We start from the raw sequence: 118,234 nt of genomic DNA, 5'->3' as shown, positions 1-118,234 counted from the left end.
GTGGCTTGGGGGACAAAAAAAAACAATGGATTGGATTCCGACTAAGAGTGGCTGTGATTAATTCAAGCAATCTACCGGTCACTTTTTTGTTTTACTTGGATCCAGAAATGGCATTGCAAACAAACAACAATCTGTACAGAGTGACCACTAAAGAGAATAGTGTATACAAAGAATAAATAATACAAATGTAGTCAGCAATGTTGTTAGAAGTTTGGGTGCAGCTGATTTAGGCAAAACTAATAAAATAGAGAATGAGTGATGGTATATGATTAAGGTGCATTTGACCTTTGTCTTAATATGCATAATTGCCCCTGAGCAATTTATGATATACGCAATTATTCTAATGCACATTATTATGTGTATAATGAGGCCCCCAAGTAAAATGCCAACTGTTGTGCATGCACACTGAATTCAGTAGTACAGGACAGAGCGCTATACATACTACCTGTGAGTGAGAGATTCTTTGACCAGTTTGTCTGACTCTAAAGGCTCATTTCCACTCAAATTAAACTCAGTAGGGAAGGCACACCTCTCCGTCCTTTTCTCCACAAAGGCTGCGTTTACCTTTTGAGGGTTAAGGCATGTATATGACCCGATTAATTGGGGTGTCATATGTGACCCTAATACATTAGGATGTTATACTAACGAATCTACACAGTCACCAGGAGTGTTAAATGAGTCTACAGTCAAGATAATGGCTAAACCGCTGAAAGATGGTATTTGTTGAAAGGACCTGGGTCATCAGATCCTTGGGCCACAGAGACTGTACTAGTGCTACACACTTCATTTAAAGCTAGGTGACATCTTATTAGAAAGGATCTTTGTCAGTGACTGGGATAGGGACACTATAAAAAACATATTTGCTGACCTACAAACGTGTGATAGTAAACCTGAATTTACCACAAGATTTCATGATTTCAAACCACCATCAAAACATTGGTTTGACTCCATTGCATTGATATCTACAAACACATTTACACAAACCTGACTGATTTCTTTCTAGATATATCACGATTTACTCCCCTGCAATTGTGAGCCATTAAGGTCAACAGGGGATTTACTGTGGTAATAAACCATTCCTTCACTGGGAATGTGAGGATCTGAAGCGTTGGAAAATTCAGGGAACATATATTCTTTTCCTTGCATGATTCTGTCCTAATTATTTTATATTCCTAATTTATGCTGTTGAACAATGTGCCTTAGTTTTCTAGACACTAGAGAATTATTAATTCCTTTAGTTCCTAGACCGAATTACTTGTGCTTTCCAAAATGGAAGTGGAGAAGAGCTTTTAAATCTTGAAGTGAATGCTTTGATTGGTAATGGTACTAAGAAAATAACAAATCGGTGTGAGGGAACATGTTTGGAACCTGCACTGAAATTAATATTCGCAGATATTTACTAAAGGGGTTATGGGACTATATCAGCATCTATAGTATGTGGTAAACGTTGCCAATTGTAGTCTGATAAGTATCCCCTGGCTGTAGTATAGAATATATCGAATCATTTAATCAGTGAGTTAATATAGTGAGTTTTTTTTTTTTGCAAGACAGCAACAGAAAAGTTAGTCAAAAAGACTGTATATAACAAAAGTCAGCCAGCTCTGTGAGTGAAGTGGGGTTGGGAGCTTTTTGATTCATCTGACAGTTTGCTAATAGTTAAACAAGTTTAAAGGTAGCACACCATCCATTGTAAATACATAAAGAGCAAGAATATGCTAACTTCAGTATGTAGCTGGATTGGACATCAATTATATGTGCAAAATGTAGGATAATTGTAAAAACCGCGGGTTATTAGTGCAGGTGTGCGAGTACACACCTCCAGTAATGATTACAGTCCTTTCCAGGGTAAACCACTATGGTTCACTAATTAAACCCAAGCTCAACCCTTTGGTAGCGTTGACACGAGTCGGGCAAGCTTAACTTTGAGGCAATGTATAAAGTATTTATACAGTACTAAAACCGTAATAAAGTTGAAATGCAAAACAAAAAAAATACAACTGAATTAGAAAAATAAAGTAACATTTAATAAAGAAAATAAAGGGACAAATTACAAACAATCAATGAGGGGGAACAGCAGATATGAATTTTAAAAGTTTTAAGCAGAACTTGCGCCAAGACACTCAAAGTGCCAATGATAATCTGAAAGAAACAGGTTAGTGTTAGATTCCTTACCTTAGAATATCCCCTGGCGTCAGACTGGATCCGGAAAGTTTTGCGTAGCAGTACCCCTACGCGTCGGTAGGCATCGTCTGCGGCTCCGCGTCCGTCGTTGGCGCCGGGATGTCGGAGTACTTAGACGCCGCCCTCGCACGCTGACGTCAGTTCTTTTTTCCGCGCCAGCAAGCGCAGATCCGGAAAAGGCAGTACTTCTCAGTCACTCTTTGACTAACTTTTTCGATCCCTTTTGGATCCCTTTTCGAGTCGGTTGACTCTCGGTGCCGTTAGGGATGCCCGGTTTCAAACCCTGTACAGATTGTCACCGCCTGATGTCGCTTACCGACCCCCACCGTCTGTGCCTTTATTGCCTTGGGACCGACCACGATGACAAGTCGTGCCCCGACTGCCGGGCTTTGACGTCGAAGGCTAGGCGGGAGCGGTCCCGTAAGCGCCTCGAGCTCCGGCAGTCGGCCTGCGCCGGTCACGGTCCAGGTCGAGGAGGAGGTCGAAGGACCGGTCGCGGGGCTACAGTTGTCACAGCTCGGCGAGTTGACACCATTCGTCGGGCTCCAAGTCCTCAGGTAAGAGGTACAAGAAGTCATCGCTCTTACGACGTTCGCGCGATGCGGCCGGGGGTTCGGGCGACACCGCCCTAGCCCCATACCCACCGGTCCCTGGGATGAACGCGATGCCGGAGGAGATCGAGGCCTTCCTCATGGCCATGATGTCCCTCTCTCCTCTGTCCGGTACAGCTGTGGCGCCTTTGGGCCCCGCGGCCCCATCTGGGAGCCCAAGCGGGCCGGAGGCTTCGGCCCCGGCACCGTCGGCGACTTCGGTCCCGACGCCGCAGGGTCCCACTGGGTCCGTATCCGGGTAGCCGCTGGTCGACCTTATGACCCCTCCGCTGGCGCCGACTCCCAGGGTGTCGCCCTTAATGCCGTCCCTGGACAACGTCGTCCCCGGTCCCCCCCTCGGTCCAGATTCGGCATCTGACTGGCGTCACTCGACGCCGTATTCGACGCCGGCAGAAGAGCAATTCTTCTATGATCCGGCCCCATCCTTTGCACCTGACTATGAGGAGATGGGAGGCGAGGAGGATTCGGAGGGGTCTGAGGACCCTCTGGCACGGGAGTGCCAGTCGTATCAGGACTGGGCAGTTGAGCTAGGGGAGGCCAGTGGTCTGGACACTTCGCCCGACACTGGATTTGTCTCCCCTCCTACCGTGGCTACGGAGGAGGGGGCTGATTACAGCGTGGTGTTGACGAGGGCGGCCAAGGCCTTGGCTCTTGAGCTCCCCGTCGCGGCCGTGAGGACTAACCTCATCGAGGTCCTTAAACCACAGGCAAGCTCTTCGGAGCCTCTACTGCTGTTTAATGAGGCCCTTACTGACGTTCTGTTGGGCACTTGGTCCAGGCCCGCTACAGGCCCCCCTGTAGATCGGAGCGTTGCCAGACGCCACTGCCCGGCCCCGGGCGACCCTAGCTTCCTGTCCGCCCACCCCCGAGAGCCTGGTCATCCAGGCCTCTAATTCCCAGACCGCATTCCTGACGGCCCCACCTGATCGGGAATCCAAAAGGTATGAGCAATTCGGTAAGAAGCTGTTCTCCTCGCTTAGTTTGGGGTTGCGGTCGGTCAACACCGCTTGCCTTTTGGGCCGCTATACCCACTCTCTGTGGGACACGTCGCTGACGTGCTGCCGGGTTGCCCGGAGGAGGCCCGGGCAAAACTCGCTCAAGCTCTTGCAGAAGGGCAAGATGCAGCACGGTACTCTATTCGATGTGGACTGGATACCACGGACTCGCTGGGCAGGGCGATTTCAACTACGGTGGCGGTTCGCCGCCACGCCTGGCTGAGGTCCGCCAACTTTTCGGCTAATGTCCAAAACTCCCTCATGGACATGCCGTTTGAAGACTGTCGCCTCTTTGGCGACAAGGCAGACAGTGCGCTTGAGCGTTTCAAGGACTCCACGGCTACGGCCAAGTCATTGGGCCTATCGGGCCAGCTCCAGAAAACGTCTGCCTTTCGCTCCTTTCGTGGTCAAGGAAGGGGCGCCCCTTCACGTCCTGCCAGCCAAGAGCCGCAGACTAACATCCAGCGCGGCGGCGGACGTGGTAACCGCCGTGGCGGTGCCATGGGACAACGGCGAGGCCAGTCCACACCTACCCCTGCAGCATCCGCCTCAAAACCCTCCTAGTCCGTACTTTCAGGCCCATGTGACGCCAGTGGGGGGCAGGGTTCGCCATCACCACCTCCACTGGCGCACTGTCACGTCGGACAGGTGGGTGCTGCAAATCGTCCGAAGGGGCTACTCCCTCCCCTCCGAGGCGACCCCTCCAGCCATGCCACCGCAGTACCACCGCGTGTCGGGGGATCACTTGCAACTTCTGCAAGAGGAAGTTACGGCCCTCTTGCCCAAGGGGGCCATCGAGCGCGTTCCTGGGCCAGCAGTAGGGTGTGGTTGTTACTCCCACTACTTTCTAGTTCCCAAGAAGGGCGAAGGGGGCCTACGCCCTATCTTGGACCTGTGGAACGTCAACGGCTTCCTCCGGAAGAAGTTCAAGATGCTGACTTTGGCTCAGGTCTTAGCTGCCCTAGACCCTGGAGACTGGATGGTAGCGTTGGACTTGCAGGACGCATATTTTCACATCCCCGTCCTGCCGACCCACCGGCGTTACCTGCGGCTCACGGTAGGCCACGAGCACTTTCAGTTTACCGTGTTCCTCTTCGACCTTACGAGCGCCCCTCGGGTGTTCACGAAAGTGATGGCGGTGGTCGCAGCTCATCTACTCAGATTAGGGGTGTCAGTCTTCCCCTATCTCGACGACTGGTTGTTGAAGGCGGGCTCGCCCCGGACAATCGTCAGCCACCTCCAGACTACGGCCGACCTCCTGCACCTGCTGGGGTTCTCCATCAATGTGCTGAAGTCACACCTGTGTGCCTCTCAGAAGCTCCTCTTCCATCGGAGCGGTTCTGGATTCGGCGCAGTTTCGGGTTAATCCTCCCGAACAGCAGGTTCGGGATATTCAGGCTCTGATTCCGATCTTTCAGCCTTTATCCCGAGTCTTGGTCAGGTTGACGCTGCGGCTTCTGGGGCTGATGGCCTCCTGCATCCTTCTGGTGCATCAAGCCAGGTGGCGGATGCGGGCTCTGCAGTGGGACCTGAAGTTTCAGTGGGCCCAGCATCAGGGCAACCTGTCCGACCACGTCCTGATCTTGGAGGGCACTGCGAGACAGTTGCAGTGGTGGCTCACGGACCGCGACTGGGTCAGCGGCAGAGCCTTCTCCCTACCCCAACCGGAGCATGTAGTTGTGACTGATGCGTCCCTCCTGGGTTGGGGGGGCCTCAAGGGAGAGGCAGAGATCAGAGGACTCTGGTGTCCGGCGGAGTCCCGGCTTCATATCAACCTTCTGGAGCTGCGGGCGATCCGGCTTGCACTGAAAGCCTTCCTTCCCTCTGTCCGGGGAAGTGTAGTGCAGGTGTTCACGGACAACACTGCCGCCATGTGGTACTGCAACAAACAGGGCGGTGTGGGGTCGTGGACCCTTTGTCAGGAGGCTCTGCGCCTCTGGCAATGGCTGGAACACCAGGGAATCTCCCTGGTGGTTCAACACCTGGCAGGTTCCCTGAACGCCAGAGCGGATTAACTCAGCCGTCGGTGCATGATGGATCACGAATGGCGTCTGAACTCTGACGTGGCGCAAGGTCTCTTTCTGCAGTGGGGAGATCTATTCGCCACCGAAGAGAACGCGCAATGTCCTCAGTTCTGCGCGTTGGAATTTCCAAGGCGGCATTTGCTCGGAGACGCTTTGCGTCACGAGTGGAGCTGTGGTCTGTTGTATGCCTTTCCACCAATACCACTTCTGCTCAGAGTGCTGAAGAAGATCAGGCGCGACTGGGCCCAAGTCATCCTTGTGGCTCTGGACCGGGCACGAAGATACTGGTATCCCGAGCTACTCAGCATGTCAGTCGATCCCCCAATTCGTCTGCCTCTTCAGGAGGACCTTCTGTCGCAGCAGCAGGGGACGATCCTCCACCCGAACCTGTCCAGTCTCCACCTCCATGCGTGGAGATTCAGCGGCGACAGTTGAGGCCATTTGACTTGCCTCCTGAAGTCTGTGATGTCATTCTGGCAGCCAGGCGTCCCTCCACTAAATCGGTATACGCCTGCAGGCGGAACAAATTTGTGGCAGGTGCACACCAAAGGCTGTGGATTCCCTTTCTTCACCCCCCTTCAGAGGTTCTCCTCTTCCTTCTTTCTCTTGCCCAGCAGGGCTCTGCTCTGGGCACTGTCAAAGGCTACCTCTCTGCCATTTCAACCTTCTTAAGGCTCCCTGATCAGCCTTCTCTTTTCAAGTCCCCTGTTGTAAATAGATTCTAGAAGGGCATCACGCACATGTTTTCTCCTGTTCCTTTCGTGATGCCTCAGTGGGACTTGAACCTTGTTCTAACCTATCTGATGTGCGCTCCCTTCGAGCCACTTCACAATTGCCCTCTTCGTCTTCTGACTCTTAAGAATGCATTCCTGGTTGCCATCACCTCTGCCAGGAGAGTGAGTGAGCTCCAGGCTCTATCTTCTAAGCCTCCTTTTCTTTCTGTCCATCCGTACAAAGTTGTTTTAAGAAAGCGTCCTTCTTTCCTGCCCAAAGTGGTTACAGCCTTTCACGTCGGGCAGTCCATCACCTTGCCCACCTTCTTTCTGCTTCCGCATCCCTCGAAAGAGGAAGAGAGGCTCCACCGTCTGGACCCAAAACATGCGCTCTCATTCTATCTGGACCGCACACGCCAGTTCCGGGTGGACGACCAGCTCTTTGTAAGTTACGTGGGCACTAAGAAGGGACAGGCGGTGCACAAACAAACCATTTCACGATGGGTCGTTTTGTGCATAAAGGCTTGTTATTCACTGGCTAAAAAAAAGAGCCTTCTGTGGGGCTGCGTGCCCATCCCACTCGGGCCACGGTGGCTACTACTGCCCTGGGTCGGGGAGTCTCTTAGCAGGACATCTATCAGGCAGCTACGTGGGCCTCGCTGCACACGTTCGCTAGACACTACTGCCTGGACAGCCAAGTCCGGAGAGATGGCTTTTTCGGCCGTTCTGTTCTTCAGGACTGTCTGGTTTGATCATTGGTTCGCAGACCCACCACCGGGGTTGGTATTGCTGGGGTATCTATTCTAAGGTAAGGAATTTAACACTAACCTGTTTCTTTCAGATGCACAAGTTACTTACCTGCGGTAACGATATATCTGTTAGAAACAGTAGTTGGTGTTAGATTCCTTACGGCCCCACCCATCCTCCCCATTCTGCGAACCGATTTCTAGGGTTACGGTTCTTCCCTTTGAGGGCCCTAGTTTCATGGCACCAGTGTCGGTTTTTATCATGGCTCTGCGTTTCTGGCACGTAAAAGCTGTGTATAAGAACTGACGTCAGCACGCGAGGGCGGCCTCTAAGTACTCCGACGTCATCCTGGCGCCAACGACACTGACGCGGAGCTGCAGACGACGCCTACCGACGCGCAGGGTATTGCTACGCAAAACTTGTCGGATCCAGTCTGATGCCTGGGGATATTCTAAGGTAAGGAATCTAACACTAACTACTGTTTCTTACAGATCTATCGTTACCGAAGGTAAGTAACTTGTGTGTTAATGGTAACAGTTGAGCAGGACCTAGGTGCAATTCGACACCAATCACAATAGAGCATGGCTCAGGTCCTCGAACACTTTAAAGCTCATTCTTTTCCTTCAGAAGCATCTGCTGACCATGGAAATGTCTGAGGCCAGCTTCAAATAGTCTTCTAGAAAATGTCAGCTTTTTCTTGAAGGCAAATATTTTTTATTCATGTTAAATGAAGTGCTTTCAGCTCCTCGCAAAAGATAGCTTCAGCGAATTTAATTTGTCAACTATTAGCAAGATATACCAAAAGCACAAGCCAGTGAAATTACATAGTTCCTATGCTATGCGGGGGTCGAAATCAAGAAAAAAATGGCTGTACTTAAGTTCTCAATTCAAACATTTGATTCAGCACCTTTCTCCTGGATAACCAGTGGACTTCTTTGTGACACAGTAAGGCATTGTTTTTGTACAACAAATTGCTAACAAGCTAGCTCTTGTAGTGTGTCTTTATGTAATAAACTATTTTTCCAGCAGATTTGAGCACCTCTGCAAGTTCACGGTCCATGTTATGGACTACATGGGCTTCCCAGTGTATCATGTTGAGGGTCTCCAAATAGGTGGAGCTACTTTCAAAACTCTTGACTTTTAAACCTGCTAAAGCACCACTCATTGAAGGAGCACCACCTGTGCAGAATCCAAAACAGTTCTCTAATTTTAAGTAATGGAAACTTAGGAAGGAGTTGACAAGGTGAAACTTGTTGGAAGCTGTTGCCCACCCTTGGATTGGAATATAGAGAACAAAAAACTTGCAGTATTAGTTTCATGGCAATATTTTACATAAGCAATTCAATTGGCTTCCTTTGATAAGTCAATCACTTCTTCCAATTGTAAAGCAAACTAACTCAATTTTAAGTTGCCTGTGGATATCTTGCGACATGTCTGAGATGCTGCGTCAAACTGTTTTTTTTTAAAATTAAATATTAAACAGTATTACAACTGCAGTTAAAGGCATTGCAAGGCATAGCAAGATAACACCGGATCAGAAATGACATAAGTCACAATTGCATGGTCACTAACACAGCTGTTTTGCCAACATCCCTGAACGGGCAGGCGGCGAGGGCCTACAAACCTCCAGGCATTATGCAGCAGTCTCAGCATTGATAGCTCAGGTCCCAATTCTAATGTGAATACACCCCGTTAGCACTCCCCTCACCACTGCAACCCACGCTCATAACGTCCACTCCCGTCCTTTCGATTATTCCACTCACAGATGCGGTCCCACCCACCACCCCCCAGCCACCCCTACCCATACCCACATCCTACTATCCCGAAACGATACTTCCTCGTACAGCATCTCAGCCGATCCCCTCCGGGTCAGTGCCATTCCCGTCACCCGTGTCTCCATCAGTCCTTGCCTCCGCCCCTCTGTTGTTCTGCACCCTCTGTGTATTTGTAGCGTAAAGTTCCCAAAAGTTCTTAGGTCTGCTTCTAGGAGGAAGCAGTTCACTGTAAAATTCCGACTGCGTTGAGCAGTATAGAATATCTCTAGACCACTGTTGTAGCGTCTGGACCGGCCCCCTCAGCCAGCACTTAGCAACTCTCCTCTTGGCCATAAGTAGCCCCATGTCCGCTAATCTACGGATCGCCTTTGGTAGCTTTTTAGTATATCCCAAGAGGGCCATGAGTGTGCCCAAACCAATGTAACCTCTACTATTCTGCCAAGCTCTCCGAATACTGTCTCCCAAAACGCATGCACCCCGGGCACAACCATGCCAAATGCATGAAGACCGCCACTGCCATCCTGCATCTCTCGCACTCTGCGTTCTCTCTCAAACCATATCTACAGAGCCTTTCCGGGGTATAGTACATCCTGTTGAGATACTTAAAATGCACCAGTCTGTGCCTGCCATGCAGGGATATTTTTCTAGTATTGAGACAATATCACACGGAGTCATCTAGTTGGACATCTAAGTCTCACTGCCATGCAAGCCTGGCCGCCGTATATTTGTGCGCTCTGTGCGACATTGCAATCTTCTAAAGAGCGGTGACCATCTTGTAAAGAGAGTCAGCTTTAATAACATGCGTTAGTTCACGGACCTCAGGAGGTTCAGCCATGTCCTCCCCCAGCAAGGCCCGCAGGGCCACTCTGACTGTGGAAGTGAAACCTATTCAGTGGCTTGTTGCCCTCCGGCTCCCCCTGAAGCTGCTCCCCTGTGCTCAATGTTCCCTCATGAAACAAATCCCCCGCCACTTCTATTTTCATAGACCGCAATGCTAGTATCACTCCCTTCTCTGTACACGGACCCAACCATCTCATCCATTCGATCGGCATGACCGGCGAATAGAGTATTGCGCCCGCTTGATTCTGCAGCAACCAAAGGCAAGCATGTCTCGTAGCGTTTAATGAGTCCACTATCCCAGTCCTGCGGTCCACCTGCTCCATGATCACCGCCGGCAGGGCAACTGGGGCTGCAAACAGGCGCTCCATTCGAAGGTAGGGTAACCCCTCTCCACCATGGATCGAGGCATGCAGGTGCGCTCCCTGCGACACCCTGTAATATAATTCAAAATCTGGTGCACTCATGCCTTCTTAGATGGTATGGTAGTGTGAGTGCCCCCCAGTGCACCCGGGCATGCTTGCCGGCCCAGGCTAACTTGAGCATTAATTGTCTCAATCTATGTAAGAAGGTGCGCGGCAGAACCAAGGGAATATTAGTGAAAAGAAAAAGGAGTTGGGGCAAGACTACCATCTTCATAAGTGATATACGTCCCATTAGTGACAACGGGAGCCGGATCCATAGTTCCACATAATCCTCTAGCTTAGAGATGGCTGTGCCGTAATTTTCCCGGAATACGATATTCGTTTCCGTATGCAGACAAATGCCCAGATACCTCACTGAGTCTACCGTCCAGCGGAAGGGGTAGTCCATCTCAAATTCTACGGTAGCAGGCGTGAACGGAAAGACCAAAGACTTCTCCCAACTTCCTTAATGACTGCCGTCAAGTTCTCTGCAGGTTCTCTAACATAAAGAAGTGTGTCGTCCGCATATGTAGACACTGCAATTCTATAGGCGGGGAACCCGATACCTTCATTCCCATGATATTCCCTTAAAGCACAGGCTAGTGGTTCCGCCACTAGGGCGTATAGGAGCGAGGAGAGGGGACAGCCCTGTCTGGTGCCCCTAGTAATATTGAACGGGGCAGTGACCAAATCTCCGATACGCACTCGGGCCTTTGGTTCGTGATACAGAATACCCAGCATGTGCAGGAATGGCCCCCCAAGTCCCATTCTCATCAACACTTGTCGTAAGAACCCCCATTCCACCCGAATCGAAAGCCTTTTCCATGTCGAGGAAGACAGCCACCGCTCTATTCTCCTGGCGGACATGTTGCATGGTTTCGAACACAATGCGTATATTATACATTAAGTTTCTAGATGGCACGAAGCCCGCCTGCTCAGGTGCCACCAGGATATGAGACGTCAGTGCCAGTCTAGTGGGCAGGATTTTCGCAAACTATTTTGCGTCAGCGTTCAGAAGGGACAACGGGCGATATGAACTGCATTAATTCGGTGTCTTGCCTGGCTTCGGAATAGCGACTAGGATTGCTTCCCTCATCGACGGGGGCATTGTGCCTGTTTCTAACATATCATCAAACAGGGCCGCAAGGTGCGGAAGCAACTGTTCCGAGAATGCCTTATAAAAGGAGGCCGTCCGATCCCGGGGCACTCCCCGCTCTCATGCTGCTCAGTGCCTCTATCATTTCGTCCCTCTCTATCTGGTGTCCCAGCATCTCCCTGTGGGCATTCGGGAGAAATGGCAGCTGTATATACTCCAAGTATTCCCTAATTTGGTCATCCATCCCCACTGATCTGGTTTCATAGAGATCTGCATAGTACTGACTCCCCTCGTAATTCTCCAGGCTGAGTCAGAGCTTGGGGAATCTAGATAGTCCGCCCACTCCCGCCCTGTTCCGCCGCGTCCAATCCTGGGCGTTTGAGCGGAGGGTGAGGAGGAGCCCAGCACTTCCGGGTTCAGGGCTCACAGCGCAGCGCTCTGGCGACACTGTGAGTGGCTACTACTTAAAGTCCAGGTAAACGCACTCGCGCTGTGGAGTAGAGTCTTGCCGGTGGCAGAGGCAGGCTCAATCCACTTAGCGCTCTGGGGGTTATCAGCTGCACGGACAGCGCTGCACGTTTAGCGCGCTACTTTTAATTGTTGCGATTGAAGCTCCTTTAAAACATTTTACTGTGTATGTTGATACTGTTTTTAAAAACTTGAATTTGAATGTGAAAACTGCATTGCACTATACCTGCTCCCCTCGTAATTCTCCAGGCTGAGTCAGAGCTTGGGGAATCTACATAGTCCGCCCACTCCCGCCCTGTTCCGCCGCGTCCAATCCTGGGCGTTTGAGCGGAGGGTGAGGAGGAGCCCAGCACTTCCGGGTTCAGGGCTCACAGCGCAGCGCTCTGGCGACCCCCTCCCCCCTCTATAAATGTGTTTGGGTCAGCGTCCGCGCAGCGGACGCGTGCAGCGGGCGCGCCGGAAGCGAGCCGAAGTCGAGCCAAAGTCCTGCCCGTCTGCGCCCGTCCGCGACTGGACGGGGCGTGGGGCACAAACCCTTGGCTCTCTTACACCTGACACTATAAGGTATGGCAGACAGGAACTGTTAGACTTACAGCACCACACTCCCTTGTGTTGTAACCATGCCATGAGCGCTCTATCACTGAAGAAATGTAAATTATGTATGTTTACGCCCCTTATTAACATGACTTCTGGCAAAACCATAAGCGCAGTAAAAGCAGCATTACTGAATTGTAGATCCATGCGGAAACATTGTGTAGAGATATTTCATCTACTTGAGGATGACAATATTGATATCTTGTTTCTCACGGAAACCTGGCTGGACAGTCATTCAGACCCAGATATTATTCAGGCCCTACCACCTGGGTACTCCCTATCACGACTGGATAGACAGAATGGTAGAGGAGGCGGAATCGCTGTCGCTACTAAAGCACCTTTTGAATGCACCCTAACTACCATCTCTGTTGACCACTGTGAAGCTGGATCCTTCACAATTACTACAGGGCCTAATCATTCTCTCTCGGGTATCCTTATGTATTGCCCCCCTGGCAGGATTTACGACTTTATTCCCACTCTCATGGAGTCCCTAACTCATCTTGCTCTCAGGAGAAATCGCCTACTGGTACTAGGCGACCTCAATGTCCATTTTGAGGATTCCACAGACAAGGAGGCAGCTGATATTATAGCGGAGCTACTCTCCATACAATTAGAGTTAAAAAACTCCGAACCCTCACACCAACAAGGACATCTATTAGATCCTGTTTTTGGGAACTGGAAGGGAGTACAAGTCCTTCCTCACCAGCCAATACCTTGGTCTGACCATTTTGTCATCCCGATAAGACTCCAAATGGACGGCAATGAACGTCACAAACAAAGTGTACAACAATACACTTGCAGGAAATGGAAACAATTTTCTATTGATTCCTTTAGTAAAATCCTTCAAGAGGCTGGACCGCCCAAAGGTCGGGATTGCGACACAGCATATAATCACCTTCAAACCTGCATCACTAAGGCCCTTGACAGCACTGCCCCCAAACGCGTCATGACTAGTGCCACGAGGAAAACTAAATCGGCCCCTTGGTTTAGTCAGGAGCTACAAAATGCCAAAACTGCTTGCAAAAAGCTTGAAAGGGAATGGCGCCAAAACTTTTGTCCGGATAAAAAAATCCATTATAAAGCCGCACAAAAAGAATATAATAAAATGATACGTGCGTCTAAAGCCTCTCACTATAACGACTGGATTCAAGAAGCCGAGAACTCCTCCAAGGAGCTCTTCCAGATATTTAAGGAAATATCAATAATTGACTCCAGCCCTGTCTCCCACACTGATTCTGTGGAAACCTGCAACAAAATCGCGAATTACTTCTCTGGTAAAATCGAGAAGATATATGCGAGCTTTTCTGGTAGTAAAATGTCTGGCTCTGACTTTGTAGAATATAAAGATCGTACTAGCACTCAATTTTGCTTAGACGCCTTCTCTGTTCCCTCTGCCGACATTCTAATATCTACTTGCAAAAGCATTAAATCCGGCTCTCCTAGTGACCCAGCCCCTCCTAAAATCTTAGCAGCTAGTCTGTCAGTTCTAGAGCCCCATTTTAGGCACATCCTGCAACTTTCCTTCTCCACTGCCTGTCTACCCGCAGCCTGGAAGAAAGCCATAGTCCTCCCCATCAAAAAAAAAACCAATGTTAGTCAGGATCTGTTAGAGAATCTACGTCCCATCTCCCTGCTACCTTACTTGGCCAAGCTAGCACAGAAAATTGCCAATGTCCAACTCATGGCACATCTTGAAGCCCATAATGCCTTTCACACATCTCAGTCCGGTTTCAGACCCAGATTCTCTACTGAAACAGCCCTCCTGAGAGCCACCGAAACTATGAGGGAAGGAGCCGATGAAGGCAAAACTATGGCCCTCATTATGCTAGACCTCAGTGCCGCGTTTGACACTGTAGCTCATCACATCTTGCTACAGTGTCTAAACCGAGCAGGTGTCATCAAAGAGGCTCTGGGTTGGTTGAAAGCTTTTCTTACCAACAGAAGCTTTCAGGTCCAAAGAGGGATTTTCCTCTCAGATAGCATGACACTTGCACAGGGGGTACCTCAGGGCTCTGCCCTGAGTCCCACCCTGTTCAACCTGTACATGGCTCCGCTGGCAGAGGTGGTACAATCGTTCGGCGTAGAGCTGGTCTCTTACGCCGACGATACCCAACTACTGATCTCCCTCTCACAATCCCCATCCGCAGAGGCTGAAAACTTCAAATCTTGCATGAGTAAATTGGCTGTCTGGATGAATGAAAATTGCCTCAAATTAAATGGCACAAAAACGGAGGTACTGGTAATAGGTGGAGGAGACTCTCTGTGGACAAAGGATTGGTGGCCCACTAGTTTGGGACCTGTACCTACTCCCAGTCAAGAAGCTAAAAACTTGGGTGTCTGGATAGACAACAAGCTATCATATGACAGCCATATCAAAAAAACGGTGGGCAAATGTTTTGGAGTTATGAAAACTCTTAACCGCACCCTAGATCTGCTTCCCCTGAATTCCAGACGCACAATGACTCAGGCACTTATCACTTCCCGTATAGACTACGGCAATGTACTGCTGCTGGGAACATCGGATAAAAACATTAGAAAGCTGCAAGTCCTGCAAAACTCAGCGGCTCGCCTTGTGCTGAGACTTCCTCGTAGGGCTCCGTCTAAACCTTCCCTGGCCTCCCTTCATTGGCTACCCATCCGACATAGGATACTATTTAAAGCCCTCCTATGGTGTCACAGGATCATCCATCTAAAAGCCCCGTCTTATTTGTCCGACTTAGCCATACCATATGAGCCGAACAGGACCCTACGCTCTATGGGAATGGGGCTGCTTAAAACCTCGCGCATAAAAAAAGCCAGGATGGGTGGCAAGTCCTTCCGCACCCTTGCGGCTAGGAAATGGAATGCCCTCCCTGCATCCATCAGATTAGAACAAAATGAGGCTTCTTTCAGGAAGCTGCTGAAAACTCATTTATTTACTTTATAATGTACAGCTTCTCTGATCTCTGGCCAAGACTTTTCTCTCCACACAGCGCGGGGACACGCCGGGAGGCGTCACCAGGCGCTTTATAAGCCCCTTTAATAACTGACTAAAGCGCTCAGCCACATCTCCCTCTTCTGTCAGGAGGTCGCCATTGTCCGACTTAATCTCTGACACTTGCGTCTTGCCACGTCCAGCCTTCATCAGCCGAGCAAGGACTGATCCTGGCCTCTCCCTCTCCCCGTATGTACGCGCCGTGGCATACTTGCCTAGGCGTTTCACTTCACGATCCGCCATTTCCTGGTACTCCTTCAGAAGCACCTTTATTTCGTCTTCTACTCTCTCACCTCCCCTGCCTACCCTGTCCTTTTCCAGTTTCTGCAGTTTCCCCTCAATCTCAGCCAGGCTCCCGCTAATTGTCCGTTGTACTCCTGAATGTTTAGACATAGCTATGCCCCTGATGCATACTTTGAAAGTTTCCCAAATCGTCAGGAAACTGTCTACTGAGCCTACATTGGTGTCGATGGCTTCAGCCATCTCCTCTCTAAATAACGGGTCTAGCAGGGAGTATGGGTGGAATCTCCATGTAAACGGCGGTATGCTCCTCCTGGGTGGTTTCAGAACTAACAGCAAAGGTGAGTGGTCTGAGAGAGTACGCGGCAACACAGTACATTGCCGCACCTGGCTAAACAGTGAGTTAGATGCAAACCAATAGTCAATTCGCGTGTATATATCATGGAACCCTGAGTAGTGCGTATAGCCCCCTCTCCCCACATTGCGCGCTCGCCACACATCACACATATCCAGACTCACCATCCTTTCCTCTACTTTCCTAGCAGCTGCAGCAGGTTGTCTGGGCGGTCCCGCTGAGCGGTCTAGCTCTGGGTTTCTGATCACATTAAGGTCCCCTCCCCACAGTATCCGAGTATTGCCATACTGAGATATAATTCTAGCCAGGTCGCCAATAAACTCGGGACAATCATAATTAGGCCCATAGACATTTACTAGCATAAAATCCACACCCCGCCCACTACACTTAGATATAACATATCGTCCATCCGAATCCTCTCGGAGCGTCGTCTGAGCAATCGACGACCTAGGGTTGGCCCCGCTCAACACCCCCCTTGCATGAGTGGTAAACCCCGGTGCATTTATGTTGCCCTCTAGCGCTCTCAGCTTAAGCATAGGACTGGTGTTGGGAAGGTTTGTCTCCTGTAAAATAGCCAAGTCCACCTTATGCCTATATAGATAATTCAGGACCTTACGCATTTTACGATGGTCATTCAACCCCCTAACATTCCAGGAAATTACCCACTACCCGCCCTCGCACTCAGAAGAATCAGACGGTTCGCGTGACATCAACTATGCCATGCGACCCATCGTGTAGCCACAATATGAAAATGCAAGCCAAGCCTGCAGTAACTGCATACCAAACAACCCACTTCAAACCAGTCACCCCATGCACTACTTCCCCTACAACCCCCCCACCCCCACCCACAGCAGACCTCCCCCAACGTGGCCGCCTGAGTCCCCAGACCAATCCCCCACCCCACATACCCCCGTACCCTCAACCAACAATTGGAAGGTAAACAGATCAGTGCCAGGCACTCGCGAGCGGAGGTGGCTCTTCAAATGGCAACGTAATCCAACTGGAAGTGACTAAGTTATCCTGCGCCAACCCCCCATCGTAACCATATATGCAGCTTATTGATCTGCAAACGTCCCCCCAAACTCTCAACGCAACTGTTCCCCACACACTATGCAACAAAACAATAAATAATATTGCGGTTGCGCAAACACTGTACCCGTGACTAGATCAAACATGTCTCACACAATATCATGCCCATGCAGCTTCAACGTAACCAAAGAATCTATCTTCCCTGCTCACAGAGTCTATAGCGGTAAGTCCAGTCCCTGATGTCCCCATGTACTCAACTGCACCTTTCATAAATCAACTTATATGCAACAGTTTCCAAGGTATTAGTGCAATTGTACATATGAACATTCTCCCTACAAAAGCCAGCTCTCCGCCCTGTCACCCCCTATGACACTCCGCACTTTCATAGCTACCAGCTATTGTTGCTCAGTCCTGTTTATCCAGCGTCGACCCCTCAGGGTCCTCCAGACTGGTCTGCTCCGGGCAGGGCCCCGCTCCTTCGCCCAAGTCTTTATGGCTTTTTGCAAAGCTGAAGGGTCCGTAAAAATGTGTGATTTGCCCTGTCGATTGACTCGGAGTTTCGTCGGGTACAGCATCGCATAATCCACTCCCATATCTCGCAACTGTCGCTTGAGCGGTACAAAGTGTCTGCGTGCTTCTTGAACTCTGGCTGTGAAGTACGGATACTGGGCCAACTCCGAGCCCTCGTAGTGCAGTACCTTCTTCTCCCGAGCAACCCTCAAGGCGGCGTCCCGATCCCGATAGTTGAGTGGCGGCTAGTTGAGCAGCGGCCTAGGACCTAGGGCCCTGTGCGCTCTCTCCACCACGAACATAGCCGAGAAGACGTGATCGCCTAGCAATGTCACAAGTAACTTTTCCATGAACTGTTCCATATTTCCCGTAGCCGTCGTCTCCGGCAGGCCTACCAGACGCAGGTTACAGCGCCGAGAACGCGCCTCGAGGTCTTCAGTCTTATCCTGTAATACTCTCAAGACCTTCCCCAGCTGCTTGTTGTCGGCATCCAAAGTAGTGTGCGCCTCTTCCACCTCCGTTAGACGCCTCTCCGACATGTCCAGCCGTTCCGCGTGTTTATCCAGGCGCTCCCCCATCCTGTCCATACGATAGGTCAAGGCATCCATTTTTGCGCCTAGAGACGTGATTCCGCCCTGCAAGGACTTCTCCATGGCTCTCAGCATGCTGCGGATATCAGGCTCCTCCTCATCGTGGGATTGCGATGCCCCCTTAGAGCCCCTGTCTGAGGCGGGGTCTTGCGATTTTGCCCGCTTTTGTTCAAAGGACAATTTTGTCTGGGTCTTGTCACACTTACCCATGCTGCCAGGCCGGACCCGCTGCGGCACAGTTCACGCCACACAAATGCGTCCCCTTCACGTTCAATGGGAAGGCCACGGTCCCAAGGCTCCGGGCACAGACCACCGGCATCGCAGCACCCCCGCTCTCACCAGCTATTCAGGGCGTAGGCAGCCAAACTGATAATCAGCCCGCCCTATATGTGCCAACGAGGGCCCAGTACCACCTTCGCGTGTACTGTCCCCTAGGGAGAACCAGCGTAACCGCCCTGTCAGCTCGGGCCGCAAACCGCTCTCACCAAACCATGACTCATGTGCAGCTCATTTCGCCTCACCGGGCAGTGTCGATCCCTGCCCCTCTATTCTTCACTGAGTAGTTAATTCCCTGCAAGCAGCCAGATCCCTATCGACAATGAGCGCTCCAGGGTCAAGTCAGGGTGTCTGTATGTGCTTCTGTTCTGACGAGGTCCGGATGGCAACACCCCACTCACTGCCTTAGAGTCCGCCATGTTCTCTTCACATGTATTTACTGAGGCCTCCCCGCAGTGTTCCTCTCGCCAGTGCTCCAGCCGCGACCCTCGCAGCCCCACAGGAAGGGGCAGCGCAATCCTGCCGCGGACACACGTCACGCACTTCCACTCCTCGGGGCTCACAATGACGGCGCCACGGCGTTCCCGGTCTCCAACTTCCAACCGCCGCCTCCGATGACTGCCAGGCCGCACGTCGAGCGACGTTGCGAGGCCGCTCCCGCTACTCTGAGCCGGGGATCCGCGGCCTAGTCGCCGCGAGTCAAGTCTGAATCCGATCAGAGCCCTCTGCACCCCGATCCGCAGCCAGGACCCGCCAGACCTCTCCGCTCACTACTTCACCGCTCCGGCACTATACTCAGGGTAACAGCAGCCTCGTTAGCTGCAGGATACTTGATGTATTGTAAGATGCCTCGGGAGAGCTCAGTGCTCAGACGGCCATTTCGTCTCCGAGCAAGCTCCGCCCTGCTGCGTCAAACTGTTATGTCTGAGATCGTTACCATTTAAAGTTTCTCTGCTGTATTCTCACCATGGCTTTTCCTGGCAACATCAAGAGTTGCAGGAGGGTTCTTTTCTTAATCCATAAAAGGCTTTTTGTTTTTGACACTGTGGCATACCACTTGGTAGGATGCTTTCAAGGCTTTTTCATGGGGTGGATGACACATTTTAACTGTTTCTTTCTGTTGTCATCTCTTGCAAAGTCCTGGCAAAAACAAATCCTATTCGAGACTTATGTTTCATTTCCAAGTGGGACCTTAGTATGGTTGGTTTCAGGCTGCTGTTAGCAAAGGTCACACCACAGACCAGACACTGTGGTCTAAATTCCCCAGTAGTAGGTGAAACCATATTTCAAATAGGAGGCATCATACTTCCTTATTTCTGCGGCTTTTGTCTCTCCATCTACTCCTGTTTTAGCATTTTGTTTGAGAACCCTACCATCATTTGACAACAGGAAATGACCCATGTTAAATGTGTGCCTAAGGAAATAAACATGGGAAATGGCACTTTTGGGAACATCACTCTATTTTTCTTGACCCTGCTTGAAAATCAGCACTAATCTTTCTATGAAGACACAATTCTGACCTCACTATAAATACACAGTGTATGTATGTATATATATATATATATATATATATATTTCCCCAAAATCTTCCCCCAGCCAGTGAAACTACATTTTCCAATGATCTCCCTCAGCATAACGCTGGCCAATGTTACACTTTGCTACGAAGCATCAAAAAGAACTTCACAAGTCAACTACATTTCCAGATTCATTTCTTCCCGCAACCTGTGTACTGTCACATCTGGTAACACAGCACAGACCTAACGTACATGTAAAATAAGAATACTATAACAAAAAGACGACACGTGAAGCTTTCCCATCACAGAGTAGCACAGGTAAGAACTCCTAGTAGACAGTGTACTTATCTGACCAGAGGAATGCCTATGATCATTTACTTTTAAAGGGCTTTTTAACAAATCTAAACCATAGAACCAGTCTATGAGCCACAATTAGAGTTTTACGTGCTGGAGTACAGTATGTCAATATGGTGCAGGATAATACCTTTGCCATTGCAACAATACTTCATATGCCAAATGTAGAGATGAACGCCACTCCCCACCCCCGTCCGGTCCTTTATGTACATTAAAAGGAAATGCCATCATCAATTTTGTGAAAGGCCGCCAAACAAATTTGTACCTTTTTTTCCAGAAGCAATCTTCCAAAGTAAGAGTTTGTTTCAGGGGAAAATAAAAATGAACGACCCCCACCACAGCATAGGAATGATCTCCCAGGCTAAGGGCGGGGATGAGGGGATGGTGGTGGGAGGGTGAGCAGGGGTGGGGTGGGGGGATTTGAGAGAGTAAAATGTTTTCCTTTTTTATTTATTTAAATTTTTTATAAGGTCACACGAGGCTTAGTTCTGTTGTGGTGAAAGGCAGGCACTTTTATCTAAACAAGCATTTCCAAAGCAATAGGTCTCGCATTTACGCAAGTTTGAGCTATTTACATAGCAAATGACAATGCCTTTTATTTTTGTTTTTAAAACATAAATAAAAGGCATTGTCATTTACAATGCCAATAGCTTAAACTTGTGTAAATGTGAGACCTATTGCATTGCAAATGCTTATTTTTCTTAGCAGTGACAGCAAAAACAAAATAAATGATCCAGTCCTCCCTAAATAAGGCATGAGGAGTAATTCCCTTCCTCGGACAGCCCCTAATTCATTAGGCCTTCAGAGTAAGTGTTCCATCGACCGAGCCAAGGGCCATGTCGACGGAATACTTACGGTCTGCCCATCTGTAAATGACATGAGCGGACGGAGGGTTTGGAAGGCCGGGTACTCAGTTGCATTTGAGATGGAGTGTACGGTCAGCCAAACTCAAAATCAGGTCATCGATCAGCATACAGAAGGCAGGCAAGTGTTGCCATTTTTATTTCCTTCGTATAAACCTGAGTTGTACAAGGCCAGATGGCCTTGTAGCTCTAGTCACTGGATGTTGTTCTGCAGCTTTTCAGAGAGCAGAAAATTTCAGTTCTCGGTTTTAGTGTGGGAACTGTCTATTTAAAACTGAAAATAATTTGGTGACTAATGTCAATTTACATTTTTTATTTATTATTACAATTCAAAATAGTAGTTTTCTAGGCCCTAAGCCTGCCACACACACTCTGAAGAGTTAGTGTGCTCATACTGACAATAAGCCTTGTCTTATGTTATTTGTATTTGTGAAGCACATTATCACCTGGGAGGGTATTCTGGCGCTGAGCAGGCGAGTCTAGTCTTGAATCTTATGGGCAGGAGGGGCTAATAGAAGAGACAGGTTTTCACCTTCTTGCAGAACCCCAGAAATGAGAAGGAGGCTCTGATGTGTGGCAGTAGGTCATTCAATGCTTTAGGGGCAAAGTAGATGCTCGTCCTCTTGATCTGTATGTGTGGGGTGTGTGCAAGTAGGAGTCCGGCTGAGCAGAGGTGACTTAGTGGTTTCTGAAAGCAAATTCTACTATTGAGGTTGGCTAGGCCGGTGTTGTCTAGTGCCTTGAAAGTGAAAAGTTTGAACTGTGCACACTTGTGAATGGGGAGCAGTTGGGGCTCCTTGAGTTGTGGCTCCTTGAGTTGTGGCATGATGTGTGTGCTGCATGGGAGGTTGAGGATGATTCTGGCTGCCGCATTCTGAATCATGTACGATTTCGATTCAAAATCTTTATTCGGATTGCAAGAAAATCCATAAAAGCACAGTTTAAAATACAATTCAACATATTTAAATTACAGTTACACTAGATGCAATAAATGTTTATAAAGTGCATATTAGTACAATTACAGAATCACATATTTCCATTATCTAAAGTGCAAAGGAGGTCAATAATCATGAGGAGTACAAATAAATCAAGGGCATTCCATACTTCTACGAACATTAAAAATAACTTTTAGGAAAGTGCTTGTGCGGAATATAAGTTCATCGTCCTCTAATTTTAAAAGCATAAAATAGGACTGGTTCAAGGAGAGAGGTCTGTGTTTTTTAAAATATGGGGCTAAAAACCATTTAATATATTTCATATAATACTTACACATGAAAAAGAAATGTAAATCACTTTGTTTACTAGTTCCGTCACAAGGGCACGGAATATTTCCATCTGGGCTGTGTCCCAAAGGAAAACAGAGTGAAAACGTTATCGTTCCTGCTCTCATTCTGAAGAGTAAGGATCTTTCCCAATTACACATTGGTAGTATCAAATATAATGGGAGTTGTTGAGTTAATAAGTCATTGTTAATATAGGACACAACAGTTTGTTTTCGCATCTCTTCTGACAGTCTATTTCCATTATAGGTGGCATATAGTTCAAATTGGACTTCCTTTTTATCGGTCCTCTTAATGTGAGTTGGGTTATCAAAGAGGTCACCTCTATCTATGCTAGACAAACTTTGTTGTATACCTCGGAGCCATGGGATCTTATTCCATTTATCACAGGCTAAACATTCCCTTAGGATGTCCTGTGTTAGACTAGCATAGTCATTTGCCCAAATAGCCAACCAAAATAGTATGGGCCTGGCAGCAATAAAATCACTAATATAAGGTATGTTCAGCTCTGAATGGCAAATGTACCCTGATGATGAAATGGGAACCCCCAGTAGTTTCCTACAGAGCCGATTCTCTTCTCTTTGTAGTGTAGGGGTTTTTACTAAACCCCAAATTTCGGCGCCGTAGGTTGCCACTGGTGTACATTGAAGCCTATATATCTTTAAGATGGCTTTAGTTGCTCCAATTTTCCTCGGTCTGGGAAGAGATAAAATTGAGTTTATAGCCTTTGAGAACTTGCCTGTGGCGTGGGCAATATGCCCACTCCACAGGCCGTTCGCAGCAAAGGCTATACCTAAGTAAGGGAAAATTTTAGTTGAGAGCAATTTATCAGCTCCTATCGTAATGGAGTTTAATTGCCTAGCACCCGGCCCACAAGACATAATGAATGATTTTTTTAAATTTACTTTAAGATCCAAATTCCCCATATAAAATGAAAAATTCCTGACTAGTGCACGTAAGGCATTAGGTGTTAATCCCATGAGCACGGCGTCATCCGCATACAAAAGACAAGGTAGTGGGCCTCCTTTAATTTTGGGAACATCTGAGGTAGCCTTCTTGAGAGAGTTGCTCAGGCCATTTATATAGATAATGAATAACAGGGGTGCTAAAACGCACCCCTGTCTCACACCTCTTTCTACATTAATTGGCCCAGAAACTGTACCCTCCATGTCAATCCGTACTTGCGCCTTTGTATCTTTGTGCAAGTAGGCGAGGAAATGTACCAGGGGGGGATCCAGGCCGTACGACAGAAGAATCGACCACAATTTTGACCTGTTTACCAGGTCAAATGCGGACGATAAATCCATGAATGCAAGGTAAATGGGTGATGCCTTAGCTATATTATATTTACTGATTAAAAGATTTAAATTTAGGCATTGATCGATGGTCCCAACCTTGCATCTAAAACCCATTTGACAACGGTCTAGTACCCCCATTTCCTCAGCCCAGTCATTAATTCTGTTGTACAGTACCCTACCCAAGATCTTCAGTGTATTGTCCAGGAGCGAAATAGGCCTGTAATTTACAGGATCAGATCTTTCGCCCTTTTTATAAATGGGCACTATTATGCCAGTGGACCAGGATGCGGGTATTGGAACAAACGGTAGACTATTAAAAAGGTTTACAAAAATTTTCCCCCAGAGTTCCGGCTTATACTTAATTATATCTATTGGGAAGCCATCGGGCCCAGGTGCCTTGTTGCCAAGGCTCTGGTTAATGGCCACGGTGACTTCCCCCACGGAGATTTCTAAAGATTCCAATATTCCTGGGGCATAGTCTTCCATAACAGCTCCAGGGCTAGCATATATTTTAGAAAAATGCAATTCCCATTGCTCACTTGCTATGGTACAGCTAGTTGATGTTAGTTGTTTACCCATATCCCGCATCTTTTTAACAGCAGGCCAGAAAGTCGTAGTGCTCCCTAATGCAGCAGCAATTGTTAGTGCCTCCCATTGCTCAGCTAGTATGCCAGCCTTCCTTAGGCCTATGGCTGTTTTATAATTTTGTCTGGCGGCCCTCACATCCCTTGTACTTCTGGGTTTGCAGTTTAAAGCTCTACGAAGAGCTTTATTTGCTGCTGAGCAATAGCAATCGAACCACCTTGGCTCAGGGGTAGTCAATTTAATAGGGACACTTAGGAGGGATTTTATGGTATTACAGAGTTTAGAAAAATCTTTTACTATTCTGTGGTGGTTACCATCATCCAAGGAGCAGGATTCGATTAACCGACCATGGTTACTTATGATTATGTTTGTTACTTGGCTACTGTTTACCCCTCGCCATTTTAGTCTTAAGTTATTAGTTGAGACCACAATATCCCTAGCTCCCAGGAAGCATGCATAGGCATTAGAAAGACCTAAGCCAATGTTAACCTCCAGGGCATTATGGTCCCCGAAGACAGTTTCAAGGACACAAGCCTTCTTGACTCTATCTATTAGGTCAGAAGACATAAAGATGTAGTCCACTGTACTAGAGAATTCTCGTCCTCTAAAAGTTGGGATATAGGTAAGTGGCTCATTTTTATTAACATCCATTATGTCTGTTAGGATATATTCATTAAGGAAGCGTTCTAATTCTTCGCCCCGTTTGTAAGCCCTATTTATTTGTACATTATCCATTTTAGATGTTATAAACTTTGCATTAAAATCTCCTGCTAAGATTGTCCTAGTGCTCACCTGATTATGGGATTTTTCCGCTATTTTAGATAATTCTCCGAAAAGTTCTATGTAATTTTTATTCGGAGTTGAACTAAAATCATTGTTATAAAAATTAATTAAGTAGTATGGAAACTTACGAGTATACTCAATTATCTGAATATTTGGATTTTTAGAGGGGATCAGTTTTATGGACCCCCCTATATTTATCTTAAACCCTATTAATAAACCTCCCATCGGGCGGCCAAAAACAGACTTTTCGGCCTTAATACAATAGCAATGGAAGCCCTCTATGTGTACTGCTGTTCTCGCCCAAGTTTCCTGCAATAATATTATATCCTTATCTGAAATAACCTTTAGCCACTCCAAATCAGAGACCCTTTGCTGGAGTCCTGCAGCATTCCAGCATATAATCTTAAGTTCCTTATTTTGCACCCTTAAGTATTCACTACCTCTATTTGACTTAGTGTCCAGAGTGCTAATATAGCAACCCGGATCTTGGATCCTCTGTTCCACCAACTCATAGGGGGTAACATGTTCTTCCTTTTCTTGACTACAATCATTAAAAGGTAACTGAAGATGGTATAAAGCTGAGGTGCATTCTATGGTAGATCTTAATGGGTCTTCCCCAGCTATTTTTTGGACCCGTTGGTCCCTGGGCGGACTTGATAAATCGATTTGGTCTATAGTACAGCCCCTTCTCGGGTGCCCATCATAGGACTCTTTCATTTTGCATGTCACATTAAGTCATTCATTCTCATCCAATCGAGAGAAAGGATGGAATAAGTTAGACAGAGGTATATGCCAAGTATCCTTGGGATCATAAATCTGAGAATGATCCCTCGGATTGTTGGCAAAGAAATTATTATTGTTATTATAGGCCTGTGGATGATTTGGATATAGCGATGGAAGGCAAGAGTCAGAATTCCTATAAAAATCATGGGCTACCGGATTCATAAAGGAATCTGGCCTATATAGTGCTTGGGGTCTATTACTCTTGAGAGGGTAGTGAGTGGGAATGGGATGGAGAAAGGGAGGGTCATTCCATTATGATACCTTTGAGCTTGGTTCAAGGTTAGGGTAGATCTAAGTGAACCTTCTGGTATCCAGTTATTTAGGATACTATAATTTCTATTCCTCCTTGGTGGATTATGATTGGGTAGGGACTTCATAAGAGCTTCCGGATAGAAATAGCTCAGGTTATGTGTAGCAATTCCCCCCTCCCCATCCCCAGGGTACCAGTCACTAATATATGTGACTAGTCTGTGGTCTTTGAAATTAACAATAATGACATCTCCTTCGATGTCCTTTGGTCTGGATCCCACCCACTTACATCGCCTGACCGACACTATGTCACCATTTAGATGTGATGGTAATGGTCTATTTTTCCTTAACCAGTAGATGACCTTATTTTTCAAACTTGAGTAGTGTTCATGACAACCATTTAACATAGGTGGAACTCCTGTAAGAACACTGACAAAATTTAGGGAATCCGGGGGTAAATCAGCTACATTTCTTGTTCTCATTGTGGTTACTGGAGTCGAGCCATTTAAGGATTCCTTTACAATATGACTTCTTTTTTGTGTCCCTGTATTAGGATGAGAAATGTCCTTATTTATCTTGTCGGAAGCTGTGGAGAATTTGTTAGATGGTTTAATACCCACCATTGAATTGGATCTCCCCACAGCAGGCGTATTAATTACTGTTGAAGGACCGGTTTGTTGCTTAACTGATTCAGTAAAAGGTAGTTTAGCAGTTTGGTTCCTATTTCTTCGTTCGTCAGAATTATGATTAGGAACTACCTTTTGCCCATCAAGTATCTGATTCATTGTTTCCACTCGCGTTTTAAACCTTTCGGTAAGTGGGAGTATCAGAGCCTTGATGAGGCTATCAATATCATTAAGTAGGCCTTCATAGCTTGGAACAGATATTGATTTATCAGACGCGTGCCCTCTTGGGTCCATTTTTTCCACTTCTTTCGGGATCGTGTGCAGAGGGAACATGAAGGGGCTATTCCCCTTTTTAAGTGCACCCTTCATTCTTCTCTTTCTCGGTGGTGAGCCAGAGACTCTGTTGGAACCCTTATTACTTTCCTTAATGGGAGATTTCTTTGATTTTTCGAGATTACTGGATAAATGGTGAAGCTCGTCTGGTCCCAAAGGTGTAAATAAAGGGGAAGGTACATTTATATCATGGAGAGGAGCTAGACCATTAGATAAGGGGGTACTTAGGTCAATTATCTGGTTATCAATAGACTCTGAAATAGTAGGATCAGGAATGACTATAATGTCATTTTGGACAGGGTGATTAGTCTGAAATATAAGTGGAATACCCTCTGTACTAAGAGACTCACTGTCACAGTCTTTGCATTTGATGAAATCAGTAGGGCTAGCAGAATAAACATTCTCTGCAAGGAGGGGGTCTTAATTTTAGCAACTCAATGGATAAGCGTCGCCCCGCTCGCTTCTCAGCGAGCGTGAGCTCCCTGTCAGTATCACTCTTTATTTTGGCAAAAAATTTATCTAATGGACCCAAGATGAGAGATCCCACCGAGCCCGACCGTGGGATCCCTTCGAGTGAGGACATTTTAAACTTGCATCAAAATCTCAATGACAATGTAAAACGGAACCTAAGGATAATAAAAACAGCAAACTCTACTCAGACACCAAAATATATGTGGCAGTAAACACAACAATCTGTAATCAAAGTCAATAGTCAGCAGAGAATGTCAATACCATAAGACTACTTTCACGGTGTTGGGGGGTGGCACAGCCCGGCCTCCTGCGGCCCCGGACAGCCACAGACGGTTCCGCCCTTGTCCCGGGCTTCTACCGGCGCGCTCCCGCGTGCGCGGGTACTACTTCCTAGGTATAGCTGGAGGGGGCGGGAAGAGGACCAGCTGCGGCGAGTCAGGGAACGCTACGCCCGCTGGTCCTCGCAGTCCCGCAAGGGTGGAGGGCGTCTCCTGCAACTCCTCTCGACGGGGGTGTATCCCAGGTGTCTTTGACCTAGAGCGGCACCCGCAGAGCGGGGGCCGCGAGGGGTAGGATGGCGGAAGCAGGTAGGGAGTCACTGCCCAGGAGGCACAAAGCACGAACAGCCCACAAAGCACCAAGTCCCTCTCTCGACACAGCAAGCGCCGAGGTCCCTACCCGCAGTTCTTTTCAATCCAGGCGGGAGGGGGCGGGAAGAGGACCAGCTGCGGCGAGTCAGGGAACGCTACGCCCGCTGGTCCTCGCAGTCCCGCAAGGGTGGAGGGCGTCTCCTGCAACTCCTCTCGACGGGGGTGTATCCCAGGTGTCTTTGACCTTGGGCGGCCCCCGCAGAGCGGGGGCCGCGAGGGGTAGGATGGCGGAAGCAGGTAGGGAGTCACTGCCCACGAGGCACAAAGCACGAACAGCCCACAAAGCACCAAGTCCCTCTCTCGACACAGCAAGCGCCGAGGTCCCTACCCGCAGTTCTTTTCAATCCAGGCGGGAGGGGGCGGGAAGAGGACCAGCTGCGGCGAGTCAGGGAACGCTACGCCCGCTGGTCCTCGCAGTCCCGCAAGGGTGGAGGGCGTCTCCTGCAACTCCTCTCGATGGGGGTGTATCCCAGGTGTCTTTGACCTCGAGCGGCTCCCGCGGAGCGGGGGCCACGAGGGGTAGGATGGCGGAAGCAGGTAGGGAGTCACTGGCCACGAGGCACAAAGCACGAACAGCCCACAAAGCACCAAGTCCCTCTCTCGACACAGCAAGCGCCGAGGTCCCTACCCGCAGTTCTTTTCAATCCAGGCGGGAGGGGGCGGGAAGAGGACCAGCTGCGGCGAGTCAGGGAACGCTACGCCCGCTGGTCCTCGCAGTCCCGCAAGGGTGGAGGGCGTCTCCTGCAACTCCTCTCGACGGGGGTGTATCCCAGGTGTCTTTGACCTCGAGCGGCTCCCGCGGAGCGGGGGCCGCGAGGGGTAGGATGGCGGAAGCAGGTAGGGAGTCACTGCAAATGAGGCACAAAGCACGAACAGCCCACAAAGCACCAAGTCCCTCTCTCGACACAGCAAGCGCCGAGGTCCCTACCCGCAGTTCTTTTCAATCCAGGCGGGAGGGGGCGGGAAGAGGACCAGCTGCGGCGAGTCAGGGAACGCTACGCCCGCTGGTCCTCGCAGTCCCGCAAGGGTGGAGGGCGTCTCCTGCAACTCCTCTCGACGGGGGTGTATCCCAGGTGTCTTTGACCTCGAGCGGCTCCCGCGGAGCGGGGGCCGCGAGGGGTAGGATGGCGGAAGCAGGTAGGGAGTCACTGCCCACGAGGCACAAAGCACGAACAGCCCACAAAGCACCAAGTCCCTCTCTCGACACAGCAAGCTGAATCATGTACAATCTTATTGTGATCCTGGTGTAGAAGGAGTTCCCCCCCTAGTCCAGCTTACTAGTAATGAGTGTGAGTGTGATGTGTTTATAGAGTGCTACTCGGGAGCCTTTTGAAGTTTTTTTCTCTCAACATCTTCAGGAAGCCGGAGCAGCAAGTGCGGACTCTGGCTGTCATGTCAAGTTTGTTGTTGATGGCAATCCCGAGGCTCTTGGCATAGGGGTGGGGTTGAGTCCCAGTTCGGCCGGCTACGAGGACGAGTCTCACAGCGAGGTATTCTTTTTGAAGATCATAACATCTGCCTTGTTGGTGTTGCATTTGAGACACTTTATCTTCAGCAAGTTGGCAACTTTGATCAAGCAGGTGGTGATATTGTTCTGGGTGTTGGGAAGGACATAGCTGGTTGTCAATGAGAATGAAGCTGGCCAAAGGGGTCACGTATGCTTTAAAGAGGGTCAGAGCGAAAAGGTGTGTCCTGCAACTGCGATTCCTGGGAGAGTCTGGAGTGTTGTGTTCTGGGGTGTCTAATCACTTTTACCTCTGTGAGTGAGTAGGAGGGCAAGTGAGACACTATACTAGTTGGTACCAGGCTCATAAGTACTCATGTGGTAGGATGACTCTGCTCCTACCTGCTGATGGTTCCATGATCCCATGCATAGTTCTGTGAGTACGCAGAATCCCTGCAACAGGGGTGTGGGGGACTAGGATTCCTGACCATGGACGGGCACAGACAGGCAAAGTCTGTCCTGCAGCTGACATTATGTAGGTCCTGGATTGGGGGGAGGATAGATGGGCACTGGGGGGCAAGGGGGTGCAGGAAGGGGGATACTGAGGGTGCAAAAGAGCAGGAGAAGGCTCCAATGAGGGGGTGAACAAAAAAGGGTCCATTAGAGTTGAATTAACAGCAGAAATACAGTGACAACGAGAGGAATATGAGAAAGCAGCAGAAATAAGCAGCCAGCGAGTGAAAGGGGCACTAGAGAAATTTCTGAAACATGCAGGAAAAGAGTGAAAATGCCACTAGAGAACGATCAGAAACCAACAGGCAACTAATGAAATTGGCAGTAGAAAAAAGGCAAAGATTGAAAGTGAGACTAAAGAAGCTGCATAAACAAGCAGACTTGTATCTAACGTATACATTACTCGGAAAGCCTAAGTCCTGCCACACACGGCAAACTTATATGATATTGAGGCTACGACCCCTATTATGAAACATGCCACCTAGCGTGGGTGTGGGGCGTGCAAGGTGTCACTAAGGTGACAAAACCATATCACAGGGCCCCTCTAAAGAACTGGGTTAGGGTTCCCTGGAGATATCTGTTTAACCTTTTCGGTTCCAATATCCCACTAACAATATAGAAGTTATCAAAGTGCTCTCTCCAACTACAAGGTTGAGCCCACCTGGTGGTGAGTGCCTCACTAGGAGAGGACACTATGATGAAGCATGTCAGATGATTAGAATGTGGGAGAGGGTTCTATAAGAACACGTGTGCCTGGTAAGCACTAAAGGAGCAGGTTATATTGAGTTGGGAGACACCTTCCTCTTTTGGTTTAGATACTTTAGTTGCCAGTCAGGGATCCTTAATGCGGAACTAGGACACATTTTAAAGTGCTTTCAACTTATATTTGCTCTTTTAAGTATATACTGATTCGAGGGTAAAAAAAAAAAATACCGGCTTTAAGTGATTTTCCTACATTTTGAAACCCGGCCAAAACATAAAAATAGTGATCATGGTCGAAAAAATTGGCCAGGTGGCAACCCCTCATCACCACCACACAGACAACTGTAGATACCTCAAGGATATCATGGTGGAATAGTGTCTCGTACATTACATAATGAAGGCTGTTGACGGCAGGAAAATTCAAAACGTAGTCGACTAAACTAGAACCATGAGCATAAAATCCCATCTCCATAAAGGTAGATCCAAGAGGGGAATAGAAAAAATATTCAGAACACCTATGACTGGGAGGGGAGAAGAGGGATGGGCACCCTCAATCCTAGGAAGGGGAACTGTGGGGTCGGGTAACCCCGGAGCACTGTGCAACTGCTCCAGCTCTCCGGTCCCGGGTGAGGCATAAGTGGGGCCATGGAAAGGGGCAGGGGAACAGGTCGGGCACACTCAGTAAAACCATGGCAGTCGTAGAACACAATGTCAATCAACAAAGGGAGAGAAAGGGTTCAAGGGCACTCTTAGTCCCCAGTCAGTAAGCAAATAAACAAAGGAAGAGTGTCCGTTGGAGAAGCATTTAGAACTGATTATAGCACGTAAAATATGAGGCCAGATGTAAGTGGTCAGGTGACTAGACCAAATTTCAAGAAAAAATGCTGGATTTTTTCAGGAAACCCTCACTCACCCTAGTGGTGACATGCTTCATCATCGGGTCCACCGGGAGAGATCGAATACCTCCCCGGTGTGCTGCGACGCCAGGAGACTGCGGAGCAGGTTTTGTGAGAGTGAAGAGTGAAAAAAGTTAAGTGTGGTTAAAAATGTCTAAAGTTGTACCAAAAAATAATTTATTAACTGGTCAACCCGACATAATAAAATTAAATTAACTATGTGCAGGGAAAACTAGCCAAATAAAATATACTGGTGTTTCCCTGTTAGGGGAAGGTCAACATGTTTCTGCCCTTTGTATGTGTGAATTTACAGGGCTTTCATCAGGACCAATACGCGAGTGTTTACCTTGACAGGTGTGGGCGCGCTAAGGCCCACCCTGCCAAAGGTTGTGAAAGTTAAAAATAGCACTATGTGTAAAATTGGTGCATAAAAAGTACAAACCAGTAGGCTTGGGGAATTACCTCTGTTGCGAGGAACCTAGAAGTCTGTGAACAGATAATTAGACAGACAGACAAAAACACACAAAACATAGAAACATAGAAATCAATCAATATTGATCATTTCTCATGGCCATTATTCCAATATAGTGGCGTGATACGTGCTAGCAAACCTATCAATGGCCGTGGCCGAGATGGATGAAATACAAAGTAATGGTTGTGCCCAAAGCCGGAGTGATGGGCCTCAACTAGCGCAAAGAAGTGTCATCCAGCGCAATACGTTGCACATTGGTGAGGCAACAAGTGTGTAAATGGAGACTTGCAGTGTTAAGTCCAACCGTGTGGGAAGCCAGGCGGCTGCCCGTAATTAAAAGACTACCTATAGTAGGGCGACGGAGAAATAATCCCCGAGGTGTAAAGCGGAAAAGCAGGGCTACAGTGTAAATACCAGTAGCACTGCTGGCCGTGACTTTGAGTACTAATTAAGCACACAAAATACCGGAGCGTAAAAGTGAAACAATCCTCACTTGTACATAAAGTGAACCACGCCCCATAGATTCAGGAGGGGGGTGGGAGCGACAATGGCACACCCTAATAAGGGGAGGAAAGCAAACACAGACGGAGGATTAGGAGACCTTGCAGGATCTCAAACACATAAACTTATCTTAGGAAGATGTCCAAAGAAGCGATCTTACGCCCGCAACGCTCTGCACCCTCTCGGCACCTAGCTGTCCCTCGCTGGATCTCGTGGATCCTGAGCGAAGGGCGAGCCCGGCGCTAAGAGGGAGGGGGCAGGGCATCTGCCAATCGGAAGCGCTAAACCAAAACGAGGCTTGGAGTACAAGCCCCGTAGTCCCGAGGCGGGATTCTGTTATAGAATGGAAACGAGGCTTGACAAGCAAGCCTATGAAATGGGAGTGAAGAAGAGGCTTAGAGAGCGAGAGTCTGTCTCTGTTTCACAAAACCATGGCACAAAACAATAAAAAAATAATAAATAAAGAAGGCAGTACCCCTCATTTGGAGCAGAAATGAAAAGGTTGAATATTCTGGCACCGCTAAATTATTATCTAAAAATAAATTTTTAGATTAAATAGCTATCGATCTCAGCGCTGGTAGAGCTGAGATATGTACCATACAAAACCAATCAACATACTGCAGAGTGGGTGCTCATAAATGCCCATGCCATCTAAGTGCGTAGTTATAAACGCCAGGTCTTAAAAAATGTGTGTAACCCAGGCTCTAGCTACAGGTGAAAGGAAAAAGGCACAGTAGTTGATTCATGGTGGTGCTAATGTTTTAGAACACTGGCCCAAGGTATTTGATCATTCAATCCCAGGATGTGTGTGCTGAGTCTATATACCCAGCGCTGTTCTTTCTCAAACAGGATGTTATCTCTGTTCCTGGGGTTGCTGACCTGTTCGATAACTGTCCAGGTCATGTCATTGGGGGTGTGATGTGCCTGCAAAAAATGTTCGCTAAGTTTAGTAGTCACCTTTTTACAGCGAATATTGCTGCGGTGTTCACCAATGCGTGTCTTGACTTTACGTGTTGTCATACCCACATAGCGTTTAGCACATGGGCAGGTAATCAAATATATAACATTGGCAGAGTTACAGTTGGTATGAGATTTTTGGATCCATACTTTGCCAGGTTCCAAATTGAGTTGTTTGGTGTGGGTGGTAAGATGACAAACACTACAGTCAGTACAGGGAAAATGGCCTGTAATGGGAGGTAGGTGCCAGGGTTCTGTGACAGACCTAGTGAGTGTGGATGGTAATGAGCATGATAAGGGTCTTGTATGAACCAGGGCATCTTTAAGGCTCCTGCCCTTTTTAAAGGAAAAAAGCGGTTTTTCCCAATCACTCATGTTGCTGGTGATAATTCTCCAGTTTTTATTGATAGATTTTTTGACATTATCAGAAAGCGTGCTATAGGTAGTCACACATGTGAGTGGCACATCAGTGTTTGTTTTCACGTTTTCTTCAAGGAGGGCATCGCGAGGTTGGTTACGGGCCCTGTTCTGGCCTTTGTTGAGGATTCCTTGTGGATAACCCCTTTGTTTCAATTTTTCGGTCAGATCTTTGGCCTGGGTTTTATAGTCAGTAGTATTGCTGCAATTTCTTCTCAAGCGGAGGAATTGCCCATAGGGCAGGTTTTCTCGCAGGGGTCTTGGATGGAAACTGCTGAACTCCAAAAGATTGTTCTTTGCCGTAGGTTTATGATGAGTCACAGTAGTGAGAGATGTTCCCTCTATCCTTATTACTACGTCAAGGAAGACAATTGATTCTTTACTGTGATTGTGAGTAAATCTCAAATAGGGGTCAAGGGTATTGACCCAGCTCAGGAACTCAGTAAGACTGTCTTCATTACCAGTCCACAGAAGGAGAATGTCATCAATATACCTCCTCCATAGTCCTATGGAGGAGGCAAAAGGGTTGGTTGCAGGTAAGATATGCTTGGTTTCAAAATCATACACGTACAACCCCGCTATGCTAGGAGCAAAGGTACTCCCCATTGAGGTCCCTGTGCATTGGAGGTACAGTTGTCCTTTGTATTCAAAATAATTTTCTCTGAGTGCCATCCTAGCACATTGTAAAATGAATTCCTTTGGCGTGGTGTACTCCCAGTTTACTGTGTCTAGTGCTTGTGCCAGTACCCGTAGTGTTTCTTCCTGGGGGATACTGGTGTAAAGACTCTCTATGTCCATGGTGACCAGTATAACAGAGTCTTGTGCAAAAGAGATGTCATTCAGTAACCTGAGGAGACTTTTTGTGTCCTTCAAGTAAGTGCTGGAGTTCTGCACTATCGGTTTCAGATAGTGATCACAGAAAGTGGATAAGGGTTCCAACACTGAACCGATACCAGACACGATGGGGCGGCCTGGAGGTGGTAGCACATTTTTATGTGTTTTTGGCAAAGTGTAAAAATAGGGGATTGTTGGACCCCCTGCCATAAGGTATGCCGCTTCATGTGGGGAGATATGCTCATTCATCTCTGCCTCTCGGACAAAAGTGGCTATTCGTGCTTTCATTTCTGCGGTCGGGTCTGTACTAAGGATCGTGTAATTGGTTCTGTCGTTCAGAAGTGTCATACACACTTTATCATATTCAGACGTATCCTGAATTACGATCCCGCCGCCCTTGTCGGCTGGTTTGATGGTAATTTCTTTGTCGTTTTTTAGGTTCTCGAGGGCTTTATGTTCCGCAGCTGTGAAATTATTGAACCGTTTAGGATTTTCAGTGGTTTCTAGGTCTTTTGTAACAGCCTGTTCAAAAGCAGTAATTGCTGCGGGTATTGTATGTGGTGGTGGCATGAAAGTAGATTTTAGTCTGAAATTGGTGTCGAACTCCTGTTCATTTGTTACAGACTGGTCTTTTGACTCAAAAAACGCCTTTAATTTGAGTTTTCTAAAGAATTGTGCGAGTTCGCAATGGAGTCGGAATTTGTCCGGACGTGAGGTAGGGACAAAACCTAAACCTTTTTCCAGGACTTTCGTCTCTTCTGGCGTTAGAACTTTCTTTGAGAGATTAGTCACAAGACTCAAATTGCACTCGTGCTGGCTGTTGCTGTTCGGCTGCGAGTGTGTTTCCCCACTGCATCTTCGTCTTCCCAGGTCACTTGCGTGTTGCCTCTGCTCCGTCCCCGTCCCCGTCCGCCTCTCCCTAAAAAAGGCATGGGTGGGTGGTTTTGGGGAAAAAGAGGTTGCATATATGGGTTCCAGTTCATCATCGGGAACTGGGGTTGCTGGTAAAACACCGGTGTGGGGCCGTTTTGGATGACCATAGTTCTGCCACTGCATCTTCGTCTTCCCAGGTCACTTGCGTGTTGCCTCTGCTCCGTCCCCGTCCCCGTCCGCCTCTCCCTAAAAAAGGCATGGGTGGGTGGTTTTGGGGAAAAAGAGGTTGCATATATGGGTTCCAGTTCATCATCGGGAACTGGGGTTGCTGGTAAAACACCGGTGTGGGGCCGTTGTTTGGATGACCATAGTTCTGCCATCTTGGTTGTTGATTCGGATAGTTGAATCTTCCCCTCCCTCCTCTACGTCCTTTTTGTTTAGGACTTTGGTTACTCGTGGTGCTCCCACTCGAAGAGTAGCTGTCTGAATCATCAGATTTATTAGTGTCCTTTTTCGGAACACTATAGTTAGGGTCGGAGTAGGGGTAAACACTTTCGAATTTAAATTTTTTCAGGTCCTTTTGGAATTTTGTCAATTTTGCCTGCATCAGATTGTCCTTGTACTCTGTGAGGTCTCTATTGATTTCATCCAACTTTTTCTTATAACCAGTTATCGTAGTTTTAAACTGGGCTTCTGTTTCTTGGATCTCAACCTGCAGAGTTTCCGATAGGCGAAGTGCTGTTTTTATGATCAGCACTAGCCAATCTCTTGTGCAGTGCCATGCAATCATGGCCCAGTCCCTTCTAAATGTTGCATCATTTAGAAATATCCTTGGAGCGTTAGTGACCAAAAGCCCTTTCGGGGCTGAGTTGGATGTGAGGTATTGTTTAAGTATGGTACCATGAAGTATGGTCCTTATTCTATCACGTTTGAGTTCCGTCAATTGTTCCCATTCCGCCGTGTGTGACACTGCTTGAGATATTGCTGGGTCTGCGAATATATTTGGATCTGCCAATAGTTCATTTATTTCCTCCGTAGAGTATGTGAGTCCTAGATTTGCCATCGCTATTTTTAATTTCTATCACCAGATACAGTTTAGTGTACCTATAAAGAAATATATATATGAAGGGGGGCTCTCACTGCTGTGTGCAGCTAGATATCAATCAACAAAGGGAGAGAAAGGGTTCAAGGGCACTCTTAGTCCCCAGTCAGTAAGCAAATAAACAAAGGAAGAGTGTCCGTTGGAGAAGCATTTAGAACTGATTATAGCACGTAAAATATGAGGCCAGATGTAAGTGGTCAGGTGACTAGACCAAATTTCAAGAAAAAATGCTGGATTTTTTCAGGAAACCCTCACTCACCCTAGTGGTGACATGCTTCATCATCGGGTCCACCGGGAGAGATCGAATACCTCCCCGGTGTGCTGCGACGCCAGGAGACTGCGGAGCAGGTTTTGTGAGAGTGAAGAGTGAAAAAAGTTAAGTGTGGTTACAAATGTCTAAAGTTGTACCAAAAAATAATTTATTAACTGGTCAACCCGACATAATAAAATTAAATTAACTATGTGCAGGGAAAACTAGCCAAATAAAATATACTGGTGTTTCCCTGTTAGGGGAAGGTCAACATGTTTCTGCCCTTTGTATGTGTGAATTTACAGGGCTTTCATCAGGACCAATATGCGAGTGTTTACCTTGACAGGTGTGGGCGCGCTAAGGCCCACCCTGCCAAAGGTTGTGAAAGTTAAAAATAGCACTATGTGTAAAATTGGTGCATAAAAAGTACAAACCAGTAGGCTTGGGGAATTACCTCTGTTGCGAGGAACCTAGAAGTCTGTGAACAGATAATTAGACAGACAGACAAAAACACACAAAACATAGAAACATAGAAATCAATCAATATTGATCATTTCTCATGGCCATTATTCCAATATAGTGGCGTGATACGTGCTAGCAAACCTATCAATGGCCGTGGCCGAGATGGATGAAATACAAAGTAATGGTTGTGCCCAAAGCCGGAGTGATGGGCCTCAACTAGCGCAAAGAAGTGTCATCCAGCGCAATACGTTGCACATTGGTGAGGCAACAAGTGTGTAAATGGAGACTTACAGTGTTAAGTCCAACCGTGTGGGAAGCCAGGCGGCTGCCCGTAATTAAAAGACTACCTATAGTAGGGCGACGGAGAAATAATCCCCGAGGTGTAAAGCGGAAAAGCAGGGCTACAGTGTAAATACCAGTAGCACTGCTGGCCGTGACTTTGAGTACTAATTAAGCACACAAAATACCGGAGCGTAAAAGTGAAACAATCCTCACTTGTACATAAAGTGAACCACGCCCCATAGATTCAGGAGGGGGGTGGGAGCGACAATGGCACACCCTAATAAGGGGAGGAAAGCAAACACAGACGGAGGATTAGGAGACCTTGCAGGATCTCAAACACATAAACTTATCTTAGGAAGATGTCCAAAGAAGCGATCTTACGCCCGCAACGCTCTGCACCCTCTCGGCACCTAGCTGTCCCTCGCTGGATCTCGTGGATCCTGAGCGAAGGGCGAGCCCGGCGCTAAGAGGGAGGGGGCAGGGCGTCTGCCAATCGGAAGCGCTAAACCAAAACGAGGCTTGGAGTACAAGCCCCGTAGTCCCGCGAGCAGACAGCTCGAGGCGGGATTCTGTTATAGAATGGAAACAAGGCTTGACAAGCAAGCCTATGAAATGGGAGTGAAGAAGAGGCTTAGAGAGCGAGAGTCCGTCTCTGTTTCACAAAACCATGGCACAAAACAATAAAAAAATAATAAAAAAGAAGGCAGTACCCCTCATTTGGAGCAGAAATGAAAAGGTTGAATATTCTGGCACCGCTAAATTATTATCTAAAAATAAATTTTTAGATTAAATAGCTATCGATCTCAGCGCTGGTAGAGCTGAGATATGTACCATACAAAACCAATCAACATACTGCAGAGTGGGTGCTCATAAATGCCCATGCCATCTAAGTGCGTAGTTATAAACGCCAGGTCTTAAAAAATGTGTGTAACCCAGGCTCTAGCTACAGGTGAAAGGAATAAGGCACAGTAGTTGATTCATGGTGGTGCTAATGTTTTAGAACACTGGCCCAAGGTATTTGATCATTCAATCCCAGGATGTGTGTGCTGAGTCTATATACCCAGCGCTGTTCTTTCTCAAACAGGATGTTATCTCTGTTCCTGGGGTTGCTGACCTGTTCGATAACTGTCCAGGTCATGTCATTGGGGGTGTGATGTGCCTGCAAAAAATGTTCGCTAAGTTTAGTAGTCACCTTTTTACAGCGAATATTGCTGCGGTGTTCACCAATGCATGTCTTGACTTTACGTGTTGTCATACCCACATAGCGTTTAGCACATGGGCAGGTAATCAAATATATAACATTGGCAGAGTTACAGTTGGTATGAGATTTTTGGATCCATACTTTGCCAGGTTCCAAATTGAGTTGTTTGGTGTGGGTGGTAAGATGACAAACACTACAGTCAGTACAGGGAAAATGGCCTGTAATGGGAGGTAGGTGCCAGGGTTCTGTGACAGACCTAGTGAGTGTGGATGGTAATGAGCATGATAAGGGTCTTGTATGAACCAGGGCATCTTTAAGGCTCCTGCCCTTTTTAAAGGAAAAAAGCGGTTTTTCCCAATCACTCATGTTGCTGGTGATAATTCTCCAGTTTTTATTGATAGATTTTTTGACATTATCAGAAAGCGTGCTATAGGTAGTCACACATGTGAGTGGCACATCAGTGTTTGTTTTCACGTTTTCTTCAAGGAGGGCATCGCGAGGTTGGTTACGGGCCCTGTTCTGGCCTTTGTTGAGGATTCCTTGCGGATAACCCCTTTGTTTCAATTTTTCGGTCAGATCTTTGGCCTGGGTTTTATAGTCAGTAGTATTGCTGCAATTTCTTCTCAAGCGGAGGAATTGCCCATAGGGCAGGTTTTCTCGCAGGGGTCTTGGATGGAAACTGCTGAACTCCAAAAGATTGTTCTTTGCCGTAGGTTTATGATGAGTCACAGTAGTGAGAGATGTTCCCTCTATCCTTATTACTACGTCAAGGAAGACAATTGATTCTTTACTGTGATTGTGAGTAAATCTCAAATAGGGGTCAAGGGTATTGACCCAGCTCAGGAACTCAGTAAGACTGTCTTCATTACCAGTCCACAGAAGGAGAATGTCATCAATATACCTCCTCCATAGTCCTATGGAGGAGGCAAAAGGGTTGGTTGCAGGTAAGATATGCTTGGTTTCAAAATCATACACGTACAACCCCGCTATGCTAGGAGCAAAGGTACTCCCCATTGAGGTCCCTGTGCATTGGAGGTACAGTTGTCCTTTGTATTCAAAATAATTTTCTCTGAGTGCCATCCTAGCACATTGTAAAATGAATTCCTTTGGCGTGGTGTACTCCCAGTTTAGTGTGTCTAGTGCTTGTGCCAGTACCCGTAGTGTTTCTTCCTGGGGGATACTGGTGTAAAGACTCTCTATGTCCATGGTGACCAGTATAACAGAGTCTTGTGCAAAAGAGATGTCATTCAGTAACCTGAGGAGACTTTTTGTGTCCTTCAAGTAAGTGCTGGAGTTCTGCACTATCGGTTTCAGATAGTGATCACAGAAAGTGGATAAGGGTTCCAACACTGAACCGATACCAGACATGATGGGGCGGCCTGGAGGTGGTAGCACATTTTTATGTGTTTTTGGCAAAGTGTAAAAATAGGGGATTGTTCGACCCCCTGCCATAAGGTATGCCGCTTCATGTGGGGAGATATGCTCATTCATCTCTGCCTCTCGGACAAAAGTGGCTATTCGTGCTTTCATTTCTGCGGTCGGGTCTGTAGTAAGGATCGTGTAATTGGTTCTGTCGTTCAGAAGTGTCATACACACTTTATCATATTCAGACGTATCCTGAATTACGATCCCGCCGCCCTTGTCGGCTGGTTTGATGGTAATTTCTTTGTCGTTTTTTAGGTTCTCGAGGGCTTTATGTTCCGCAGCCGTGAAATTATTGAACCGTTTAGGATTTTCAGTGGTTTCTAGGTCTTTTGTAACAGCCTGTTCAAAAGCAGTAATTGCTGCGGGTATTGTATGTGGTGGTGGCATGAAAGTAGATTTTAGTCTGAAATTGGTGTCGAACTCCTGTTCATTTGTTACAGACTGGTCTTTTGACTCAAAAAACGCCTTTAATTTGAGTTTTCTAAAGAATTGTGCGAGTTCGCAATGGAGTCGGAATTTGTCCGGACGTGAGGTAGGGACAAAACCTAAACCTTTTTCCAGGACTTTCGTCTCTTCTGGCGTTAGAACTTTCTTTGAGAGATTAGTCACAAGACTCAAATTGCACTCGTGCTGGCTGTTGCTGTTCGGCTGCGAGTGTGTTTCCCCACTGCATCTTCGTCTTCCCAGGTCACTTGCGTGTTGCCTCTGCTCCGTCCCCGTCCCCGTCCGCCTCTCCCTAAAAAAGGCATGGGTGGGTGGTTTTGGGGAAAAAGAGGTTGCATATATGGGTTCCAGTTCATCATCGGGAACTGGGGTTGCTGGTAAAACACCGGTGTGGGGCCGTTGTTTGGATGACCATAGTTCTGCCATCTTGGTTGTTGATTCGGATAGTTGAATCTTCCCCTCCCTCCTCTACGTCCTTTTTGTTTAGGACTTTGGTTACTCGTGGTGCTCCCACTCGAAGAGTAGCTGTCTGAATCATCAGATTTATTAGTGTCCTTTTTCGGAACACTATAGTTAGGGTCGGAGTAGGGGTAAACACTTTCGAATTTAAATTTTTTCTGGTCCTTTTGGAATTTTGTCAATTTTGCCTGCATCAGATTGTCCTTGTACTCTGTGAGGTCTCTATTGATTTCATCCAACTTTTTCTTATAACCAGTTATCGTAGTTTTAAACTGGGCTTCTGTTTGTTGGATCTCAACCTGCAGAGTTTCCGATAGGCGAAGTGCTGTTTTTATGATCAGCACTAGCCAATCTCTTGTGCAGTGCCATGCAATCATGGCCCAGTCCCTTCTAAATGTTGCATCATTTAGAAATATCCTTGGAGCGTTAGTGACCAAAAGCCCTTTCGGGGCTGAGTTGGATGTGAGGTATTGTTTAAGTATGGTACCATGAAGTATGGTCCTTATTCTATCACGTTTGAGTTCCGTCAATTGTTCCCATTCCGCCGTGTGTGACACTGCTTGAGATATTGCTGGGTCTGCGAATATATTTGGATCTGCCAGTAGTTCATTTATTTCCTCCGTAGAGTATGTGAGTCCTAGATTTGCCATCGCTATTTTTAATTTCTATCACCAGATACAGTTTAGTGTACCTATGAAGAAATATATATATGAAGGGGGGCTCTCACTGCTGTGTGCAGCTAGATATCAATCAACAAAGGGAGAGAAAGGGTTCAAGGGCACTCCTAGTCCCCAGTCAGTAAGCAAATAAACAAAGGAAGAGTGTCCGTTGGAGAAGCATTTAGAACTGATTATAGCACGTAAAATATGAGGCCAGATGTAAGTGGTCAGGTGACTAGACCAAATTTCAAGAAAAAATGCTGGATTTTTTCAGGAAACCCTCACTCACCCTAGTGGTGACATGCTTCATCATCGGGTCCACCGGGAGAGATCGAATACCTCCCCGGTGTGCTGCGACGCCAGGAGACTGCGGAGCAGGTTTTGTGAGAGTGAAGAGTGAAAAAAGTTAAGTGTGGTTAAAAATGTCTAAAGTTGTACCAAAAAATAATTTATTAACTGGTCAACCCGACATAATAAAATTAAATTAACTATGTGCAGGGAAAACTAGCCAAATAAAATATACTGGTGTTTCCCTGTTAGGGGAAGGTCAACATGTTTCTGCCCTTTGTATGGTGAATTTACAGGGCTTTCATCAGGACCAATATGCGAGTGTTTACCTTGACAGGTGTGGGCGCGCTAAGGCCCACCCTGCCAAAGGTTGTGAAAGTTAAAAATAGCACTATGTGTAAAATTGGTGCATAAAAAGTACAAACCAGTAGGCTTGGGGAATTACCTCTGTTGCGAGGAACCTAGAAGTCTGTGAACAGATAATTAGACAGACAGACAAAAACACACAAAACATAGAAACATAGAAATCAATCAATATTGATCATTTCTCATGGCCATTATTCCAATATAGTGGCGTGATACGTGCTAGCAAACCTATCAATGGCCGTGGCCGAGATGGATGAAATACAAAGTAATGGTTGTGCCCAAAGCCTGAGTGATGGGCCTCAACTAGCGCAAAGAAGTGTCATCCAGCGCAATACGTTGCACATTGGTGAGGCAACAAGTGTGTAAATGGAGACTTACAGTGTTAAGTCCAACCGTGTGGGAAGCCAGGCGGCTGCCCGTAATTAAAAGACTACCTATAGTAGGGCGACGGAGAAATAATCCCCGAGGTGTAAAGCGGAAAAGCAGGGCTACAGTGTAAATACCAGTAGCACTGCTGGCCGTGACTTTGAGTACTAATTAAGCACACAAAATACCGGAGCGTAAAAGTGAAACAATCCTCACTTGTACATAAAGTGACCCACGCCCCATAGATTCAGGAGGGGGGTGGGAGCGACAATGGCACACCCTAATAAGGGGAGGAAAGCAAACACAGACGGAGGATTAGGAGACCTTGCAGGATCTCAAACACATAAACTTATCTTAGGAAGATGTCCAAAGAAGCGATCTTACGCCCGCAACGCTCTGCACCCTCTCGGCACCTAGCTGTCCCTCGCTGGATCTCGTGGATCCTGAGCGAAGGGAGAGCCCGGCGCTAAGAGGGAGGGGGCAGGGCGTCTGCCAATCGGAAGCGCTAAACCAAAATGAGGCTTGGAGTACAAGCCCCGTAGTCCCGCGAGCAGACAGCTCGAGGCGGGATTCTGTTATAGAATGGAAACGAGGCTTGACAAGCAAGCCTATGAAATGGGAGTGAAGAAGAGGCTTAGAGAGCGAGAGTCAGTCTCTGTTTCACAAAACCATGGCACAAAACAATAAAAAAATAATAAAAAAGAAGTCAGTACCCCTCATTTGGAGCAGAAATGAAAAGGTTGAATATTCTGGCACCGCTAAATTATTATCTAAAAATAAATTTTTAGATTAAATAGCTATCGATCTCAGCGCTGGTAGAGCTGAGATATGTACCATACAAAACCAATCAACATACTGCAGAGTGGGTGCTCATAAATGCCCATGCCATCTAAGTGCGTAGTTATAAACGCCAGGTCTTAAAAAATGTGTGTAACCCAGGCTCTAGCTACAGGTGAAAGGAAAAAGGCACAGTAGTTGATTCATGGTGGTGCTAATGTTTTAGAACACTGGCCCAAGGTATTTGATCATTCAATCCCAGGATGTGTGTGCTGAGTCTATATACCCAGCGCTGTTCTTTCTCAAACAGGATGTTATCTCTGTTCCTGGGGTTGCTGACCTGTTCGATAACTGTCCAGGTCATGTCAATGGGGGTGTGATGTGCCTGCAAAAAATGTTCGCTAAGTTTAGTAGTCACCTTTTTACAGCGAATATTGCTGCGGTGTTCACCAATGCGTGTCTTGACTTTACGTGTTGTCATACCCACATAGCGTTTAGCACATGGGCAGGTAATCAAATATATAACATTGGCAGAGTTACAGTTGGTATGAGATTTTTGGATCCATACTTTGCCAGGTTCCAAATTGAGTTGTTTGGTGTGGGTGGTAAGATGACAAACACTACAGTCAGTACAGCGAAAATGGCCTGTAATGGGAGGTAGGTGCCAGGGTTCTGTGACAGACCTAGTGAGTGTGGATGGTAATGAGCATGATAAGGGTCTTGTATGAACCAGGGCATCTTTAAGGCTCCTGCCCTTTTTAAAGGAAAAAAGCGGTTTTTCCCAATCACTCATGTTGCTGGTGATAATTCTCCAGTTTTTATTGATAGATTTTTTGACATTATCAGAAAGCGTGCTATAGGTAGTCACACATGTGAGTGGCACATCAGTGTTTGTTTTCACGTTTTCTTCAAGGAGGGCATCGCGAGGTTGGTTACGGGCCCTGTTCTGGCCTTTGTTGAGGATTCCTTGCGGATAACCCCTTTGTTTCAATTTTTCGGTCAGATCTTTGGCCTAATAAATCTGATGATTCAGACAGCTACTCTTCGAGTGGGAGACCCACGAGTAACCAAAGTCCTAAACAAAAAGGACGTAGAGGAGGGAGGGGAAGATTCAACTATCCGAATCAACAACCAAGATGGCAGAACTATGGTCATCCAAACAACGGCCCCACACCGGTGTTTTACCAGCAACCCCAGTTCCCGATGATGAACTGGAACCCATATATGCAACCTCTTTTTCCCCAAAACCACCCACCCATGCCTTTTTTAGGGAGAGGCGGACGGGGACGGAGCAGAGGCAACACGCAAGTGACCTGAGAAGACGAAGATGCAGTGGGGAAACACACTCGCAGCCGAACAGCAACAGCCAGCACGAGTGCAATTTGAGTCTTGTGACTAATCTCTCAAAGAAAGTTCTAACGCCAGAAGAGACGAAAGTCCTGGAAAAAGGTTTAGGTTTTGTCCCTACCTCACGTCCGGACAAATTCCGACTCCATTGCGAACTCGCACAATTCTTTAGAAAACTCAAATTAAAGGCGTTTTTTGAGTCAAAAGACCAGTCTGTAACAAATGAACAGGAGTTCGACACCAATTTCAGACTAAAATCTACTTTCATGCCACCACCACATACAATACCCGCAGCAATTACTGCTTTTGAACAGGCTGTTACAAAAGACCTAGAAACCACTGAAAATCCTAAACGGTTCAATAATTTCACGGCTGCGGAACATAAAGCCCTCGAGAACCTAAAAAACGACAAAGAAATTACCATCAAACCAGCCGACAAGGGCGGCGGGATCGTAATTCAGGATACGTCTGAATATGATAAAGTGTGTATGACACTTCTGAACGACAGAACCAATTACACGATCCTTACTACAGACCCGACCGCAGAAATGAAAGCACGAATAGCCACTTTTGTCCGAGAGGCAGAGATGAATGAGCATATCTCCCCACATGAAGCGGCATACCTTATGGCAGGGGGTCCAACAATCCCCTATTTTTACACTTTGCCAAAAACACATAAAAATGTGCTACCACCTCCAGGCCGCCCCATCGTGTCTGGTATCCGTTCAGTGTTGGAACCCTTTCCACTTTCTGTGATCACTATCTGAAACCGATAGTGCAGAACTCCAGCACTTACTTGAAGGACACAAAAAGTCTCCTCAGGTTACTGAATGACATCTCTTTTGCACAAGACTCTGTTATACTGGTCACCATGGACATAGAGAGTCTTTACACCAGTATCCCCCAGGAAGAAACACTACGGGTACTGGCACAAGCACTAGACACAGTAAACTGGGAGTACACCACGACAAAGGAATTCATTTTACAATGTGCTAGGATGGCACTCAGAGAAAATTATTTTGAATACAAAGGACAACTGTACCTCCAATGCACAGGGACCTCAATGGGGAGTACCTTTGCTCCTAGCATAGCGGGGTTGTACGTGTATGATTTTGAAACCAAGCATATCTTACCTGCAACCAACCCTTTTGCCTCCTCCATAGGACTATGGAGGAGGTATATTGATGACATTCTCCTTCTGTGGACTGGTAATGAAGACAGTCTTACTGAGTTCCTGAGCTGGGTCAATACCCTTGACCCCTATTTGAGATTTACTCACAATCACAGTAAAGAATCAATTGTCTTCCTTGACGTAGTAATAAGGATAGAGGGAACATCTCTCACTACTGTGACTCATCATAAACCTACGGCAAAGAACAATCTTTTGGAGTTCAGCAGTTTCCATCCAAGACCCCTGCGAGAAAACCTGCCCTATGGGCAATTCCTCCGCTTGAGAAGAAATTGCAGCAATACTACTGACTATAAAACCCAGGCCAAAGATCTGACCGAAAAATTGAAACAAAGGGGTTATCCGCAAGGAATCCTCAACAAAGGCCAGAACAGGGCCCGTAACCAACCTCGCAATGCCCTCCTTGAAGAAAACGTGAAAACAAACACTGATGTGCCACTCACATGTGTGACTACCTATAGCACGCTTTCTGATAATGTCAAAAAATCTATCAATAAAAACTGGAGAATTATCACCAGCAACATGAGTGATTGGGAAAAACCGCTTTTTTCCTTTTAAAAGGGCAGGAGCCTTAAAGATGCCCTGGTTCATACAAGACCCTTATCATGCTCATTACCATCCACACTCACTAGGTCTGTCACAGAACCCTGGCACCTACCTCCCATTACAGGCCATTTTCCCTGTACTGACTGTAGTGTTTGTCATCTTACCACCCACACCAAACAACTCAATTTGGAACCTGGCAAAGTATGGATCCAAAAATCTCATACCAACTGTAACTCTGCCAATGTTATATATTTGATTACCTGCCCATGTGCTAAACGCTATGTGGGTATGACAACACGTAAAGTCAAGACACGCATTGGTGAACACCGCAGCAATATTCGCTGTAAAAAGGTGACTACTAAACTTAGCGAACATTTTTTGCAGGCACATCACACCCCCAATGACATGACCTGGACAGTTATCGAACAGGTCAGCAACCCCAGGAACAGAGATAACATCCTGTTTGAGAAAGAACAGCGCTGGGTATATAGACTCAGCACACACATCCTGGGATTGAATGATAAAATACCTTGGGCCAGTGTTCTAAAACATTAGCACCACCATGAATCAACTACTGTGCCTTTTTCCTTTCACCTGTAGCTAGAGCCTGGGTTACACACATTTTTTAAGACCTGGCGTTTATAACTACGCACTTAGATGGCATGGGCATTTATGAGCACCCACTCTGCAGTATGTTGATTGGTTTTGTATGGTACATATCTCAGCTCTACCAGCGCTGAGATCGATAGCTATTTAATCTAAACATTTATTTTTAGATAATAATTTAGCGGTGCCAGAATATTCAACCTTTTCATTTCTGCTCCAAATGAGGGGTACTGCCTTCTTTTTTATTATTTTTTTATTGTTTTGTGCCATGGTTTTGTGAAACAGAGACGGACTCTCGCTCTCTAAGCCTCTTCTTCACTCCCATTTCATAGGCTTGCTTGTCAAGCCTCGTTTCCATTCTATAACAGAATCCCGCCTCGAGCTGTCTGCTCGCGGGACTACGGGGCTTGTACTCCAAGCCTCGTTTTGGTTTAGTGCTTCCGATTGGCAGATGCCCTGCCCCCTCCCTCTTAGCGCCGGGCTCGCCCTTCGCTCAGGATCCATGAGATCCAGCGAGGGACAGCTAGGTGCCGAGAGGGTGCAGAGCGTTGCGGGCGTAAGATCGCTTCTTTGGACATCTTCCTAAGATAAGTTTATGTGTTTGAGATCCTGCAAGGTCTCCTAATCCTCCGTCTGTGTTTGCTTTCCTCCCCTTATTAGGGTGTGCCATTGTCGCTCCCACCCCCCTCCTGAATCTATGGGGCGTGGTTCACTTTATGTACAAGTGAGGATTGTTTCACTTTTACGCTCCGGTATTTTGTGTGCTTAATTAGTACTCAAAGTCACGGCCAGCAGTGCTACTGGTATTTACACTGTAGCCCTGCTTTTCCGCTTTACACCTCGGGGATTATTTCTCCGTCGCCCTACTATAGGTAGTCTTTTAATTACGGGCAGCCGCCTGGCTTCCCACACGGTTGGACTTAACACTGTAAGTCTCCATTTACACACTTGTTGCCTCACCAATGTGCAACGTATTGCGCTGGATGACACTTCTTTGCGCTAGTTGAGGCCCATCACTCCGGCTTTGGGCACAACCATTACTTTGTATTTCATCCATCTCGGCCACGGCCATTGATAGGTTTGCTAGCACGTATCACGCCACTATATTGGAATGATGGCCATGAGAAATGATCAATATTGATTGATTTCTATGTTTCTGTTTTGTGTGTTTTTGTCTGTCTGTCTAATTATCTGTTCACAGACTTCTAGGTTCCTCGCAACAGAGGTAATTCCCCAAGCCTACTGGTTTGTACTTTTTATGCACCAATTTTACACATAGTGCTATTTTTAACTTTCACAACCTTTGGCAGGGTGGGCCTTAGCGCGCCCACACCTGTCAAGGTAAACACTCGCATATTGGTCCTGATGAAAGCCCTGTAAATTCACACATACAAAGGGAAGAAACATGTTGACCTTCCCCTAACAGGGAAACACCAGTATATTTTATTTGTCTAGTTTTCCCTGCACATAGTTAATTTAATTTTATTATGTCGGGTTGACCAGTTAATAAATTATTTTTTGGTACAACTTTAGACATTTTTAACCACACTTAACTTTTTTCACTCTTCACTCTCACAAAACCTGCTCCGCAGTCTCCTGGCGTCGCAGCACACCGGGGAGGTATTCGATCTCTCCCGGTGGACCCGATGATGAAGCATGTCACCACTGGGGTGAGTGAGGGTTTCCTGAAAAAATCCAGCATTTTTTCTTGAAATTTGGTCTGACCACTTACATCTGGCCTCATATTTTACGTGCTATAATCAGTTCTAAATGCTTCTCCAACGGACACTCTTCCTTTGTAGAACACAATGTGACATGTTAAGAGAAACTATCCACACTGTCCGGGATCTCCAGCAGAGTGGAGGTCATCTCAAGCAGCCACAATGGGTCTCCTCCTTAAACCATGCGTCCTCTTATCGCAGTGCTGTAGCTTCTGCCTCTCCCTTTAATGATAGCGGCCCCCCAAAGCACCAACCTAGGTAGCAACATGGCCTTCCAGTGCATTGCTATCAGACGACAGGCCAGCACCAACACCAGATCAATGGATCATTTTACAGCACCTTCTGCTATTTGGCGCCTGTAAAGACCCAGCAGACAACTAGGCACCTTCTCCAAGAACGAACGACCAGTAACCAGAGTTCGGATCGCACAAGCCTCTGCCCATAACGCTTGAGTGCGCATGCATGCCCAGAACATGTGCTGAATGTCTGCCATGGGGGTGCAGCAGCAAGAGCAATCGGGAGACACCGCAGGGCATATTTTATGTGATTTGGTAGGGGTAAGATAAGATCTATGCAATGTATGTGTTGAAAGCAGATGTTGCAGGAAACCTTGCACAGGATTTGTGAATGTTCTATCCCATTCCTTCCTCACTCATGCATACAAGGCCCTCCACAACATCGGACCAGCATGCCTAAACAACCGCCACTCCTTCCACGCACCCAAGAGACACCTCCGATCAGCTGACCTCTCTCTAGCCACCATCCCAAACATCTACAAGACCAGAATGGGAGGCAAGTCCTTCTCCTACCTCGCAGCCAAGGCCTGGAACGACCTTCCCCTCCACCTCTGGCAAGTCCCTACACTGCTCCAGTTCAGGAAGGACCTCAAGACCTGGCTCTTTGGATAACCCCAGCACTCAAGGGAGTCAGTCCCCACGCCTTGAGATCCACTCTGGTGAGTAGCTGTGCTTTACCAACCCTGATTGATTTCCTCCGGGGCGTTTCACGGCCTATATTACAATCTCAAACTTGCCTGGGAGGATCTTTAGGAGAGTCTAATTGTGCTTTCAAAGCCAATAAAGCAAACTATATCCCCCACCCATTGTGTGAAGCATCTAGATCAGGGTATGTGGAGCGGGTTCAATATCTGTAATTCCCTACCTGTGCTGGAGTGCAGCCACTAGACACCTATATGTCATGAACTGGCCCTCAGGCGGACCGGACTACTCTGCCAGTAAATCAAATGGGCTGAGTGCCTTCTCCTGAAATAGATTTCCTAGAATGATTACGCCCACAGAGTCCCACAGAGCCCTCCCCTCATGACCTGTTGCATCTCAAAGCCTAGATGGAAAGCAAGGGACTCGAGGGAGCATACATAGAAGCATTCTGTGCGAGCCGCAGGGCCTGGTGATAACATACCTTACACGCCAAAAATATGTAACAAACTTAACCGCTTTTGACGTGATGAAAAAGATGTGAAAAATTATGATGAAAAGTGAAGAAAAATAAACGGACTAAAATTGATTACTTGGGTGAAATTGTGATATGTTGAGACACAAACGTGCATACGGCTGTGCAACCCGCTGCGACCTGCTAAACCAGCAGGCCAACACAGTTGATCGAAAGATAAACTACTTGGACCACTCAGAGTAGAGTGTTTAGGGACGATGGTGCCTCAGAGCCAGGAAGAAATAGTTCACTAACTAAGCTGAGTACCCGAAGCTGCGGGTCCGCACTTACTTCTTCCACATTCCAACCAGCAGGACGGCCGCTGGAGCTGAGCAGCTAGATAATAGAGCTCACACACCTGGGCACCCAGACCCCCACACTTGGTATAAAACTGCAGTTAGTATAGCGCCACCCTACGTCTCCCCTTGTTCCATGAGGCCTCCGAGCATCGCATTCAGTGTATGAAATGTACTGCGGGGGATGTGAAGTGGCAAATTTATGAAGAAATATAGAAGACGTTGTAGCATCACTATTTTAGTGAGTGCCTCAAGGCCCTGCCCCATGAGCGGAAGACAACACCAACAAGCAATCTGAGGTTGTAAGGAAGACATCGCTCTCATGAGACTGCCTTCAAATAAATCTTGAGGTGTATGATAAATATTAATACCCAATAGCGAAATGTTCTCTGCTCCTTTCGAACAACATGCGTATCGACCGCAATGTTACAGTTGCCACTCCACATGAATCAAGAAATGGCACGATTTAGCCCAATAGACCCCGAAACCTGAGGCAACTCTAAACTCATCTGGGAAACCCTCTTTTATATCATTCTAGACATCTTTTTATGTACATGAGGACATTGACTACGTACAGGGAGACTATGTGGATGTCTCCACCCAGAGGAATGACCAACCCATCTCCAGAATGCTGAAGATGATGTGCCAGGGGCTTCATCGCCAGAGCAAACAGCAACGGGGAGAGGAGAAAGGGGGGCAATCTTCATGTGTGCCCCTACCAATGGAAAACGGGCTAGAAATCCTGCAGCCTATCCTCACTCTGGCCGACGGCTTCGAGTAGAGAAGTTTAATCAACCCCAACAACCTACCCCAGATCCCCATCTTGTGCAAGACCTCAAACAAGTAGCCCCAGTCCAGAGTATCAAAAACTTTTGCGAGGTCCAGTACCAAGCTAGCATATTATGGCCAGATTGCCGGAGGTGCCTCTAAAATTCTATGCAACTTGCGGAGATTGAGGGTCGCGGATCTGCCCTGAATAAAACTCATCTGATCAGTGCCTGCATGTTCGACAAGTTGTGCGAAGCACCTTGCTAAGAATCTTAAAGTCAGTACCCATCAATGACAGTGGCCTATAAGAGACTTCTTCAGGTGCCCACCCGACTTGGAATGGGACACCAGAAGGATGGTGGTAAATGCCCTGCCACAAGAGCAGCGAAGTACAATTCTGCCAACTTGGGTGCCAGTAAGGCTTTATAAAATTCAATGGGTAGGCCGTTCATGGTGGGGGTTTTACAAGTAGGAGAGTCCTGTATATCACCCCTTATTTACAGTTCTGTTATCTGGTCACCCATGCCCCCGCTACCTCTGGCAGCCGTACATCAGTTAAGTAGTCTGGAACCCTGAAAGGTTGTATATAGGCTGAGGGGTTATAAAAGGCCCAGTTGTGTACATAGAATGTGTTGTGAATCGCATTCTGGGTGGCGGCGATAGTGTTTAGGGAAATCCAGATGGAGGTCAGTGACATCCGTCGCACTCCGTAACTACCATGCCAGCAAGCGCCCAAGCTTATTCACTTCACTTCAGAAAGCTTTATTTCGACATTGATGTCATAAAAGCACATACAACAAGGCATTCGTAATTTAACGAATGGATAAATCTTACATGGCAAACTGTAGCAATATGTACAAGTGAGCCAACCATTAGACATTTCATCCAGAGAAGGGATCACGTCATTATTACCTCCTTGAATCACATAGCATACTACGATTACAGTAATAGCCGTTACATGTGATGTCCGGACTTGCTCTAGGAGCTGGGGTTTCGATTGATAGGTCAATCAATTTCCCGTCGTTCGCTACACAGCTAGCAATACTATTAAGGGCATCATCCAGAGCAGAGTGAAACTGGGCCTGCAACACTGTGAACCTAATATTACATGGGAAATCCTTTAAAAGCGACGTGTCTGTGTTCTCACAAGGGGGTCGGTTAGAGGGATGCGCACATACAGATGGCTACTGCGTTTCCAAGTTTAAGCTTAGGGCCTTCGTGAACATGGTCGGAATACGCCTGGTTTCAGCACGATTACAAGTTTCTGCCTGGTCAGATGATGTTAATAACTTGCTTGAACAAAAAATACAGGGCCTCACCAAGGATTTTGCAGCTCCTGTCGAAGAAATAGGGGATGTTAGTAGCAGGGGAAACAGTCCACCGTACTCTTTGGCGATGTTTCAGCCTATCAGCCTGGATGAGACTCACGGGGCAATACTGGCAACCAAAACAGGGTCGCCATTTGATCCTTGCCCCCCTATGCTTCTTCACACGCTCGTGGATACTGTCAATCCCATGATTAATAACATCATAAATGCATCACTGGCCACGGCCAACATTCCCTCAGAGTGGAAACTTGCGGCGGTTAAACCGCTGCAGAAAAAACATCTTCCTGACCCCACGACACTATCTAACCTTCGACCAATCTCACTCCTCCCTGTAATATGTAAAATTACAGAGTCGCTTGTAAATAAACAAATCACTAAGTTCCTTAGAGACAACCAGGCCTGGCACCCCAACCAATCAGGTTTTAGAGCACAACACTCTACTGAGTCAGCTCTCCTGTTCACCACCGATACCATTCGTATGGCTCTGGACCAGGGTAAGAAGGCTGTCCTGATCCTTTTAGATCTGTCGGCAGCCTTGGACACGGTCTCACATACCATACTGATTGACCGGCTAGCAACATCTGGCATAACTGGAAAGGTCCTGGACTGGATTAAGAACTTTCTAAGTGGCAGGAGACAGGTGGTCACACTGGGTGATTTCTGCTCGAAGGAAAAACCACTTACGACTGGTGTACCGCAAGGGTCTAGTCTAAGCCCGACACTCTTCAATGTGTATACCACCCCTCTGATTAGGCTGATATCGTCCTTTGGTATTGATGTGGTAGCATACTCGGACGATACTCAACTGATCATAGTCCTTGATAAAGACACTCAGGATTGGGAAGATAATCTGAAAAGCTGCCTAACGGCTACATTCGACTGGATGGGGAAGAACCATTTGAAATGTAATACGGGCAAAACAGAAATCATACCAATGGGCGCTCACAATGACTTTGTCCCTAAACTTCTGTGGCCGGTTAACGCAGAGGTACCCCCTCATACCACCAATGCGGCACGTAATTTAGGCATCAAATTCGACTCAGCTCTGTCTTTCAAACAACAGGCACTGGCAGTAGCAGGGACCTGTTTCAATGTCATCAAGGGACTAAGGACATTTTTCGACCTGATCCCCCTGGCTGCTAGGAAAATGGTGACGGTCGCTCTCGTGACATCTAGACTAGATTATTGCAACAGCCTATATGCAGGGACCACTAAAGTGGTCACGCACAAACTCCAGATGGTGCAACACGCAGCAGCGAGGCGGTGTTGAAATTGCCAAAGAAATCCTCTGCATCTGCTGCTTTAAACACCTTGCACTGGTTACCAATTATCAAATGGATCCTTTTTAAGATCCTAGTCATTACATTCAGAGCCTTCCATTCTCAGGGACCAAAGTACCTACAAGGGAGGTTCTTCCGCTACCACCCTGGGCGTAACTTGCGTTCCACCAATGCCAACCTGTTGTCTGTTCCTATGTTCAGACTAAGTTCAAGGGGGGCAAATCTTTGCCAGTACTAGGGGCAAAGGCATGGAATAAACTTCCCCCTCACCTCCGAGCAATCGAGCGGGAGCTAGAATTCCGAAAGGCACTAAAAACCTGGATCTTTAAGCTTCCTGAAACCTGTGCTAGACTACTGGTACGAAGGAGTGGCGCAATTACAAATAGTAGCATGACCAGTTTTTACATCTTCCTGGTCAGTGGTGGCGCCTAGATGCTCCTTGGAGCGATAGCCGCGCGGTACAAATATTTGTTTACATTACATTAAGGCTGCTCTGGGGAATCTAGCAGCTCATGGGGAGAGGATGTGGTCTCACGGCTAGACTGACGACCTTGGAGCTGGGAAACCAAGGTTCGGGCCTCGGAGTGGACTCCACATCCTGTGATGCTGGGCTAATCACTTAATCTCCCCGTGCCTACCCAAAACAAGTACAGAGAAGAGTGCGCGCGCGGCCGTCGCGAAAGTGCACGGAGGCATAACTCCAACCCCATGAATACGATGATGTATTAAACAGAGGAAAACCGGGAACCGATGGCAGAAAGGAGTGAGACAAAAGTCCCAGAATATCAAGGTACCAAAATTATCCTGAAAGTCTCACTGCAGAGCGGTGATCTCGTGTGAAAACGTGAGGCTCCATAGGACAGTAAACAATCCGCGCTGCAGACATAGTTTATTCAGAAGGAACCCTGCTCTTAGTAATACCAGGTACAGTAAAGGGTGCGCACGCGGCGCGAAAGTGATCGCGATCAAGTGCCCATATGGTGCCTCTGCTCAAGCGCGCGCCCCACGAGTATGCATGAGACTTGTGTAGCCCCACAAGTACGGAAAGCAATTCCCTGCTTGCCGGACATGAAAGGGTGCCCGGAGAGAGGCGCTTAATTACCCATGACAACAAAGGAAAGGCAGATGGCCACGCGTGCACGCAAGCTTGTAGCCAGCAAACGCCTGGGTAGCACTTTCGAGATCCCCTTTACTAAAAGTCGAGCAACAGCGCATGCGCTTTTCTAGGCTCGACCTAAAAATGAATGTGTGCTTGTGTAACATACAGTAAGAGTTTGTGCTATATAAAATTGAACACAAAAAAATCCCAGAACAAGACCTAAACTCAGTTGTACAGGCATTGGGTCTGTCCAGGTAGGACTACAGAAACTCGCTTCTCTCAGACATCCACAAAGTTCAGTTAGGTCCACTCAGAGGAGTTCTACATTCTGCTGTTCGATTTGTTACTGGCCACAAACAACTTTACAGGACCCCCATTCTGCTAAACGTCCAATGGCTACCTGTTCAGGAGAGAGCCCAGTTTAAAACTACCTACATACACCACACAAAAGGCCATACTCCACTTCCTAACAGAAAAAAATTGAAATGTCAGATGCAGAACGAGGTTAAAGAAACACTGTTCTCCTGGAACCCTCCACCTTCAAACGTGAGCGATTCATGAACCAGTCGTTCTCGAGAGGGGCCACCAGACTTTGGAACTCCCTCAACCTTCTGTGAGACCACGTGTCTCTTTGAAAGATACGTGGGTTAAATTGTTTTTGTTCCCATAACTTTTATATGCCTGTTTTTGGTGGTATATCTCTATTGTATTCCCACGGATGATTTTGGGGGAACTGCCACTCCTGTACAGCTTTTCTCCCAATTACTTTCGATGCGACTCTCATCTCTAACGATGTCCAGCTTTGAGCGTTTGAAAACTGTTCCATGCGAAGCGCTCGGGTGCCTCTAGGCTATATCCGCGCTATACGAAATCACAGAATTAAATAAACAAAATACAACTGTTAGACACTTTCTATCTACTGCGGGGAGGCGACTAGGTCTTGGGTAACCGACGCCATTACGCAAGAACTTACTCGCCCCTTCGTCACTGAGCATGATTCACCGACCAAACACGTCACCCTAACCGCTCCCTCGGAACAAAGACGTGACGGTCCCGCCCTACGTTTAGCCAATCGTCCAATCATACGAGGCAATACTAGGCGAACTGCAGCAGTTCCATCCAATCATCGTACCCCTTGTTAAACGAGTGGGCTAGGCAGCTCGACCGAGCTGGGGGAGTTGAGGTAACGGCGTTGCGTGGCGTAAGCTGCCTTCGTTGGTTTCCCGTCGGATAACGAGAGGTCGGTGCTCTGAAAAGATGACGACGGTGGCGGCGACTCCCACTACAACTGTCGGAACAGGCTCCGGCTCGGAAGGGATATTAATCGGGGATCGCATGTATTCCGGAGTGTTGATCACCCTCGAGAATTGTTTGATTCCCGATGCGCACTTCGCGCAGACTCCTTCAGTCAGCGACGGTTTAGGCCCGGAGATCGAGGGCGCACTACGTAGCGTGGGGTGCGAACTTATCCAGTCGGCTGGCATCCTTTTGCGAATGCCGCAGGTGAGCATTTGGGAGGGCCCAGCAAGTGTAAATGGTCTCAGGGAGAGTTAATTTCTATGCTAGAAGAGAGAATTTAGCCATTGGTTAATGAATTGCACACCAAGAAGGGTAGATCCAGCGAGGTGTCGCTTGTCTCGTAGTTTTATTTTTAATTCCGCCTGCGGTCAAAATGGCGGCCCCTTCAATGGGCCTATGCATAGCCTTAGTTCCTGTCGTTCTCTGTTAATGTGAAATTTGGTGTGCGGCTTAGCTAGCTAAACTGGTGTCTTTGAGATTCGTAGTTTAATATGTATCTAGGAGGATGAGTGTGCCCCCTTCCTATGTTTGTGCTTCTTGTGTCGGTCATAAAATGGCGGCCACAAGTGCGGCCTACTCGCAGTTGAAGAGCCTGTCTTGGGCGGTCGGTCGTTAAGGGTTGAATCCTCGTACTAGTGCGTTTTCAAAGGGTGCTGGCCCAATGGTTGCCCTTTTTAGAAGGGCCTTACTTAATCCGGTACAGATACCTAATAACGCGATGTTATTACTGTTCGCGAGTTGTGTCGTACACTTGTTGAAAAGACCGCGTTGTTGGTACTAAACTAGGACTCTTCCTGACTGTCTCTTAACATGTACAGATGTTAATTTACTTTGGAGACGTCCCCGTGATAGCTCTGGAGTAAAGTGTTTGAAGCACTTTTCGTTTATACGTAGCGTTGGCTGCCTGTTTTGTTAGTTACGTGGAGCTGGAAAACCCAGACTGACTAATATGGTCAACATTCGTTGTTCCCGTAATAGCTTAACTCCAGTGGATTTAGGAGGGTAGTTTCTCAGAAACTCAGCTGACGATGCCGCGTGACATGAGATTGCATCATTGCGTTTATAATGAGTTTCGGTTAGTGGTATGCGGTGACGTGTCTAGAACGTCTATAGTATGGCAGTGCACGTATTTAAAGTTTTTTTAGGCCCATAAAATATTCCCTTTAATTAATGTTTAGGCTCGCTTATTTAGTTTTTGTCCATACCCATTTGTTCACGACTTTAATATTTAATTATGGAGTTTGCTCTCAACCTTTTTTTTTTTTTTGTATTTTCTAGGTGGCCATGGCGACGGGGCAAGTCTTGTTTCAGCGCTTCTTCTACACAAAATCATTTGTGAAACATTCCATGGAGGTAAGAATGACGTATCTTCATTGATACTATTTATATTCGCATTTCAGCCCTAATCTAAAGAAACTCATCGTTGTTTAAAACACATACTGCACACCAGACTATAGAGCTAGGTTACACTTGTACATTCCACTCCCTTGTATAGGTAGTCGTTTCCATACTCAGTTACCCTTGCATGCCATTGTGTAAGTGTAGAACACTAGTCTCAAACCTTTTAATGCCGCACCCCCAATATACAAAACAATGGGCCCCGACAGTTTTTCACAATTCTATCAAATTTGCGTTATCTAAATGTTTAGGCTTATTTATACATTAGTTATGTTATGTTAACCTACTAAAAATAATATACGTACTATTCTGGTTAGCTAGGCCCGCTAACATGTAAGAGTATCCACAGTGTGATCTTCCGAAATTGGGGCGGGGGGACATCTTTGAAGTCCCTTCACTTTTGACTTCCAGCAGATCTAAATTACAAAGATGCAACTATTGGCCCATTAGAACAATACAGTGTAAGCTGCATTCAGATAGATGTTTTTCCATTTCTTGTCCTTAATCTGCTTACTCAGTAGCAAATGTCTTTTACTTATGTCTTGCTAATTGACATAATAAAGGGTATTCTCATTTACAATGCCAATAGCGCAAACTCTTGTCAGAGAGACCTATTCGAAGAAGCATCATCATTGTATTTGTATGACTATGCCCCCTCATGTACCCCTCTATGTAAAGCGCTCTGATATCTGCAAAGATCTTGTCCGCGCTATATAAAACTTTTAAAATAAATAAATTGTCCCGAGCTGCTTGGAAAGTGGAAACATGCATCGCACGCTGAATGTCGTTAAAGAAAATAGTGTTTACAGACTAAAAAGACTTGCAGTGTATCAGAAGTAAAGGGCCAGTCCTCATGGGAAGTTACAAATAAAGACAAGGCGGTACTAAGTAGTGACCAACAAACCTATTAACGAATCAGCTAGCATTTACAAAGGACAATGACACAAGCCAATGACAAAAATGGGCAGAGTGGACAGGCTTTTATTCCATGCTCCAGTTTAAGATATATAGATGTTTGCTAACCACATATGGTTTTATGCAAAAACTATGGCTTAGTAAGATATAGCTAAAGCTTTATCAAAGAACACAATAAAATAGCTGTTTACTTAGTCATTTGCAACGCCTTTTCTCACCAGTTTAGCCTTGGATGCTGGATTCTTCTTACTTGGGCCAGAGTTTCTGATGCAGGCCAAAGCCTGTGAGCCACAAAGATTCCACTTTCGTCAGCCGCACATCCTCACCTGTTTGAGACAACATTGTTGTGATAGTGTTCATAGGAGCTTGGAAAGTTAAGTGGCTTGTGCACTACACCACATACATGGTTAGTGAAGTTCTTCAGCTCTCATTAGCATAAACCCACTTCATCCACGGCGACTTTCTTTGTCAAAAGTTTTTAGCCCCTCTAATACAAATCGACTCCACGTTTGTTCCATTAATCCACATTTCCAACACCACATAACTTTCATGCACTTCCTTGGTATTAAAAGGACTTCTAAACTTCGATAAGTCCCCTCTTTATGCGTCTTTACTTCACCCACTCTCATGGTCCATGTTGGTGAACTTGGAAACCTGTTGATCTATACGCTTTTAAACACTATCCTTCAGCAAGCATGATACTAATTTGGTCTCAAGTTTTCGATCTTTCTTGACCTCAAACGTAAACTCAAAAGCACCCTGCTTACTGTGGTGCGATGTGCCCATATTAATTTACAGCACCACGCACATTAGAACCACTCAGCATTGCCTTTTGAACTGCACTATTTACTATACGGTTCGACGTTTCTATAATGCTGGTGGGTTATAAAGTGCTGTGCGGTGACGTTTAATGCTATTTCCACTCAATTCCTTCATCTCTCTTGGAGTAAGTTGACTGCTTGTGTCTGATACACTTAGTTAATTCTTTATTCAGACTGCCTCGTCGTGACTCCCCAGCCTCGACTCACGTTTTCAGTATACCTCACATCAAGCATTCCTAATTCGATCCCATGTACAACATTCAACTTATGTCATGAATACGATAGTAAGGTGTGATTCTACTTGTTACCTATTGCTTGTGAAAGGTCTATGTAATGTGCTATAATTTTGCATAGTGTTGAATTGGTTTTCTTGTGTCTTCATATATCGAGCTGAGTGGATCTTCCTGTCCTTGAGGAACACCATCTTAGCAAGGGGATGGAGGTGCTAGTGCGCGAGCAGCTGCAGGGGCATTTGACTCCTGCTTTTCTGTCCTGTCCATGGTGAAGAACAAAGTCGGGATATTGGTAGAGGTTTGTTTGAATGCAGGATAGCTATTGGCCGGCAGATCTGACATTGCAAGATTTGTCAACCGTCCACACCGTCAACTCCCTAACTATTGGTAGATAGACAGTAGCAGTCTCTGTGTAGTTGTTAAGGATGTAGACCAAATTCAAAAGTGGACTTCAAAGCCATGTCGGAACCATATAGTGGTTCAGTTGAAAATGGTAAACTTTCAAAAGCTTATTTCCGTTTGATATTGTGATGGTCTTACCTCCTTAAGGCTCCTTAGATCAACTATACTGCCAAGGCAATGTGAATACTCCTTTAGGGTGCCTGGTCTAAACGTTGTCCTATTTTCAGACGATGATGAAAAATGAATAAATGTTGATTGCTGACTAAAGCCTCCTAGGGAATGGTGCGTCTCAGTTTACTACTGATTGGTATATGGCTCATATGTATCCCCTTGTGAGACAAAGCTTTGCTTTTGCACCCTTGTTAATGTAGCTCACTTCACGAAGGATAGAGCTTAGCGGGTGTCTTTAGTCTGTTTCCAAACTTAATTCCCTTTCAGGTGAACTGATGGGAATTATCCATGCGTCAGTCTTGGAAAAGGCCCAAAGGAAGTTAAATCAATGGATGTTATGATTGAGCTGGATGTGTTAGTCACACATTAAAGGGCAAAAATGTTTCTTGGAACCCTAGGTGGAAATGTCCACTTTCTGAGGGACGTTGGAGCCATGTTTAAATGAATCCTAAAAACCTCACTGGAATTGGCATCCACTGGCACCTTAATGTGCCCATGGCCTAACTTTAAGATTATAGAGTCGCTACGTGTTTTTGGGAGCGTTTGTCATGAATGGTCCACCTTATTTATGACCTCCAATAGTTGGGGGAAAAAAATCCACATGTATGAGAATTGAAGTATTGGCAAAGCAGTATTGCAGTATTTAACTCTCGTGTGATTTTTCATAACCTCTCCGTTTCCAATTAGCTGTTCGACAGAGGAGGGATCAGTTTTCATATTTACACGTAATTGAAATCGCCTTGCTGTCGTATATCCGACCTGTTAGAGCCTACCCACAATGGTTCCTAAAACCTGAGCAGTATGAAGTGTTTTTCATACAGTACACAGTATTATTCATGTTGTAATTAATCATCGCGGAACAGCACACACAGCAGAGCCAAAATATGCAAATGAAACGCTACACATTTTCCAAAAATTGGTAATGTATACTCAATCAAGAAATCACGATTGCTACATAATGCACAAAGAAAATGGATCTAACGTTATTCCCAACGGAAACGCAATCTGCTGCATCACACCAAAACAGTCCTTTCCAATGTAACAGGCAATTATGTAGAGTAAAACAACATAATGGAGGGTAGTAGAACCACTTCGTATTGCATTCATTCAAATGGTGCTCACGCTACAATCCGTGTGGCAAGGTTCAGCTGCATACTCTCGGCTCTATTTTGTTTCCTCTCGCTCTAGTTCCTCGTGGTTTTGTTAACTTGCTGTAGTTATTACACTATGAATAATACTTTGTATTATAAGAAATTTTCCCGTTGGGACCATTTTGTTGACTAGCGAAATACTCCTGAATGCTATGACTTTTTGGGCAACCCCAATATTTGGTAATGGCAATTAAAAAAGGTTTTAGAAACCATGATCAGTTAGCAGAGTTATACTACGTTTATGCCAGAAACTTGACTCCTGGCCTGTTGCACGGGAAGTTCCAACCTATTGTTTGAGAACCATATTCGGTTTCTGCGGACAAGTGGAAATCTTTCCCGTTAGCATACAAATACTGCTGAAATGTCAGTTACATATTAAAAATTGGCCACTTAATAGGAAGTCTGCTCCCAGGAAATGGTGCATTGGGGTACATCCAGTGTCTTGAGTTGGGTGTATTTTATTTGAGGCCATCAAGTTTCCCCAACACGTTCGTTAATGCATGTATGTAGTGCGCATTGCTTTTTCAAATTACTTTTTAATGTTTCCATTTGAGTAGTCGTGCATGTTCAGATGGGAGGGGCATAACATATTGCATTGTTTTTTATATTCATCGACATTTTTTCTTATCCCTCCTTAAGCTGTTGGAGGCTCAGCTCCCGAATTGAACAAAACATCAGTATGTTGCAATACTTCTATTTCAGCATGTGTCAATGGCCTGTGTACATTTGGCATCCAAACTTGAAGAGGCACCAAGACGCGTAAGGGATGTGATCAATGTTTTTCACCGACTTCGGCAATTAAGAGAGAAGAGGTGATTCGCTTTTTAATGTTTGAGTTGCCTAATTTTCTTGGGGGTGGTTGTGTTTAAAATGGATAAAGTGGTTCTCGTTTAAGTATGCCTCGGAGTGTAGGTTGCAAGGTCTGTGGCTGCATTGCCACATGCCATTGGGTTGCATTAGTTAAGATATGTCAAATGTTGTCAAACCCTTGTTTGGAAAGGTGCTCCTCCATATTGGTAAGGATGCTTCGACCAAAAGACGTGTACTGTCAGAGTTATAAGTTGCTTATTAGTCTAAAACGGGTTAAAACTTTTTTCAAATATAAACTATCTTTCGACAACGACGCTATAAGTTTACTAAAGGTAAAGTTCGACATGGTTGTTAATCCTCACAGGAGCTGGCATTTTAGCGAATGCACCTTACGATTAGAGCTCATAATATTCAAACCCATATCTGCTGATATACTTTAAGTATGGTAACCAAGTCTGTCATGTTTGTTAAACATTGCCTATAGTTAGACACCCCTGTGGAGGCAAACAATTGTGTTTTGCTGTTGCATGCCTCTGCCTCAATTGAGTCTTGATTTTGTCTTGGCCCAATATTGATAATGCTCTGTGGAACCTAAATATGGCTTAAATAAATGCCATCAAACATCACTGAGCTTAAGCAGTTTTATGAGGAAGTCAACCTTCTTGTTGGATGAGACAAACGTGACACTTGATCCAACTACGGTTAAATTCACATTTCAATGAATCGTGGGGTTCCTTTTCCTATGAGGCTACATTTTATTTTTTTGTTCGATGTAGTCGCCCTATATATTCATCTACTGTTCATTCTTTGTGAGGATTATTTGAAAGTCGAACATTAACATGTAAAACCATGGAATCTATAGATGGTATGGTTTCTTACATGTAATTCTAGTTCTCTCGTAGGGGTATTTCCATGATAGTCATAAGCGATGAATAGTCCCACCCATGTGCAGGGACCCCATATCACTTTATCCAAATATGTTCTTAAGTGAAGAAGTTTGATTTTCTTCGGGAAGGCCTTGAAAAGTCACTTAATGTCATGATGCAGCCTAGGAGAAGGCCACATAGGTCAGAGTTCTTCATCTTGTAATGACAAGAGAAGGGTCTATGTGAATATATGCTCTCAGAATTGTCTTTTTTTGTAATGACACATAAAAAGAACCTTCACAAACCCTTTTAATATGAATAGACGGATATGAAGTGGTGCCTGGCCCTGTAGCACATAGGCTGCCATTATAACTGTGCCTTTAAAAACAGAGACCACCAATATCCCATCATGCTCAGCCAGAGGCAGTTACCTCAATTCATTTTGAAGGCTACAGCAAAATGACAGTTAACGGAGCATGGGATAATGTGTCCACTCCACCGAGGAGGGAGGGCTGCTTATGACTGTCACAAATACCCCTACGAGAGAACTATAGTTACAGGTAAGAAACTATACCTTCTCTCGTAGGGGACTTCCATGTATAGTCATAAGCAATGAATAGAGTAACAAGCTCTTCCTGGGAGGAGGTGGGATCAAAGTGGTTGGAAGAGAGCCAAATACAGCATCGCTTCTGTTTTAAAGCATAAGCTGCTCGTATAGATGGTCGCTTAGCTTCCTTTAGAATGTCCATACAGTCCTGAGACTGGTTTAAATTTCCATACTGCACTCTGCAGCCATGCTGCCAAACTCCAAGATGACATACTGGGGTGTAGTAGTGGACCTCTGAACTTCGTGAGCAGGTCCTGTGGTCTGCAAGGCAGTCTGAGATATGGACAGATAGACCGGTGAAGGAGGTCTGGAAATCACTGCGGTCTTGGCCATTCTGGGTTGATGAGTATCATCTGGGTTGTTGACACCAGTTTCTGCAGGACTGTCAGTATTAATGTTATTGGAGGGAAAGCGTAAAGAAATTTAACCAATTGCTCCATTGGGCATTCCCTAGAGACTGGATGGTAAAATCAGGAGGCGAAGTCGTGGCATTTTTTGTTTTCTGGCGAACAGATCTATAGAAGGTATGCCCCCCCCGCAGACTGAAAATACTTTGCGCAAAGTCTTAGTTCAGTACCCACTCGTGGTTGTTGCTGAGAACCCTGCTGAGTGCGTCTGCTTGGATGTTGTTCCCCTTGGAAGGTGGGCCACTACCAGTGTTAAATTCCTGGCAATGGGCCAGTGCCAAATCAGTTGGACTTCTTGCGACAGTCTGGACCTCGTTCCACCCTGCTTGTTTAGGTTGTACATGGTGGTTGTATTGTCCGTTCGTGCAAGCAGGTTGTTGGTCATTAATGACTGGTGAAGAGCTATGAGAGCTTGGTGTACTGCCCGAAGTTCTAGAAGCTTAAAATTATACTTCTGTTCTCTGGAGGTAAGTGATCCATGTGGGCTCCCCAGCCAAGCAGTGAAGCATCTGTGACCAGGGTCTGTCTCGGCGGAAGTGGATGGAAGGGCATTCCGCACAGGAGATTTTTCTGGGAGCATCACCACTGGAGGGATTCCACTGCATGAATTGATAGTCTAATCGTGTCCTCCCATTTCCCCGAGAATTGGTTCCACTGGTCTTTTAAACGTTCCTGGAGAGGACGTATATGGAGGCGAGCATTGGGAGTATCTGCAGGAGGCCATTGAGCCGAGGAGAGAGGAGACTGTGTACTGATCAACAGGTTATCCCCTGAAGGTTGTTACATTTTATGAGAAAAAATAAGTCGTTCTCCGAAGGAAACACCTTACCTGTAAAATGTTGATAGTAGCTCCTAAGTAATGTAGAGTCTGAACTGGAGATGCCATGGACTTTAGTATATTGACTTGTAGACCCAAGCGATGAAGCAGATTGCACGTCCCGAGGAAATGCTCTTTGGGCTTCCGTTAATGTGGATGCTTTGAGCCAGTCGTCCAGGTAAAGATATGTAAAGATTTTTTTGTTTCCCTAGGTGCACTGCCGCCCCTTCCGTGCATTTGGAGAATGTCCTGGGCGCTGACTTCAGGCCAAATAGGAGGACTGCATATTGGTAGTGATTCTGTCCCACGACTAACCTGAGAAACTTCCAATGGAACTTGGAGATCGGAATGTGAAAATAGGCTTTGTATAGATCTAGCGAACAGAGCCAGTCTCCCTTTTTAAGTTGAGGATAAATTTGGTGCAAGGCCAACATTTTGAATGTTTCCTTTTTTTGATCCAGTTGTTTGTGATGTGGAGGTCTAGATTCGACCTGAACTCGGGTCTACCTTTCTTTCTATTGCATTATGAAGCCTCTGGAGTGGATACCTTGACTGCATTAGTTTCGTGGGACAGGTCTGACCTCTTATTTGCAGCACAGGATGTTCTATTCTTGTGTAAGCTTTAGGCGAGACGTGGGTGCCTTGGGAGGTATGGAAGGAGGTGGGGCAGTGAACCTGAGATACCACTCTGCGACAGTGAGTCCGTAACCCTCTACACTTGTCTCGGCCGCCAGCGTGAAGTGGCTCTCAACGTTGTTCTACTCCTTTTCGGTGTCGACGTTTCCTCTGCGCCAAGCCAGTCCATGACGGTGAACATGTCGGCGTCGTACCTCCTCTCAACGTCTACCTGAACCGCAAGCATTTTCTGCGTAATACTCCTCTCAGACCTCCCATGTCCACTGGGTGTTGAGGTAAGACTCTTTTGGGAGATTTTCTTCCCCTTCACTCAGAGATCCCACTGGCTACCTGCTGTTTTCTTCTCCTTCCTGCAGGCAAATCTTTTCCCTCATGGAGGGTACGTCTGGAGAAAATTTTGCAGATGTTACAGCAGGTAGGAAGACTAGAGGAATGCAAACCAAGAATACAAACTTCATGAGGGTCTGTTAGCTTTTTTGTCAAAGCAATGGCATTTGGAATAGGAATAAAGCCTTTTTCATAAGGGAAAAACTTTTTGCTCCACAGAGATGGACAAAAGGCATTGAGTGAAGCGAAAAACAGTGAAGTATGGAGTTAAATTGAAAAGAAAAGGGTAGAGTTCAATAGTCCTGTCGGGACGAGCCGGAAAAAAGAACTGAGGTAACTGCCTCTGGCTGAGCATGCTGGGATTTTGGTGGTCTCTTTGCTCTTAAAGGCAGTTTTCTTTTCTACACTTATAATAGCAGCCTATGAGCTACAGGGCCAGACACTTATTCATATCCTTCTATTCATAGCAAAATAGTTTGTAGAGGTTCTCCTTCTGTGCTATTACAAAAAAGATATATCCTGAGTATATATTCACACAGTCCCTTTTGCCATTAGAAGATGAAGAACTCTGACCTCCTATGCTGCATTATGACATTCTTATGTGACTTTTCAAGGCCTTACCAAAGGCGAACATCTTCACATAACCTATTTGGATTAAGTGCTCCGGGGTCCCCGCACATGGGCGGGACTAGTCATTGTTTAGGACTATACATTGAAATCCCCCTATGAGAGGAACTGGTTACCAAATCTTGTATTGTGTTTTTGTACGGCCTGTGTAAATTACCTTTGCTATGTTGTGTTCATGTTCTTAGAAACTTTCCACATCTTTACTGCTTGCAGGGCTTGTTGGCATGCAGTCATTAGTGAACTGATTGACCGATGTTCATGGGTTTCATTTTTAGCTTAATCTGTATTTTGCAGGAAGCCTTCCCCTTTAATACTGGACCCAGACTACGTCAGTCTCAAGAATCAAATCATAAAGGCAGAAAGAAGAATCTTGAAAGAATTGGGGTTTTGTGTCCATGTAAAGCATCCTCACAAGGTGAGTTTCATTTATTCAGTTATTGTAACATACCACGTTTTGTCAGCGTGATAGTTAACTTTTCATCCGTTCTAGCAACATTTAAAGGGCTAACGCTGCCTATGCAGCTGCTAACTATATTGGGAGCTAGTTTTTTTCTCTTTGCTTAGTTCATACATAGTTGCAATTAAACCCTAAAATGTTATTTTGTTCAGAGCACTTCACAATCACGTCGCATTTGCGTTTAAAAAGATCATGAGTCATGGCTGCTTTTGGCCCAATTAGAAGTCTTGTTGTGTTACACCGTGGTTATTCCTTGAAATGTGGACGAAATATGTAAGCTGTTTTTCTTGGTGATAACTTTTAACCCATATTTTCCAGATAATCGTTATGTACCTCCAGGTGTTAGAATGTGAACGTAACCAACACCTGGTTCAGACATCATGGTAAGTTGATTGTTCTCATGTTTCTAAAACGCTTTACGGGCAGTTGTCAATGTTATCTGGCGAGAAAGGGCTACGCTGCATTACAATTCTGGGTTTGCTTTGACAGCACTCCCACATTACCCCTGATACGAAGTGTTAAAAGTTCTGTAGGACCAGTCCCTATGAGCATACGCTTGCAAGTTTTTGACACGCATAACTGAGGTACCGCACAACAGTGCCTTGCTAAACAAAACATCATTTGGTTATCTGGGGAAGGCATTTAAGAGCAGGTCTAGTGTTTTTCTTTTCTCCTTATGGGGAGAGCTGTATTTCTCACTGGTGCTAGAGGGTAACTGTACTTGTAAAACACATTTCTGATATGATTTTAGATGCTGGGTGATGTAATGGGGCAGCGGGCAAGCGACCAGCAAGTAATATCGTTTAAGATGCTGGTAGTGTGCCAAAATCAGTTTTGAGGTCAAGCAGCAGTTAGGGGTCTTACTGATTTGGGGTTGCCTACTGTATTATCAGCTGCTTGTGACAAATTGTACTTCAGTGATACCGTCCCTTTGCAAGGCTGCTTGATCGATTCCAGCTCCTCAGTGCATCGCCTCTCCGGTTCCGGCTCACGCTGAATGCTAAGATGTTCGGGACATTTTATTGGGCAGCGCTAGGCATTTACACAGGTATAACTCGGTGCCACCATTTGCACCCACAAAGCTGGAATGGGTCCTTCACAGCAGTACATTTTGTCTAATAGCTGATGTATTTCATCATGTATTTTCAGTAAACTTGCATTTGAATGTTTACGGTAGTTCTATCTGAAATTGTGTAACATTCAAACAGTTTCTACCGTGGATGCTGAATGAGGCATTTTATGACTTGTCCAAGAAATTAGAAAAATACAATGTTGTTTTCTATCATTTCTCTGTTGGTTATGAGTGGGAACATTGCGCCAACCAGTATATAACCTAACATCGCTCATTTAGCACAATGCTAGCAGTCCTGATGGGACTTGTTTTGTGAGGGCTAGAGCCACAATGTCACTTTCACAGAATTATCTGGAGGTTTCTTTGATGCCACAACACACTGACTGCACTATGCTGAGGCATTGAGAGGCTGATTAGCCTAAATGGAGTCCACTCAGTTGGCTGAGAATGGTGCTGCAGCTCTGTCAAAGTGGTAGATGAAGTTCAAATTCCAAATACATAGAACCTAGCCACCCGTTTTCTGGACCCTGGTAGATTAGAGGTTGACCTGTAAATGGCGATAGCGCTGATACTCTGCAAAAACCTATCCCTGGCAAGAATAAATGGGTTGTGTACAAGCCACCTAACCCCCTTCCAACCCCCCTCAATGTTTCTGGGTAGTGGTATCACTTGATAGTGTACGGGAGTGAAGTGTTTACCTTGGTTGACCACGCATACTACTATGGGCAAAAACATAATGCCATAAAAATTTGATGGTTTATATATTTTGAGATGGCTTTTTTTTTTTTTTAGACTGAAGGCTGTTGATGAGGTTGATCAGAAGGTCTGGTGGATTTTTGTGATCTAGCCTTTGTCTAAAGGGATTAGTTTGAACGGGATGTGTTTTTTTCTCTTCGAATAAACATGGTAGATGGAATGCTTAAATGCTGGTTGCAGTTGGCAGCCAATATGTATTTGCAGAGGTGCTTGATGTTGTGATGACGTTCAGATAATGTAAACCCCGGTGAACAAAATCCACCTTCTCTGCTGTCCCTCTGTTGGTTTCCAGTTCAAGAAAGGATCAATTTCAAGATTCCTTATCAGGTACAAGACTGGAGAAAACGGACCGCTGTCTACAATATATAGGCACGCATAATCAACCAAAGATTAATTTCCGTTTCACTTAAGTTCTCTGCGTTTATCTTGAATCTCAGCCAAGAGCTCTTGGCTGTATTAAATCTAGGGCTCTACCTACCAGCACCACGCTAGTTGAACTGGCTGCATGGTGGTTATGGTGCTTTTCAAGCCTCGTAAAGCGCGTGCTTGGTGGTTGATTTATGAATCTTATTTTTGATTTACCGTGCGGGGGACCTGAAATATTCCCTTAACAAGAATTGATTTTTCTTGTCCCATTCCACGAACCATGCACAATTTTCTCACTTGAATGGTGAATTCGGAAGAGGTTTACAATTTCTTGTGTCCCGAGCTATGTTTAAGTGATGCTACTAAAAACTAATATTGCTAATGCCCAGATCTTGTCGCTTTCTCTAGTACGGCTTATGGCAATGAAGAAAGCTTACTGCATTGCAACATTTAAAGGATTGTTTTCTGTATATTGTGCTTTTGGTAACTGGAGGCAGTCGGATGCAGCCAGTGGAAAGACAAAACTATAATATGCCTGTCCGCTTGTATAAGACTGACAGTGTTTCTAGCCAGTGGTTGAAGCTTCCTCCGGAAAAGCCAGTTAAAGGGTGCTGAACCAACGCCCTCTTACTATGTTCACCATGAGCAGCGCAAGCACCTTTTCATGCCATGCCTAAAAAGTGGCTTGTATAAATGTCAACTTTGACCTCCCGTGCCCCTTAGCTTACTTCTACCCCTTTTTGCCTTGAACATTAACACAGTGCCTTAGTTATGCGTTGATTTTAATATGCAGCTTCTCCCATACATGATTTAATCTACGCCACAAATATTTAAAACCTTTAGTCGTTGGAAGTGCTTGAAACAATACCATGCTGAATCCGTCTGGTCTTGCCACATAAGATGCCTGACAGGACCGCCCATTTTTTGTTACGTCGTTATTTCTTCCTTTTTTTCCACTAGACCGATGCAGTGTTTCTTTTGCAATAGTACTGCTGTTTTCAAAGAGCGGTATGATGGCTTCTGGAAAATCGAGCAAACTCTGCACCCAGAGCTCCTTTGTAATTTTGAGCTCCCTCTCATGTCCTTATATTTGCCACGTTTGTGGCATTGAAAAAAAAATGTCTGGCAAGATGAGTGCGAGGCTACCTGGAGTCTAAATTCGTCACGGACATTTCTCTATTTTGATGTAAAGAACCAGTATACTTTTCCCTTCCAACCCCTGCAGATGTCGTTTTATTCTGAGTTCATTGACCCAAAGGACATTTTTGCTCATCTGACCTAAAATTGAAAATTTCTTCTGGACACATTGGGAACGGTTTCTCCCTTATATGAAAGTGCTGGGAAGTGTCCAGCCTTCGAACCGAGCTCGTGCTTTATGTATGGAGTCCTGGGCAATTTGTTAGCATGGGTTCCTCACTGAACAGTGAATAGCGTTGCGAGAGCTATTCAGTGAAGTTCCATGTGAAGGAAAATTGCCTTACGAGAACTTTTTTTCTTCCTTTTCAAGTATCGTGTGAGGTGTCTTCAAAATGTCTAGGACCTACCAGAAACTGACTTCGGATTTTAACTTTTCACTAAATGTAATGTCCTGCGGTGACCATAAAGATGTTAGTTAAAACAGGATCCTTTTTAAACATTCTGTTCCAGTCTACTATAAACTGCAAATTCTCAACAATGCCGCGTGTCCCTTTCTGTGCACGTGCCACCTACCCTTTTCTTACTTAAACTACATTGTTTGAATAAACAGCCTTTTTTCGTGCCACTTTCTACAGGTGGTGTGGTACGTAAGTGTCTACAGGTGGTGTGGCATGTAAGTTCCAGAAGACCCTGGGTGCCATCATTGGCCTGCATGGCTCCATGCCAATATTTATACCATTTGTATAACTTCATTTTTCAGTTTCAGGTGTCCGTCCCACTTTAGGCCTTGAATCACATCAACCTTCCTAGAACTCTCAGGCTACATTTTACACATCTGTCTTAATTTTAGTCCATCCTTGGGCCACATGATCTGATGCTGGAAAAGGTCTACTACTTTATTTAGTCCTACAATGTTGAGGAAAGTTTAGCATTCCTCATTTTGTAAACGATAGTTTAAATGTTGTGTCAGTAGATCAGGGCAATCTTGACTAGCACCAATCCTCTCCTTTGTTGGGCAACAAGGAATACCACAGTGCCTATTTGCTCTTCTCGCTTTCAGGCTTATCCGTGCTCTGTGACACTACACTTTGTCTCATGTTGAAGAAACACCTTAATAAAATTCCTACCCTGCCCACCAGGCACAATAGTATAATTCCAACTCCTATGCATTTGTTGCCCGTGCACATTGTACGCACTGCTCCGGTTTAAATATTGGAGCACTCTGCTGTCAGAAATTCCTGTCCATTGTGCTTTATATAATTTAGCTGGTTGGGAATGGGAGGAGAGACTCGCATTAATTAGGAACAGTTGCTTACCTGCAATCACTTTTGCACTTCTGGGCAATTTGTTTTACCGACCATCCTTGATCGTGGCAATGCAGTTTGCTGATTGGCCATGTGTTCAAAAGTTAAAGGTGAGGCTTGCAGGGGACAGGGTGGCGCAAGGTTCCCACTTTTGAGGGGCAAGGAGTCTCTGAGTGAATCGTTATACATATACTTGCTGACCAATAACCTGTTTGACCAAGTATGCCTGTTATTAAACTTAATTGCAAACAAATGATTTATATAGTTGCTGACTGAACTTTCTGGTACTGTTCCAGTATGAAGGAGAACCATTTTTAATATTTTTTTTCTGTACTCTTTTAATCAAAGGGTAGCCTCTGATGGTAAGTGACTAAGACATCTCCTCGGCTGTCCAAGCGCTTTGGTGCGGGGATAGCTGCCGTCTTCAGTCAATCCACTGCAGGCTCTACAAAGGAGGCTGGCTCTAGACAGGTGGTATAATGGACATGACTGGTCAACTGCTTCTTGTGGTTTTACTCTTTATCATTTTATTATTGTCCTTATTTTTTAAGTTTGTTTTGTTTGTTCTTTGAATATCAACTTCAGCTTTATTTTTAATGTAAAAGTGTAAATGTTCTCATTATTTAAATGAATGAGCTTACTTGTAATTTCTGAATTCCCTTTAAAAATTGTTCTGTTTTTCTAATAGAATTTTTACTGTGCCTGTTAACAGCCTATATATTTGTTTGAAGCGTGAAATGCTTGCAAATGCGGTTTTATGTAATTGTACATTTCGAAATGTTAATTTTTAAATGTTCCATATAGTCTATCTAAAAAAATGTAATATTTCACTCAATTTTCAGGCTTGTGGTAGACCTTTTCAGTGGTGTACTTTAAAGTATAATCCGTTTTTTTATTGCAACCTAAATGCTGTTTACATAAACACCACTTGTTTATACATGCACCTCTACTCCATCGTAATAAATCCTACTCAGGTGGAATACGTAGTTTCTGGTACTGAGATGCGTGCTACCTCCAGCTTGAAAATGCTACCCACTACTTCACTTCCATTTATACTTCCAGTCAGTAGCTACATTGTAGTTAAAGTGCATATGTTAAAGTGGAACTGTGATGTCTTAATGTAACTCATGAACAGGAAAATTGAGTCCGGGGTAGAACTTTGTTTTAAAACCTTAAACGCATGCTCAAAAGTGCAAAATGAATAGATGGTTTTCCAAGATTTCACATGCCCTACCGTATCTCCCTTTTACTATGCATAGAAAATGGCTTTCTGTGGGGCAAGCATTGTGCTGCCCCTCACCCCCCAAAAACCTCTAACCTATGGAATTTATTTTATTTATTTATTTATTCAAAGTTTTATATAGCGCGAACAGGATCCTTACAGATATCAGAGCGCTTCACAAAGACAGGGTAGGGGCAGTAGGAGTCAACAGAGAATACTGGGAACAGTATAAAAGTCAATAACATGGTAATAACATGGATAAAACAACAATAACATGGTAACAATAACATGGTAATAACATGGATAATAAAAAACATACATAAAACCAATCCATATACAATCAGGTAAGGAAGTAATATAGGACAGCACAAGTCATTGATCCCAATACAGAGGTGTTCAGGTGGATCAGTAAACCAACGTGTATCATATCTTGGTCGGTAGTAAGAGAGTAGCGTAGTAGTGCCACTCTACAGGTAAAGTGTAGTGCCAAGGGATAGGGTGAGCAGTGATACAATGCAGAGTCTCTGAACCAACATCTATAGCGATCAGGAGATCTTGGCCAGAAGGATGGTTTTCACCTCTTTCTTGAAGAGTGCCGTGGAGGAGATCAGCCTGGTTTCAGGAGGGAGCGCATTCCAGATCCTGGGTGCCATTCCTGAGAAGGAGCGCTTGTAGGTTTTCGCTTTCCGGAATCTACGAGGTTTCAGGAGTAGATTTTTTGTACTCCTATTGGTTCTCGAACCTCCTGATACAGACAGCTTTTGAGCGAGGTAGTTGGGTGCCTTGTGGTGCACGGCCGCGTGTGTCATAACTGCAATTTTTAGCTGTATTCTGGCTTCAAAAGGCAGCCATTTTAGAGACTTTAAGTCTGGGGATATGTGCGAATGCTTTCTAGAGCCAGTAATGAGTCTCGCGGCAGCGTTCAGGGAGGCTCTTAAGGGTGCTGTTGTGGATAGCGGGAGACCGCTGAGGGCCGCAATTCCGTAGTCAATTCGAGGGATGACTAAAGCTTGTACAGCAGTTTGGAAGTCTTTGGCCGGGAGGAAGGGTTTAATTTTCCTCAGCGTGTTAATTTGGAAATTAGCTGCTTTTGTGGCTTTGCTGACGTGCTGCTGCATGTTGAGCTTGGCGTCGAGTGTGATGCCTAGGGATTTCGCCGAGTCCACAATGGTAGGTTGGACATTGAGTGCTGTTAGGTTGTTGAGCCAGGTTTGGGTGGAGGAGGTTTTCGCCGGGGGTGAGATGAGTAGGAACTCAGTTTTCAGAGCATTTAGTTTGAGGTGATTATTGGCCAGCCAAGATTGGGTGTTAATAAGCGTGGAATTCGGATGTTTGATATCTTCCGGGGATTGTAACTTTCGATAGAGTTGTGTGTCATCGGCGTACATATGGAATTGAACATTGGATGCTTGAAGCAAGGTGGCGAGCGGTTCCATAACGAGGTTGAACAGTGTAGGGGAGAGGGTGGATCCTTGTGGAACACCTAGATCTGCAGGCATAGGTGTAGATAGCACATTGTCGATCTTGAACCTCTGAGACCGATTGTGAAGGAAGGACGAAAACCACTTGAGAACAGTTCCCGATAGCCCCATTCGAGTATTTAGCCGCTCCAGCAAGTTCTCATGTTTGACCGTGTCAAATGCTGACGAGAGGTCAAGAAGGATGAGGAGGCAGGACTCATTGCGATCCATAATTTGGAGGGCGTCCTCAATTATGTGTGTCATAGCTGTTTCCGTGCTATGTTTCGCTCTGAAACCTGATTGATGAGGGTTGAGGAGGTCAAATTGATCAATGTGTTTTGTTAGTTGGAGTTGGACACATTTCTCCAGCAGTTTGGCCAGGGTGGGGATATTGGTGATGGGCCGATAGTTGTTTAGGTCAGACAGATCAGCAGTAGGTTTCTTGAGTATAGGCGTGACTTGCCCCACCTTAAGGGAGTCTGGAATGTGGCCTTGCTGCAAAGAGCTGTTGATGATCTTGGTCCAGAGAGGGAGGAGCAAGGGGGTAAAGTCTTTTACAGCATTACAGGTAGAGGGTCTGTGAGGTGATTAGAGGGCTTCAAGGTGCAGAGCAGTTTGTGTATTGCTTCTTCCGAATAGGTATCGAAGTACTGCCAGGATGCCTTGTTTTTAGGTTGAGTGTCTGCCATTCTGGTGTGGTTGGGGTATCGGCTTACATCCATGATGAGGTCATTTCTTATGTTGTCAGTCTTTAGTTTAAAGAAAGCAGAGAAGGCTTCACAGTGTGGGGTGCCATTTGTTGTGCTGTTTGATTGTGTGGGTTGTGCCTTTGTTTGGGTCTTGATTAGCTCGAACAGTTTTCTTGGCCTGTTCTTCGCTTGGTCCAACTGGCGGCTGAAGAAGTCCGACTTTGTGCGCTTTATTTTCCTAAAGTAGGCATTTCTCTTGTTCTTAAGCTTTTTGAGATGCAGTGCTGAAGGATCCGATCTCCAGGTGCGCTCTGCCATTCGCATATTACGCCTTACGTCATTGAGTCTGTCATCATAGGGGTTTGCAATTTTGTTTACTGCTGGGGGCGAGGTTTATTCTTTGGTAAGAAGTTGAGATACGTTTCGACATCCATGCGATTTATACCCCCCTAATTGACCCAGCTTTGATGTGAAGGGATAAGTACTTTCTTTCGTAACCTATGTTCGTAGCATGTCGCTGTAGATACACATGCTGTGCATACTCTTGCCATCTAGTGATTGCAACAAACGTTACAATTTTTTCCTTTTCGAAGTCGAGTCACAAGTTGTATAGTGACTCCTTCCTTAGTTAAAGGGGTATGACACACTCTAGAATATATACACTTTTTAAAATTATATTTACTTCATTCCCCGCCATCTGATCCTAACATGCCTGGCTGGGGCTCATTTTCGCACATTGCTTCCGTTTCTGACCGTGTATTCCTTGACTCTGAAATTCGCTAACTTTCATTGCCTTTCCTCCAACCGTTATTCTCTGGAGATTCTTCCACATCTATGCAAGCAGTGCTTAGTGCCCCATATCGTTTGATGTCCTTCCAGTGGAGAAAGTACACAGGGTGACTTACTAGGTGCTTTTTCAAAACTGTGTCTAGCAAAGTTGTTCTGGCCAACATCCGCCCGGTGTGTAACCCTTACCTGTCTCCCGGTCACCACATTAGTGTGCATGTCCTGCCTAACCACCTGTTTAAAAAAAAAAATCTTTGATATGAGCAGGAGAGACGGTGAGTGCACCACGAGATTCAGAGTCTAGATTCCACAATACTCCTGACGTTTTCAGGTAGCAGCCTTCCCTGACATTTAGGAAGGGAAAGAATCCGTCCTCTCGGGTGTTATGCTCAATCCACCATCTCCTAGTCAGGCCATCTCCTCTGGCTCAGTCTCTGAGCACTATGACCAGCAAGCTACTTCATGCCTTCCGGACCTTAAGTGAAGACCACCAAGTCTCCTAAAAGGTTTTTTAGCCGCTGCAGATCTGCCTAAGGGGCTCAGGCCCTTTGGCATGGTCTGTCCTCCTGGACTATACCGCTTCCTGGCATCAACAAAAACCTTCTGTGCCAACATCTCGTGGTCGATGCCCTGTCTCACCCAAAAGTGCACTAGAGGCTGAAGAGCCTCTCTACACCAAAGCCAGCCTGTGCTTCAAAAACCGCTATTAACACCCAAAAATACTTGCGGTTCTGAAACCCCCTTGCCTAAACCATTGGTGTATAGGACAGCATCAGATGGATCCGAGGGGTGTGCCAACACCCAAACCATTGGTGATGAAAATATCCTCTGAGGCCTTTGACTTAGCGCAGCCAATTCTTCAACGCCTTCATGAGGAACTTTAAAACCGTCTCAGCCCAGCTGCGAACTAGCAAGATTTCCATAGGACTGCCTCCCTATCCAGTAGACCTTGCATTGAAAGCAAAAGCCTATCGAGGAAGAACTTGCCTTAGAGATTCTTCCAGTTCCTAAATGCAAAGACCGACGCACTAGCCCTATTGTGCGACTCCACCACACCACTTCCATACTCGCCAGAGGGTTCCCTGCACTTCTCCTATGGGCAGGGCAGCCTATTTATTCTGCCAACCCGGATGACTGTTAATCCCACTGATTACCTGTGGGACGTCTGTGTATATGCCGGGTATTCAGACTTCCATCATTACCCAGCTAGATCTTTCCCACCAAATGACACGGCTACTTACCATGAGGACGACTGTGTCCTAGTTGAAATCATGTCCAAATTAGCGTGAGGAGTTAAATTACTGCTCATGCTTAAGGAGATGTAAAAGTCAGCCACAGTAAAAGAGCCGGAGTCTGGTCTCCCCAGGTTCCCAATTGCGTTTTTCCTCTGCTAGATAAAGCAAGACGAAGAAAACTGCAGCTCACTGGAGAATTGCAAACTCAATCTGCTCGCTCTCCAGGTACAACACAGCACTCTGAAATGAAATGTAGGACCCTCATTAAACACATTCCCGACTAGTTTAGGGAAAAGGGGGGTGGGGGGCTAATGCTGTTGGAAAAGGGTAAACCAGTTTCTAATTGTTCGTTTAATACTGCTGCTTGGAGTGTCAACAATAGTGTCTTGATTTAGCGCCACACATGGTTCTGTACAAGTTTTAAACCTGAGGTCCAGCAGCATCAGTCGACGGGGAACACCTTTTTTGCCTGCATGTTATCTCCCTGTGTCGGACCTCTTGAACACCTTTCAGAAGTATCCGTACATGGCTGGTTCAAAACCTGCTTCTCCGAGCTTACTTCTTCCTTTCACAGCAGTAGACCTACCAGGAGTATACACCACAGGGCTGCACTAGGGATGCCCACAGGGGCAATGGGGGTCCCGGCAAGGACCTCCAAACATTGACTCCTACCTCCCCCCCCCCCCCATACCCCATGATCATACAATACTTGTCTGACTGCACTGTTTACTCAAGTTAGCAAGCGGGTCAGTCTTAGTGGTTTGTCACAGCTACTGCCCAGAACTTCTCCCACTCTGCCTCCCATCCTGCATACACAGCCTCAGTAGATAACATCTCTACTTTGAGGAAGAGGTCCAAGTGCTCCTTCAAAAGGGGCTGTAGAACCAGTCCCCCCAACACCAGGGCAAATGGGTTAACTCTCTACTTCATTCCCAAGAAAGACTGCTCTGCCAGTTTTATTCTGGACTTCAACAGGTACATCCTCTCTGAGCACTTCAACGTAGTAACCTTACAGAATGTAATCTCTGATGTAGCAAGGTGACTTCATCATGGGGTTAAACATTAAGGACACCCATTTTCACAGTCCCATCCATCTATCTCACCCACCAATTCTTTCTGGTAAGTGGCGTTCTGTATCAGTACACGGTACACACGCAGACAAACTGCTGATCCCAGTCCGCAAAGTTTCAGCTTTTGAGAAGCCAGCACATTTTTTGTCTTGCCAAGTTTCTTCAGTCATGACTTTTAGGTGCCTTCTCTGCATGATGGCCTCCTGCTTCATCAGAGGCACTAAACCTGGCTATCCGTTCCAACAGTACGCCTCTGCTCAGTTGTCAGAATTAGTGTATTATGATGGATCTAGTCTTGGTAAAGGCCAGTGTCCATCTCTGCAGTAGGAAAACTGGAAACAGCAGCAACCTGTTGCAGGGCAGGCCGGTTCAAGACCCCATCCCGGAGGTCACCATTTCCAGTAAGCCCTCTCGAGCTGGCTGGGAAGCACATCTCAATCTGAATGCATTATTGTGTAAGCCCCCACATCTACTTAGAGCTCCTAGCAATTGATCTTTCCCTCAAAGCCATGCTCTCATTTGGGGCAATATGATAATAGTCAGATTGGGCAACTTGACTACCAACAACCCACAAAAGTAGAGCAGCACTTGTTCTCTGCCCCCTTGTTAGCTCGGACTATGTCGTTGAGCACTTCCCTACCTTCACCTCAAGATAAATACCTTCCAGAGGTGGTGTATACTTTGTAGACTTGTTCAGCGGAACGCACCAGCAAGTACACACGTGAGAGCTGTATCCACAAGTTCTGCTACTTACATTGCTAGGGCACCCTGCAAATAGATTTATTCCTCTCCTGAAAAAGCAAATGGCCACGTTTTTTATTCTGATTACCACATTTCCTGGGTAACGCTTTGAGGATAAACTCGTCCAGGATATTAGGTTGTTTCTCCGCCTCCCCCTCAGCCAGACCAAAGCAAATTAATCTGGGCGCTAAACTGTCCTAGAGTTTGGTTACCTAGGTCTTCAAAAAGAATGCATAGATTTCTTGCCTTGAGTAGTGTCACAGACCAACTACGTATAAGGCATACCACGCAGCTAAGTGGAAGAGATTCGTCCACTACTGTATTCCTAAACACCTGGACCTCCTAAAACCAGCTGTCCAGGATATTGTATAATATTTACTCTATCTCCTCCAGTCTTAGCCTGAACTTCCATACAGCTTCACTTGCTTCTACAGCAGCCTACAAGCAAAATAGGGGGACTTTCTTCCCTCTTCTGCATACCAGTGGTTAAGGCCTACATGGTGTCTTAAAAGGGTCCTCTCTCGCCCCATATCCATCCAAATGGTCACCCTGCCTCAGTGTGGAATCTCAACAGTCCCCTCACCAGGCTCCTGGGGCGCACTTCAAACCACCCCCTTGTCCTTTCCTGGAAAGTGGCTTTCCTTATTGCAGTAACTTCTCTGACGCATTAGTGAATTGCAATCACTCGTTACAGGAACTATTTATTCAGGTTTGTTAGCTATGGGGAGTAATCCGAACCAACCCAAAGTTCCTTTTCAAAGTGGTTCCCCTTTCCTCTTTAACCAGGCAGTTGGCCTCCCAGTCCTTCCTCGTTCTGAATCTTAAATGTGCTTGTGTATTACATTGATGGCACTAAGCCCTATCTTTTTATATAGCGTGTACCCAACCAGAAGACATTGGGTATCTGAGCACTTTACATGTGCCCCAGTTTCGTTAGACACTTTCATTTTTGTGGACTAAGTGATTTGCCCAGAATCACAGGATGTTGACCGTCCCTGCCGAGATTCGTACCCGGTTCTGCAGGTTCGGAGTCAACCGCTCCAGCCCTAAGCCTACATCCTATCTCCAGATCTTTGCAACCTTCACAAAGCCTCACAATGGTCAACCTATATAAAATGCTGGTATTGATGGGTGATAGTTTAGTGCATTTAAACATGCTATCACCAGGCCAAAAGAGCCCTCCCTGTTACTCCCAGGGCGTTCGTTACACATCAGAAGGCAGCAAAAATATGTTAGCCTAACTACTGTGTGAACATCCTTGCTGGACAAAATGCTGTAGTTGGCCTGTATGGTTTAGGGCGCTTATTTTAGACCTTAATACGCTAGCCACTGCTTGTTGAAAGGTTCAGCTTTACAGGCTATGCAGATTATGTGTAGCTAAAGCAACACATGCTACAAACAGAATGTTACCCTGTAAGCGTCTGTTAGTATGTTGTACTGGTGATTCACATGCGCCTCCCCGCCCTGAAAGCATCTTGCTCTGATCAAATGTCATCTTTTGACTTTTTAACCTTCTTTCACAATAAACATTTGCAACACACTGTCTTAACACGCCATTCATCTTTTGACTTTTTAACCTTCTTTCACAATAAACATTTGCAACACACTGTCTTAACACGCCATGCATGCTACTCTTACCCACTGTGTGGAAAAACAAATTAACATGAGTCGGTGCCCATTTGCATTACCTGCTAAGTAAGGAGTCACTGTATAGATCGTGAGTCGGAATAGTTAATCAAAGAAAAACCACTTGCACACCCCCATGCCCAACACGATGGCTGGACAATGCAGATCATGTGAATCTATAGCGCTGCATGCTGCGGACAAATGACTTAAAGGGTAAGTAACTTTTTTCTTACTACCCTCAACAAAGCTAAGAAGTGCTTCAAACTTGTGTCCCCTACAGATCAAGTTTTGTTATAGCGCACCAAGTAGTCTCAAAATCTTATGTATGACCAATCATATTTAGGCTCCTGTGCAAGATCAGATCTGGATGAAGGAATTGGGGGAAAGAAAGCAGTGCGCTCTTGCCAAAGATACAATCGGTGCTCTGGCTTCTTGGTACTCCGTAAGCCCCATGCCTTTATGTTAGCTTTGCAGCACCAATCTGGTTTGTTAACCCATTGCACTAGTTTAACGGATTAACTCTCAGTCCGAAATTGGTGTTAGTCGAGATAAGTGAGGGTATATCTTATAGCCTGCTGTAACAGGCTATGCCAGCTATTAAAAGCCCGCTGCAGCGTTAAGACCCGAGCCGAAGGCTATGGACTTTTAATACGGCAGCTGGACTTTATTAGCCGGTATAGCCCTGCTACGAAGGGCTACAAGGCTATTAAAACATTCTGCCACTAAAGGGCAGAATGTTCTAACAAATTAAACAGTTTCAGGGAGCCCGATAGGATTGAAATCCCCTGAAGCATTGGAATTTTGGAGCTCTGGGCTTATACCAGCCATTATAAGCCTGGGCTTATACCAGCCATTATGAGCCCGGATCTACTCCATTGTTTTCAACAGAGCTTCCAAGGTTCCAATGTTAATTAAAGCATTTTCTGTAGACTTCTTTAAACCGTGGTACTGCAAACTGCTTAAAGGAATTGCACCAAATTTGGCTGGAAGCTTGATCTTGATCCACCGATTGTGCTTTTTGTGATTTTGTTTAAATCCATTCATTAGTTTTTGAAACATCTGTTTGGCTTATATGTAGCCACTTTTACTATTGTAATGCATGGCATCCAGGCCCTGGGTATTACCACCTAGTTACGCAGAAATTACCAAATCTTTCATTTTTATTTCTGGATTTTTTCATTCTAAATCCAACGAGAGAGTAAAGATAAAGGGTGCAAACAATACTGTCAATGTAATGCAGTTTTAAACCAATAAATGTAGCATGCAGTTTCTTCCATTAAAATCTTTTTTGATAAGGCAGGTTTTTTTTCTTCAGAAACCATCAATAAAGAAGGCATTCATAATGGAGTAATCAACTCAACTCCGCTTTGGCTTATGGACTACAAGATTATAGCCCGCAGGCTGTACCGGCTATTAAAGGCCTGCTGCAGCGTTAAAGGCCCGAGCCGTTGGCGAGGCACTTTAATTGCGGGTATAGCCCTGCTACGAAGGGCTATATGGCTATTAGAAAATTCTGCCACTAGAGGGCAGAATGTTCTAACAAATTAAACAAAGCCTTCAGGAAGCGCGAGGGGATTGAAATCCTCTCAGGCTCCCTGAAACCTTTGTTCACAGCCAGAGCTGTGAACAAAGAAACATTGGAATGTTGGAGCTCCGGGCTTATACCAGCCTTTATAAACCCGGAGCACTCCATTGTTTTTAATGGAACTACCAACATTCCAATGTTCTAATATTTTTGTAATACACTTTTCCTGGAGATTTGCTTGAATGCTAGTGAGGTTGAATGGAAAAGGTGGGATGAATAGCCTGGTGTTTGCCCTAAGCCTTTTGTCGTCTAATGCCAATCTGATTAGTAGGTTGCAGGCAAAGGGAGGTTGCACGTTCTTCGAAGTAGTGTAACGAGTCTTAATATTTTTACCTGACGTTTCTAGAAGTCTTTCAATAAACTGTTATGGCACCTTGCATGCTTTCATTTGTGCATTCTTAGTGCACTTATTCAGTTTGGCAGTTTTGGAAATGATCCACGTTCAGTAATCTGATGGTCTTGGCACTCTTTTGCTTTTTGAAAATCTTGCTTAGGCTAATGCGGTGACCAGTTTGGTCATGCTCATGAGTGGCCTCTGTCTCTACATCGGCTGTGCAGTACGGGGCTGCTGTTGCCAGGAGACTCGCAGTCACAAAAATGATCAGCTTGAGGTGATCATCAACAGTGGCGTGAGCCTGATATTGTAGATTTGTATAACCTTTCTAAAACTCTGTTTGACGGTACCTCAAGAGGCATACCTGACTGAACTGGGCCATGTGAGCCAAAAGTTAGTATGATCGTTTGACTAAAGGGAGTAAACCTAATATATATATACACACACTTTCAAAACCAATAGTAATATTGGTTTGGAAGTGTGTGTATATAGATTTACTCCCTTAATAGTCTTGTCAAGTCAGTGTTCTGCATTTCTTAAATACAAATTTCAATTCCTACTATGGTTCTTTATGTAACTTTTGTGTAGCTCAGAGAGGAGGAACTCTGCGGTAAAGGAGCTGGCTCTACGTACTTTAGCCTGTGGTATGGCAGTGAAAATGAATGTGGTGTTATTCAGAGTAACAGTACTAATTTCTGATATTAATGCCCCATACATGGCAAGTCGATATAGCTAAGGGATGTGAAGAAGCAAAGGTGAGTAGGGAAATATTTGTCATACAATCTCACCAGACCATCTCAATGTAGACTGCACTTCTGCCTCAGCACACCACACCAACTGCCACTACATTTTCCTAGTTCTGCAGTGACCCAGTAAGCAACATGGAAGCAGTAGATTATCCTCCTGCTACATTTAAAGTAAATTGTCCGGAATGTGGTTGCCACCTTTGAGGCTTCTGAAATTTGTTGAATTTTACTGTGACCTAAATGTAATAAATCCCGCATTGTGCTGTATATAAGCTTTTATTTACATAATTGGTGATGGAAAATGTCAAATGCATCTTGCATTCATGTTCCATGTAAGCCTTTGAGATATTAGTCCTATGAGCATCGATTTTGCAACCTAAAAATCCTTATAGTTGCCATTGCATGGATGCCTGCCCTGTTGCTACCTAGTAGAGTTCTCACAAACGCTTGAATGCAGGTGTCAAGTAATGTGACTATTAAATTCAAATAGTGTATATTGTAATTAGCCAGTCTCTGACCCGTCTTTATCTGGAGCAGCAGCAGTCCAAATTTACCTAAAGGAACCTGGACAATGAGTATAGTAGAGAACAATGGTTTTGTTTAGGATTTGTTGTTGAATGCTAAACTGAACCAGAGTGTGGTCTATGGACTCCACTTCTCATGTGTAAGCCTTCTGTTTAAGTTTTGTTTGTACTCAGCACAGGGCAGTATACAGTTGACCTGAAAAGGCACTGATGGCAGAACCTCAAAGGATTAATAGATTACAAAATGGCTGCTTCGCCTAAAATCCAAGGTAACTTGTTTGTTTGGGGGGGGGGGGGTTTGACTTACCTGTTTGCATAATTGTATAAAATGCTTCCATAAATGTGAAACGGACAGAGGTGCCAAGTCGGTAAGTTTCTTCCTGTTTTTGAAAGTTGCTTCGAATTTGTAGTGAAAATTGTCTTGTACAGTTTACATTGAGCCATGATTTGCATTTTTCACTCCCTGCTGGTGCTTCATTGGAAGCCAAATGGAGTAACCGATTTTAAGGAATGACTACAGAAAAGCTCCTGGCGCTAAATCTGCGGCAAGCTTAAGGCGTTGACTCCGACCTACAAGTGTGAACTTTTTTCTTGGCCACGTTTAATCTACTTGCGCTTGAGGAGTCGTATCTACCTTTGTTTGAAAGCATTGTCTGACGAACTTGTACAGCGTTTCATGTGTTCTAGTACTAAAATGGCTTTACAGGAAAAATTCGTGAAGTTTTGGACATTAATACATGGACTTGCTAGATTACTCGTGTTTGTTCCCCGAGTCAAAGCTGGAGCGTTTGACTGCAAGTGTCGGACTACTGAAGAAATTGAACTCGACGCCACATTGAATTTGGCTTTCTTCAAGAGGATTGCAAGTGCATTGACGTTTGTTCATGTAGTTTCTCCTCCATAAGAAACCATGAAGCTAGATAGACTCTTAGTTGCGAACCTTTTTCATAAAGAGAAACCCAAGAGCAGACCAGTCAGTACTTGTGGGGAATAATTTGGCGTGGGTTTTTAGAACTAGGTTCTCCTTCATAACTGTTCAGTCACTACAAAAAAAAATTCCATTAGAATGTGATGTGCTGTTCCGTTTTTTTTTTTTTAACGTTCCCAACAATCATTTTAAATATTTAAATACATATGGGTTCCTGTGGGGCGCTGCAATTTTTCTATTCTCTTTTTCAGGAATTACATGAACGACAGTCTGCGAACAGACGTCTTTGTGAGGTTCTCGCCAGAAACCATTGCCTGTGCCTGTATTTATCTTGCTGCTAGAACTTTGGAGGTCAGTGAATTGGCTGTTATTAAATTATTTAATGATCCCTAAAGTTCCTATTTTTATCAACTCAGTTTTTTTATCTGTATTTACAGATCCCTCTTCCGAATCGCCCCCACTGGTTTCTACTGTTCGGAGCAACAGAGGGCGATATTCAAGATATTTGTTGTCACATTTTAAGGCTGTACACAAGAAAAAAGGTTTGTATACTATGGTTTGATCCGATCCAATTGTTTGATTGTGTACCTCCACATTCAAAGTAAGGTGGTTGGTGGATAGGACCTGCTTCCTTTCAGATTTGTTTGTGATCACGTGCTCCTACTTCACTAAATTTCTTGCTGTATCCTAATGTTAAGATCATGCATTTTACTGGATTTTTATGTAGCGTCCCATAACACAATGCCTCTCCTATATAGTATACATAACGTTAATACATACTTATTTGATCATATTTGGCCTAATTCCTTGTGTGCAAGACCAGAGGTTACTTGTCCCATGATTAAGGGTTCTGGTAATAGAAGTAACCAGTCTTTTCTCGACTGGTTTTTGGAGCAGGAATGAGAGGGTGCATTTGAAAGATGCCATTTTTCAAAGTGACTGTGCCCTTGCAGTGGATGCAATAATCCCCCCCTTTTTTTTTTTTTTTTGTCTGATAACACTAAAGGCTAATTTGGCATACCTGGAGAGTAAAGTTGAGAAGAGGAAGCTTGCACTAGAAGAAGCGAAAGCCAAGGCAAAGGGGCTGCTCCCTGATGGAACTCCATGTAATGAAAATTCATCGCAATTTTCACCCGCCTCAAAAAACGGTGAGCTTTTGCAATGCTTCCTCGTTAATTATAACCTATGGTTCTGTGACTTGTGTTCTGTAACTTCTATTTATTTGGGAGCCGTTTTTAAGTCCTGCCTTTATTCTTGTAGGGCGTGAAGACAAACCATGTCCCTGTTTTGCGTTTGTGGGATTGCCACTAATGTCATGAGCGCAATGTGTGGATGCCGCCGTGGCAAGTCTGTCAGTTGGAGGTTACTGCCTCTAATGAACAGTCTAATGGGCCAACTTTAACTGCATTTGTGTGTTTAAGGAACTATAGTAATATAATTGCCATTTAAAAATAAATCTAAGTCACTTTGCCAAATTTTAAATTAAACAATGACGATTCCTGGCCTACTTGATGGTTTCTACTGGTATGAAAGTTAATCGGAAGCTTTACAATATAGTAAGAGATAAAACCCAGGCATTGATTTAGAAAGGATACCTTATACTTGTTTGCTAGCAAAATACCACTAGATTCCATGTTTGACTTGACGCCTTGTAGTGGATTTAGTGAGCACTGTCACCTTAGTGTAATTTGAGAAGCTTCATACTATGGTTTTCCTAGTATCTTGTACTTTATTTAGATGCTGAATAAATTAGTTTTACTTTTACTCTAGCTTGAGCTTAATAGCACAGGTTTTTATAGGTTCAAGTAAATCTTTTATATTTTAACTAGATTTAGACAAACCGTCTACATTTTGATAAATCGCCCGTGGACATGCTCGCATGTCTCCTTAGGCAGGCTACAAAATGGGCAGTAATACCAACTTCAGGTTGTGATTATAAGGTGAAAGCAAGCTGTTCTTTAGTAGTGGATCTGGTTAGCATTCAAGTGTTTGATTCATTCCCTGTTCTCAGGCTGGAATTTTGGGAAGCTTATAAATGGTAGGAATATTCTTGTATGGAAATAAATCTGCCTTTGCTTGGTAGCACATTGACCTCATTGTTAACTTGGGGCAATTGAGTGAATGCGCCTTGAACTATTGTCTTCCTCTAACCCCAATAGGTGAGAGTGCCTTTCAGAGTTCTGCCCTTAAGTCTTCTAATTAGCTTGCTTTATAAGGTCCCCAGCAGACAGGAGGTGATGTCGAGTAATATAAACTAGCAAAATAACTTTATCCTTTCCACATTTCAATAACCCATCCACGAGGCGTCTATATTGGCAGGAGATCCGGTTGCATAATTTCTTGATGGCAGCAAAGCACAACAGGTGGATATCTTTACAAAGTGTTTACTTTACCTAGTGTTCTCAATTTCACTCTCTAACCCGAAATTGTTGCATTTGTAACCAAATAGCCCCACGTCTTTGAGTAGCCTCAAGAGAAGCGCATTAATCTACTGTGAATGTTTAAAAGCAGTGACATTTAACTAAGAAGCGTTTTTCTCCCCTTACCTTGGTTCATATCTTCATCGAACTTTTTCTTTTATTTTACGCTATAGACTCTCCAAAAGATGGGAAAGCAAACAAGAATTCACCCCTGTCTGTTCAAGCTTTGAAAAATGCCAGGAAGAAATTTGATGGTGCCAAGCGTACCAGATCAAGCAGCCCTGTAAATGGGTACGTTTCATACACATTCATTGTCAATTCTAAAGTTCGAACTTCACCTGCTGAACATTTGACCATTGTTGAATCTGTTCTACTTTTAGTGTTCCAAAGGAGAGGGGCAGTAGGAGTCGCAGTAGAAGCCGAGATCAAAGTTACTCCAGGTCACATTCACGATCTCAGTCCCCAAAAAGAAGGTACGTTGAGACTAAGAACCCTGCGCCCCCCCCCCCCCCCCCCCCCCCCCCATAAAGACTGGCTTCCGTTGAACCAAATGGTTTCACGCCATAAAATTTTTTGTTTTTACATCAGTTTATGACCCCCCCACCGCAAGATAGATAGATAGATAGATATATATATATATATATATATATATATATACACACACACACACACGCCTTGAGAGAGTCCCTGTTGGCTGGTAAATGGCAGTATTGAATGTTTTATCCATGTTATATTCTGATAAATACAAACTAGTCTAATTGCAATACCTCTATAAAATATTTCTTTGGTGGACTCGTGTTGCCTTAACAAGAATGGTGATGGTCACAAGCAGATCAGCGAAAGGTCTACTGCGCAACAATTTTTTTTAAATCAGGGTAGAGAGAGGGAATGCAGGCCTCGTTTTAGATCATCCCAGCGACCCTCAAGAAGGCATTCGTATAGAGCGCGCATACGGTACCTTATGTGGGGAACAATGGAGATGCGTCATGCAGTCATCCTTGGAGGGATCATCAGTATTCTGGCATAGGTGACGAAGGGCTGAAAAACACAGCAGCTGCTGGAATTTCAACACTCAATTGGCTGGTGTAGGTAATCTGCATAATTTGGTTTCAAGAGGGACCACAGGAAGGGTTGATCTGTTGTAGTTTAGATTGTACTAGGCAGCATTGTATGGCCAATCCAAAGCTTTGGAACAGTGAGAAGTACTGATGTGTGGGTGAGGCATTGCTTCCTACCGTCTCTTGAGCAGCCAATCATCAAGGTAAGGGAAGACATGAGTGCCCCTGCTTTTCATGTGGGCAGCCACCTCTATTCGGAATTTCCTAAACACCTGGTGACCCCAAAATGTTTGTAGATCTCCCCACTTAGCACAAAACGAATGTATCAGCGGTAAGTTTTGTAGATGTGTGTGAAACTAGGTGCCCTTGAACCCTTTTTGTGTTTCATTAAGCACCCTTTCCCTGCTGGTGTGGATGTACAATTTGTGCCTTTCTGGAGAATCGGTTGGACCACTTCCTGGAGAATGACTGTCAAAAGGACATGTCTCCGGGGAGGGTTGTTTGAAGGGGTTGTGAAGTTCTTGGCAAAGCATTTGCTAAAATATGTAGGTTTGATTTCCTTTCAGCAAGAGGAAATAGTATGCATTAACTGGCAGAATTGCACTGTTGGAAAACGAGGCATTAGTTGTGAGTCTTTTATTTAGAACCAAGCACCCCATTGTAGCAAATAACTCTCAGGAGGTAGCGTTGCAGAGCAGTCTAAGGCTTACGCAAGGGTGGTGGTGTGGTCTAGTAATTGCCATTTACAGGTATGCAGTAATAACCCTTCATAACTGATTGTCCAGTCTGAACTTTTCTTTATAAAAAAAGTACTTTTATTACACACACGACTCTATACTTTGCATCAATTTACAAATATACAAAAGCTGTTGGGAATACTTCTTGACGTTGCTTTAACACTCCCCGGCTTAGTTTTTTGTCTGAGCCCATGGGGGGCCTTTCATAGGGCTCGCTATGGCGCTCCCTGACTTTGCGGGGGCCCAGGGCTGGGAACCTGGCCCCCATATGTGCCTTCACAAGGGGCGGGATGGTGTTCTCCGATAGTATCTCTTTCTGGGGCAGCCAGCCCCACCCGCCCCGGGGGCACATTGAAGACCGATGCGGAGCTCCACTTGCTTAATCTGTCACAGCAACTGTCGTCTACCATCTGGGCCTCTTCACTCCTGGTCGCCAGCCCTAGCCACCTGGAACACTTTTCGCTGGCCTCAGAGAGCGCACTCAGCAAGGAGCTCTCTTCACCGGTTCCTTGTGCCAGATTTTCACCTGGTTCTCCTTCTGGGCCTCTTCTCCTTGCCCAGACTCCCTCTCACTGGCCCTGGACTCCCTCCAGTCCAGAGTCTTGGGGCAGTCAGGGGGGGAGGGGGGGTCCCTCATTCCTACTGCCCATGGCGTCAGTCTGCAGCACAAGACTTCCTCAAGACCTCACCCCAGAGAACTCCTCTTCCTGTGCAAGACCATAAGAAATTTGAGGGGGATGGTAGGAATGCACTTCTGCCCTATACTGCTGCGCACATCACCTCTGACCCCGCCTTCCTGCACAGGCCTCTGGGATTCTTCAGGATTGTCATCCCAGGGTCTCGTGCCACATGGTCTTTGAAAAGTCCCCTTTCTGGCTGACTTCATAGCCCAGGCCAGGAGCCTGGCTGGCACCAGGTAACCGCTGCCGATGCTACGTGGCAGCCTGAAATCTTTCCCTATTGGAGAGAAGACCTTCGCTCTTGGGAATGCTTGCAGTGAAGGGCTAGGCCTCTAATGCTACAGCTTGGGGAGGAAGGTAATTAATCCAGCCTAGCAGGGTCACACCCACTGGGCTCTGGTTCTGAGCTGAGTTAAAAGAATGACATTTCTGGATGACCCATAAGCAGTACAGATGTGGCTTTGGACATGACAGAATGGTGTGTTTCACTCAATTTAGCGTCTTTGGTGCCTGTCTCGCGTTTGTAGGCCTAGGTAACTGAAACTACCCTAGGTGGTCCTTTTTGGGTCTCGCTGGCAATGCATCCGCAAGGATGCATTTGTCCAGCTGGAGACCAATAGCGATCAGTCTGGGGGGAAGGAGGACAAGAGGGTGCACGAGCTTTTGTTGCTGGATTCGTGTGCGCGAACGCGCACGTTCCGTCCTGCGCCGCCCTCCCATACTCCCAGCGCATGCATGCACACGCACTCACACACACGCACTCACACACGCGCACACACACGCACTCACACTTACACAGACACACAGGCACCCAGACAGGCAACCCCCTCCTCCCCCACAGTCACACACGCATACACACAGACTCCAAGACACATACATACACACACACACACACACGCTCACACACATACAGAGCCCGCCGCGCGCACATGCCCCCGCAGGCCAGCCACAAAGCGAAGCCCCACTCACCTGGCAGCAGGACTCTTCCTCCCTTCTTCGGCGCAGGGTAGGCTCCTGCCTGCTCCGGTGCTGCAAACAATCGCGGCTCTTCTGGCTCTTCCGTGGGAGGCGGGGTAGGCTCCCGCCCTCCTACTTCCTGTTTCCGGTTGTCCCGCCCGGCCTGCCTGACTTCCTGGTCGCAGGCCGGCGGCGTTGCGTGGACTTGATGGAGTCGAGCAATGTAATCTGTAACTCCATGTGGGGCCTATGCGCTTTCTCGAACGAGACATCCTGTATCTACTCTGGTAGATTTCAAAACACCACTCGCTTTTAATTGGTTTTGTGTCTTAAACTTTTTAGTGGTTAAACTGTCCTGCCTTTGTTTTTGTTTCCGTCCACGGTGACTTGCCCTTTCAAATGATTTCTTTCTCCTGTGTTCTTTATCTTCTTTTGTTTGACTTGCCACGAGATTTTGAAAAGATGTGTTTTAAAGGTAGTAAATAAACTATGTTTTAGCATATATACGTTTTACATGTTTTGGGAAGCAAATGTGATTCCTCTAACAGTGCGTGCTTGGTTTAAAATTTTCTCCTATGGTCCATGTTAATCGCTTTTTTAGATTTCCACTTACAATCCCCACAAATGAGGTCAGTGAGGTAATTTGTGCGTGGACGTCTGCCATGTTTGTAGAGCATGGACCGTTAGGAATTATTTCAACAAAACACGCACCGCTTGTGACCCGTAGCACCTTTTCATTGATTCACATTACACAGAACCAAGTCACATACTGGAAAGTTCCGCTTTTCATTATGTATAAACAGCTAAATCTAAGCATTACAAAAAAGTGCAGGCCACGAAGCCCAGACTGTCTGGTTTGACATTGGCTCTGGGCCCGTATCTGTGCACCAATCTGTTCTATGTTGAGATATTTCTGCTACAATAACGTGTTTATGTAAAGTGCGCAGCTGCTCCTCGAGGGCAGATCGGTGCTAGCGCAAAAATGTAGAACGCATCCTAAATGTGATGTCAGCTTTCTTGTCGCTTGAAGAATGGGCTTTGATTTCAGCGCGTGGTCGTATGAATGTGTTTATTACTGCTTGCTGAGTCCGTCTCCTGGATTTTTCGAACAGTTTTGCTGCAAATATAGTTGCTAATGTGATTGTGGTGTGGCCGATGCCGTCTGCTTCACTGGGACTGTAGAATCTCTAATTATGATCGCATTTTGCACACCTGCAGGGATGGTGCAAATGGAAATTGCAAAGAAGTTACCATTTTACATTTTTTTTTTCATGTTCCGCGCTCGAATATCTCCAGAGATGAAAAGTGTTTCATTTGCAATTTTATGCGCACACGCTGCTCAGATTTGCTTTTTATTTGTATATGCATACTTCTCCAGTATTACATCTTTCATAGATTCACATGCTTGTATCTTCCCCGTCGTCATGGTGGGAGTCTCACGGTAACAGAATGACCAAGCAGTATCATAGAGAAGAAAAACTGCATAGAAAATCCCCATAGGGGCTGTATTTGGTAACCAGACCATATCTTTGTTTGGACCAAAAGCCAGCCAATCAGCATTGCTGCCCTGCCCTCACACTCCCCAGCAGAAGCTTCCTGCCTCAGATTTCCAACCGCCTTCGTGTGATAAGGAGTCTCCCTGAGCTCTGCTCAGTTTTTTTTCTGTTCCTGAGTGAACTTTTGACCCTTTGGAATCTTGTTTCCTGTCTACTAGATTGAGGTATTGTGTGTACTTATTTCTCTTATAATGGCTGACGGCTCTAAAAAGAGGCTGTTCAGGCCATGCAGGTCCTGTGGGAAGGCCAGACTTTTCTCTGAGGACCCACATGAGGACTGCCTTTACTGTCTCTACCCTAAACACCTGGTGAAAGACTGTAAGCTTTGTAGAAAATTTTCTGACAAAACTAAAAGAGACAGAGAGGCTAGACTACTGTTATGGCTTCAGAAAAAGAAGGCCACATCAGGCTCAGATTCTGAGGGGGAATCTTCTCATTCAACTCCCAAGAAAAGAAAGGCTTCTGTTTCTGTGGAGAGAGTGGAGTCTAAAAGGAGTAAGCCTAAGGAGAAATTAACCTCATCTCTTCCTATTACTCCTGTGGAGAAACAGTCCAGTCTTAAGGAACCTGGGTCTTCACCTTCTACCAGCTCGCTGGCTTCTGCTCCAAGGCCTGTGGTGAAGACTTCAGCTCCGTCGACGACGACTTCGTCGACGACTATGGCTTCGTCGACGATAAGGTCTAAAGCTACGTCGACGACTGCGACGTCTACGCTTACAACATCGACAAGTAAAATCTCAATGTCGACGAACAGGCCGTCCACGACGACTCCGTCGACGACAGGTTCGATGTCGACGGGGGCCCCGTCGACGAAGGTCCCGTCGACGAAGGTCCCGTCGACGAAGGTCCCGTCGACGACGGTTCCGTCGACTAAAATCGTGCTATCGTCCGCAAAAGCATTCAAATCACCGCAGTCGAAGACCATGATCTCGATCCGGTCTTTTCAGTCGACAAGAGGTTCATCTACCATCAGTGAAGCTGCAGAGTTCACCTCATGGACAAAGATTTCGCCTTTGCCGCTGTCCTCATTGCTAGAGCAGGACTCAGATGGCGAGGAGTCCTCAGGTGCCGCCTACAGTCCTTCTCAGCTGCAGATGAAGAGCCAAGACACGGATGAAGAGGAGGTTTATTCCTTCAAGGACAGACCACAATCTTCCAGATATGAGTCATTTCAGGAATCTGGTGATTACGATGAAGAGGAAGAGGAGCAGCATGAGGACTCGAGGGAGGAGGAACGTCAAGAGACGATGTCTATACCCCTCAACCTTGTCTCTGATCTTAGGTTGATGTTAAACGACTACTACCGTTGCTTCCCAGAGGCGAATTCCTCGCAACCAGCTAGGCAGACGCCTTCCTTTCAGACACCTGAAGCACCTGCTCCCCAAGAACAGGGGGTGAGATCGCCGCAGGTTGTTACTATAAGGGACGACCTAACGGAATCCGACGAGGATGAGCAGCCCGAAGAAGGGGAACTCGTTCAGGATGCTTCGGGACAGGAATGGGACGAATACGTTTTACCATCGGCTGCATCGCCTGAACCACTCAAATCTACCTCCCCTCCTCAAGATATCGGAGGTTTTCATGATCTCATGGAAAGGGCGGCCAAAAGATTCAATCTGGATGTGGAGGTACAAGAGACGGATTGTTTCTTGTATGATTTCAAAGATGATAACAAGAGGTCGCTTCGCTCAATCCCGATTATCCCTCACATCTGGGAGGAGGGACTGAAGATTCTAAAGACACCTGCGTCTATAGCGGTTTCAGTTCCCCGCATTGACAAAAAATACAGAGCCCCAGAGTCCACAAAAGCCTGCCTCATTGGGCACCCCAGGCCTGAATCGGTTGTGACGCAGGCGGCGCAAAGAAATTCTAAGAACCCGGTGGCTACTTCCCTAGTGCCACCTGACAAAGAGGGAAGGAGAATGGATGGGGCAGGTAAGAGGTTTGCGGTCATGGCTGCCTCTACCATTAAAGCGGCAAATGCTATGGCACTGCTTGGACGATACAACAGGCAAATGTGGTCTGATATTGCACCCATACTTTCTGCTCTCCCAGAGGATAGAAAGGAGGAAGCGGCAGCCATACTTAAGGAAGGAGCTAAATCTGCTGCCGAATCTATCGACATCGCCATGGATGTTTCGTCCATGGCCTTCAGGCAGATGGCTGGAGCGGTTTCGCTTCGCAGGCAGGGCTGGCTCAAGGCGACGTCTTTTCGTCCAGAGGTGCAGGCGAAAATCGTTGATATACCTTTTGACGGTAAACTTATTTGGGAAGCATATCGATGAGGCGTTGCAAGGCATAAAGTCGGACACGGATACAGCTCGAGCGCTGGGATCGCTTCAGCAAGGAAGGTTTCAGTCCTTTCGGAAGAGAGGTTCAAGAGGTCAATTTAATCAAAGATCCTCTTTTCAATCCAACCGATATCAGCCGTATAATCAGCAAGGATATCGACAGTATAACACTAACAACCAATTCAGGTCCTCCAACTCCTCTTACCAACAACAGTCCAGAGGCAAATCTAACGCCAGGGGGAAACCTCAGCAGTCTAATAGACGTCAATGATTTCAGGCCGGCGCTCCCCACACAACAGATCCACGACAAAGACCACTATCTGTCTCAATTTTACACCAACTGGATGTCCATTACATCGGACAAATGGGTTTTAGATGTCATAAGCAGGGGCCACATTCTGGAATTTTTGGAAATACCTCCGGATCAACCCCCAGTACTCAGGCTCAACAAACATCGCCAGGAAATGCAGAAGGAAGTTCTCTCGCTTCTGCAAAAGGGAGCCATAGAGGAAGTGCCGCAACATCTCAGAGGGAGAGGCTTTTACTCGCATTTCTTCCTCATCAAAAAGAAACAAACCCGGAAATGGAGACAGGTATTGCATCCGGCTGTTTCAGCGATTGGGCCTGAAGACCAACTTAGAGAAATCCTCGCTGACTCCGGCCAAGGGCATCCAGTTCCTGGGGGCATGGATATGCACCAGTGCAGGGAAAGCCTACCCTTCCGAAGAACGAATGGGAAAGATCATGAGGCTAACGGCATCGCTTCAAGCAAAAAGGTCCACTTCCGTGAGGATATACAAATCCATGTTGGGGATGATGTCATCCTGCATCCCACTGGTACCAAACTGTCGGCTTCGAATGAGGCCTTTGCAGGAACAACTGGACGAGCAGTGGGTCCAGGCCAAAGGTACCTTCGAGGATCGCATTACCATCACGAGCCATATGAAGGTGGCAATGTCATGGTGGAAGATTCGAAAGAACCTGGATCAAGGCTCAAGGCTTGAGCTTCATTCCTCTAGATCACGACTTCGTGATGACAACGGACGCTTCGCTGAAAGGATGGGGTGCGCATCTTCAGGAGCTGGAAATTCAGGGCCTTTGGTCAGACTGGGAAGCTCAGCTTCACATAAACATGTTGGAGCTCAAAGCGGTGTTCCTAGGCCTTCAAGCATTTCTTCCCAGAATACGCCAATCGTCAGTATTGATCCAAACGGACAGCACCACTACCATGTTTTACCTACTAAAGCAGGGCGGAACGAGATCCAAACAGCTGTCTGCATTGGCGCAAAGAATCTGGAAATGGCTCATAACCAACGGAATTTCAATTCAGGTTCAGCACATTCAGGGAGTCCTCAACACACGGGCGGACGCCCTGAGCCGTACTACCAAGGCGACACACGAGTGGGAACTACACCACACTCAGATTCGCTTCTTGTTTCAAAGGTGGGGCACTCCCACATTAGATTTGTTCGCAACGCAAAACAACTCAAAGTGCGTTCAATTTGCGTCCAGATACCATCAACAGGGCTCCAAGGGAAATGCATTCCTCATGGATTGGACAGGAAGGTTTGCATACGCGTTCCCTCCCTTCCCGTTGATACCGCGAATACTGCGCAAGATGAGATTGGAACCGTGCCGGATCATATTGATAGCACCAGCCTGGCCGAGACAGGCGTGGTTTTCAGACCTACTTCTTTTGTCGAGGGGCGAAAAAATCCAGCTCCCGACATTTCAAGACCTCATCTCCATGAAAGAAGGGCAAATTCTGCATCCGAATCTGCAATCTCTAAAATTGTCAGCATGGAACCTCACGAGCGGGAGTTTCAAAATCTAGATATTTCGCAAGAATGCAGACATGTTCTCTCACAAGCTAGAGCTGTATCAACAAACAAAACATATGCAGCGAAATGGACCCGTTTCTGCCATTGGTGCAGCAGACAAAACTTGCATCCGTTTGAAGTACAACCTGAAGGTATCCTTCCTTACCTGCTGTCACTATCTAAGGCAGGTCTGTCGCATGCCTCGGTCAAGGTACACTTGGCAGCAATATCGTGCTTCCGGCGGAAGCCAAATGAACCATCTCTCTGGTCCTCCAGAATAATAAAGGAATTTATCAAGGGACTTTTTAGGGTTTACCCACCCATCCAACGCCCTCCTGTGCCGTGGCACCTCAACACAGTACTATCGCAGCTTATGAGGCTTCCTTTCGAGCCTATTCACAAGTCAGATTTACAGTTCCTGTCATGGAAAACGCCCCTCCTTCTCGCCTTAACATCAGCAAGGAGGGTTAGTGAAATCCAGGCCTTCTCAGTGGAGGAACCCTTCTTACAATTTCGTCAAGACAGGGTTATACTAAGGACAAATCCTACCTTTATTCCCAAGGTGGCAACATCTTTTCACCTCAATGAACCCATTATTTTGCCTACTTTTTTCAGCAATCCTTCATCGGAAGCAGAAAGAGCCTTACACTCTTTAGACATTTCCAGATGCCTAAAGTTCTACATTGAAAGGACAAAAACGTTCCGCAGGTCCAAGCAATTGTTCATTGCTTTTGAAGGGCAAAGGAAGGGTCTTCCTTTGTCAAGACTGAGTATTGCCAGATGGATCTCCTCAGCTATCCTGAAATGTCATGAAAAAGCGGGGAAGTCGCTAGATTCTAAGGTGCATGCACATTCCACAAGGAAGATGGCAACTTCGATGGCCTTGTTTGCAGGAGTAGCGCTGCCTGACATCTGCAGAGCAGCAACGTGGAAGAGCGTGCACTCATTTACAAGACACTACTGTCTGGACACTGCGCGGAAAGAGGACACGGCAGTGGGACAAGCTGTTCTGAAGCATCTATTTCAGTAAGGTATGACATAATGGCATAATTTGTTGTCTATGCAGTACTTTGATTTATGTGTCAACATGCATTTATCGTATTTCTTATGCTGATGTGTTTTGTTATACCTATGTCTTACGGCAGAGCTTCCTTCTTAGTTCTGTCCTGGAAACGCTACATATTTGGTGAGCACTGCTTACTACTCTGATACAAGCATGTGAATCTATGAAAGCTGTAATACTGGAGAAGGAATTAGTTACTTACCTGTACACTATAGTTCTCCAGTATTATCTTTCATAGATTCACATGCGCCCGCCCGCCTCCCCGTTTCTCAGGCAGATCCTGTTTCTCGGTATTTATCCATGTCTCTCACTCGGGGACGGAAATCTGAGGCAGGAAGCTTCTGCTGGGGAGTGTGAGGGCAGGGCAGCAATGCTGATTGGCTGGCTTTTGGTCCAAACAAAGATATGGTCTGCTTACCAAATAATACAGCCCCATGGGGATTTTCTATGCAGTTTTTCTTCTCTATGATACTGCTTGGTCATTCTGTTACCGTGAGACTCCCACCATGACGACTGGGAAGATACAAGCATGTGAATCTATGAAAGATAATACTGGAGAACTATAGTGTACAGGTAAGTAACTAATTCCTTACATGTCATCATATCTGGAATCACAAGCATTGTTAATGTAATCATATGTTTGTATATAGCATTGTTTAAAAGCTTTATGGCCTCACTGTGGTTTACAGCCTGTAATTATAAACAATGACACAACACGCTATTGTAAAAGTTGCGCAGCTATTGTGGTGGTGTAGAAAAGAAGGGTGCGTGTTGCTGTGCTTATCTCGCTTGTTCTTGCTGTAAACTCCCGTCAACCAATACGAGTCTGTTGAGTGGGTGATGTTCCCTGGCGACCTTTGTTATAACTGTACCCGGGTTGTTTCCAGGCAAAGTCCAGGAGGGCAGCAGACTTGGCATGCTGCGCGTGGGTGGCACACCTGGGGCCCCGTATGTATCACCAGGGAGTGCCAGGCACCCCTGTCGGAATCAGCTTGGGGTCGTGGCCTTAGGGACCTGGGTTCAGCTCCTGTGAAGCTCTTCATCTGCACTGAATGTGGTGGGCAGCGTCTGCCCGTCCTGTGTCAGGTACTCAATGCCTTGCATGGGAGCAGCAAGTTCACCTCTGTCCCCACACAGTTCTTCAGTTGGTCTTGCGATACGTGTGAATTCTCCATGACACCGGGGCCTTTGTAAAAGCTGTAGCAATGTCGGTGAGCTACTCAGCAGGTGGGTGCCCTCGGGGCTTGGTACATCCTGGCTAGAGAAGTGTTGTGGGGCCTGGACCCTACTGCAGTAAACTGGGGCAGAGACTGCTGTCCTCATGGCTGGGTGGAAGAGTCTATGATTCTTCCCACCAGTTGGCTCCGAGCCAATGATATGATGATTGTTCAATTCTGGAAGGGTGTGTCGGGGCAGATGGAGTCAATAGATGCTACTATCAGGACCCCCTGTGGAGGGTCAAATTTGCCATATCATTTTGAAAAATATGAACATCTAAATACCTTTTTTAGTGGAGCCATAACTTTCCAGAAATCCCTATTTTATCATCTGCCGGAATCTGGAGCTAGCCAGGACCTAGCACTTTATCACTGAACAATCGTATTTCTGTGCTAATTATCCTCGTTTTATTAATTTCCTGAACCGTTTAGAAAGTTCAGCTGTGTACGTTTTTGTAGACCTCTTCAGAGCACGGCTCAATTAAAAATAAAAAGTCAGTATTTTAATGAGTCCTCGCAAAGCATAATTTTTCTACAACCTAAGAAAAATATCGGCATGAGCCCTTACTTAGCACCTTGTAGAACAAAATATGGAAAAATGAATATTTTGCAAACTCTTTTACCTTTCCCCTTCTGAAAGGTTGTTTCCTGCATTTGACGTTTGTTTGCTCCCAGTGAATCCTGTCAAGATTTCCTGTATAGCTCTATCTGTTTCCTATATTCAGGCTCCAGCTACTCTTGCATGTGATATAATCTAAATTTAAAAACTCCTCTTTGCTGGGGTGGTTCCCACTGATCAGGCCGTTGCCTGCAGGAAGGACATCTGTTGTGTTTTCCTTATCTTAACACAGGTTCTTGTACATTTTGGATCCAGCAGCACATTTGTTTTGTGTTCTGTGATATCCGTCATTTTTTCTGTGTCTTCTCTAGCCTTTGTGTATTTAATGAAGGCCTTCCGCATTCCTAAATCCAGCCAATATTGCTAGTGTTCATTTTTTAAATACAGGGTAGCAGTCTGCATTTCCATTTCTCTTTGATGGGATGTGCATTTTTACTAGACCAATTCCCATCTCTTTATTCAGTCTTTGAATTCCGTGCCCAGTTCAACAACTGGTTCAAATATGTTCTCTCAATGTTTCAAGCTTTATTACAAATGTCACAAAAAGATGTTAATATTTCACTTTTGTTCTTGAATTTTCGTCACAATAAAATACACTAAACATAATCTTCACAAAATTTATTTTACAAAAGTTAAAGCTATTGCCATTATAAATTACAATAACTTTTATTTAAGTATTAATTATTTAGAAAAATTAAAAACAATTGTTATTTGTAATACCAATACATCTAAGTCACGTAAATACAACACATTGCATTACAAATGCTATAGGTGTCACTTTTGCAAAAGTTAAAACTATTGGCATTGTAAATGACAAAGCTATTAATTTCGCTATTTTCAAAACCAACACATAAATAAAATATTTGTCATTTACAATACCAATAGCTCAAACTTTAATAATGCAAGACCTATTGCATTGTAAATGCTTGTTTCCATTGGAGAATAATGGAGTGTACCTACTGTGAAACAATGCACACATACTATCCCTTACATGTCTCCACAGATTATAAGGCCTGTCCCATGTCACCACCCAACTCTGCATAGTCCCTTTCACACCAATCTATCTGTACCCAGCTTCTGGGCTGTGCACAACAGGGATCTACCCCTCACAGCCCTTACACTGGTGCCCACACGTTTGCACATCCACATGTAATCAGTCCGGTACCCCTTACTCTGGCTTCAACTCAGCGGCCTTATCTCACAAGGTGCAGAACCCACATGCAGTCTATCAGTTTACCGTGGGAGAGTCCCAACTTAAGAGGCTCTCCCACAGTAAAAGCTTCAAAATCTGGTGATCAAAAAGCGAAAAATCCAGATGGTCAGAACCACCTTCTCACACCTCCCTTGTAGGATCTCTGTTACTGATGTGCCTAGGGTTGGTAGTGTTAATCTTTCCCAAAATTATGAATCCAGTATGGACTAGTATTTAAAGATGCTTTGGGGGCAAAAAATAGTACCATGGAATACTAGCACAACATTCTGGTGCCGCTGTAGTAGTTGTGAATGATTACAATTTTAAAACCATCTTCTGGAAATTAAACTTTTTTTTTTTTCTTTTAACCTAGGAAAAGTGAAAGCTATTCACCATCTAGTGGTTCCAAATCCCGCAGTCCCTCTAGAAGTCGAAGTGATTCTCCACCCAGACAGCTGAACCACAGTTCTTCCAACAGAAGTTCAAAGGCACGAGCATATGCTAAAGCAAAGACGAATAAATATTCCAGCTCGAAAAGAAGGAAATCTCGCAGCCGAAGCTCATCTCGCTCCAGGAGCCGGTCAAGGGATCGCTCTGACAATTCTGGGAAATACAAGAAGAAAAGGCATTACTACAGAGACCATCGACGTGAACGGTCACGTTCTTATGAGCGAACAGGACATCACAGCTATGAAAGGGAGCACTCTGGGCACCGCCATAGGCGATGAGTAAAGCCAATTGACAGTTACACTTTACTCACTATCGTATAGGGAATGACATTTCTGCAGGTTCATTGTGAACCTTCAGGCAAACTTTCATTGAACAAGCCAGTTATAGAAAATGCTGGCAATGTGTTGCTTGGTGCTTTCCTTGGCCTTCTTTCTGTACTGTATTAAAATTATTTGTCTACAGAAAATGAGATTGAAACTCACGGATTTGAGAGGCCACTGCTGGAATTATGGACAGTAACTTTTTCCAATTTTTTTGGTAGTTCAAAGCCAAAAGAACCTCAGTTGTTTTCATATGGACGCTTTAATAGCATTGTACAAATGTATTTTTTTTTTTTTAAAGATGTATTGCCTATATTAGGTCATGTGTGTATTTTCGGTTTACCATAGGCATGTGGCCTTGGGCCTAAAATGCTGTCCTGAATATAAATATTTATAAATATCTTGTATTCTGCACTGCAAAACTTCACTTTTGATACGGAGGTATTTCAATTACAGGAAAGTCATTTTTCACATGACTAGTAACATGTGACCCGTATGATATTTTCTTACTGACAAACGATCCAAGAGCAAGCACAAATCTGCAGCGAAGCTGAAAAGCTAGTTCCCAAGTCGATGTTGCTCAATGTGCATTGACTCGGTGGACAATGTGTTTTAAGCCTCGGAAGACACAAACTACTAAAAGATTTCAAGTGCAAATTAAGGCTCATTAACAATACATGAAGTTTTTTTGTTTTTTTTAATTAGGCGGGTGGATTTTTTTTGTTTTACCCATGCAGCTGCTGAGTGCCGGACACCAGCATAAACATTAAGACATTTCATATATAGATTTTTATTTGGTTATTTAATGTTACTCAGGATATCAAACTTTGACAAGTGAAAGCTGTCAAAATGCTCACTCGTTAAAACAGGTGTTTGGAAATCCCACAGCCAGGTGGTATCAGTTTTAGTGGTATGTCCGAGCTGTATCTCCTAATTTCATTAAAGTATTGGATTTTGTATTTAGCTTTTATTGGGTGTGGTTTTTATTGTTGAATCAAGGTTGGGTGGAGTTTTGATTCATCTAATGTTTTGCAGCGTGAATCTTTCTGGATTCACTATGCTGTGCATTATTCCGCGGTCTTGTGGTTGGGTCCGGATTCGTAGTCTTTTCTTTGTTTTTTTTTTTTTTTTTTTTTTTTTTTTTTTTTTCTCTTTGCCCAGGTGGGCGTCGGCGTCACACCCCCTTTGGGTGTATTTCCGGTGACGTCGGCATGCTTCCTGCGGAAGCTCCCACTCTTGGGCGCCATCTTCAGATTCTTTTTTTCCGCGGTCGGGTCTGGATCGTTCCCGTTTGGGCTCCAGACATTTTTGGAGAAAGAAGAAAGAAAATACAGAAAAGACGAGGAGAAGTCATCTGAAGACTCCAGGGGACTTCACCGACGAAAGACAAGCAAAGATAAGGCGTTTTCCATCCAGATCTTCGACGACCGTCGACGAACACGCGACCAGAGAGGCCCTGGACGCTCGAGGATGGACAACACGCCGTTCAAGTTCTGCCGTAACTGCCACCACAAGTACGCGCAGAAGGACCAGCACCCGGTATGCAACCTTTGCCTACCGGTGGACCACGAAAGCGGAGACTGCAACGCCTGTTCCGCCTTCACCCCGAAGACCCTTCGTGTGAGAGAGAGGCAGAGGGTAGCACACGCCGCCCTGCAGGGGAAGGCCCCGACCCCGTCGCTCTACGAGCTGGGGATGTCCTCCGAGGAAGAAGACAACGCTGCCGCCGAAGACGACAGCTACACGGTCGTAGAGACCGATTACACGAAGACTTCTGACAAGGTAGGAGACTCTTCGGCCCCCAAGAACCCGAGAGACTCTGAGTCTCGAAAAATCGAGGGCAAGACCCCGAAAGCGCCGACGCCAAAAAAGGCGGCGTCCGCGACTACTCCCAGGCCCAGCGGATCCTCAGAGAAGGAGTCCCCGGCGCCGAGAGCTGCTGATCAGCAGAAGACGTCGAAAATCGTCCCCGAAAAGGATCGATCGACGAGGGAGAAAGACCCGAAACTGTCGACGACGACCAGAGACCCGATATCCGGTTCGACGTCGAAAACTTCGACTCCGAGAGGCACGGCGACGAGCCATCCGTCGAAGAGAGCGGCGGAACCATCCGACGCGGAACACGCGGCCGAGATGGAAAAGAAAAGAAGGCGCCTCGAGGCAGAAATGGAGAACTTCATGCAGCGGAAAAAAGATTTCGACGCAAGGATGAAGGCCTTCACGATCCCTCACAAGACCAAGCCACCAGTGCTGGAGGCGGTCGAGGAGGAAGAAGAAGAGGTCGCCGAAGTCACCGAGCAAGACCAGGACGTCGAGGTGTTCGACGACCAGGAGGAGTACGAGAATCCCCACGAGAGCTACAGCTATGGGGAGGAAGATGAGGGCAGGACAGACACAGAGTCGGCGCCCTATGACCTTCAGGAGGTAGATTACATCGATGTCGACACCGACAGCCCGGAGGAGGTGGTCGACACCTACCCCTCGAGGCCCTCGCCGCCGGACGACATCGGGGCCTACAACGCGGTGATACAATCTGCCGCAGCAGCTTTCAAGCTCAAGATCGACGAAGAGAAGCAGAAAGCAGACTTCCTTCTGGAAACATTGCTCCCAACACAAACGAGGAGCCAGTTCCTCCCGATGCTCGAGAGCGTCTTGGCTCAGGGGAAGGAAGCTTTCAGGGAGCCCGCAACATGCAAGGCAGTAACTCCCAGAACTGAGAAGAAGTACAAGCATGCCGCAAAGGACCCGGCCTACATTCAGGGCACGGTCTCCGCAGACTCCATTATCACGGCCACAGCAAGGAGGAGGGCTAACGTACCCACTACCTCGGGCCCGCCACCGGATAAAGAGAGCAAAAGGATGGATCTGGTGGGCAGAAGGATCGAACGGAATGCCGCGACCCACTGGCGCATGGCTAATTCCAACGCCCTGGTAAACAGACACATGTACCAAATCATGGAGGGACTGGGGCAGTTGGTGAAGGACTTGCCCCAGGATGCCAAGCAGAAAGCCGAAAAGCTAATTGAAGAGGGGAAGAATGCTGCAAATTCTTGCCTTAAGACGGCCCTGGATGGGGCAGACACCGCCAGCAGGCTCATGATGATGGGCGTCACGGAAAGGAGACACGCCTGGCTCAGGATATCCGGTTTCAAACCGGAGGTGCAACACAGCATCCTGAACACACCATTCAACGGCAGTACGCTTTTCGGACAAACAGTTGATGAGCAACTCAGCCAACTTAAGAAGGATAACGAAACAGCAAGATCCATGGGAGCATTGCAGTTCAGAGGGAACAAGAGGGGCACCCCGTCACGGAGGCCCGGCGGAAGAGGCGGAAACCAGCCAGGTACATCACACCAGGCTTTCCAGCAAACGCACCAGGCAGACTCGCAGGGTCAGCAGGGCCATCAGAAACAGCCCTGGCAGTACCAACAAAGAGGCCAGTCCTTTCGAGGGAGAAATGGACGGGGACAAAATAGAAGAGGGGGCCAGCAGCCCACCTCCAAGTGACTTCAAAAAAATCCGTGTGCCCACCCACAAAAAAGATCCCAGGGGGCAGCACGTACAGATGGGTCAAGACAAACTAGACACCTACGACCACAGGACACCAGTGGGAGGAAGATTAAGATTCCACCTCCAGGAGTGGAGAGGAATCACATCAGACAAATGGATCCTCAACATTATCCAATTCGGATACTGCATAGAGTTGGAGGCGAGGCCAACAAACAGAAAACCAAGAAGAAAGCCGCTAGCAAGCAAGCAGCTGCAGTGCCTTCAGGAAGAAGCAAAAGAACTCCTGCAGAAGCAGGCCATAGAAAGGGTACCCTTCAAGGAAAGAAACACAGGAGTATACTCAACATACTTCCTGGTACCAAAAGTAGACGAGACAATGAGGCCCATTCTCGATTTACGGTTCGTGAACAAATTCATAAGAACGCAAAAATTCAAAATGACCTCCCTGCAAGAGGTGCTCCCACAGTTGCAGACCGGGGACTTCATGGTCACTATAGACCTCAAAGACGCATACCTGCACATCCCAATGAACAGGAAGCACAAGCACATGCTCAGGTTCACCGTCGGAGAAAGCCACTACCAGTTCACGACACTGGCCTTCGGTCTAAAATCGGCACCAAGAGTTTTCACAAAGTGCCTCGCAGCAGTCGCAGCGCACCTAAGAAGGCAGGGAATACATGTATACCCTTACCTGGACGACTGGCTGGTGAAAGCAAACTCATACCAGAAATGCAAGCTGCACGCACATACAGTGACCAGCACGCTCATAAACCTGGGGTTCTCCATCCATTGGAAGAAATCATCAATGGAGCCGGAACAAGTGAAGATCTTCCTGGGAGCACAGATCAACACCTTACAGGGCAAGGTGTTCCCCAGCGAGAAGAGGGCGAGGGCGCTGGTGAAGGAAACTCGCCTCTACCGGAAGGGACAAGCTCGGACAGTGAGGACGGCGAGCAAGATCATGGGGATGATGGCATCATGCATCCACCTGGTACCGAATGTACGACTCCACATGAGACCCATTCAAGAATGGCTACAGGAGCAATGGTCACAAGCTACAGGCAGTTGGGAGGATCTAGTGGTTGTAACGCACGCAGTGCAGAAGGAGATGACATGGTGGACCATGGAGAACATAGCAAGGGGAAAGCCTCTAACGCCCCCAACGCCAACAGTGACCATCACCACAGACGCATCCCTGAAGGGATGGGGCGCTCACATGGAGGAGCTCAAGGTGAGGGGACTGTGGACACCGACGGATGCCACAAAGCACATCAATTACTTAGAATTGAAGACAATCTTCCTTGCACTGAAGGCCTTTCAAACAAGACTGTACAAGCACAGGGTATTGATACAAACAGACAACACCACTGCGATGTTCTACATCAACAAGCAGGGGGGCACACAGTCCGCACCGCTTTCAACGCTGGCGCAGGAGATATGGAGATGGGCCATCCCTCTCAAGATAGACCTGCTAGCCATACACCTACCAGGGAAGGACAACATACAAGCCGATTGGCTCAGCAGGCAGACATCGGCATCCCACGAGTGGGAGCTCAATGCTCAGGAGACAAGATACCTGTTCGACAGGTGGGGGACACCATCGGTGGACCTGTTTGCCACACGCCAGAATGCAAAATGCCAAAACTTCGCATCCAGGCAGCCCGAGGAGGGGACACTGGGGAATGCCCTATGGATAGATTGGTCAAGGACATTTGCCTACGCCTTTCCCCCGATACCACTGATGCACAGAGTACTGAGCAAGTGCAGAGCGAGCAACATGACACTGATACTGGTCGCACCGCAGTGGGCGAGGCAGACCTGGTACTCGCAGATCATGGAGATGACACAGTGTGCACCCCACAGATTCAGCAGGAGGAAAGATCTACTGTCCATGCAGAACGGAGAGGTACTGCATCCAGAGCCAGAGAGCATGAGCCTAGTAGCGTGGCTCCTGAGGACATAGAGTTCGCACATTTGAGACTACCAGAAAGCACCCTGAGGGTACTTCGGGAGGCACGAAGGCCCAGCACTCGAAAGTGCTACGTTGCGAAATGGAAAAGATTCACAATATGGTGCAGACAGGAAAGACTCCACAATAAGATGAAGAGGGACTCCACAGTGCTAAGGTACCTGACGCACTTACTGGAGAAGAACCTTAGCTCATCCTCGTTAAGAGTTCACTTGGCAGCGATAGTAGCCTACACAAGGGGAGAAACGTGCAGGAGCTTCTTCACATCACAGGTGGTGAAGAGATTCCTAGAAGGAGCGAAAAGGATCGCACCACCCAAGCGGGTGCCGCCACCTGCATGGAACTTGAACACAGTCCTAACGGAACTCATGAAAGAGCCCTTTGAACCACTTCACAAGGCCTCCCTAAAGATGCTAACTATGAAAACAGCCTTCCTGGTTGCGATAACGTCCTTACGCAGAGTAAGCGAGCTTCAAGCGCTGACGCTACAAGAACCATACATACAAATACACAACGATAGAGTTGTGATGAGGACTGACCCACACTTCATGCCGAAGGTGGTATCCAATTTTCACATGAACCAGTCTATACAGATACCGAGTTTTTTCCAAAAACCCACAACCAGCGCAGAGAGAGCTCTGCACACCCTGGACGCCAGAAGGGCAGTCATGCACTACATTGAAAGGACAAAGGGGCACAGGAAAACGAAACAGTTTTTTGTGTCCTTCGCAAACAGCTTCATGGGCAAAGCAGTAACCAAAAGGACCATTGCACGATGGATCGCACAAACAATCCAACTCTGCCACAAACGGGCAGGACAGGAACTGGCTGAGGGGACACGTGCCCACTCCACCAGGAAGAAGGGCGCTACAATAGCCTTCCTGGCTAACACACCCATAGAGGACATATGCCTGGCGGCAACATGGGCTTCGGTGCACACGTTCACGAAGCACTACTGTGTGGACATACAAATGAACAAGGAAGCTCAAGTGGGACAGAAGGTGCTACAGCACATATTCAACACCCAACGCTCATCTTCCACCCAGCCGCCACAGAGATGAGAAACCGCTACAAAATCTATGCACAGCATAGTGAATCCAGAAAGATTCACGCTGCAAAACGAATAGTTTTCTTACCTGTCGGTGTAGTTTTGCAGCTTGAAGATCTTTCTGGATTCACTAGCGAACCCACCCACCTCCGCCAGAAAGATGAGGCTGGAGAGAGAAGAGGTGGTTAACTAAAGAATAGACTTTGAAAATACAAAGCGGTAAATACAAACTAAGAAGAACATTGCCATTACTTCGGAAACGAAAGAAACACGGAAAAAAAGAACCCGAAGATGGCGCCCAAGAGTGGGAGCTTCCGCAGGAAGCATGCCGACGTCACCGGAAATACACCCAAAGGGGGTGTGACGCCGACGCCCACCTGGGCAAAGAGAAAAAAAAAAAAAAAAAAAAAAAAAAAAAAAACAAAGAAAAGACTACGAATCCGGACCCAACCACAAGACCGCGGAATAATGCACAGCATAGTGAATCCAGAAAGATCTTCAAGCTGCAAAACTACACCGACAGGTAAGAAAACTATTCGTTATCCAGCACACTGCATAGACTCCTAATGTGGTACGGTTTACTAAAGTCTTCAGTTTAACACTGTGTTGCCGGCATATAAACCACAATCCGTCAGTTTTCTTGAATGTAAAGTACTTCAATAGAGCAGATATATTTCAGAACCTGTTTTGGAGTATGAATCTTTTTTGGATTCACATGCTGTGCATTATGCCATCTAGTGCTTGGGTACTAAGTCTTCTAGTTTTTTTTTTCTTCCTTGGAAGCATAATCTACCATTTGGGTTTAAAATATCTGTGTGACAGACATATGCCCTGGATATCCCTCAATGCAATCACCATCTTCAGATTCTTTTTCCCCCCATCTGACGTCTGTTATGTTATTTCAACTTTTAGAGCGCTCGGCTGACCCAGCAAAGGGGTGTCCCGGCGCTTTATCTGGAAGAAGGAACACAACCAAGAAGGCAAGCAGAAAAGATGAATTAATGAGCAGAACAGTCATTGGGAACCAGGAGGGAAAAGAAAAGTTTTAATGGCCCTCCTAAATGCAAGCAACTCATCCAGAGCACAAATGTGGGAAGGGAGTGAGTTCCAAAGTTTTGCCGCCAAGACGCGGAAGGAACGCCCACCCGCCCTACTGCGTTTAAAACGTGGGACTATGGCTAGATTTTGTCCCAATGACCAAGTGTCGAGAAGGAACATAAGGCATGAGAAGATACTCAAGAATCTGGGGAGAGGAGAGTTTAAGGATTTTAAAGGAGAGACATGTCTTGAATTCAATCCTTTGTATCATAGGTAGCCAGTGTGTCCTAGTTCTAGGACACCCCCGCGCCGCACGGCCACCAGCTGCTGCGTGTGCCTCCCTTTCCACTGTGCCTCGCTGCCCGTCTGCCGCCTCGTGACCACGCCCCCTCCGAGCGGCGTGGTCCGTGATTGGCGCTCTTCTCCCTGTGCCCCTGGTGTTTCTACTGTATAGAATTGTATTTGTATCTGTTTAATTATTGTTTTTCCCGTTTTATAGGCTTTTCCGCTGTATTGCCTGTTTGTTTTCACTGCCTGTTGCCGCCCTCCGTCTTCCACCACCGCTGACCCTGCCCCTTTTTTCCTTCTGTTCCCTCCCCGCTCCCGCCTCCCAGCTGCTCCGCCCACCCGCGCACTTGGCCATATATGGCGACCGTGTGACGCAGGTGAGTGTGTCCTAGTTCTAGGACACCCCCGCGCCGCACGGCCACCAGCTGCTGCGTGTGCCTCCCTTTCCACTGTGCCTCGCTGCCCGTCTGCCGCCTCGTGACCACGCCCCCTCCTTCGAGCGGCGTGGTCCGTGATCGGCGCTCTTCTCCCTGTGCCCCTAGTGTTTCTACTGTATAGAATTGTATTTGTATCTGTTTAATTATTGTTTTTCCCGTTTTATAGGCTTTTCCGCTGTATTGCCTGTTTGTTTTCACTGCCTGTTGCCGCCCTCCGTCTTCCCTCCCCGCTCCCCGCCACCACTGCTGACCCCGCCCCTTTTTTCCTTCTGTTCCCTCCCCGCTCCCGCCTCCCAGCTGCTCCGCCCACCCGCGCACTTCGCCATATATGGCGACCGTGCGAACGCGCAGCTGTCTCGCGCAGCGGGCGCGCCGATTGTGCGCCGAAGGCACGCCAAAGGTAAGCCCGTCTACGCCCGTCCGCGCCTGGACCGCGCCCAGTGCCAGGACCCCTGGCCCCTGACCGACCCGCCTGACCTACACCGCCGCCAACCTCAGCGCACTCAACGCCGGTCGACCCCCAGGATGCTACCAAGCCTCACCACGACGCACCCACGGACCCTTCAGCTGCCACGCCTGCAAGTTCACATGCATCCGGACCTGCCTCGCACCAGCACCCGCCAAGACGAACACCAGCAGCACCCACCTCAAGTGCATCCTGCTCAACACCCGCTCCGTCCACAGACACGCCATCGAACTCTGGAACCTCCTAGACGCCACAGCCCCCGACGTCGCCTTCATCACGGAGACCTGGATGAACGCCTCCTCAGTGCCCGACATCGCCATCGCCATCCCAGACGGCTACAAGATCACCCGGAAGGACCGCAACGCCAACCAGGTGGGAGGAGGCATCGCCATCATCCACAAGAACACCATCCGCATCTCGACCAGCACCGACAACACCCCACCCTCCGCCGAACACCTGCATTTCCAGATCCACACCGACCCGAAGACCACCCTCAGGGGCACCCTGATCTACCGACCTCCGGGACCACGCACCCATTTCAGCGAGGACATCGCCGACTTCGTCAGCCCGCACGCCCTCCCCTCCGCTGACTACATCCTCCTGGGGGACTTCAACTTCCACCTGGAGAACAACAACGACTGCAACACCAGCACCCTGCTCGACAACCTGGAGAACAACGACTGCAACACCAGCACCCTGCTCGACAACCTCGCCAACCTTGGACTCAAGCAGCTGGTGTCCACCCCCACCCACCTCGCTGGATACACACTTGACGCCATCTTCTCATCCAGCAAAGACATCGCTTTCAGCCACGCCACGGAACTCCACTGGACGGACCACAGATGCATCCACTTCACCTTCACAAGAACGACGATCCACCACCACCAGCAACAGGTTGCCCGGAGAAGCTGGAACAAGATCACAGCCGACCAGCTCGCCGCTTCCCTGAGCCAGCACCCTCCGGCCAGATCAGCGGACCCCAGCCAGGCCGCCGACGTGGATCAGCAACTGCGCGGACGAACTCGCCCCTCTGAGGATCCCGCCCAGCAGACCCGGCAGCAAGAAGGCCCCATGGTTCACCGACGAACTCAAGAGCTCCAAGAAGAACTGCCGAGCCCTCGAAAGCCTGGAGAAAGGAACCCACGCCGAACAACAGGACCACCCTCAAGCTCGCCACCCGGAAACACCACCAACTGATCCGCACAGCCAAGAAAACGGCTTTCAAGAACCGACTGGACAACAACGCACACAACTGCAAGGAACTCTTCAACATCGTGAAAGAGCTCTCCAACCCCAACGCCGGAAACAACGACATCACCCCATCACAAGACCTCTGCAACTCCCTCGCCTCCTACTTCCACAACAAGATCGCGGACATACACAACAGCTTCAGCACTCAACCGACGCACGCCACGACCGCAGCAACGCCACCCACCTCCACCCTCCGCGCCTGGACCCCGGTCAACACCGAAGACACCGTCCACATGATGAACTCCGTCCACTCCGGATCTCCGACCGACCCCTGCCCTCACCACGTCTTCAACAAAGCCGACGCTGTCATCGCACCCCACCTGCGGGACATCATCAACTCCTCATTCAACACCGCCACCTTCCCCGAGAGCTGGAAGCACGCCGAACTCAGCGCTCTACTCAAGAAACCTACAGCAGACCCCACTGAACTCAAGAATTACCGCCCCATCTCTCTACTCCCGTTCCCAGCCAAAGTCATCGAGAAGACCGTCAACAAACAGCTGGCCGCCTTCCTCGAGACGAATGGATCCCTCGACCCATCGCAGTCCGGATTCCGTGCCAACCACAGCACCGAGACCGCCCTCATCGCCGCCACCGACGACATCCGAGCTCTGATGGACAACGGAGAAACAGCGGCCCTCATCCTCCTTGACCTCTCCGCGGCTTTCGACCCGGTCTGCCACCGCACCCTTGTGCAGCGCCTCAGCAATGTCGGAATCCGGGAGAAGGCACTGGAATGGATCGTCTCCTTCCTCGACGGAAGAACACAGAGTCCGCCTACCACCGTACAAGTCAGAGGCCACCGAAGTCATCTGCGGCGTCCCTCAAGGATCCTCGCTGAGCCCTACTCTCTTCAACGTCTACATGAGCCCCCTCGCGGCCATCGCACGCCAACACAACCTCAACCTCAACATAATCTCCTACGCCGACGACACCCAGCTGATCCTCTCCCTGACCAACGACCCCGCCGCCGCCAGAGCCAACCTGCACGAAGGGATGAAAGAGGTAGCCGAGTGGATGACAACAAGCCGCCTGAAGCTGAACTCAGATAAGACGGAGGTTGTCATCCTAGGCTCCTCGCCCTCCGCCTGGGACGACTCCTGGTGGCCCCCCGCCCTGGGCACCGCACCCAAACCGACGAACCACGCACGCAACCTGGGCTTCATCCTGGACTCCTCCCTCTCCATGACCAGGCAAGTCAACGCCGTCTCCTCGTCGTGCTTCAACATCTTGCGCATGCTTCGGAAGATCTTCTGGTGGATCCCCACGGAGACCAGGAAGACCGTCACCCAGGCCCTCGTCACAGCCGACTGGACTACGGCAACGCACTCTGCGCCGGAACCACCGCCAAGATCCACAAGAGACTCCAGCGCATCCAGAACGCCTCAGCCAGACTCCTCCTCGACGTCCCACGACACAGCCACATCTCTGGACACCTTAGAGACCTGCACTGGCTCCCGGTCAACAAGAGAATCACCTTCCGCCTCCTTACCCACGCTCACAAAGCTCTCCACGATCAAGGCCCGAGCTACCTCAACAACCGCATCAACTTCTACGCTCCCAAACGCCACCTCCGATCTGCCAGCCACGCCCTCGCCGCCGTCCCACGCATCCGTAGAGCCACTACAGGAGGAAGGTCCTTCTACCTGGCCGCCAAGACCTGGAACTCCCTCCCGGCCGACCTACGCCTGACCCAAGACCACCTCTCCTTCAGGAAGAAGCTCAAGACCTGGCTGTTCGAGCAGTAGCGCCCCCCCCCCCGCGCCTTGAGACCCTACGGGTAAGTAGTGCGCTCTATAAATGTCTTTGATTGAGTGAAGTTTCCTTGACTGAACAGAACCTGGGTAAGCCTACCAAGGTATATCAACAACGGGGGGGAACCGCTGGTGGACGATATTTAACGGGGTCCAGTGTACGTGTCCGAGAGACTGGTAGCACAAGAAAGGTACAAAGTTATCCAGTATTTGGGTGTCTTTCATAGATTCACATGCCTGAATCATTCCCCGTCGTTGAGACGGGAGCCTCCGGTATATAAAAAAGTAATGTCCTAGAGACATACATAGAAAAGAATAGGCCTAAGGATCCCACCTTAGTGTCCTATCCACGTCCTTGTGTAAAAAGGACCAAAACAGAGTAGGCCCAAGGGTCCCACCCTAGTGGCCTATCTGTGTCCTTTTGTAAAAAGGACCAAAGTAAAGAAACAAACCAATCAGCTACCACCTCCTTCTAGAACCTTCCTGTCAGCAGCCCAAGTCTCTCGGATTTTCTACCGCACGTTGTGCTAGGGAGTCTCCACCTGAGTTCTCAGGATTTTTTCTTCTTACTTTAAAAAACGAATTTACCCAACTTCTTACACTATGGCTGATGGCCAGAAAAAGGGTCTCTTTAGAGCCTGTTCCTCGTGTGGAAAGAAAAGGCTCCATGTAGAGGACAAACACGAAACCTGCCTGTATTGCCACTACCCTCACCATCAACCCAAGTACTGCAAAATATGTAGGACCTTCTCAAACAAGACCGAGAAGGACACCTGCTACTCTAGCTGAACAGGCTGAAGAACAGACGACTTGGTGTCCAAAGACGGTGAGAGTGTTTCTGGTACTTCACAATTTTCCTTGAAGAGGCCAAGGGTTACTTCCCCTAGCCCCTCAGACCCCTCCTAAGAAGACTCTCAAAAAGTCCTCAGAGGGCAAAACCTCAGTGTCTGGCAAGGACCTTCCTGTCACTAGGAAGCAGCCGCTGATCCATCTCTTCAGCGCTAAAAACTGCGTCGTCGACTGCATTGTCTGCCACCTCCTCGAGGACGACCCCTTCATCTACGGCGAGTATGCCAGTGCCGTCGACCATTCCAGTCACTCCATCGACGACTAAGATCTTACCGTCGACGACAAGACCAACGTCTAAGTCGTCAACGATGGCCCCGTCGACGAAGAGCATACCGTCGGCTAAGAGCATCCCGTCGACAGTGAAACCGTCGACGACGGAGAAAATACCGTCGAGGATGGACGCGTCGACGAGAACGCCGTCGACGGGGCAAAGTCGTCGACGGGTAAAATACCGTCGACGGAGGTAATATCTACGACGGCACCGTCGACGACCACAGGGAAATGGAAAGAATCTGAGCTGCTATCGCATGCCATGGATACCTTGCCGCCTCAGACATCCCATATCACCCTTAAAATCACGAAAAGGCCAATTACGCCAGACCTGACGTCACCCAGTAAGGTGCAAGAGATGCCTCCAACCTGTCTACTACAAGGTGAAGTCGGAGGAAGAGATATATGCCACAAGCCCATCAGACCTGGTGGTCAAGTGCCAAAGCACAGACGAACTGGAGGAGGTGGACCATATAGAACAATCAGTCCACACTCCAGTGCACACACAGGTTACACCGATGGTGTGCCTACCAGCATCCATTGTATCAGACCTGCAATTCTTAATAAAAGACTACAAACAGCGGTTTCCAGAGAAACCTACTACGCCTACACCTCCAGCTGTGCACGTGCCCACTCCTTTGCCTCGACACAAGCCGCCACCACTGGGTCTTAGCAGAGAACAGGACCCAGTACAGGAAATTCGCTCGTCTGATGACGAGGAAAGAGATCAGGAAGAGGGCGAGGTCCGTGACGACGAGTCAGACCCAGATGTAGACCAGGACTATATCGCTCATTCTCCGGCCTCCCCGGGACCACAGTCTTCGGAATCACCACCCGCAGACATCGGTGGATTCCAAAACCTTGTAGAGCGTGCTGCCAAACGATTCCATACGTCTATGGAAACTCAGGAAACTGAGTGCTTCCTGTACGACTTCAAGGAAAAAGACAACCAGGTCAATCCCCATCATTGACTTTATATGGAAACAAGGGAAACAACTGATGCAAACACCAGCTTCAATCCCAGTTGTAGTACCCAGGCTCGATTAAAAAAAAAAAAAAAAAAAAAAAAAAAAGCGACCTCATCGGCGCCGGCATGCCTCACGGGTCACCCCAAGGCAGACTCTGTGGTAACCCCAGCGGCACAGAAAAACTCGCGTAACCCAGCATCGCCTCTGTCGACCCCACCTGACAAAGAAGGCAGAAAACTGGTTACTATTGGCAAGCGTTTCCCCACCGCGTCGGCCATGACGGTGAAGGTGGCGAATTTAATAGCACTTCTGGGCAGCTATAATCGGCAACTCTGGGCAGATATTGCACCCTACCTATCTAATCTGCCAGAGGATTTAAAAGAGGAAGCTCATTCGCTTCTCTTGGAAGGCCAAACATCTGCCTCATTGACTGCGCAATGGATGTCGCCATGACTGGCTTCAGGCAACTGGCAGGTGCTGCTGTACTCAGAAGACAGGGCTGGCTCAAAGCCACCTCTTTCCGCCAGGAGGTGCAAACGAAGATTCTTGATATGCCCTACGACGGCCAGCATCTCTTCGGTGAAAAGATTGATGAGGCCTTAACCACTATCAAAAAGGACAGACACTGCCAAAGCCCTTGGAACTCTGCAATTCAGGAACCAGTCCTTTCGTGGAAACAGAAGTAGAGGACAATCTTCTTATAGAGGCACCTACCAGAATAGGTCTTCCTATTCTTACAACCAGAACAAAACGCAATACCAACCGCGACAACAGCAGCAAGGGCGTCAGACTTCCTACGGCAAGTGGAACTACAGGGGGAAGAACCAGAGAAGGCCCGCTGGCAACCACCAATGACTTGCGTCAATGGCCAGTCCATCCACCATCGCATTTTTTAAAAATTGGAGGGAAACTCGCATACTTTCTGAACAATTGGAAACTGATAACGACAGATCGGTGGGTGCTCCAGCTCATCCAATTTGGACATTCTCTAGAATTTGTCACAATTCCCCCAACAACACCACCTCGCAAACGGTCCCACAGGCACCTACGGTTGCTTCTTCAGGAAATCTCTTCCATGCTACAGAAGGGAGCGATAGAGTTCCACCAGCCCACAAAGGAAAAGGTTTCTACTCCCACTTCTTCCTGATCCACAAAAATGGGAAAAAGTGGAGGCCAATCCTCGACCTCAGGGCACTCAACGTGTTCCTAAAGAAACAATCGTTCCGTATGGTAACACTCCAGGAAATCCTGGGACTACTGGAGGAAGGGGACTACATGACGTCCTTAGACCTGCAGGACGCTTACTACCATATTCCTATCCTCAAAGGGCACAGGAAATTCCTCAGGTTTGCGGTAGCGGGACAACAAATCTGCTCCACGGATATTTACCAAATGCCTCTCCCCTGTGGCAGCCTTCCTTCGTCAACAAGGACACCAGGTATTCCCATACCTGGACGACTGGTTGGTAAAGGCACCATTTCCGACCGCCGCAGCCAAATCCTCCAGCGCCTGTCTGAATATTTTCCACCGACTAGGTTTGACCCTCAACCACGAGAAGTCGGCACTGGAACCCAACAAGATCATTACATTTCTCGGGGTGACTCTAGACACGGAACGCGTCAGGGCTTTCCCCTCTCAGGAAAGAAAAGCCAAACTCATCTCCCTGGCCACGTCAGTGGCATCACGGAAAACTCTGCCGGTCTGCACATTCAAGTCCCTCCTCGGCATGATGTCCTCATGTATCATGCTCATTCCCCACTGCCGCCTCAAAATGCGCCCACTCAAGGAGTAGCTGACAAAACAATGGACACAAGCTGCAGGATCATTCGAGGACCGCATACGAGTCACTCGAACCATGGTCAACCACTTACAGTGGTGGAGATCGCTCAAACACCTGTCACAGGGATTGCCGTTCCTGCTTCCCGCAGAGCCACATGTAATAACCACGGACGCATCCCTAGAAGGCTGGGGAGCGGTCCTCCAAGAACTCCAGATCAACGGCAAGTGGACGAAACAGGAAACCCAGCTCCACATCAATCTATTGGAGTTAAGAGCGGTCTTTCTAGCTCTACAAGCTTTCCTACCACGCATTCGAAACTCCCCAGTGCTCGTCAGGACAGACAACACCACGACGATGCACTACCTGAACAAGCGGGGGGGGGGGGGGGACGCGATTGCTCACTCTCTCGAGAATTGCAGAGTGGAACTGGCTTCTGGAACATGGGATAGCGCTGAAAGCGGAGTACGTCCCGGGCAAGGACAACGTCTTGGCGGACGCTCTGAGCAGAGATGGGTCTCCATCCCACGAATGGGAGCTGGACACGGAAGTGCTGGAACACATCTTCGCGGAATGGGGAACTCCGCGAATAGACCTCTTTGCCACCAGAGAGAACGCCAAATGCCCAAGCTTCGCAAGCAGGCATCACCACCCAGGAACCCTCGGAAATGCATTTTCCATCGCATGGCGCAACGTCTTTGCGTACGCCTTTCCGCCATTTTCACTGATACCCAGGGTTCTCAGGAAGATGAAGTCGGAGCCCTGCACTCTGATTCTATTCGCTCCATTCTGGCCGAGGCAGCACTGGTTCACGGACCTTCACTGCCTCTCTGCCCAGCCACCTATTCGCCTGCGTCAACATCCAGCTCTGCTCACAATGTCCCAAGGACAGGTACATCACCCGAATCTGAGCTCTCTAAAATTATCAGCTTGGCTCCTGAATACCGCGAATTCAGCGACCTAGACATCCCGCAGGAGTGCAGTCGTCCTTGCTAGAGCGGACAGCACTAATAAAACCTACTCGCTAAAATGGAAGCGGTTCTGCTCTTGGTGTGCGGCCGAAGGCTTGCACCCCTTCCACATCACCCCACAGCAGCTGCTACCATACTTACTGCATCTAGCGCAATCGAGCCTCGCACACGCATCCATCAAAGTGCATCTGGCAGCGATCTCA

The 118,234-nt window shown here is 46.8% G+C and overlaps 1 protein-coding gene across 4 annotated transcripts; it reads left to right on the top strand.

Moving 5' to 3' along the window:
* Positions 1-56,597: 56,597 nt before the first annotated feature.
* CCNL2 (cyclin L2) lies at positions 56,598-102,395 on the top strand. Of its 4 annotated transcripts, none has more exons than XM_078642399.1 (11): positions 56,598-57,030; positions 58,105-58,179; positions 62,620-62,729; positions 67,309-67,429; positions 67,790-67,854; positions 85,304-85,403; positions 85,490-85,594; positions 86,059-86,200; positions 87,646-87,763; positions 87,853-87,945; positions 101,036-102,395. In XM_078642399.1, exons 1-11 carry the CDS (start codon positions 56,785-56,787, stop codon positions 101,388-101,390), a joined length of 1,530 nt encoding a protein of 509 aa, XP_078498525.1. In that variant the 5' UTR covers positions 56,598-56,784; the 3' UTR covers positions 101,391-102,395. The 4 variants fall into 4 exon arrangements, with proteins under 4 accessions (XP_078498525.1, XP_078498527.1, XP_078498526.1 ...); XM_078642400.1 differs by having other exon boundaries at positions 56,668-57,030; positions 62,557-62,729; XM_078642401.1 differs by lacking the exon at positions 62,620-62,729 and having other exon boundaries at positions 56,605-57,030.
* The last annotated feature ends 15,839 nt before the right edge of the window (positions 102,396-118,234 follow it).

This window comes from Lissotriton helveticus, chromosome 5_1 (genome assembly GCF_964261635.1).
Source record: "Lissotriton helveticus chromosome 5_1, aLisHel1.1, whole genome shotgun sequence".
NCBI classification, from domain to species: domain Eukaryota; kingdom Metazoa; phylum Chordata; class Amphibia; order Caudata; family Salamandridae; genus Lissotriton; species Lissotriton helveticus.
Note: the sequence above shows the minus strand (reverse complement) of the source record. Positions and strands in the feature narration are given on the sequence as shown.

Excerpts from the sequence above, each read along its gene's own strand:
- CCNL2 (XM_078642399.1), top strand. The coding sequence starts at position 56,785 with ATGACGACGGTGGCGGCGACTCCCACTACAACTGTCGGAACAGGCTCC. Across the intron at positions 57,031-58,104 it reads TCCTTTTGCGAATGCCGCAG|GTGGCCATGGCGACGGGGCA; the intron begins GTGAGCATTTGG and ends TGTATTTTCTAG. Across the intron at positions 58,180-62,619 it reads TTGTGAAACATTCCATGGAG|CATGTGTCAATGGCCTGTGT; the intron begins GTAAGAATGACG and ends CTTCTATTTCAG.